A 141,951-nucleotide genomic window follows, 5' to 3' on the forward strand; every position below is an offset into this window, starting at 1 on the left:
AGAGAGTCAGCGACTGTGAAACATTACGAAGAATCAAAACAGTGGCCGAGGGGCTTCAGCTTCGTTTGCAGTTTACTTCTTGTTTTCTGTCAAAACTGTGAGGAAGGTGGAGGTTTGAGCGACGGGCTTTCAGGCCTCTGCTGATTAAACTGGATTCAGAGGCTGAGGAGGTCACGTCTCCTCAGGTGTAGTCTGCTGCAATCTGTGTGTGTGTGTGTGTGTGTGTGTGTGTGTGTGTGTGTGTGTGTGTGTGTGTGTGTGTGTGTGTGTGTGTGTGTGTGTGTGTGTGTGTGTGTGTGTGTGTGTGTGTGTGTGTGTGTGTGTGTGTGTGTGACCCTGCAGCCTCCCAGATGATTATTGAGATCACAAGGTCTCCTCGCCCCCGCCATGTTCACCGCTCTGTGTCTTTGACCACGGGTCTCATGTTTTGGGGTGAACATCGGTCGGCCTCTGACTGCAGCTAACAGCAGGAGCAGTCATCTGGGCAGGATTATTAGCTCACACCAGCTAAATGTGCAGCCAACCGGCACAGTTTCAACCCTGCAAACACTTTCATGCGTTTTTTTAAAAACATTTATTTTCAATCTCCATTTTGAATACGACCATAAAACAAACTGACTACGTTTCTTTGAGAACAAAGAAACATGTGGTCATGTGGCCATTGGTCACGTGACCACAAGAGGGCGCCCTCAGGCTCACCACCAGGGGGATTCATCAACTCCGCCACACCCATGGTGTGGTCAAACAAAGAACTGGTCTCTGTTCTGGTCCTGTTAGATCTCAGTGCTGCATTGATACTATTGATTAGAACATTGATCAGAACATCCTATTACGGAGACTAGAACATATAAGGCTTAAAGGTACAGCACTAAATTGGTTCCGATCATATTTATAAGTCAGGTTCCACTTCGTTCATGTTCACGATGACTCTTCAGTCCAGACTGAAGTTAAACATGGAGTTCCACAGGATTCTGTCTTAGGTCCTATACTTTTTACTTCATACATGCTTCCTGTATGGAATATAATTAAAAAACACTCCATTAACTTCCATTGTTATGCAGATGACACATAAATCTATTTATCTATGAAACCTGAGGATAATAACCAACGTTCTAAACCAGAAGCTTGTCTTGAAGACATAAAGGTTGGATGAGCCGTAATTTCCTGCTCCTGAACTCTGATAAAACTGAAATTATTATATTTGGCCCAAAACATGTGTGAGAGAGAAATAATCTAAAGATCTAGTAACACCAGATGGTATTACTTTGTCCTCCAGTACCACTGTGAGGAACCTGGGAGTTCTTTTAGACCAGGATTTATCCTTCAACTCCCACATTAAACAAATCTTCAACTGATTCAAAATGCTGCAGCCAGAGTCCTGACAAGAACCAGCATCAGAGATCACATCACTCCAACACTAACCTCTCTTCATTTGGCTCCCTGTTCAATCTAGAAGAGAATTTAAAATCCTCCTTCTAACCTAGAAAGCTCTGAACAACCAGACTCCATCATATCTTAAAGAACTGCTCATCCCATATCTCCCCAGAAGAACTCTTGGTTCTCAGAGTGCTGGCTTACTGGAGGTTCCTAGATTTTCTAAAAGTAGAATGGAGGCAGAGCTTTCAGCTTTCAGGTTCCTCTGATGTGGAACCAGATCCCAGTTTCAGTTAGGGAGGCTGAAACAGTCTCTACTTTTAAGGTTCTACACGATGTTTACAATATTGTTATAGTAATAATTACCTTGGACTTGCACTGTCAGCGCTGGGATATAAAAAAGGGAGGAAACACACACACGCGGACACACATATACAAACACGCACAAACACACATGCACACACTCGCACGCACGCACGCACACACACGGACACACAGAACATAGAGATGTGTATCGCAAACATCTACGGCCCAAATGTTGATGACCCTCCTTCTATCACAACTTCTTCACCACCCTCTCAACACACTCTGAAAAAACACTGATAGTGGGAGGAGACCTCAAAAAGGTCCTCAATCCACAAGTACACAGAGTTAGTAAAGCAGCAAACACCGACACTGGGAATCCACAGACATAGTCCAGCAGTACATGAGTGACTATGGTCACTAATCAATAGATCTAGTCCAGCAGTACATGAGTGACTATGGTCACTAACCAGCCTTACCTCACCTTACTTCACTCTACAATAGGGAACAGTGGGGCGGTGCCTAGGGTGGGGGGTCCAGGCTACTTAACTGCGGTCTGGGTTCTCCCAGCACCACCCACAATTTTAACCACACCTAGTCGCACAGGGTCTTCAGGGCGTTCTGCCGCTTGTCAGCGGTAGAACGCCCGGGCCCCGCTACCCCCCAATTTTAAACCGCACCCTAGACATACACATTGCACCCACTTCTTCAAAACACAAAGACACACCCCTATATGCATCCAACACTCCACAGGGTGGGCAGGAGATGGGGCTCCCCCAGAACCTCCCGCTGTGATCTCACCCCGGGCCGGGGTGAGTACAGCTGGAATTCGGGGTGGGAGTGCCCTCGCTCAGGCATGGCGTTAGTGGGGGGCTGGGGTGCAGATCTCCCTCCCCATTCGCGGTTGGATTAGTGGAGGATGGGATCTCGCAGTGGCCTGGTGGGGGCCCGGCTGGCGGCCTGGGGGGCGGGGGGCTTCACCCTCCCCCCAAGTGTGTGAGTGTGTAAGTGAGTGGGTGAGTGGGTGGGTAGATGTGTCTATCAAGATCAGGGGGGGAGGATATTTAAGTTCCAGCAGTTTAATAGAAGAGGAGCAGCACACAGAGGACAACAAAGATGAGTTACGGAAAAAGGTACAACGTATAATATAAACTCTTAACTAACCTTAACTTAACTAAATATAGATGTGGCAAAAAGAACAAGACTAACAAGGTAACAAGGGTATTGTCTGTCATCCCCCTACCCCTCCTCGCTCTCTCCCCCTCAATCTTCTCTTCTCTCTCTCTTTGAGCGTTCCCCCCATGTCATGTACAGCAGCCATGCCAACTTCTAATAAAGGCGGCAACAGGAGGAGACTCCAGGTCTCTTCCTGTTCAAGAGCAAAAACTGTTCCTACTCCGGAAGGTTTTCAATCACATCATATTGTTTGCCCAAGCTGCCCAACAGGACAAGGGAAAGAAAAAAAAAGGAAATAACCTAGAGTCAGAGCATTTTCAAAAAGTTGGATTTTCAGTGGCTCCCAGCACTCAAAACGCTACTAAAGTTTTCTGTTTTCACTTGATCAGTCGTATTGGGTGAACACCATGATTGATCAGCATTGTTTTATACTAGGGTTCATCTTTTCTGTATATCATATATTTTGCTTCTTTTTTACCTTCTTGCTGCTGTTAGAAGTACATTTCCCAGTTGTGGGATAAATAAAGTAAATTCTAAACTAATTTAATGAGTTCATGCAGTTTTCTCCATCTTTTGTTTCAATATGCTTTACATTCACTCTGGAGAGTTTTTATTGTATGTAACAGGGATGTATACGTTTATTATGATTATTGTAATGCTTTGTCCCCGGCTAGCTCAGTAGGTAGAGAATGAGACTCACAATCTCAGGGTAGAGGGTTCATGTCCCATGCCGGGCGTCACCTTCCCGTGGGTTCTCCACCTGCAGGAAGGTTCTTAATCAGTGCCATGTGATCTGGGTGACGGTGCTCAGACTGCCACCCCGGCGACCCGGAAACAGATAAGCGGGAGAAGATGGATGGATGGATGGATAATGCTTTGTTACGTCTGGCAGCAGACTGATCGTAAAGACATTTCAGAAATGTCCAGAACAGCCGTCTTTCTCCCGCCTGTCTGCGGCGGCATCACACGTGCTGATTAAACAAAACGGACAGTGAGGATACTGCTGAGTCATCAGACAGCCGGAGGAGCCACGTGGGCCTCCGCTCACTTTGCTTCACCAACAACCAGGGACGTTTTGCATTCGGGCCTCGAGAAAGTGTGTGTGTGTGTGTGTGTGTGTGTGTGTGTGTGTGTGTGTGTGTGTGTGTGTGTGTGTGTGTGTGTGTGTGTGTGAAGGGTGGGGGTGGGGGGGGGGGATCCGTCCTTCAGGACCTCTAGAGGGGTCCGATTGTTAAAGGCTTCCTGCAGAAATGGAGCAGGAACGAGAGAGGAAAGGGAGGATCACATAGAGGCAAAAGAGAAAACAAATGTTTTTATGCTCGAAAATGCAGATTTTAAACTTTTCATAACATACAAGTTAGATCTGATTTATTCGATAATGATTTGATTTTGTATATGTTGTTTAGAGTTATGTGGCATTTGTTCTTGACGTCTGTGTATTTAACGGCTACAAAACGATTTCTCCCTGAGGGAAAAGTGAAGCTCTTCTTGACCTTTGGCACTTTGCTTTCTATTTTCACCTCTTGAACCTTTTGTCTATAAAATATTTCAGTTTGTTTTTGTTTTTGTTCCGGATGGAGACGCCCTCTCTAAACTTCAATTTGCCAAATAACACTACAGCGAAACCAAAGACCAGTGGAACGACCTACTCAGATCTCCTCTGATTCCTAGAAAGTGTATTTATTTTGACAAACTAAGGCCTGTCAGAGCACGATATGTGACAACGAACCAAACTGCTATGAAATACAATGCAATAAAACTGGAAATGTAATAACTGGTGTAAGGATTTCTTACCTGATAAGGCTCATGTCGTACCATGTAGTGCAGTTCGGGCACGGGGTACCATTTATGTTGCGTTTTGGAAGTTTGGCTATCGATAATGATTAATAATTATCAAAGATAGGTTATTAATTATGTTATAGAAAATGTAATCTGATCTGTATCAGATACCTCGGGAGCTCCACCAGTGTAACAGGAAATGATAGCCAGTTCAGTTCTATCAGTCTCATAAGGTATACTAAACAGTTTATTAGGAATTTGAATTAATAATAAGATAATTTGTGTTTTCCCCAGCCCATTCAGGATTGCAAACTCCTAGTATTATGATCAGTATTATGATCAGTATTATGATCAGCAGGTGAGGCAGTGCCTCACCTGCCATCATGGAAAGAAAAAAAATGTAAAAAGAAAAAAAATGTATTAAATTGTTATATGTATCCAGTGATTATACTATAAAGTTATTTTCCATTTAACTTCACCAGTTTTAGATTATTTTTATTCAAAATCGCTGAATTTTCACATTTACCGTTCAAATACTGAGAAGAGACTTGCGGTGAGGCAGCAGCCAGCTGAGCCTCACCATGGATTGCTATCTCTCTGTATGTCGCTATTAAAATGTTCAAACACTTTTGCTATGTGTAAAGAATGCTGGTATGAGCTTTTAAACATAACCCGTTAACTGCTGCCAATCAAATGGTGAATAAGATACTCTTTAGGGTTCATATGTTTGTAAATCTGACTGTGATGAAGTCAGTGCCTCACCAGCCATGAACCTCACCGCACGTCACTGTCCTTAACGTCTCTGAAGAAGGAGTTTGGTTTTTGTCCAGGCTGAGAGAAGCTGCTGCTCCTGGAGCTGGTAGCTCCTCCTGCTAACTGTGGTTGGCTGCGTTCTGCAGGAGGAGAGGAAGACCAAGTTGATGGTTCAGGAGGAGAAGAGTGGTTCATTCTAATACATCTTGTTCAGATAATATGAATAAATGGGATTCAATCTACTTAATATGAATAGATGGAAATGTGTGACATGATTAAATTACATTAACTCAACAAATTATTATTGTGTTTGTGGAAATGACTGAGAATAATTTTTTTCAGTGTATTAAAAATATTTTGCACAATTAATAAATTCCTTATAAATATTTTCTGAAATGATTTTGACACACGTAGGCTTTTACGTGTATTTTGGATTTGATGTGAATTATGTTTAGGCCTAACCAACACAGGTTCACGCTCACAGAAGTTATTTTATAATGTAACAACTTGTGCTGTAGAAAAGCTATCAACCTCCAGGGGGCAGCACTGAGAACCAGTTGTGCTGTAGAAAACCCCTGAGCCTTTATTCACCACTATTACATGTCACTAACATTTGCCTTTCTCCCCTGTAGTCTGTCTCTCAACCACCTTTTCTTCTTTTTGTGGATGGTAATCTCTTTTTATGGGGTTGTACTTCATCATTTAGATTGCACAATAAATGGAGAAGTGATAGGGGTGCAGGCCGGACGTGGTCCAGGAGTTTGAAGTCTTGGTTTGAAAAGACTGTTCTACATATTCACATAAAGATGAAGATTTGAGTCTCCCAAGTCCGAAAATATGCTTGAACTTAAGAGCATTTTAACAAAGCACTTTAACCAAAGCACTTCCTTAAAACAATTTTAACTTAAGTGCCATTTAGGGAATATAAAATCAGTTGGAAAGTATTAAACTGACAAATTTCTAGCATAAAAATAAACTTTTACTGTAATTCTGTAAAAGTTCAGGCAAATATAAACATCACAGTCCAAGTACATAATGTAATAAATAGATATAATAACCATAAATATGACTTTCTGGAAGCACTGGGCTAACAAAAATTGACACACTTAAAAGAAAAAAATCTTTATTTTTAAATTAAATGCAACAATCAAATGCTTCAACTTCAAGGAAGTCAAACTTCACCAAAAGGCATGACAGGAGCATCAAACAGCATTGTAAGACTAATTAAAAATTTCCTGCAGGAGGACAAGCCGTCTCACACTGTAAAACACTTCAGCCGTTTCCTCCAGACTCAGCAAACATTTGTCACATGTGACTTAAGTGGAAGCAGTCGGTGCCAAAGGTCCTGGTTTCATTCATTCCGTCGAAGAATCTACACACACACATCTCAGTCACTTACACCATGAAAATAAAATGACAAGATCTGCATATACACAGTACATCATGTAAACTATAAGCCACCATTCATAAGTACACAGCAAAGCCTTGAGTTCATATAGTCTGAATTAGTTCCTGTGCAAATGACTGGAAGACACTGGTGTGTTCAAGTCACTGGGCAAACAGGAAACAGGATGTATGATGTGTCGCCTCTTTCCTGATCAGAAGATCTTAAAGGGAAGCTGCATCACGGCCAAAACAAAGCACTCAAGTTCATTTTGCAATTTCAAGTATTTTATTTTGGAACAATTCTCCCCTAAATTACAGTTGAATTTCATCACATACACTTTATTTCATTTGTCAGGAGTGTTGAGGAACTTAGTGGCACTTCCAGGAGCTAATGTTAGCTACGCTAGGTGACTGAATCACACTGGGATTGTTGAGTCCGATCAGAGGTGATGAATTAAATGAAGAACAGTGGGAGGAGGAGAGTGGAACAGAAGGTGGGAGTGTTTTTCTGTAGCGGATCTGGAGCTATTTACCAGAGCTTGCACTGCGATCATGAGCAGAATTGGTAGAATAAGACTTAGAACAAGAAGAATCTTAGTGTTGTTGTACAATGTTGATGCACAAGAACTTTAACAACGCTCATTTCGGAGCGAACGGGGCACTAACCAGGTAGCGATCAAAAAGAGCCCGACATGCTCGAAATGTGATGTAAAACAACAAATGACTAAAAAAAGATTAGAACAAAAAGCTAATTTGAAAGAAAATAATTAAATAAAGATAAGCTATAAAACAATGTTATCTTTCTGTGTGTTAACTAGCGGTTATTTATCTATAAGATCTATTTGTTCTGCGTTTACGTTTTCAGAGACTCACACGACTAAAAGCAATGAGCACAACCAAACAAAAGACTTCAAACCAGTCAATACTTATATTGTGGTAAATATAAATAAATACACTGATAAATAAATAAAACTTATTAAAGCAGAGTACCTTAAAGTGCAGTCAGTCAATCAAACTCGCCTCTGAGTTCAGAAGCAGTTTATTATACTTGAGGCTTCGCACATAAGGCACTCATGGGAATGTGCGCTGGTTCTACCCGGGAGGGGGGGCAGCAGGGGGTCAGTAAGGGGGATCAGCACGGGTCTGCAGGGGTTGATGGGGGTCAGCCCGGGATGGAGCTTTATTTTGAAGGTGGATCCAGTACAGGAGCTTCCTGTAATGTAGAAGCAGCTTCCTCCCATAAAACGGGTAAGTTAAAGCAGCTCTGCAGAAAGACGCGGCTTGTACGTTTTTCTTAAACACGCAGAAAAAATCTGCCCATTCATTTGTTTTTTTATCAGGTTTGTTTTTTTTTTTAGTTTGCCTTAACTCAGCATCATCATTTCTCTCATAATGTTGGCATCCCTGTCGCAACCAGTAATGTTACACAGCCATCAACTAAGAACTTGCTAATATTGTAGAAATAAAATAGTAAAACAATTCCAAAGAGAACAAGTGCAAAATCCTCAATGAATGAATGAATACAAAACTGTGTGGTTATATAGACATGATCTGATGAGCAAACCGCAAAAAAAAGTGCTAAATTAATTAATTATTTTCTTTTAAAAGGCAGTGTTTAAGTAATGTGATATTTTTGTCTGTTAAGTTTTTCAAACTCCTTTGAAGGATTTTAAAGCTGCTTTAACTATGTATTAACTTATTGAATTCTTGGCTCAAATATGTTTTACACTATTATCACTAATTCCAACTTTATTGCATTATTGGCTGTTGTCGAGAGTCTGGGCTTGAAGAGTGGAGAGAACATATTTTAACACCAAGCATTACATTCCATGGAAGCCGATTTCCACCTCTTAAAGTAGAAAACTTTCAACTTAACAAAAATGAATCAATCCCAACATAAGTCACAATCATGAGCCTGTAGCTCTTAAAGTAAATCATGAAACTGCATCTTTAAAATGAACTAAACATGTTGGAATGAATTGTTGAAAGAACTGCTGCTTTGACTGGGGGGGTGAACTGTGGACTCCAGCAAGACTTCGACCGTTGGTCCACCGAAGACGCATGATGTGAGCGGCTCTCAGGGTCTCACGACACGACACAACGTCATGAAGGAATCTACTGGAAACTACTGAAGCGTGTCTCAGAATTCTTTTGGCTTCGTATCTTATAGCTTCAACTATCTCATAGATGTGAATCACCATGGGATTTATTTAATTTACCCAAGTGTAAATTTTCTTTTCTTTTTTATAAGTGGCGGTAATGAGCTTCCATTATGTTTGATGGAACCTTGATGAATAATCTTGTCGTTTGTTTTGTCAACATAGACTTGACTGTGAATATTGACCCCGGTCGCCATGATGACAGAAATCCAGTCGGATGCCAACAAACACGAGAGTGACTTTGTTCCGGACACGTTTCACCAGTTGGACTTTGGGCGATTGCAAGCGACTGAGTCTTCAAGTAAGAGTGTGATATGCTTCAGCAAAGCCCTTCCACGTGTGCATGTTTACTGGCGTGCCAGTAATCCAGTGCTTCAGTTTAACGAAGGTTCAAATAGCAGCAGGTAGGACATCCTCCTTTCTAGTCCCCAGTCAGCTGATCAAACTTAGGATTGATAGAAACACAGCTTCCTTCTCATCGGTCATCCAAGGAAAAGAACATGAAAACCCAGAAATCCCCCTCTTGGCCTGGTGGTCACTTCATTTGGACTGGACCCCCAGTGCGATCTTCAGGTACTCATAGACCACATAGCTGATGCTCACAGACGGGATGACCTTCATGAAGTTGGGGGCCAAACCTCGGTAGAGTCCGGTGGGCCCCTCGGTCCGAACGATGTGTCTGAACAGGCCGGTCATGCTCATCTGAGGGCCGCCTTCCAGAGTGGCTGATGGACAAAAAAAAAGAGACACAGAAACACGAAGTGATATAAAACCCCAAAGTAAAAAAACGTACTAAATTAAAATAAAGTGTTAATATGCCTCAGGAAATTTAAATCTGAAGATTAAAACCAGGTAGGAGTGAAATATGAATAAAAATTTGTATAAAATGTGAAGACAGAGAAAAGGAAAATTGTAAGTTTGAAAGATGAAACATAAAATATGAAGATTATGACAAAATCAAGGTAAAACTGAATAAAACTGTTCAAACTGAAATTTAAAGATGAAATATTCTAAAGATTAAATGTTAATGGCACAGAAAAAAAGGTGAAACTGAAAATAAAAACAAGATTAAAAAAATATAACATAAAATATAAAGATAGATAAATGATCACAAAATAAAGGACAAACATACAATATCACAGTGATCCAAACACTTTCCAAGTGTTATTAGACAGAGTGTGTGTGTGTGTGTGTGTGTGTCTGTGTGTGTGTGTGTGTGTGTGTGTGTGTGTGTGTGTGTGTGTGTGTGTGTGTGTGTGTGTGTGTGTGTGTGTGTGTGTGTGTGTGTGTGTGTAACTTGTTCATGCAACTGTAAAACTAGAAATAACTTCAAGTGATGATCAACATTTGATTCCAGTTTAACTTGTGCAGTTTTTTTTTTTTTTAAATGAGTCAGACTGATGCAAGTACACAACAGCTCAGTTCCACATCTCATAACAACATGATCCCACTATATTTAATCAAACTGTGTGTACATAAAACTTAAACTTGTGTCATATTAAGGTGACTTTTTATTTTTCAAAAGTAGTAAATGAAATGTGGGAAAAGATCTAACATATCTTCAGTGGGATTTTTTTCCATTCATAGACATCACTGAGGAAAAAGACATATAACAGTAGAACCTCTGATGAGCAGACCCTGTAGTGGGCCGACACGTCACTGTGCACAAACATATTTAACTGTTAACACAACTTAATGACAAACAACCTGCTGAACGAGGAGCAACGGACAGGTTTTCCTTGCAAATCTCAAGCTGAGCGACACTAAAACGACCAAAATACTTGGGCTGCAACCGATTATTAGAACATTCAGACGTTTGGTGTCAGGAGATTAGTGTAAAGATCTGAATAATCGCCGCTTCCCCGCAGCATGGTGCTGCACTGTGAAGGTCCTCTCCGTCATCCCTCCATGCTTTCCGCATTACATGTCCACAGACTGTACGCAGGCCGCGAGTGAGACACGATTGTATCCATACCACACTCTGGGCTCACTCTCGTGGGCGTTCCGTAACGTAACGTAACGATCCCAAAACTACCTCCACTTCTGCTGCCAAAAGTAAAATCTGTTCTGACTCCAGAAGGCTCTCAATCACATCATATTGTTTGCCCAAGCTGCCGAACAGGACAAGGGAAAGAAAAAAAAGAAAAAATATCAACTGGTCCTACAATTTGTCCTCGTGACCTTTCCCTCTGAGGAGAGGACACCTGTATTCAGGGGACACTTGCACTTGGATTTTAGGGCGACCCTACATCAGAGGTTTTACTGTATATGTGCTCTCTGGTTACTGTGTCCAAGTACAACTCTATAAGCAGAGTTTCACCTTGTGCCTGCATCCTGGTCCTGATGAGAGCCAGCGGGTAACTGGCCAGCTGACCGCACGTGCTGGAAGTCGTCCCACATGCCAAGAGGACAAAGACTCCAGGGTCCGCGCTGTCTGTGGCGAAGTTCTGAAGCCAGGAGTTCTTCAGAGTCTGACAGAGGATGGGAGATGATGGGAGAAGATAGGAGATGACGGTGTCACAACAATCAGATGGGATCCCAGTGGATTTTCAGACGGAGGAACTCACCTCATAGATGGCCAGGTCAATGCCGGCGTATGGAATGATTCCCAGCAGGTTGGGCGCGTAGCCCTTGTAGAAAGCAGCTACTCCCTCCTTGTGGAAGATCCGCTTGGCACAGTCCATGATGCCCGAGTACTGACCAGTCCTCCTCAGGGCTAACCGGGTCTTCAGGACCTGCGAGAAAAAGAAGTGATGTCCTTCCCAATAGCAGATGGAGCAAAACCTGTAGGCTGCAGCCAGAGAACTAACAGAGCCTGATTAAGCTATGCGTTATTGCTCATATTTAAGTATGTGGAATAAAGCTCATTTCCATTAACCTGCTGACAGTGAGTCTGCATGTGAAGCCTCTTATCCCCAAAACAGGGTCCCACGCTCCATTCAAGGCTAAACGTTAAAATGGCTCATCAGTCACAGGACAGAGAATCTGCACACACACAATCAGTCAAGAGCACCAATAAACCAGGCGGTGCATTAATGCAAACCTACGGTGGCCCAGAAGGGCCAGCGCAATGCAAAAGTCAGGACGCAAAAGCAGACAAGGAACGAGCAGCAGGATTAAACTGAGTATTGTTTGTGTTCAGTGGCTTTTATATTGTGGAGCAGTTTTTACATTGTGTGTAGTGGCTTTTGTATTTTTGTAGTGTTGCTTTGGCTGTGTCCTTTTTGTTTTTGCATTGCATTGACCCTTGTGAGCCACCATAGAGTCTTGATTGTAGCATTAATAATGTAAACGCTCACCTCCATGGGGTAGATGCTGCTCTGAGCGATGGCTCCAGCTAGAGAACCAGCCACCAGCCTCTCAGCGATGCCCAGCGTTTCCTGGTCACTTCCAATCAACCGTTTGATCTGTCACAAGAGAGGCGTTATGTCACTGCTCATCAGCATGCGGGACACCCCGAACAGTTAGCAGCTGTGTTTGGGTTTACCTGCTCGTAGGCCATGAACTTAATGGCAGACTCGGGGGCAATTTTGATGACATTGATACCGTTTCCTCGCCACAGAGACCTCACCCCTCCCTCCCGGATCATATGGCTGAAGCCTCCCGCGATGCGCATGCTGTTGCTCTTGGAGGCGTGTACCTGAGAGCAGGACAGACAGGAAGTGCTTTATATCCCCTCTCCTCTCCTGTTTGTCACCCCTAAACATCCACCAGTGTTTTACCTGCATGAGCACTTTGAGCCTGTCCAGTGGAGCCGTGCAGGTTCGAGACACAGCGCCAGCTCCTCCGCCGGCCACTAGGTGTCGCCACAACATGCCGGTCTTCCTCTCCTCTGCAGTGAACTCGTCAGGAACCAAAAGACTCTCACCCACATCAAAGATCTGTGGAATACACATTGATCCAGCATGGTGATCAATAAGCACAGCTGGAGGTCCAGCAACACAAAGGACCAAGAAGAAAACCTCCAGGGCCCGGTTGTTCAAAGCTCGGTTATTTTAACCACTGGTTAAGCCCGAACCGCCGGTTAAATCCTTAACCAGCCGTTAGCTAACCGATCATTAAATATGCGTTGTTTAAAACATGGTTAGTCATCCTGTTAATTAACGTCACCGTCAAAGTTAACTGTGAGGTTAACAACAGTGCTTCCGTGTTTGGTTGACGGCAGCGCAGTGTTATTATCTCGTCTGTAGGGCCCTGTTTACTCGACAACGAATTTGAGTGTATCCGAAAAACTTTCGTCACTTTGGGGGGTCCGTTTACACGACACCAGTGTGTGGATCCACTGTATCTGCAAAGTTTTTAATCCGGCTCCCAAGGTGGAAAGATTCTTTCACGGCGCAAATCCCTCCTGCAGAGACTGATGGAGGCTACAGTGCCTGTTACTGTGCATGCACATCTCTCCCCCTCCCTCCTGCTTATTTAGTTGTAAACAAACATGGCGGCTGCGTAGTAGTACGACTCGCGGTCCATATTCTAGTTTTATCGTCCAGATCAGCAGTTTAATAGTTGAGACTCTCCCCTGATAGCATCCGATGCATCATCAGTCCATGCGGATGTCGGGTTCTCTCCATTTTCTTCACGTTTATAGTGTTTTGTTCTCTCCACACGTCTGTGTAGTTTCATTCCAAAACCAAGCAACAACGCCCTCCAGTGGCCCGGCATACTAACTACATCGTTGTCTCTGCGTCCGCTGTTGCGGTGTAAACGCCCCCACTTTTTTTTGCGCATTAGGTGTTGTCACGTGAAAGGTTGTCGTGTAAACAGGGCCTAAAACTCCCATAAAACATGACAAACAACGCTGCTACCAGGATATTACAGTGGAACATGAAAACTGATCTGGATGATCGACGGCATCATGTTGCCTCATCTTTTTTTTTATTTTGACCCGAGAGAACGATCTAGAAAGTGGACTGAGTGGCCATAGAGAAAAATAATAATAACGCGTGGGAACGAGATAATAAGTCGTTACCTCAAATTAATAAAGCGAGGGAATGAGATCATTTAATCTCTGGCTGTGAGATTCACGAAGGGAGAGGTCTGTATGAGGCTGTATTGCTCCGCTATGAGACGCTCCACAGCACTTCTTTATAATAAAGCAAACTGTTTGGTTCATCAGTAACTACTAAACAAACTACAAACTACTGTAAATGAAAGCTTGGAGTTTTTTGCCATTAATTGAGCCTTTTAATGGCTTCATGTGAAAGAGAACTTTTATTGTTAATCAGTGTGTGTTTACATAGGTTGCTATTGGAAATGGCTGTAGAGCAGCGTTCTATCATTCTACACCTCCATTCCTCCATGTTGAAGCTTTTGATTCAGACACGTCCAGAAATAAAGTGAAAGGAGCAGAAATTCACAATGTAACGCCCAAATGTTGAAAAATAAGCCCAATGCTCATTTATTTATGGTAAAGAGGGAATACATGATTCGGAGCTGCTGAGAATGAGATCCTCTCTTTCTGGATCAAGGTGAGTTTAACACGTCTGTATTTCACATGTTTTAGTTAGAAAACACTAATATCTAATGTGGTCCATGGAACCGAGGTTTTTAAAGCGTCCATAACTGCAGTCTCGAGTTATTAATTTGAGATTACTAATTATTATCTAATTTCCACACGTTAATATATATATATATATATTTTTTTTTTACTTCCATTTTTATATTTTTATTTTTATATTTCCCCTCCGGGGCTCCATAAATGCGTAACTCTTCATCACAGTATTGACTTATACCAAAGTTCAGTCCACGGTCCACCCTGTCATTCCTTTGTTGAACTGGTTTCATGAACGCAGCGCTGCCAGTGAACGCCATGGTGAGAGTTAACCACGCTGTTAAATAGTTAGTGGAGGTCCGGAGGTGCGTTCACTTTAATGTCAAGATTACACCTGGTTAAAGTTAACTGAGTTCTGAACAACCACATATCAGTGCTGTTAAAGTGAACGGTCAGTTAAATGTATTTAACGGCTGGTTAAATGATAAAGCCCAGAAGCTCAAACACACTGACCATCTCTGATCTGCTCATATCTCTGGACAACAGGCGGCTGTTTCTTTATGGCTCAGAAGGACCATATTAGTTAAACACACATTCACAACAACGCAATAACAATGCAAAGTAGTCATAAGATACCTCTGGGATTTTTACTTAATATTAATATTTCTGTCCTTGGATCAAATTTTAACTAGACACAACCATTTTCACAGCTCCCATCAGAAGCATTCTAGAGGTAGTATTAGATGAACAGTTTGTTTACTTTGTGGTTCTTCATTGTTTTTTGTCACCTGTTGTTTTCAGCTTTGACATAAAGTTGAAATAATAAAGTGAAATCTGATCTGCTGTCACAATCTAATATAGTAGGACACATTTGATTGGTCAGATATACTGACTGCAGAATCCACTAAAACACATTGAATGCAGTTTAATCTATCTTATGCAAATCTATGTTGAGAGAAATTTGCAATATATCATGCAGTCCTTGTTTTTAGCCTCTCTCCAAATAAAATCTGTCTCGAGCCACAAAACCTGTTCAACATTTAAAATCAGGTCAGCAGGGCTCATTAAGTTAATAGATTATTTAGCTAAACTTACCCAAGTGTAGCATAGGTTGAATTTATGAAATTTAAGAGATGTTGAAATTGTATTACACTTTTTAACTTTCAATTTCCAGCCATTTCACTGCTTACAGATTTTAGTGTTAGGTGGTTCTATAAATGAATAAAACTCAATTTCTTCATGCAACGAAGCAGATTTTTACATGAACACCAGAGAGTGCATGCTATTAGGTATAAGGTAAAACGTTATGGTGTTAAAAATTAATCATATACATTATTTACATAATAACCTCAAAAATAATTACAAAGACTTTATAATTTAGCACTGTAACATAAAATGTTTCATGATAAAATGTCCTAAAGTAAAGTGTGTTTTATTGACTGTTAAAGTTTTAAACCTTTGTAGGAGTACGTTTCTGTAATGACAGTTATCTAAATAACTGTCGAATAACTTCAATGTACACAAAATAAAAAAAATAAACCCTGCGATAGATTTGAACTTTCTATATCCGCTGGTATGTATCTGTTATCCAAACTGTTTGCTGAACACAGAGCTGATGTGTGTGTGTGTGTGTGTGTGTGCGTGTGTGTGTGCGTGCGTGCGGGCGTGCGTGCGGGCGTGCGTGCGGGCGTGCGTGCGTGCGTGTACCGTGGAGTGTTTCCAGTGCAGGATGATCTCAGGGATGTTGTCCGCCGGATGGAGGAGGTGGTAGTCTCGCCACTCGTTCCAGTCGATGGTCATGGTGCCATTTTTATCCATACTGGTCACAGAGGGGAACTCAGAGTCAGGTGGCTGAAATGAAGTCAACGGCTCTTGTGCACGGCTGTATCAGCTCTGACGTGTCCACGTTAACGGTTCTTTAACCACCGTACTGATCACATGGAGGTTTGTTTTCATCGTGACAAAGCTGCTTTTAAGCCTGAAACCTGCGTGTCCAGAATTCAATGGTTACAAGACACACAGGTTTATGTGCAGCTGTGATGGAGAGTAGAAGGTTCATCAGTGACAACACAACAAGAGCATGAAGACAAACATCCCAATGCGGGGCTGTTTCTTTCTAAAGGCCCCTGCATACTCCCTTTTGAACCCATAGGAACAAGAAGAAAATTCGGCAGTGACGTCAGCCAGCAGCAGAAAAAAAAAAAGCTTTTTCGGCAGGACTGTTCATACTCCGATAAGAAGCTGCCGAACTCGCAGGCCACGCCCCCTCGCAGCAGGCACAAGTCTGTGAAGCGGCGTTTAAACTTTTCAACAGCACAGTTTATTTCTGGCCTCCAGTGCTTTCAGAAATACATTTCTCTGAACTTTTTCAGTTATAAAAAAGTTTTTGTCCGAGCGCGATGTTAGTCCAGTTTTAACTCCAGGAGCTGACAGCTGTTCGTGATGCGTTCAGGTGCATCACGTCAGCCTACACTCCGACATTTTAACGAGCTGCGGCGCTCGTACAGGAGCACTGTTACAAGCTAAATATGATTAAAATATTATCGATAGTCATGAGCGAACTAGAACACGCATGCGCAGCACACGGCAGTGCAGAAGTTTCGGCAGTGCGGCTCCTACATAGTTCGGCCAGGGCGGTTGGCACAGCCCAAACTAATTTGTTCAGCCAGAAGGAGCTGGCCGAAGGAAATTACGTCATTTTGTTCGACAGGACCCCGCACTGCCGAACTTTCGTCTTGTTCTTATGGAGTGTGAAGAGGCCTTTAGAAGGCGGCGGATATAGTTCTACAGCATGCACGACTTTAAGCGCCGGTTCAGAAATTAAAGACAGCCAACCTGGAGGAAAATCAAATGATACAAACATAAGCATTTAAAAATCAGCAGGATTAATACATTACAGATAAAAAATATAAATACAAAAAATGTTTCGCATTGCTAAAAACGTGAAAAGGCTCTAAAACAACCAAAACAACTAAAAATAGATATGGATCTTAGTCAAATTCCTTAATAAATTCCACAAAAGTTACCAAAAGTATACATTTAAAAGGGTAAACATGATTTCAGTAGAAACTGTGTCTTTTATTCAGCTCTTTGTTAGAGTAAAGTGTATATTTTATAGAAATGAGATTTGTCTTAAAGCAGGGCTGTCCAAATTGGGTCCCGGGGCGCCGGCGTCCTGCAGGGTTTAGCGCCTCCCAGTGGCAGCACACCTGATTGCAATGAGGGGCTCATTATTGGGCTTTTTCACAACCTTGATGATGACATCATCGTTAGATTCAGGTATGCTGAAGCAGGGAGAAAACTAAAACATGCAGGACACCGGCCCTCCAGGACCGAGCTTGGACACCCCTGAAGGATTCTCAGTGAAAGAAAACATCCTTTCTGTTGCGGCAGGATGCTTTTAGAGCCTGACAGCATGTCTTCAGTCGGGAGAAAATGCTTTGAGGTTTCACTTTTGTCATCAGTCTTGTAGAGGAAATGACTGGAGCAGACGCACGGAGAGCTGGTGAGCTGTGTAGAGCAAGCAGACCAGAAGAAACTACTACTTACTACAATATAGGGGCCCAGATATGACCCTTCCTTATTCTGAGCCCAGCCACAGAGAGGAAGACACACAGAGACAGACACACAGAGGGTTAGAGGACACACAGGAAGCATACACAGCTGTTTGAAAGTGATACACACTGAAACAGGCTGAGACTGAATCAGCTTTAAGCATTTCACAGTCACACATCTGTCAAAATCAGTGAAATGCCCAAAGAGCCGAAGAAAATGATGGCGGAGGAGAAGGTTGTGCATGAGTGAGCTCTGCACCCAGGCTTGTCTGAAAAGCTGGAATTAACGAACTTTGATGCATTGGATCCAGTGGTGTAGTCTACGACATACGCAGGTAGACACCGTATCCCAACTAGAAAAGGTCCAGAGTTTCTGTATACCCAATGAAAAATGCGCAGCATTTCTTCACAGTCACACACTTAAAATACACCCAATACATGTACTGCAGTACCGGCTGATTAAAAAAATCCCCATAGGGACATTAAAAGTATATATGAACTTATTCAGGATTCTCTCGCTCTCGCTCTCTCTCTCGCTCTCTCTCTCGCTCTCTCTCTCTCGCTCTCTCTCTCGCTCTCTCTCTCTCGCTCTCTCTCTCTGAATTAATAAAAGTCTGCCAATATTTAAATAAATATGCAATTACTTACAACATGTACTTTTTTGCGTTTTATTTTAATCTTACACTGTTATAATAAAGCAGCCGGTGGATCCACACGCTGAACAAGGTGCCTTTATTTTACACGGCCCACCTGCCATACAAAATGTCTGCATACACCACTGAATATGTTTTTGTCCATATTTGTATGAGAAAACTTCTGCAGCCCAATTGTTTTATCTGAGCAGGGCTTGACATTAAGGATTTTTACTTGCCCGGACACATTTTTACTCGCCCAAAGTTTAATGGAAATTTATAAGATTGGGTAATGTCTGAATTCCACCAATAAATACATTGTAATATGTTTCTGTAATTGTTTTTTGAATATACTTGAGGTATATTTGACTCCAATAAAAAATAACTAGATAAACATGATAGGATTTCACAAATTATTTTTACAAGTTACACTTCTTTCCATGACAGTATCCATGCAGATTCTGACATAGTACTGAAATACTTTGACATTTAGCCTATCAGAGTTCATTTAGATATCTAATTTATTTACACATTAACAGAGTCATTTCAATTACCTCAGACTAGTGTATTATATACTGTACAAGTACTGCATTAATGATTTAAAGGAAAGAATTACATTGTTGTGCATACTAGAGAATTAATGACTACTCTTAAACAAAAGATAAATTGTAGTATCATACAGTTAATGACACTATTTAGTGACTAGAGTACTCCAATAAAAAGACACAAAACTGATGTATGACAGAGTCCAGTAATGTAGAACACAATCTGACAAAATGTGTATCCAGTTTGTCCCTAAAATATTATGAAAACAAGTATTGAAGCACAATTCATGAACATTCAAATGTTCTTATTACAGGTGTCTGATGGAGGGACAGCTTCAGGGACTTGCTCATCTACACTGCAGTAGGGAAGCACCGAGCCACGTTTTTTCACTTCCAATCTGATCCCGATACCCAAATTTGTATAGCTGCAGATTGCTGATACCAGAGCTCTGTTTGCTTTAATATTATTATTATCATTATTGTTGACTTTATATGAGGCTGTAATAAACTCCTCTCTACAGTAAAGTATGAAATGTACTAATTTATACATGTATTCTCTCAAAAGACAACTTGAGGTTAGTATAAGGACAGAAAAGAAAGCAGTACGAACAATTTTTGTTAAATTTGGACAATGAGGGGGTCTGTGTGACGCCATCATCTCATAATAAACTAGTTCTAGCTTTAGAACCTCAGAATAACTTTAATAATCCCGGGGGAAATTCTTTAGCAACGCAGCACCAACAGCAGTGTTTCCAGCTCGAACGCAACACAAATGATTGGGACTATTTTCAGGGAGTTTAACGTGGAGTAGGACACAGCTTCACAGAGGTGTGAATCGCCTGCTGACAGCCTGGAGGAGCTGCTGTTCATTGTTTTGATGCCAAGGTCAGTGCCGTTCTCCTCGGGGAGCTGGCAGTGACGTCTGGAAGCAGAGCGACCGCCTCGCTGTACAACGGCTTTGCTAACATCCACGTTGCTGCGTTGCTTTGTGGTGTTTAGAGCGTAAAATCTGTCCAAACAGCAGCATGTTGCCATGAAAAGTTGGATAGCACAGTGCTACTTCCCTAGCCTGCTCGCTGGCTGCAAACTGTGGACTGGATTTCCTGACTCATTCCTCCTCGTCTCATTGAGACCCGCCTCCCTTCAGGAAATCCAGTCCACAGTTTGCAGCCAGCGAGCAGAGCAGCAGCAGGGAAACACTGTGGAGTCATTTCAGCAACATGAAGGAGACGAGGATCATGGATCAGAAATCTCTGCAGGTTGGATCACAAATTTCTGATCCGTGAATCACTTTTGATCTCGGAACCCGATACTGGATCGACCTCATCCCTAAAAACCACGAGCCCGTTCGGGCAAGGTGGGCAGATGATTCACTTGCCCGAGCAAAGCTTTTACTAGCCCCGGACGTTCTCGTTTTTGCGCCGGAATATTCGCTGTGACGTGATGACGTCACACCCGTATGCGGGCGCCCCCGAGGCGATCTCACTCTGAGAACGCAACCGAGTCAAAGCATATAAAATTTAATACCTGATAGAATTGCGATTAAGACTTTAATACTTTTCAATCAATCAACTTTATTTGTATAGCACTTTGTTTTACTTTAAGTGTATAAAAAAGTGCTTAACATGATAACAGTGCAAAGATACAATAGATAAAATGAACACACACACACACACACACACACACACACACACACACACACACACACACACACACACACACACACACACACACACACACACACACACACACACACACACACACACACACACACACACACACACACACACACACACACACACACACACACACACACACACACACACACACACACACACACACACACACACACACACACACACACACACACACACACACACACACCAAGAGGTATGGAGACATGGCAGGACACTGAGGACTTAAGGTGAGGAAAGGCCACATTTGGGGGCCGTCCACACTGGGAGTGGCACAGCTTCTAACCACAGGGGGCACTGCCCCACAGATCCCCCGAACCCAGGCAGACCGGCAAGTCCCACAACATACGTGGGGGACCAACCAGGTTCCTGGGACGTGGGAACCCACGGGAACACCCCACCAGTGGGGAACATGGCCACCACCAGTGTAGCGACCCCTGAGAGGAACCGCTGGAGATAAAAGATTCAGTTAACAAACTAATAAAAGCCCTCTTGTCTGTTTAAAGGAGACATATCATGCTTTTAAATCCTTCCTTTTTACATATAAATCATACAGTTGTGGTCTATACAACGCGAAACTGTAATGCTTGGGTCTGAATTCCTCATTATTATAGCTCCACAGGCCCCTTTTCAACCCCTTTTCTGATGCGCTTCTGAGAGCAACTCGTTTTGGGGCGGTCTCTTCAAATGCAAATGAGACACTTCATACCCCGCCTCCTCTCCAGGTTGCAGAGGTGACACTCGGTTCAACGTCACCCTGTTCGGCCATCTTTGTAGTTTGATAGAACAGATACAATTATCTAGCGGCGCAGAAACTTTATATTCACACATTATTTACAAAATGTCAACAACGGAAGATTTGTCCATCCAGCCATACATGTTGGAGCCAGAGTCGGACCCGGCGGAGCGAGATGAAAATGACGATGATGCACCTGCAGAACAACGTCTTCATATGGATGTAACGCAATGGTGTGTTACTATATTTACACTAACTTCTCCATCCATGCCCACTACTACAATACTGCCTGTATTACAACGACTATTTAACACAGAAGTTACATTATAATCTAAAACGAGCACACAGCGCTAACATATGAAGACGGTGCAACTGCTAATGCTAACAAAACAATGACAGGGACGTCTTATCATCACACTTTTTAGCGTTATATACAGCTTACCGAAGTGCTCTGTTCGTCGTCTCCATAGATAGAAGGAACTGACCGCTCAATCAGACCAAGTCTTTCGGCAAATCCTTCTTTATACTGGCGGAGGATGCTGAAGCAGTCGTCCTTAAAGTGATTCGCGCACACAAAAATGACCTTACCCACAGATGTGGGTACATTTCTGTGAAAAATAAAACTCAACCAGGCACTTCGAAAAGGTTCTGATGCTGGGAGACGGTGTAACGAAGCTTGTGGGTTACTACATCCAACAACCGAACATTTCGACTTATCCTCTCGTAACTTCGGTTGGACTACAAAATCGCAGCGAGAAACAAAAATGGCGGATTGCTCGAAATGTCGATGTCCTAATTTGGCAGTTCCGCTGAGAATACTGTGACGTCATTGTTCAAAAAACGTAATAGAGAATAGAAAAATCAAAACCGATCGCAAAATATGACCAAAACAGAATATAAAGATATCAACGGAGCACCTGAAGAGACTACTTTGAACTTTTCTGTACTTCTAAACACTCTAAATATACAACAAAATGCATTTAAGGGCTAAAAAAGTGGATTTAGCATGATATGTCCCCTTTAAGCAAAAACATTAAGTATATGAAAAGGCCCATAGAATGGGGAAATATCTTTATAATCTCCTTAATAATAACATTTCATACAAAGGAATAACACAAATTAAAGACAAAAATGGGAAACTCCATCATTCGAACAATGAAATTTTAAAAGTCTTTCTCTGGCTCTACCAATGGGGAATATGGAATATTCTCATTTAACAAAATCAATGCCCTTTAGGTTATCGACCAACGGATTTAAATACCTGAGTTTTAACACTTCACCCAGAATTGATGAATTAATAGAAATGAATCTGACCTCAGTCATGAAAAAGATTAAAAATGATTTACAAAGATGGACCCCGTTGCCATTATCATTGATCGGTAAGTGGCTGTCATTAAAATGAATGTACTGCCACGATTATTATACCCATTGCAGTTATTATCCAACCAAGTTCCAGAAATGTTCTTTAGGTCAATACATCACCTGATAAGAACATTTATTTTGAGCGGTCGACGTCCACGAATGAAACTGGATAATTTGCAGCTACCAGTGGATGAAGGAGGCTGAGCACTGCCAAATATTAAAGGCTATTTCCAGGCTGCTCAAATTAAATACATCTTGGAATGGCTCAAAAGTGATGGTGCATCTTCTTACTTCGACCTTGAAGCAGAGGCAATAAACACAGGACTTTCAACTCTCCCATTTATAAAGAAGACTTCTCTAATAAATGAACTCAATGATAATGCAAAAGTTAAAAATACTTTTAGAACGTGGAAACAAGTGCAACGTCATTTTGGAACTCCAGAACTTTGTTCGTTTCTGGCTCCCATCTATGAAAATCCTGACTTTTTTCCTTCCTGCAATGACGTAGGTTTTAAAATATGGCGAGACTCATAGCGATTCATAAGAAATTTTCAGGTGAGAACCTAAAATCTTTCGCCCAACTTATGACTGAAGATGATCTTCCACAGACACACTTCTTTCGCTATTCACAAATTAGAAACTTTATTCAGTCAATTCCAACATATAGAAAAGCTCAGAATATTAATTAATTGGAAACTGTATTACTTAGAGCGCTTCAACTGAAAATGAAATCTTTAAGTTCCTTGTATAAAAACATGTTTGTCAAACATACCCCGATGAAAACTAAAAATCTTTGGAATGAGGACTTTGGCATTGGCTTTAGGATTGGAAAAAAGTACTCAACTCAAATACAAATACATTTTGAGAATTCTACTTTTTGCTACCCGCTATGCAATCTTACAAAGATAGTTAGATGAAGAACCACCACATCTTCGGATGTGGTGTGAAAATATCTTCTCAGTAATACCTTTAGAAAGGCTGTCCTTTGTACTTAAAGGATCTTTGAATCTGTGTCTTTACAAAACTATTTTAAAGGCAGACACAAATGTGATTATATGGAAAGGCAAAGTGTGATAATGTGACTTATAGTGATAAAAATGTGTCTTATTAAACACATATGCGGATGCTTCAAGACCTAAAAATAACGGTGCTCTTTCTGGTGTCCCTAATTTACCCGAAACAAAAATACAAATGCAACACTAGTTTTTGCTCCCATTTTTCATGAGCTGAACTACCCAGCGTGCCTGTGTGACGTAGAGGAAATAAATTAGGATGTGGAAAGAGTGCAGGGAAAATGTGCTTGATGTGGCACTGTGGAAAGTAATAAAAGGTCGACTGGACTCCTCCAGCTGTGTCATCCTTCCAGAATTTCACATCATTAACATTTCAATTAGAATGATTACTTAACCACAAATAACAATTGGAGTGACTGACTGTCTGTAAATTCAACTTATTGAATCAGAATCCTCCCCGTGCTAACAGTCCTGCCCCTCCCCGTTCTCACAGCCCTGCCCCTCTCCGCTCTCACAGCCCTGCCCCTCCCCGCGCTAACAGTCCTGCCCCTCCCCGTTCTCACAGCCCTGCCCCTCTCCGCTCTCACAGCCCTGCCCCTCCCCGTTCTAACAGTCCTGCCCCTCCCCGCTCTCACAGCCCTGCCCCTCCCCGCTCTCACAGCCCTGCCCCTCCCCACCCTCACAGCCCTGCCCCTCCCCGCTCTCACAGTCCTGCCCCTCCCCGCTCTCACAGTCCTGCCCCTCCCCGCTCTCACAGCCCTGCCCCTCCCCGCTCTCACAGCCCTGCCCTGCCCCTCCCTGCTCTCACAGCCCTGCCCCTCCCCGCTCTCACAGCCCTGCCCCTCCCCGCTCTCACAGTCCTGCCCCTGCCCGCTCTCACAGCCCTGCCCTGCCCCTCCCCACTCTCACAGCCCTGCCCCTCCCTGCTCTCATGGCCACTCACGTCTCTTAAGTTTGCAGACAGACACAACATAGCGACAAAATTGACGTAAGTTTAAAAAAAAGGAGGACCAGTCGATTTCACTCATTGACCAAAAGTTCAAGCATGACAAAGTGATTCCAGTACCTATTTTTCTCATGCTCTCACGCTTGATTTTACAGCTATTTTCATGTTTACTATAATTGCGTTCATTTGCATACAAATACATTTTTTGATAATTTGTGTCAAATTGACTTTTTTTACTCGTCACTTTGCACTAAACTCAAAGTAAAACGAGACGAGATTAAACCAACAGGAGCCTAAAAACTGATGTGAACAAACCTGACGTATCGTTAAAACAAGTTTGTATTTGCTTGAATCATCATTGATACCTCTTGAGGATCTTCTCAGCTTGCTCTTCGGAGATGTTCACTCCAAGGTCACCCAGTGACTGCATGATTTCCTGCAAGTCGATCCGGCCTGCACCACAGGAAAGACTCATTTCACACACACAGACAGACACAGACAGACGTGTTGATGCTACATTCATAGTCAGTTTGGTTTCAGCCTGTTACAAACTGCTCCTCACCGTCGTTCTTCTTGTCCAGACTCTTGAAGACAAGTCGCAGCTTCTTCTCATGGTCTCTGAGGTAATGAACAAACTCCTCGAAGTCCAACTGTCCGTCAAGGTCTTTATCTCCGGCCTTCACGATTTTCTGTCAAGAAACAGCAGACTTTAGAAAAACTTTTGGTCAAAGGACCATTCATAGTTTTCACCTGTGTAGATTTACTGAATCAAATCCTCACTGAAGTCTTTCATACACAATAAAGTAGCAGACACATGATGTATAACTCCTCCTGTCAGGTCAAACATTTCATCAATGGATTATCCCTGATGCAACACAAAGGAGGAACATCTATACAAGACTCTAAAATGTATCAGATCAGCTAAATGTAAAGTTTGTGTTTAAAGAAAATTGTCCTTGTGTGACTGGATCATATGAGACAGGATAATGTAGTGGACTTACAAACTGCAACTATGTACACTGCTCAAAAAAAGAAAAGGGAACACTAAAATAACACATCCTAGATCTCAATGAAATATTGCAGTTGAAAGTCTTTATTCAATATATACTAGAGTGTGTTGAGAACAAAATAACAAACACGATCAATGTAAATCAAAATTATCATCCCATGGAGGTCTGGATTTGGAATCATTCTCAAAATAAAAGTGGAGAATCACATTGCAGGCTGATCCAACGTCAGTGAAAATTCCTCAAGACAGGTCAAAATGAGGCTCAGTAGTGTGTGTGTGTGTGTGTGTGTGTGTGGCCTCCACGTGCTTGTAGGACCTCCCTACAATGCCTGGGCATCCTTCTGATGAGGCGGCGGACGTTCTCCTGAGGGACGGCCTCCCAGACTTTGATCAAAGCATCAGTCAACTCCTGGACAGGAGGTCTGTGGTCAACGTGTGGTTGGTGGATGGAACCAGACATGATGTTGGATTCAGGTCTGGGGAACGGCCAGGCCAGTCCAGAGCAGTATCAACCTCAGTATCAGTTGACACACTTCAGCCACATAAATGATAAATGGACTCACTTATATCGCACCTTTTCACTGACATCAGCCCCAAAACACTTCACATAGCTTCACACTTTGGCATGTAGGCAGGCAGAGATGGGAATTGAACCTGCAACCTTCCCATTGGGAGACAACCGCTCTACCAACCGAGCTATGCCGCTCCGAGGCCTGGTATTGTCCTGCATCAGCAGGAACCATTGCACCAGCATCTGGTCTCACAGTGGGTCTGAGGATCTCATCCCGGTACCTCATGGCAGTCAGGGTACCTCTGGCTAGCACATGGAGGACTGTAGGCCATCCAAAGAAATGCCTCCCCACACCATGACTGACCCACCGCCAAACTAGTCATGCTGGAGGATGTTGCTGCTGCAGCAGAACGTTCTCCATGTTCTCCAGACTGTCACATGTGCTCAACGTGAACCTGCTCTCATCTGTGAAGAGCACAGGGTGCCAATGGCTAATCTGCCAATATTGGTGTTCTCTGGCTAATGCCAATGGTCCTGCATGGTATTGAGCTGTAAAAACAGGCCCCACTTGTGGATGTGGGCCCTCACACTGCACTTGTGAATTCTGTTTCTGACCGTTTGAGCAGAAACATGTACATTAGTGGCCTGCTGGAGGTCATGTTGCAGGGCTCTTGCAGTGTTCCTTCTTGCTCAAAGGAGGAGGTATCGGTCCTGCAGCTGGCTTGTTGCCCTCCTACGCCCCCCTCCATGTCTGGTGTACTGGCCTGTCTCCTGGTATCTCCTCCATGCTCTGGACACTGTGCTGGGAGACACAGCAAACCTTCTTGCCACAGCTCACATTGATGTGCCATCTTGGACGAGCTGCACAACCTGAGCAACTTGTGTTGGTTGTAGACTCGCCTCATGCTGCCTCGAGGACTGAGAACACCAACTACATTCAAAAGTGATCAAAACATTTTTACATTTTACACTTCTTTCCATGAGAGTATCTGTGCAGATTCTGACAAAGTACTGAAACATTTAAGCCCTGTTTACATGACAACGTTTCACGTGACAACACCTAATCCACTAAAAAAAAGGAGTGCGGTTACACTGCAGCAGTGGACACAGAGACAATGATGTAGTTAGTATGCTGGGCCACTGGTGGGCGCTGTTGCTTGATTTTGTAATGAAACTACACAGACGAGTGTGCAGTGAACAATACACTAAACGGAGCCGCAGCCTATCAGAGTTCATTTACATATTTAATTTATTTAAACATTAACAGAGTCATTTCAATTACCTTAAAATAGTTGAAAACAACTGTCTGTATTATATACAAGTACTGCATTAATGATTTAAAAGGAATAATTAAATTCTTGTGCATACTAGAAAATTAATGACTAGTTTTAGACAAAAAATAGTAGTATCATACATTAAATGATATTATTCAGTGACTAGAGTAGGCGAGCTGGCATTTTAAAACAGTGACATCTGGCGGCAAAGCGACCACCTGGCAGTACATCCAGATTGATGTGCTGCTCTGTGGTGTTTTGAGCGTAGAGTCCATCCAAACAGCGACATGTTGTCATGAAAAGTTGGATAGCACAGTCCTACTACGCTGGCCTCCCAGCTGGCTGCAAACTGTGGAATGGATTTCCTGATTAATTACTCCACGTCTCATTGAGACCCGCCTCCCTTCAAGAAATCCAGTCCACATTTTGCAGCCAGCGAGCAGAGCAGCTCCAGGGAAACACTGTGGAGTCATTTCAGTAACAGTGAAGCAGACAGGGCTTCATGGATCAGAAATCTCCACAAGATGGATCGGACATTTCTAATTTTGCACTAGTCCCACGGACTAGCCATCGGAAAGGTGTAGTAGTCCGTAGAAATATGTACTAGTCTCGTACTGGCGTTAAGCTTGACCCCTGGAACAGGAAGTGCAATGTAGTTAGACTGAATGTGATCAGATTGACCTCAAACTTGATACACTGCATCAGAGTCCGGCCCTCATTACAGCCATATAACAATTATGACCATCAGCCATGGTGCCACCTGCTGGAAACCGGAAGTGGTGTGTACATGTTCGGATCTGGCTCAAATTTAACACGTTGCTTGAAAGTCAATGTCTGATCACAGTCAAAAGACAGACACAACCATCTGGCATAACGCATTAACATTAGCATACATGCTAATTAGCTTACACACCTACATTTGCATGTCTGCTAATTAGCATACGCATCATTTGCATACATGCAGTTGTAATGTTGACAAATGTTGTAAAGCCAAACACTCAACTAAGTTCTTAAACACTCAGACACACTAAGGCCCCATTTACACGACAACGAATTAGAGTGTAGCCGCAAAACTTTCTTCACTTTTGGGGGGTCCGTTTACACGGCACCAGTTTGCGGATCCACTGTATCCGCAAAGTTTTTAATCCGGCTCCCAAGGTGGAAAGATTCTTTCACAGCGCAAATCCCTCCTGCAGAGTCTAATGGAGGCTACAGAGCCTGTTACTGAGCATGCACATCCCTCCCCCTCCCTCCTGCTCATTCAGATGATCTTCTGCCATCTATATTGCGCAGGTTGATAAATTTGTGATAAACTGTGCAGTCATACTACCAAGTGTAGGTTACCAATGAAAGGTCAAGAAACATCAGTGTTATATTCAAGAGTTGCAGATTTAGTCCAGAGTCTTTGTGGCTGCATTGACAAGTGCACAAATTCAAGAAAGTCAGGACATTTGTTCTAGATTTGTATATTTTGCATTGATGGATAAAGTCAGCCTGGCTTTAATCCAGAAAACAAGTTCATTCCATCCATCTTCTATTCCGTTTGTCCTGTTCAGGGTCGCTGGAGCTGATCTCAGCGTACTGTGGGCCAGGGCAGGATACACCCTGGACAGGTCGTCAGTCTGTCACAGGGGCAAACAAGGTTTAATTATCAAAAAATATCCAAATGCGTTCAAAATGGATCTTCCCTCTTCCTTCTTCCATATGTGGTAAGTCAGCAGTTCATGAGATGGGAGAATAAACCGATTTGATTCAAAATGCTCAAATTCACTGCAGTGCACAAAGCCAGAACGTAGAAGGAATATACAATCCACACAATATAAATACTGTATGAATATATAAGATGGCAGCTTATTTATTCATTGATTCACTCAATAGATTCAGATGAATCATGACTTCAAACTGTTTAAAAAGAAGCAACAGCTTAGACAAAACCTTTATCATACTGCTTAGAGCAGGACAGAGAAAGAGAGAGAGCAGCTCTTTTCATCTACAGTAACAAGTCAGGGACATTTTAATTGCAGCAACTGTAACATTAGGGAGTAAATAACTGATCTGATCCCGATAACGACATATTTCATACTCTATGAGGAAGTTGATTTTGGTGATGGAGTTGAGAAAAGCTGTTCCGTCCTACCTGTTGCAGCTCAGAAGTTGGTGCCACCATGACTAACACTGTGCTTTTCTTTGGAGTAACATTCCCCCTGCAAGTTTCTGTACTTCCAGAAGCGGTGTGACCCTCAGTGCAGCTTCCAGTGGCCTCGCTCGGCTCCTCCCCAGGTGACTGGCTCTCAGCCGCCTCGCTCTGCACTTTGCCAAAAAGTGTGTAGCACAGGAAACCCAGCATGTCCCGAGGCATTCTCCAGCTGGCTCTCCCCGAGTTCACCATGACTCGACAGAGGTCCAATACAATGTTTAACCCAACACCAGCTCGGGGTGAAAGAGTTCGCTCAGGAGTGGAATGAAAGGGTCAGCTGAGGACAAGAGCAGAGTGGAGTTCAGCTCAGCCTCCACTGGATCTTATTCAGCTCTTCTGGCTCCACCCGTAGAGAGATCAAATCTGAAACGCCCGAGCTCACTAACAACTTCCTCCTTTTCTCCGATCAACACATTTCTCCTGTTCAGGCTCATGAAACAATAGTGTAAACAGTGAACACACGGGGTTTGCGACTTTGCCAGCTTCAGCATCAGCAGCCAGTGAAATGCAGCACAGACCACCACAAAAACCCGCATCCTTACTGCAGTTTAGCCCGGGCCAATCACTACAGCTCATACAGGCTGGTCCCTCAGCCAATTCAAGCCAGGATAGCAGGATGGAAATCACAGCGTCAGTGGCAGGAGGAGGAGGAGGAGGAGGGCTGGGGTAGCGCAGGATTTTCGCCCTCAGTTGCAGCTTCCTTCCCATCTAGCAGAAAATCTATTTGAGTGATGCCTCCTGCCTCCTGCACTCACTCCACCATCAACATCAGGCAACGTCAACCTTAACGCAAGAGCAGGTGCTTTTAATTCTCTGCACATATCTGGTTCCTACTGTGTAACACAGCTCCATCACTTCCCAAAGTCCTGACTTCTTCCAGCTAATTTCTGTAGCTTCACCAACCACAATGCAAGAGGAACCAAACAAACTCCCAGAGACGGATCATTGACAGACAAAGCTTCTCTGAACCAGCTCAGATTCACAGATATTCCACGAAGGATACAAAAGTTCCATGAAGAGATCAAAACTATAATAATAATAATAATCAAGGCAATTTCAATAGGGTCTTCGCACTTTCAGTGCTTGGACCCTAAATATGCTCGGTAGTGGTCACGTTTAAATGTAATTCCAAGTAATGGGCAATTTCATCTTCCATTGTATAATGACAATAAAACCTCTCTGATTCTGGTCCTAACCATGTATCATCTTAACCAAAAGTAAAACAAAACAATACAGATTGAATTTGCCTTCTAGTCTGGTTCACTTTGCTCTCACGCTGAGGACGAGCCTCTGATTTGAAGAGGTCCATCCCTAAAGGCCACAAACAAAGAGGGAGAACAAGCACGGGAATGACTCAAAGAATCTTCATTTAGGAGAAAGATGACATATTACATTGCAGAACAAGAGCAATCACAGATTTCTGACCTCCGCCAAAGGCTGACCTGGACTCAAGTAAAAAGAAAAGTTGCAGAATAACCTCCAAAATTTTATGGAATCTTCCATGGCCTTTGGTGAACATTTCGACAAAATCTGTGTGGTCGCTTTGACGTAATCTTGCTAAAAGACATACAGACAAACAAATATACGCGGATGATTTTATTACGTCCTTGGTGAATGTAATGACTTGAAAACAGGGTCCATGAAAAACCTTTTGAAGAAAAAGTCAAGGAGCATCGGGGAGAACATCAGCTGATGTGAACAATTAAAAAAGCGATGATCTGTCAACAAGAAGGAATCAAAGATTGGGCAATGGTTCATTCATGGTTCATTCCAATGGATGGTCCGGTGGACGGATCATGGGAACACATGACAACAGGATTGATTATGTGAAGGAGACAAGCAGGAGAAGACTGTGATGCTTTGTGGAATATTCTGCTGGTAACCCTTAGGAAAAAATAGCCATCAATGTGGAAATTACTTGTACATTTAGCAACCATGGAGGCATTGGTGATATCATCGCGGCTTCTTTCAACAAAGTGTTTCTGAAACTCAATAACCAGTTTCAGGTGTTCAAATTCCACTGATCTCATTCTGATGGAGTATCAGTGAGATATGTAATATATATATATATAAGTATGATCCATGTACATTCACCTCAAGACTTGCAGGATTTAAAGGATTTTCCTCTAACTTCTTAGTGGCAGATACAACACAACCCTGTTATGAGTCAAGTGATATCAGAGGTGAGCTCAAGGGTCAGCTGCTGTGACATCTACTCTCCAACTTAACTTCAAAAAAGCTCTGAGCTGAACGGCAAGCAACAAGATGCATGTTTGATTAGTGTGAGATTTAATCAGCTAAAGCAGACAAAACTGAAGGAGAAATGTGTCCTTCTGAAGCTTGTTATGTCCTGTAAGAGCTGCTTTACAAACCGATCTGTTGCACTTTTCTTGTGCTCACCAGGATTGAGACAGAAGCAACTGCACCAGTTTTTATTTTAATAAGCGATTGAATACGTTGGTGGTCTCTCAGGTTAGTAAAAGCTGACCAGCGCTGCGGCTGGTCTGAATTATGTTGGGCAGCTAAAGAGGTCTTGTGCTGATTTCTACTTCCAGCTGAGAACATAGTCAGACAGCAGTATGGCTGATTTTAATATAGCGAGACACATTGTGCTGCATTTTCATTTCAACTTCGTTTCTTCAAGTTTCGGCAGTGCGGCACCCACATAGTTCGGCCAGGACGGTTGGCACAGCCGAACCAGTTTTCTTCAGCCAGCTCCCTCTGGCTGAAGAAAATGACGTCATTTTGTTCGGGAGGACCCCAGTGTGACCAACTTTCTTCTTGTTCTTATGGAGTATGAATTGGCGTTTAGGCAGATTCACCCATTCACAGATTCCTGTTATTTGCTCTGCCGCCGTTTCTCACTGTAAAGTGAACAGAGAGCCAGGTTTACAATCAGCTTTCAAACAGGAAGTGAACTCTGGGCCACTAAAGCACTTCATTATCCTGGTGACGGACTGGTCACCTGCTCAGGATGTGGCTTAGCTCCCACTCCACGCAACTTGCTCTAAACAAGATGGAGGGACGAAAGGCAGCAAACCAGACCAGGCTATGAAATATTTGTTATTTAGAAGAGAATCGGTGATATAGAGCAGTGAAAAAGAGCACACAAGACCAATGACTAACGTCATTCTTTACTATACTTTACTAATATTGATTTCTGGCCTCAGACCACGACTAACTGTTACTGTGAGCAGGACTCGCATCATTAAAGAGACTATACTTAGCCTACAGAAATGAGCTGAGCACTAAAGATAGAGGCTGTGAAGAAAGCCGCTCTCAGATTAGAGATCTACGTCCAGTATTGAAGGTTTTCCATGTTCGAAGCAAAAAGAAGGAACCAATTATTTTCAGTCACACACAGACACAAACTCAAGTTTGTGGTGAATTTACTTTATTGAATTAATGATCAGCTGACTTTGTTGACTTGTTAGTTTTTCTCTGTTGGCTTTGACTGCAAAAGTAATGTGACTCCAAGATGTTAACAAATTGAATTTACGAGTTTTATTTTTGGATAAATCAATACTATCAAGGGAAATTGTATGAGCTAGAAAACATGCTGATAAGTTTAGAAAATAAATGTATAATAAAGAAGTTATTTCCTTTGTTTTCCCCCCCTCAAAATTAATAAAATGAATTGCAAATATTTATATAATATTATATAAACATTTGTTTAATCTTCCGAAGTCTGACAAAACTGTGTAACGAGAGCTCCTCGGGAATACTTCAGTTTTTTATTCCTGAATTAGCGTGCTAAATTCATACGAGCCTTGCTTTGGAGTTGTTTTTGTAAATTGGAAGAAAAAAAAATTCCTTTCTCCTTTCCAAATAAACACAATATATTCACATTCAAAAGGAAAATTAAAATTACATCTTACATAGCTGGTGTCTATAATCCAGAGAAGATGACCTAAAGCCTCAAACTGTTCTGCTTTTTAAATGCTGCTTAATTTTTAATAAATAAATAAATAAATAAATAGTCCCAGTTGATGTAAATTAGGGGGAAGAGAAAGAACTGTTATTTTGTCAGAAGAAAAAGAAAATCTAACTCTGTGTTTGTATTTGTGGGAATGTAAAACTCAGTAAGGTTACAGTGAAACATCTACCTTCCAGACGGTTTATAAATCAAGAGACACTGAAGCAGATTGAATAGGATCTGTTGAAGACTTCTGTGATGAAGCTGAAGTTGTAGCAGAAGCTTTCATCTGCTAATTCAAATTAAAGCGGGATTTCTTTTCTAAGAAATAAATGTGATCCACTTCCATGACTCAGAGTTTTTACAACCTGACGTAACAACTTCACCTTCATCGCCACAGTTCAGTAACACCAAACCGCCACGTACGTTTGTCTGAATCCAAGCGAATAAACTGCTTTGCTCCACACAAAAGAGCATAGGAGAGGATTTTTGCAGCCTGTGGCGGTCCAGTGCCAGAAACTAATGCATCAAAAGTAATTTAATCAGGACAATCACCGATCCCTGAACCGTATCGGTGACGCTACATTTTCACATTGCTAAAACCAGCTGTGTGCATCGGGATGTTGGGCGGTGCATACATCAAACCAAATCAACCTTTATTTGTAGAGCACTTTTCATACAAAGAAAAATTGCAACACAAAGTGCTTCACATAAAATAAAATAAATAGCATAAAATAAAATAGAAACACGTGCATGAACGCACACATGCGCGCACACATATCCAAACACACCACCAACCCCAACTGCCCGTAACAAACTATAAAACCTGACGTAAAACTAATGTAAGAATGGCCGGGCACCGATGATCCAGGAGAGAAACACCATCCTGGGGGGCCGTCCACATCAAGAGGAGCCACAGCCTACAGCTATGGGGGGGCCCCCCAGCAGACCACCCCGACCCACCGGGTCAGGGACCCACACCACGGTCAGTGAACTACAGTGCAGCGCCCCCCACAGGCAGACCAGACTCTACTCCCGATGCGGCGCGCCCCCGTGAGGAGACACTGGGGTAAAATAAAGAGGAGCTAATAAAGTGAATCAATAAATGAAAATAAAAGATAAGAAAAGAAAAAGTAAGAATAATCGACCAATAGAAATAAAAAAGAGCTTATAAAATGAATTCATAAATGAAGTGAAGGATTAAGCTAAAACATTGACTCCATTAGAAAAAAGAACAACAAGTAAGGAATATAGTCAACTAATCAAACGCTAAATTAAAAAAGTGGGTTTTGAGCACGCCTTCAAAAACACCAACAGTCTCTGCGGCCTTGAGGCCCTCTGGGAGGCTGTTCTACAAACGTGGGCCATAGTGACAGAACGAGGCCTCACCATAGGTCCTGGTCCTGACACTAGGAACCCTTAACAGGCCGCTGCCAGAGGACCTCAGGGGCCGCGAGGGCTCATATCGTAAAAGCAGGTCAGAAAGATAAGACGGCCCAAGATCATTAAGACATTTTAAAAACTAATAATAAAATCTTAAAATCAATCCCCAAACGCACAGGGAGCCAATGCAGTGACTTTAAAACAGATGTAATGTCCCGTCTTCTGGTCCTCGTCAGCACTCGTGCTGCTGAGCTCTGGAGCAGCTGAAGGCTGCTGACAGTTTGTTGGGGAAGACCAGAAATAGGGCATTGCAATAATCTAAGCGACTGGAAATAAAAGCATGCATCCGCACCTTCGTGCTGGCCACAGAGAGAAATGGGCAGACTCTGGCTATGTTCTTTAAGTGATAAAATACTGTTTCTGTTATGTTCTTAATTTGGGGAATAAAATCGAGCTCAGATTCAAAAGGAACGCCCAGGTTTTTAAACACACTGCAAGGTTTTCCAGACCCGTGAAATGGATGGATGGATGGGTAAGTTGTGCAATGTGTTTGTGCCACTGTATAAGTGTTCTAAGAGCCAATTTAGAACATGTTGTTGTAAGTTTCGTTTTTGTGTACGAGCCTGGCAATGCCGCACTATCTAATTAGCATATGAAAAGATTGCAAAAGTGCGCTGATTCGCCTTTGTGTGAAGTTAAGCCTTTCTGCACACATTTATTTCACATTACAAGGTGCTGATGTAAATTTTATTTGTGTCATTTCAGTTTCACTCATCTTTTTCAATGAGTCTCCAACTTATAAGCCATCTCTAGTAAAAGGAGCAAGACGCTCAGCTTCCTGGCTCATGGAGAATCGAGTTTGGCTTGCTGTTGACCTACGTTCACGTACAAGGAGTATCCAACACGTAGTGATGACAGTACACTTCCTGTTCATTTAGGATCCGTCTGCATGACTGCATGCAAATTTACACTCCCAACAATGGACCAAACTTACACAGCTTTTTCTTAATAAACCCCACAAGTGGTGCCATTTTAACCCTTTAAAAGGAGCGATCACTGGCTATCATTAGCATTAGGCAAAGATAAAGATGTTGGAGGTGACCCAGTGGTTTTAGGTGTCTGGCATTTTGTTGCATTAACCTAACTGGTTAAGTGACCCTTGGGTCAAGGATATTCTCAAGGCAGCTAAATGAGGTATAAGACCATCAATATAGTAGGCCCTGTTTACACGTCAACGTTTCACGTGACAACACCTAATCCGCAAAAAAAAAGTGGGGGCGTTTACACCGCAGCAGGGGACACAGAGACAACGATGTAGTTAGTATGCCGGGCCACTGGAGGGCGCTGTTGCTCGATTTTGTTATGAAACTACACAGACGTGTGGAGAGAACAATATAACTATAAACGTGAGGAAAATGGAGAGAACCTGACATCCGTGTGGACTGATGATGCATCGGATGCTATCAGGGGAGAGTCTCAACTATTAAACTACTGATATGGAAGATAAAACTAGAATAAAGACCGCGAGTCGTACCACTACGCGGCCGCCATGTTTGTTTACAACTAAATAAGCAGGAGAGAGGGGGGGGAGATGTGCATGTCCAGTAACTTTCCACATTGGGAGCCGGATTAAAACCTTTGCGGCTACAGTGGATCCACACACTGGTGTCGTGTAAACGGACCCCCCAAAAGTGAAGAAAGTTTTGCGGATACACTAATTCGTTGTGGTGTAAACGGGGCCTTAGTTTTAAGGTCTGACACAGTAGTAACGACAAAAAAAATCCAGACTATGGATCGTATACATAAACCAAGTGGATACGAGGAAAATAAAGTGGTAGCAATTTCTACCAAAAATAGAAAAGATCCCTGCTATGTTTTTTCTTCAAACTGGCAGTCACCTGAACTTAAAGTCTGGCAACACAAAAGACTCGGCAAACGAAATGTACCCATGTTACAATTTCAGAACGGTTCTGTGAAATGTTTACGCACAAAGATTTTTTTTATGTTTTGTGCTGTGGACAAAGTCACACACAATTTGGAGTGAGACCAAATTGTAATATTCTGTAAAACAGTGACAAAACTCTGCTGCTTGAAGGAAGCCCGGCATGGTCCAGACAAACAGAAGACCAGAGAAAACCCTCACAATATTCTCCGCGATCATCACACTGATACCAACTTCTACTTCCATGACTCTGATGTGATCAGTGACTCTCAACCCAGGGTCCAGGACTTACATGATGCCTGTAAATGAACCTTTCAACAAGCAAAGTTACGATATTTGGTAACTTTTTAGTCCTCTTCCAAACTAGTACTTTGTTTGTAGAGATGGTGAAATATAGTTAATGTTGTCAGTTTAAATGTGGTCAGCTGAATTTATAATCTATTAGTAGTGCATAAGAGTTAATTTCCACTTTCAGTATTTAAAAATGGAGAGGGTATAAAAAGAAAGAAAGACAAAGAGAAAGGGAGAGGTAGAGCTACATAAAGAGAAGGAAACTGGAATATAAAGAGGGATAGAAAATAAAAAGAGACACAATACATGAGAGGCAGATTGTTGTATTTTTAAGTGTCTTTGTCAATTTTCAGGTAGGTTTAGTCTTAACAATGCATCAAACCACCATACAGATATTGTTTCAAAAAGATCCGCGTGTGCGTGTGTGTGTGTGTGTGTGTGTGTGTGTGTGTGTGTGTGTGTGTGTGTGTGTGTGTGTGTGTGTGTGTGTGTGTGTGTGTGTGTGTGTGTGTTTACCCTGAGCTCGTGCTCAGTGCGGTGAACTCCCAGTTTCTTCAGTCCGATGGTAAGGTCGTTCACACAGATGCCTCCGTCTCCGTTCACGTCCAGGATCTGGAACAGCACCTTGTGCCGGTGCTCCTGCTCCGAACCCCCGCAGCTGTCACACGGGGGGTGCCTGCGGCAGTCCGGGGTGGACGGAGGGGGCGAGGAGGGGTCGCCTCCGCCGCCCGGGTCCACCCCGGGATGGGCCTCTGCTGCCCGGCACTGACAGGACACTTCGCCGAGCAGGGGGGCGACGAACGAGCCCTGCTGGTGCATCATGGGGGTCCGAGTGACTGTCCGGAGGAACTCCAGGTGGGGGTCCGAAGGAGGCCCGGGAGGAGATCCGAGGGATTCCAGGTGGGGAACTCTGAAGGCGGGGTGAGCAACTCAGGCGGCCAGCAGCGGGGACTACTACGTCACATGTCCCTCCATTACGGCCGGCTCGAAAAACAAACGTGAGAGGCTGCCGGCCCCCGGACCTTCAGCACTCTTTTCGCGTGACCTCACCTGAGATCACCTGCGTGCTGCTTGTGCTTCGGCCGCGCTCCGTCCTCGCGCCGTGAACCACGAATGAGACACTCAGCCGGGTGGGAATCCTGAGCCGTTAGCTCCCTGGACGGCCGTTAAAACGTCCTCTCGTGCCGACTCTCGGTCTCCACAGAGCTGTCCTCCCGCGCGCGCACACACACCGGGTACCTGCGCCACCGCAGCGGGGATTCGGGCTCGGTTCGGCCGGTAAAACGACACTAAGTTTCCCCCCCGCTGAGAAGATGTGTTAAGCTTCAGAAGCCGGTCCGGCGGTAGTCTCGCTGATTCACGCGAGAATACGTCAAAAGTGACGGCATCGGCTGCGCGAGTAACGTGTGACACGTGCAGAATCGAAATTCTTCCCTTATCTAAAGAAAATTGGATCAATTCATTAATACGCATAAATGTGAAGTGAAAATCCGGATAGTTTCTTAAATAGAACGTGATGTGTGAAATAAGAGCACATAAAAACGCACAATTTAGTGGTTATGAGAATTATTAAGTATTACAAAAATAATTTGATAGTAATGCAAATCAACTGATGTTACTGTTAATCATTTACATATAGTAGTCATCAAATATTAATAAAAAGCTCCCAATTTTTATCTAATATAATGGGGGGAAAGCATGTTTTCTTTGTGTATGCCGTGAATAAATATTGTAAAAGTATGAGCCAAATATGACAAAAGTCAAATGAATAAAAGTTTGATCAGTTTTGAGCTGATCATCTGAAAGAAAAAACTAAATTAGAATTCAGTGGTCAAAACATAAAATAACTTCAGTACTTGATAATATTAGTTGTAGTAAAATGTACTGGGTGACAGAGATAAATGCATGGATTGGAAAAACTGAATAAATACATAATTTAATACAAATCAGTTAAAAACCTGTTTTAAAAGAATTTCCCTCACAGTTAAATCTGACCCAAGACAAAAACTCTATAAAATGAGAATGTGTAAATAGTAAAACTTTTATCAGGACTAATCAATTTTATAATTGACTGAGCAGGGAGAAAGCACCTTTAGGTTTGAAATTCAACTCATTTTCAGGATAGGAAGCATTATTTGACACTCTGCATCATCCAAGAACACCTTAAGTGTACAAAACGCATCGGGACAAAAGCACAATTTCTTTGCTATTGAAATTTCCGCTGCTGTCAAATGACAAAATGTTCAAATTTGACGTGAAAATTAAATATATATTAATGTTAATGTTTTTCCTCCAACTTTAGGTAATACAAAAAGATCCCAAGAAGAAATGTCAATAAATACAGAGGAATAACACTCCGGATGGATTGTCCCAGAGTAATTGTCCTGTTGGTGCGAGTGTCTTGTTCTCACTCACGTCACCTGCCCAGGTGGAACCCGATCAAGACCCAGTGTCACTGAATTCTCTATAGTATTAAAGATGGGTGGCAAATGACAAGCTGTGTGTGGGGATGTGCTCACGCTCCCATATTTGCTGCTGTTAATAGTTTTTGGCCAGGTATTGATAACTCAGGGCAAAGTATAGATCCCCCAGATGGAGCCACTGCTTCCTTTCCAACAACACTAACCTCTGAACATGTGCACACTGCTCACAACACTGCAGCAGATCACACAAGGGTTTTTAACATATGCTGCTGTAATTTCACTCTTTATTTTATTGCACTGCATATGCCTTTGCATATGTGTGTGTGTGTGTGTATACAGGCATTCACTGCAAGCTGCAAAGTGAGAATTTTATTGTTCATGGAAACTGGTTTCCAACAGTTCACATGACAATTAAGACTTTGACTTGATTTGTTATTAATCTTACCTTCACCAGTGCACTGGAACAAGAAAAAGAGAATCATGAGACACATTCCTACTGACATGCTGAGGCGCCGCGATAAGGTATGGAATTGCCTGGAGCCCCGAGCGAGGCCTTACATCACTCCATATTAAGGACAGTGTCTGGAAACCACTTGACTTAAACACCGTCTGCAACACAGACAATATGTAGGACGTACTCATGATAAAGCCTCTTGCTTGTTGCAATGTAGTGGCTGTAAGGGGGCTTATCAGGGATGGCTGGAACTTGGAGTACATCACTAAAATCAATGACAAAGCGTCAATCCCTCCAGACTGACGTGGCACATTGGGGAGATTTCTGATGGGGGGGGGGCCCCGCCAGCTGCTGTGGAACAGGTTAGAAGAACTAAGCCAGAGAGCATGCAACAAAACAGACCATGAAGCAACCATGTAGGAGAAATCACAGGAATGGGGCTGAATGAAACATGTTTTCACACAGGAACAACATATTAAGGCATTAAGCCGCCATTTTCTTTTCTAGTTTTTGTTTTTTAATGCAATAAATTGATGCTTCTTGCCAGAGTCTAGACATGTATTCCTCATGTGATCATTTGTAAGACAAACTTTAAAAACAATGCATATAGAAAAAATAAAATACAAACATGTTTCCTTTATTGGTATTTTTATATATAAAAAAACAAATCCACTATAAAGGAAAAGCAATTTTACAAAAGAAAATACGAGAAGCAACAGTACATAGTTAACATGGTCGTTTTTTCAGACTGTGTCCAAAGTCATGACTCTAAAAGACACCATTGGTTCTGCTCAGCATTTCTACGTCTTTCTGAAGTGACAGTGAGTGAGGCACAATGCGAACAAAAGTAACGGGGAATGTCCCGTCCCCTCATGCACAGGGTTACAGTTTCTAACTAGTCTAGGCTTCAGCATGCAGGTGGGCACCGGTAAGGAGCAGCGACCGAGACCACGAGCTCAGATTCCATCAGCTCACGCTACGCAGGAGTGTGGTCAACCTGGTCTGGAGCGCCGGAACGTCCGCGTTTGCACAGACAATTAAAGTTTTAAATTTTGACTACATTCTACATGAAAGTGGCAAAAAAAACAAAGACCTCAACATGTGAATCCTCTGTACCTGCATCGGAGTCGGATCCTGACAAGCTGTTGTACTGCTTCTTTGGTTAAATGGATCTAACACCATCAAATATTCATTGTGCTGCTGGAAACAAAAAAAGGAACGAACTATGAGAACGGAGGTCTGGGAAACTTATTATCAAAATAAATAATTATATTTTTAACAGCCGTTTCTCACCAAGCTGATCAGCAGAACACGTTCAAACAGAAGATTACAGAGCTTTTAAACCTGAATAGATGTGTTTGCAAACTGCAGTTGTTACATTAATGAAATAAACAAATAAAAACAGCCGTCCTATGTAGAACTGTTTGACTGTATTAGTCCTTTTAGCAGTTTTTCCAACCAGCTCAGTGCCTTCATCATGGCTTTTAGTTGTTTAGTGACCTGTTTAAGAAGCTACTGAGTCATCTTTATGTTTAAGAGTGACATTCTTTACTTTAAAAAGCAAAGCTGCAGGGTACCACTGAAGAGGGGTTACAGAGCCTAATGCCAGCCCTTCCAAAACGGGACACAATTCTAGAGCTTCCACCAATACAAACATCAGATATGTTTATTTCACTTCACAAGAAGCAGCAACATGCGTCTACTTTCCAAAGTGGTGGGAATGCAGCCGAGCGAGGAGCAACACAGTACGAACAGGTAAAGGTTGAATTCTTTTCATGAGTCTATTGGAATGATAGACAGAGGGGGTGAGGAGGGGTCGGAAGGATCCCTGCAAACCCAAAAGTTGAAAACCGGTTTTAATGATTGAGTTGAATAGTTGATTTAATTTCCTGGTGGAGGCAGCATCATGCTTTGAGGCTGCTCTGCCTGTTTCCTAAATGTGTCCTCGGGATGTTTCAGGTGAAGCTCAGTAGAAGATGGTTTACTGCAGCAAAAGGAAGAAAGAAAAAAAACAGCCTGGAAGAACTTGGATCAAGTTATCACTGCTAAAAGAGGTTTAATAAGTTCAGGTGTCACTTATTTATTCCAGCAGCAACGTGAATGTTTAAAAAGTTTGAAGCACATTTAGTTTCTCTACACTGAGACTACGATGCAGATCCGATCACATTCATGAGCCGGAAACATCAACGTTTCTTCATGTGCACGTATTTTTCCCAGCGACTGCGGCAGTGTCGGTTATTCTATCACTGTGATGCAGTCACCGTCAACAACTGTCCATACCACAGGATGTGAGGAAGGACCGGGTCCGAATCATTATTCTGATGTTGGAGATGACAGCAGAGAGCAAACATGAAACTTTCACGTGAAGCACTGCAGATTGACCACGGGGACGACGTTCAGGCGTAGTCCAGCACAGAGCCGCAACCACTGCATCTTTGACCATTCACACACACACACACACACACACACACACACACACACACACACACACACACACACACACACACACACACACACACACACACACACACACACACACACACACACACACACACACACACACACACACACACACACACACACACACACACACACACACACACACACACACACACACACACACACACACAAATCCACGTTTCTGCCTCACGTGCGTCGTATGAAAAAGATAAGAGTGGAATAGATCTGAATGCAGAGTGAAACATGATGCTGCACTGTCTGTGTGTGTGTGTGTGTGTGTGTGTGTGTGTGTGTGTGTGTGTGTGTGTGTGTGTGTGTGTGTGTGTGTGTGTGTGTGTGTGTGTGTGTGTGTAAAGAGGAATGTCTGGATGTGTGTGTCTGTGTGTGTGGTGTCGACCACGCGTCTGTCCAGATGGTTTGAAAACGACTTGCGTATGGATTCAGTGACCGGGGTTCAGGGTAACAGGAGTCCCCACAGAGAGGCTTTGTGTCACTTCTACCAGGAGGGGGCGGTGTTGGCCAGTCGTCTCATACGCCTGCAAACAGACACATCAGACACCATGAGTGCACAAATCCACTTCGGGATCAAACCTCAGGACACAACATCACTGTGCTCACCGTCACATGTTTCACATCGTCAGATATTAAAACTAAACAATCCTTTCCCAGTTTCAGCGATGTGGCAAGATAAAGGCTGCAAGTTTAGCACTCTAGCTTATTTGAACATTTTGATTTATATTCATTAAAATTACAATTGTGAGTGTCTGTGTTTGGCCTCTCCCACCGAGTGCACCCACACGTTTCAATGTCAAACAGTATGATTTCATAAAGTCTCAACATTTTCATATATGTTATAAGACACATCATGATACACTCTGAGTCGCAGTTCTAAGAGAGACGTTAAAGAAGTTCTCTGTAGTTTCTCACCTCGTGTTCCTGTCTTGGTCTCGAATCTTCTTTTCCATTTCAGCATCAGTGAGAGTCTCCAGCAGGGGGCACCACTGGTCCGCATCCCCGGTGTTACGGATAGCAATCTCCACCGTGGGCAGCGGGTTCTCACTGCATGATGTACAGCACAGTAATAAACACTTGAATCACAACAAAGTGGAACTTATTGACAATGACGACAGCTTCTGTTGTTCTTCACTGGTCTGTTGTGTGTCGGTGCTGCTGGGAGACGCGTGTGCGAGTTACCTGAAGGCGTACGTCCTCTGGTGCCAGCTGAGCTGACCTCGAATGCTGTATGCGATGGTGGTGACGAACTCTCCTCCCAGACCGAGCTCCGAGCACAGCTTCAGAGCGAAGGACTCCGGAGAGTTCTCCCTCTCGGACATGTCCCACTCAAACTGGTCCACCAGTGAGATGTTCCCCACGTGGATGTTTAGCTGAGGAGAACACGAAGAGCAAACGAGTTATAAAACGGGAAGAACTGGATTTTGGGTGTCCAGGTGCTGAAACCTGCAGTCTTCAGTCTTACTGGAGTGGCTCTGAAGCTTTCGCTGAATTATCAGAAACAAACTTTAACTGATTTGAATCGCCTGCCTTTGATTTCTTCTTTAACCTTCTGATTGTTTTATTTCTATCTACGACTCTCAGGCTTCGTTTACAATAAAATGTCCCACCCCTCAATCTTTCTAACTTCTGTCCCACCGTCCATCAGCGCTGCTCACCTGCTAATCCTCAGCCTCCCTGACCAGGTGTTGGACACTGAATTGATAAGTCGGCCTGTGACGATGACACATTTTGCTGGACGATATGTTGTCCTCCAAATGATCGCTGGTAAATGATATTATTGTCAAAAACAATTTGAGACCGCAAATGTAACGATAATATATCATAATGATTATATGTACAAATAAATAATTCCAATAAATTAAAACAAAAACTTATCAACTCTTTTTGAAAATAGATCGTCTGTTAGCAGAAACTACACTCGAATAAAAATCACAATCAAAACCAATAAAATAGAAGCCTGTCTCTGTTAGAAGGAAAAACACTCAAATACAAAACCACACACACCCTAAATGAAAATAAATGGTTAAAACAAAAAACAAAAAGGCTTATCAAGTTTGCAATAATTGAGTTTTTCTCCTAATTTCTTCTTCAGTACCTCATGTTGCTCCTGCTGCACTGTGTGTGTGTGTGTGTGTGTGTGTGTGTGTGTGTGTGTGTGTGTGTGTGTGTGTGTGTGTGTGTGTGTGTGTGTGTGGGGCCACGAGCACACATGATTCTAGATTGCTGACAAAGTCTGTTCATCCCGCATGTTTGTTTTCCTCGTGCTAATATGGCAATATGATGTGCAATTAATTGGTTTATTGATCCCAGGCTCATTCATATGATTTAAAAAAGGGATAAAATAAATATGGTCTAATGCACAGATTCATGCAAATAATAATGCTTTGTTACATGATCACGTGACCCCACATTCAGCTTTACCAGGAAGTATTGAAGATGATATGTTAAGCTGGATTAACGAGGCTTGTCGTGTTTCTTTAGAAAGCAGAACACAATGAAGATTTCTCCTTGTTTAGATTCTGATCGGGAAAAGACAATTCTATGTTGTCTTTGGAATCCACCGGTCCAGCTTGAACAGTGACATCTCTATCTAAACAGCATGTGGCGTCATGTGGTGACATTGTCGAGCAGACCAGCACAGTGGTAGGACTTTGGTTCTGATCAGGTCTACGTGGTTGAAGTCAGTGTGTTCGTAGACTCTGTTCAGAAGAAGGATGGAAGTAAACCGGCCCTCTGGTTCTTCTGAATGGACCCAATCAGACCACAATCTACAGATAAACCTGGAGATTATTGAGACTTTCATTGATTCACATAATTTATCTCGATGTGAACTGTGTTGCTTAGGACACTTCAGCAAGGTGGACAAGGTGACACGTGACAGGTTAGGGTCAGTTAGCTCAGTTGGTAGATCTGAGACTCGTAATCTTAAGGTAGTGGGTTCGTGTCCCCCCCACCTTCCTGTGGGCTCACCACCTGCAGGAAGGTTCTTAATCGGTGCAATGTGATCTGGGTGACGGTGCTCAGGAAACAGATAAGCGGGAGAAAATGGATGGATGGATGGATGAAAGAAGTGATCTGCACCTTGATGATGACTCTCTGGTCTGCCTGCTCCTCCAGGATGCCGTCAGTGGGGTAAGACTCAATCTGCTGGCGGATGGCCGAGGCGATGGCCGGGACAAAGGCCAGAGGATTCAGGTCCAGGTCGTCACACAATATCTCTGCAAACATCTCTGGAGTCATCAGCTTCTCTGTGGGGGAGGAGGAGAGTGAGGAAGGCCCCAGCAGCAGTCGTCTGGAGAGGCTTGAGGTCCAGTGTGTCGCTACAGACTTACCGTTCATGTTCCAGGTGAAGGCGTCTCGCAGCTTCTGCCCGTCTATCTCCATGTCCAGGCGAATAGGAACCAGCGTCTCCATCTGAGCCGCGTTCTCGTGGATCACTGCTGGGTCGTGGTCGTCGAAGCTAAGCAACACAAACACACCTCTGTCAGGTGGAGGGCGGCAACCAAGACGTCTGTGCCTGTCAGTGGTTCTGGGCTCATCAACAAGGCAAATATGGACCTGAACTAAAACGTAACTGGAATATGTGTCACTTTATGTATAATAGTTTAAAGCGTGTCTTCTTACTGTGGCTGCCCTCCTGCCTTTCCCCTGAATGGTACATTCATTTTATCTTACCACACTGAAGACCCACTTCTGGGTTGTGACCCACCAGTTGACAAGCGCTACTGTACATTGACAGTAATGAACACACTGTGATTTGTGCATTTGAAAAAGGTGAAACTGCAGTGATGAAACAAGAAGGAACAACCAAGTGTGCACTGATCTGATGAGTCAAAGCTGCTGTGCTCTCTGTAGAAGCCCCGGCAGGGCAGGTCTGCGCCACGTTCACTGATTGAGAGGAGTAAACCCACCACAGGGGGAAGGTCCTCTTCTTGTCCCGGCCCATGCGGCTGCGGTTGATGGTTGTGGAGCAAGGCACGGCGTCCAGGTGGTGAGAGCTATTGGGCAGCGTGGGAACCCACTGACTACTCCTCTTCGCTTTCTGCTCCCTTTAGACAGAGACAGATGAAAAACCACAGTGTGAGAGGAGGGTGTCGCCCCAAGAACAAATCTAACAACGCTAAAGAAACGACCACAACAGAGCAACATGCAAGTTTCTGCTCTTTGAATGAGCCGACATCTTTGTGACGAGCGTTTTCTGAGATGTTTTGTTTTTTTTCCTGTGAAAATCTGCACTATGCCCACGACAAATTTCCCCCAGAAGACAAAGAGTCCACTCTGTGAGGATACAGGAGGACACAGAATCAGAGTCATGCAGAGGAGGGAAACAATTATGTACGCTGTGATTAACACACAAGTATTGGCATGGGCGCTCACTGTGGCTCGTATTTACTGAAAAGGAGAATGAAAGAACACGGGAATGATGAGATTGTCTCCATTTTCCCAGATGGATCACGGAACATCTTTAATTTTAGCCAAAAAAATCCTTTCCATCCGCATTTGAATCAACCTTCATAAAACACATTTACACAACATTTCCTAATAACACCCTGCGACTAAATGTTCGACATGACAATCATAATGTTTCACGGTCCAAGCTCCAGGTGTGTGTGGTGAAGGTTCCTTCTGAACAGGACGGGTTCCATTCAGACGAATATCTTCCACACATGGATCCAAAAGAGTTTCCTTTCTAACTGTTCCAGCAGCAAAGACTGACAGGCGACGATAAGAAGAGGAGAGGAAGCGGAGAGCTGATTGGGTGGTTACCTGAGGTATGCGGGAGGCTCAGTGCTGATGGACACGGCCTTGTACTTCTCATCGTTCCCCTCAAAGATCTCCTCACACTCTGAGGCCTTCAGCAGAGTCACACTGGTGGCTGCGCAGAGACACACGATACACTTTCACCACGTTTCACAAGCCCTTTTTTTTTTTTGAAATTGATTTCTCTATTTCTGTCTTGCTGTCAGCGGGTTACAATCTGTCACAGTCTAGTGCAGCAGGACTCTGATGGAGTGCATTAATGATTAGTGCATAGAAATATAATTTATAGCAGTTTATTACGTCTTTTGTGATCTATATATTCTGTATGTTGGGAAATGTCGACATCGCGGAGGCAGTAAATCTGCAATACATTGTGCAGCCCTATTCTCACGTTAATTCTTCACTGTTCCACAATCCCCAAAAGGTTTCCGAGACTTCTCCTCGGTACCAGCAGAACAAGGCTCTCACGAGGTTCCGTGCCGAAGCCGAACACCGGCCACTCACCATGTGACGACGCTACGATTTTCTTCCTCTCCTCCACAGAGGCCAGCCTCCTCCAGAGAGACGGGTATCGTTTATACAAGGAGCCTCTGAACATCCGCAGGTAGTTTCCAACCTGAAGGCCAACACGTCATGTTCAGAGGTTCACATCAAACCGAGACACTTGGAAGAGTGAAAACAAAACTCTCAAATGAACTCCAGTAAATCAGACATGGGATTCGTACAGTTGCAGGAGAAACACTAAATCCAAGTAAAATGAGTGTAAATGAATGTGCATTCAACACAACTGCTTTCATTTATTTTGGAAGAGTTTGCTTTATTCACCCCATGTATAAACGTGTGTGTACCTTTATTTGTCTTTACTGTGTGAGCTAATAGAGCCAGCAATTCATATTCAATTGGAAAATCAAGATATTTGCAGAACGTAATGGGTTGTTTTTTTTAAACTATGAAGTACTTTTTTCCCATGTTTAATTCTTTGGTATGTCTTCAAGTAAGATGTCACTAATTTTACCTAAGAAATCAGAGTGAGAAAGTCAAAACCTATAATGAGCTGGAACGTTATCATCAAAACCATCTGCTTTCTCTGAGGAGATATAGTCATGAAAAACAGACTCACCGTTGGATTTCCAAAAGTTAGAAGGCTAGGCTCAGCCTGAAGATACCTGAACTGTCTTATAGACTTAATATAAAATCAAAATAATAAAAATATAAAGTATGACTCCTCTATATGATATCCACTTCAGTTATATAATGAAACAACACCCATCATGCTGAAAATAACCTCTCTCCCACAAGCAAGGGAACAAAAATCTATTTAAAATGTCTGGGATGAATATTGATAAAAAATGATGACTAGAAAATCTAAATCATGCCACTGAATAACATCTCTCTTTTCAAGTCCTATTGAGCTCTGTTAGGAAGTAATCTTCTGAATAACTTTTATTTTAGCTTTGACAAACTACGTCACTTGTTCACTGTGATAAAGCAATCAATCCAACAGAAGCCTCATAAAAACACTTGTTTAACAATCTGATTGTTTTCTTAACTTCCTCTGAAAAAACAGCACTTCATGAGATTTTGTGGACAGATTAGAAATGGCACAAATATATTACTTGGATATCTTGAGGATTATTTTCTAACCTGCGATGTTCTGTGAAGAGTGCCAGTTAATTTAGATACATGGATAATAATTGCTTTGAAAAACAATGAAAACCATGCATTTTCCTTAATTCATCACGCCTCCTCTGTCCAGGAAAAAGACGACATTCGGTCAGTGACGGTCTCCAGGAATTAACGAATGATTCAACCCTCCTCGGCACTGATATTAGTCAGAAAAGTTAACTGATAATCCCTGAACTGGATTGCACTACGAGATTTAATGATATGCAACAAGACATTCATTGAATGATCAAAAATAAATAAATAAGAATTAATTTTCATAATGTGACATTAATGAACCAGTATCAGATGGAACTTTGGAGGACTAAATGTTGACAGCAGGGCTGCATGATATATCACACGTATCATAATCATGATATGAACACTTTTTTTTTTTAAATTTCATTTTGGTATCAACATAAAACACTGGCCATAGCAAAAACACTCAAAAAGGCTGGGGAATGTGGGGTCATTTTAAGTTGCAGTCTCTTTTTTTGGTCATTGTTTTCTGCATGTAAATGAGTCATTTTTTCCTGTAAAGATGGGCTCTTGCATTTTCAACATGAAGGAATGTTTCTGTAAGCAAGTTTCAGATATAATTATATAGTAGTAGTAGTAGTAGTAGTAGTAGTAGTAGTCTTTATTTCGAATTTGTACAATGCAATTAAAAAATAAAATAAAATAAAAAGAAAGTAATATACTGTACATACAATTCGAAAAGGAGTAGGTTGAAGTAAAACTTATGTTTCCTACCCCTTTATACATTTTCAGTCTTTTGTTTCTTTTACAGTTTTACAAATGATTCAATTTGCAATCAGAACTTACATAAGCATAAAATATTTCTACTTCTTTTAAGTCTCTACAGTTTATACAAATATACAATTTTTGTCGTCAGTTTCCACATATACATTATTTATACATATATTATCTACATTACACACAATACATTTTATATAGTTTTCATTTTTTCAAAACACAAAATATCAACTTTCATCTGGATTCTCCTATCAAGTGGCACTCTCATATTTGTTGAGTATCATATTTTTGATTTGTTTCTTAAAAACCATTATGTTTTTTGACTCTTTAATTTCTTTCTTAAGTCCGTTCCACATATTAATTCCTTTCACTGAAATGATTCGTTCCATGAGTTTGGTTCTGAATCTGGGTTTTTTAAAGATGTCTGTTCCTTTCAGATTATACCGACTTCCTCTTTTTTCAAAGTTCTCTTGGATGTTTCCTGGTAATATTTTACTATTTGCTTTATACAAAATCTGATGAATATTATAATCCACAATATCATAACATTTTAACACCTTGCACTTGACAAAAAGAGGATTTGATGAATCTCGATATCTTTTATTGTTTACTATTCTCAGTGCTCTTTTTTGTAATATGAAAATTGGCTGTGTATATGTTTTAAATGTTGTCCCCCAAATTTCTACACAATATGTTAAGTATGGTATAATCATTGTATTATATAGGGTGAGTAATGCTGCGTGGTTTAGAATGTATTTTACTTTATGTAACACACCAATTGTTTTAGCTAATTTTCCTTTTGTGTAATTTAGATGAGATTTCCAGTTTATATCCTCGTCGATGATAACTCCCAAAAATGTTGCTTCCTTTACCCTTTGTATTTCCAGCCCATCTATTTTTATTGATACACTATTTTCAAGATTTTTCTTTTTATCGTTGAATATCATATAATTGGTTTTTTTTAACATTTAGAGATAATTTATTTTGGTCCAACCAATTTTTTTATGTTTGAGAGTTCATTGTTTATTACTGTTGTTAACTCTTCTATATTATTTCCAGAATAAAATAACGTTGTGTCGTCAGCAAATAAGATGCTCTGTAAAACAGCTGATGCTTTTGGGAAATCATTCATATATAATATAAACAAAAGGCTGAGTGTGTATTGTAAACATATCGGGATAAATTCAGTTTCCATGTACTGTGCGTTCATGAGCCCGGTGTAAACATAGTGGCTCAATCAGATTATGTTGAAAATAGATGTATTTTACTGTTACTTTGCAGTACAACTCCTGTAACGTACAGATATCAACATCGTGTAACGAGGCCGGGTTTATTCATTGAAATGAGGAATACCGAAAAGCTCCAACATCAACAGTTAGTCGTATTTCAATGAGAACTCGCAGCTCTGCTGCTGTTTGGCCTCGGGACTGAACTGCAGACCGAATGAAAGCATGTGTTGATGTGTGAGCCGATGTTTACTGTCGGTCTGGAGGCTGCGCGGCTGATCATAACCAGCAGTTGGCCCGTTTTAACCCGCCTCCCGTCCAGGAGGCTGCCGGGTTGACCCGTACCGCCAGTTAACCCGTTTCGACCCGTTCAGGTGTTTCTTTGTTTACGGAGCCGTCGGTGTGGCTAATTAGCACGTTAGCACCTGGATAACCGAGGTGAGCGGCTGAGCGCCAAAACGCGAACAAAGAATGTGTCACGTACCTCCGAGCCCACCATGTAAAAGTCCCCATCTTGTTCCAGTTGAAATTTGACGGGCTTCTGGCCGAAGGTTTTACTTAGCGCCAGTTGCATCATTGTTAAAATGCTATCCGGCTAACCAAGAAGTAGCCTTGTCTTCTGCTGGTGCGTCCGCGGCCTCTGGTGTCGGTGGGAAATTCGAAAACTCTCCTATTCAGGACAGTTTTTCAAACTTTGTGAAAGAGCATCAAAACAAATTACTGCAAAATCAACGCCTGACACACGCGCAGTAATCACGATAACTACACACTATGGTCTTCTTCTTCTTCTTCGTCTTCTTTTTTTGGTTTTATGGCGGCTGGCATATATGGTTGGGTGCATTACCGCCATCTACTGCATGGGAGTGTGGAGCGGACTGGTTTTTAATCTAAATCCTGTTTTCTAATCCTGTTTTTCCTAAAAATTTGAAGATGTCCTTGTATATACTGTCTTCCGAGTTCCTCCTCTACGGAAGAGTTTTAGGGCCACGGAAGAAAAAAAAAAATTCAGAGGCTAAAAAAAACAAAAAAAAACTTCGTGGCCTCAGAAAAAGTCGAAAATAAAAGTCGAGATTTTTTTTTTTATAACTGAGAGATATCTATCCATCCCTTATCATTTGCCCGTAGATGTAAAATCACATTAAATCACTTAATTGTGACTATATCGGGTTGCTTACTGCTTATGGACGTGTGATTTTACACAGGATTTCCTTGATTAATAAGAACATTTAAATAAGCAGCCGGGATCCGTGTCTTTGTTCTTCGTACTCGACGAACGTCCTCTACAGAACCAGGCAGCAGGCTGCTCTGTCTCTTCTGGTCCTGATACTGATGATAACTGCACCGTGTTTATGAGCTCCATTCTGTCCTGAAGCATCTTTTCATCACTTCATTAAACCTCCTGATATACATTTTGAGGAAGCAGTCACACGCGCTGGCATGTGGATGGACGGACCTTTTGTTCCACCGTGAAAAAAAAATCTCTAAATTTGATTTTCGACTTTTTCGGACGGACAGAACCCTCAATTTTATGAATCTAGCGTTACTGGACTTACAGCAGTAATTAATGGGTTAGAATAGAGCATCTTTTAGAGTTAATAATAGGCCTAATTAATGACGGAATTATTTTTGTTTGTTGTTGATTATTCTTTATCTCTGGCTACATTGTTTACATGTTGAAGGTTTCCCAAAGAGAGCAGTCTGAGGAGACACTGGGAACTGGCAGTGAAACGGGAAGGTTTTGTGGCAACTAATTGGTCCGCGATCTGCAGTGAGCCAAGACCGGGGCCTTTGACAGGACAGGTCAAATTGTCCGGCCGAGACAGGGAATCAAACCATCTGTATTTAACTTCCCGTCTTATTTACAAAAAGGATGCTTGTGATTTGGCGGGAAAAAAAAAATGATTTCAATGATTCACATGTTCATAAATGTTCTTTTCTGTCTGCATGTTTAGGAATTCAGTACGGGACACTACATTTATTAAAATGTAGTTTGTGTTTCTTACATTTTAGCAAGTACCATCAAGAAAAACCAAAACTTCTGAGAAAGCAGACGAGAGCCTGCCGGTGGACTTGCCTCAGCATTTCTCTAAAACTGAACCTCATTCTAATGTTGTGAGTATTTGCATGTAATATCTGTGTAACACATGAGAGCATCAAGGCCCTGGTCATATTAAAACCTGGATTCCATTTCACTCTCCGCCAATCATTTTAGACAAACTGAAATATACAAGTGTACATTAAAACATAGTGTGGTCGTATATACGTCCCCGTCACTATGACGCTCATATCCATGTTGCAAACAGCGTGACTGAGGGATGAAAGTAAACATGTGGGCCAGCTGCATCAGTAAGTGATGAGTTTTACGCATTACTATTTAATGACGCTCTGGCTGGAGTGGAAAGTCTGGAGCACGAGAAAAGAAACAGCGTGGACCGGGAGCAAAGGGTGAAGAAAAAGATGTGCGTTCTTCCTGAGGATCTTAGAGGGGAAAAAAACCTTGTAAATGAAGAGCTGAAAGACTGGCTTGAATGCCACTCAGGCAAAAAGGAAATACTAATTTGAATATTTTATATTGGTACTTGTTTATAGTCTGTGTTAAACTCTCTTTCTTAATTCTTAAAGCGGACTTACTAATAAGATTATGCTGACTGAATTTCAGATCTTCAGCGAGACCTCTTGACAAAGAAGGGCCATGAGTACACATAAGTACACATAAGTACACATAAGTACACCACAGAGCAGAGGAAGTTTGCCCCTCACTCTACACCTTCATGGCCCAAAGGCATAGAGTTACCTGAGAGAGTCTCAGCATCTTCCTCTACCGCATCGCCACACATTGCAACAGTATTCTTCATGTTCATGTTCAACATACAACTGCAGAGGGTTATGACATTTAAGTTGGTTGTGTGGCAGCAGGCGTGGCCGTCACATACATCATGGACCTCTTTAGTCCTACAGACCATTTGTTTGGTGACAAACAGTGGAAATGACCGATTTAGAAGATCACATCACACTGTGTTCTGGTACATTTTGAACTTTCAGATATGCTATTTTCAGTTGTTTTTTGTTTTGTTTTTCTATAAAGGTTACAGTGGTTAAATTACATTTTATTTAACTATTTTTTCTTTTGCAAGGTGGCTGACTTCAGTCGATCCTAAGCCTGGACTCGATAAGATGATGCTGGACATGCTGGGAAGAAGAAGCAACGAAGACCATACCAACCACGGATTGGTGACATTGATGTTGGACGCCACGGCCATAAAAAAAAAAACACGTGCAATACAATCCCCAAACCCAAGCAATGTCAGGGTTTGTGAATATGGGGAACGGCTGTAATGAGACAGATGTTGCCTCTGAGGCGCTGGTGTTCGTGGTGGTTGGACTACGAGGCCACTGGAAAGCTCCAGTTGCCTACTACCTGACCAGAGCTCTCTCACCAGAAACACTGAAGGTCTTGGTTGTTCGTGCGTTAAAAGGAACTTCCTTCTCGTGGTCTGAGAGGGATGTGCATGAGAATGGATGGACATGCATCTAACATCAGCACGTGCAACCAGGTAAATGCTGATGTTGTTCTAGGCTTAGTCCAGTCCTGCAAGTCATGTCTGTACCTGTGTGAGGATACTTGTAATAAGGATTCTGATTCGGATTTTGAAGGCACACAGCCCAGTAGTGAGCACCATCAACTGGAAGTTCGTCGTTCATCTCAATGATGTTCAGACAAAGGACGGCCTGCATGCTGCAAACGAGATCCCGCACCAGCACGTCCACTTCGACAACCAGAAGGTGAAGGTGTTACTGGCTGCGCAGGCATTGAGTCGCTCAGTGGCAGTGGCTCTCCGAACATTGAGAGACCTGGGCTGCTCACAGCTTGAAGACTGTGAAGCAACAGCCAAACTCATTGAGGTAACACGCTTACAGACGTGCATAGGGCCGTAGAGGGAGGAGAGAGAAGCTCCATATACCTTTAACATACTGCATTGAGCAGTTTTTGAGTTTTGAATGGAGTAATTCATTTGATATAATACATGCTGAAACACTGTTATGGAGATGATTTTAGATGCTATGTTAATGCAGATATTTGTTTTTAGATGATTGACGGGTTCCCGTGGGCTCGCCACCCTCAGGGAAGGTTCTTAATCGGTGCAATGTGAGCTGGGTGACGGTGCTCGGACTGCCACCCCCGCAACCCGGTAGGGATAAGCGGGAGAAGATGGATGGATGGATGGATGGATGGATGGATGGATGGATGGATGGATGGATGGATGGATGGATGGATGGATGGATGGATGGATGGATGGATGGATGGATGGATGGATGGATGGATGGATGGATGGATGGATGGATGATTGACAGGCTTTTTGACATCATGAACAGCTGTAATCCCCGTGTCAAAGGATTCAAAGCTCCCCTTCGGGCTTTGACTTGGGCGGAGAGTGGCGTTCTTGTATCAGGGAGAGTTTGATCAGTTTGTCAGTGAAAGATGGCACACCCCTTCACCGATTAAAAAAAGGTCTTTTGAAATAGTGACTATACTGTTTGCAGGACATAAGTTCATTCAATACTCAGTTTCCATGTTCTGCATCAATTTCTCTTGCTCTGGTTCGGGTTTAAGTTATTCTATTTCCCCCCTCGTATGCAGGGTTTTTTTACTTTTGGAAGTAACTTTCATTCAGTGTTTCTTCCGGTCACACAGATGTCAATATGGTATGCAGCAGGTAAGACGGCACCCACCGTTAATAACATCTCCGTGTATTCCTCAACAACTGTCCTGCCATAAAAGCTTTGAGGAGGTTGTATGCTATATCTGTGTGTGATACGGTATGTCTTCTCACAATTTGTTTTATGATTGCATTTTTTCCTATTTGAATTGTTTAGTGTTCATCAGGTCCGACAGGTGCCAGTGGTATGATACCATGTTAACATCATGTTCTTGTTTCAAGCCGTTCCTGGTCAAGTTTAATACCGTTTCTACAGTTGGTTCAGAATCATTAAAGAAAATAAGGTTTGAAAACCTGTAAGAAGCACACAGTAATTCTGTTTCCAGGACAATTAGCAGTACAGTTAAAACACAAGGGGGGATGCCACATAAGCAGAAGATCTATGACTGTGGCCATCCCTGTCACCCGTAGCATCAGTAGCAAAATCAACTTGTCTCTTTCAATGAACAGAATTCCTCGGTGCCTCCTCAAGGTGTATTGCTTTAATATATTTGGGGAAATAAAACATTTTATTTTTTAGGTACCTGTCTGCCGTGGGGTTTGTGATCGACATTGACACACTAATGCAGATGATTCCCGAGTTGCTCCAAAGTCCAGCGGGATGTCTGTACCTACCGGCTCAGCCAAGATCACTTGGAGCTTCTCTTTAACTCGAGCAGAGCGTCAGGTAAGGCTCATATTTTAAAGACTTTAAAAAAAAAAAACAGAAAACATCTTTGATGTAATTAAAATATGTGTATGTTTCCTTAAGGGGGCTGGAACAACAACCCCTCCTGCTGGCCGGTTCCAGGGCGTCTTCAGGCGTCTGGAGCTCAGATGTGGTGTCTCACCAAGTGGGCTGGACAATGTGGCAGCACAGGACCGCGCAGTGTCTCTGTCCGCTGTGGCGATGTCCTCTGCTCAAACTGCAAAAGAAAATTCCTCCCCCCATTTGTTAACTTTGCAGTCATTGTGTCTGACCACAGCGACCTTCCCACGCGCTCTGGTGGTCTTGCGGACAATGCACTTGCACACATTGCGGGGTTTGTTGTTTGGCAGCTTCTAAGAAGCCTCTCTTGTGATGTGTGTGGTGCCAGCCTGGTGAGGGACGCCGTACCCTCATCACATGACCAGAGCTACCACCCCCTTGTGCTAAAAAGATAACGGCGGGCTGATGATTCCATCAAAAGGCACAGTCCAGGTGGTGAGAGCAGCTGAGCGGGTGATTCGCCTGGGCCACTCAGGGAAAGTCCCTAATGTGTCCAGTGGGCCTGCATGTGGTCCGTGAGGTACGGAAGAGTTTTAGGGCCACTGAAGAAAAAAAAAATTTGGAGGTTAAAACAAAAAAACCTTCGTGGCCTCAGAAAAAGTCGAAAATCAAAGTCGAGATTTTTTTTCCCACAGAGAGACGTCTGTCCGTCCCTCATCGATGTGAATTCACATTAAATCACTTAATTGTGACTATATCGGGTTGCTTACTGCTTATGGACGTGTGATTTTACACAGGATTTCCTTGATTAATAAGAACACATTTAAATAAGCAGCCGGGATCCGTGTCTTTGTCCTTCGTACTCGACGAACTTCCTCTACAGAACCAGGCAGCAGGCTGCTCCGTCTCTTCTGGTCCTGATACTGATGATAACTGCACCGTGTTTATGAGCTACATTCTGTCCTGAAGCATCTTTTCATCACTTCATTAAACCTCCTAATATGCATTTTGAGGAAGCAGTCACACGCGCTGGCATGTGGATGGACGGACTTTCTTTTCCACCGTGAAAAAAAAAAATCTCGACTTTGATTTTTGACTTTTTCTGAGGCCGCGAAGGTTTTTTTTTTTTTTTTAGCCTCCGAATTTTTTTTTCTTTCTTCAGTGGCCCTAAAACTCTTCCGTAGTGAGGAGACTGGAAGCGATGATGTGTTTTTGCTTGGGGAACATACTGGAGACACACCGTTTGGCATCGACAGTCACCAGTCAAACTTAGTGAAACCGGTGGCGTCTGTGTTCCTCAGTTAGGCCGCACCACATTGCAAAACTCACCACACTCAGACTCCAGAGTGGCAGCACAAGGAAGAAATTGTGCAAAAACAGTTCTCTCCCATGGGGGTTAGTTAAATGAAAGGCTTGTAAATATTCTCGTAAATAGTTTTCTGAGGATCGTTTATGTTCTTGTTCCTGGAATATTTCAGTTCTTCAGCTGCAATCATATTAAAGATGATAATGATGATATAATATTAATAGTTACAGTAATAATAGCAGCGGTTAGGGGCGTGCAAAAATATCGATACGATATATCGCAATATTTCATCTTTCGGTACATTATGGAATATCGATATTTTTTTTGTTTTGTTTTTTTACACAAGTTAAATGTTCTCAGGTTTTCAAGTTCACAAAGAACAAATGTATATTAGTATTATCACTGGAATGTATGTGCAGTCTGCAGTGCAGGCTTAAGTTAAACTTTGTACATGGTGGTAAGTATAAGTTAAAATGTGTGCACATGTTGGTATAGACCACTCAGTTATTTATATTATAATGCACTGACTGAAATGTTTGTTTTTATTTTTCATATGCCGTGAAATTTTCCAGTTTTCATAAAACAAGTTAATTCTGTTTGTTAAACAGCACTGCTATGTGTCCATGTTTACAGAGAAGTTGATAAAACAAGGACTGAAATGAGTATTTTCTGCATTCATTTAGTTTTTAAGGTTTTAAAGTTAATTTGCACAAACATCATTAACAATATTTTGGTGACGCATTATTTGTATCAGTCTTCTCTTAAAGACTTAAACACAACACAAGGAAATGTGAGTAGTGGTGGTCAGTGTGCATTAATGTGCAGTACACACTGTTTAGTGTGTGTTAATGTTCAGTACACACTTTTAGTGTGCATTAATGTGCAGTGCACACTTTGTTTAGTGTGTGTTAATGTGCAGTACACACTTTGTTTAGTGTGTTAATGTGCAGTACACACTTTGTTTAGTGTGTGTTAATGTGCAGTACACACTTTTAGTGTGTGTTAATGTGCAGTACACACTTTGTGTGTGTTAATGTTCAGTGCTCACTTTGTTTAGTGTGTTAATGTTCAGTACTCACTTTGTTCAGTGTGTGTTAATGTTCAGTACACACTTTGTTTAGTGTGTTAATGTGCAGTACTCACTTTGTTTAGTGTGAGTTAATGTGCAGTACACACTTTGTTTAGTACACACTTTGTTTAGTGTGAGTTAATGTTCAGTACACACTTTGTTTAGTGTGTGTTAATGTGCAGTACACACTTTGTTTAGTACACACTTTGTTTAGTGTGTTAATGTGCAGTACACACTTTGTTTAGTGTGTGTTAATGTGCAGTACACACTTTGTTTAGTGTGTGTTAATGTGCAGTACACACTTTTAGTGTGTGTTAATGTGCAGTACTCACTTTTAGTGTGAGTTAATGTGCAGTACACACTTTGTTTAGTACACACTTTGTTTAGTGTGAGTTAATGTTCAGTACTCACTTTGTTTAGTGTGAGTTAATGTGCAGTACACTTTGTTTAGTGTGTGTTAATGTTCAGTACACACTTTGTTTAGTGTGTGTTAATGTGCAGTACACACTTTGTTTAGTACACACTTTGTTTAGTGTGTTAATATTCAGTACACACTTTGTTTTACTGGGCTGTCATTCATGTGACAAGACGCACCTGAGGCGGTGATTCTCTTTTCCTCTGGTGAGCTCCTTCACAGATTGAGCCCTGGGCGGCTGGACACATCTCTCATAGCAAAATCCACAACTGAATATAACAAATTCTCCACATTCCTGACAGATTAATGATAGAAAGTGACGATACTCAGCGGCGCAGAGCAGCCCGCCGCTGTGCGCAGCTTTACGCATTAGTTTGCAACACCGCAGAACAATAATGCTGACTGTGCTTAACGATCCGTGATGATCCTCCACCGTTTCCTGCTCATAATTGTAACTCATGATAAAAGGTTGCGACTGTCCGTGACGGCGTGACACCTCGGCCCCGAATCATAGAATTCAGGTCAAAATCGTGATCTGCGATCAGGACTTGAGATTCGGGCCAAACTTGTCGTTATGTGTAAACGCACTTTTAACAACTCCACATTTTGTTTTTCTCGTTGTGCCTTAAAACTAGGGATGTCCCGATCAGATCGGTAGATATCGGATCGGGGCCGATATTGGTGATTTGTGAGTGATCGGGAATCGGCAATTCCAGCCGATCACCTCGCCGATCTAAAAAAAACCAAAAAAAAAAAAACCGCGGTCCGCAACGTCTCTAATAACCACAACAATCAGGGACTACAAGCTCCGGTCGAGCTACAGAAGCTAGATGAGTTATATATAGTGGTTTATGTGGTTCTGTGCAGAAGTCTACTTCTACATTTCTATGTGGTCTGTCTTCTTCTGCGTTTTTGTTGTTTGGTGAGTCACAGCACCCCTAAAGGCCTGGCATGTGTACTACATGCCCTGAAGCCTCGTGTTGAGCCGTGTTCATAGTGAGGTGTGGACGGGAGTTTTTTGGGAGAAGGCCAGGGAGAAAAAATATTTTTTTTTTCCGTCGTGTGGATGTACCTCAGTTTACAACAACTAAAGAAAAAGCCGCACTGAAGCAGCAAACTTGGTGCGGCTTTAAAATAAAGGATAAGTACCCACTAGGGAGCGATATGGTGAAGAAAATAACCCAGAAGGTTACTCTAGTTTGAAGGGAGACTGGGATATTCTGAATAAGTCTTTGAGAGAACTATGTTCAGAATACTTTTATCAAACCGGTTTTACCACTTTGAAGTGGAATTAAGTTTTTATAATTCACATTGAAATGTAAAAGTTTTGTGACAATTCAGGTCAAACCTCTCATACTGCTTTAAGGGAAACTGAAATTTAATACACAAAGAAGTTACATTGCCTAAGAGCTTTTATGTTTAAGTCATTCTGAGAAGAATTTTGATTCAATAAGTGACTTTTACAATAATTTCTAGCTAAACGAAGCTTCTGCCAATCGTGCTTTTAGCTTCAGACATCTTAGTTGCTCCAAAAATAGACTATTGAGTATCTTTGCAATAGCAATGTAAGTATCGGATCCGGAAAGTATCGGTATCGGCCGATACTCAATTCTGAAAAATCGGATCGGTATCAGGGGCAAAAAAGTGTGATCGGGACATCCCTACTTAAAACTGCATCAACCATATTAATTGCACATTTTTATTTAACTCAGCATCAACAAATGGCTTCTTAGCTTTGGCAAGGTTTCATGAAACAAGCGACGATGCCTCCGTTGCTTATTCGTGCCAACACCGACATACCGTAGACACGGAGGGCTTGTGACAGTTGGATCCGGCCCGCGGGCCGCCTACTGAGGTCCCCTGGTCTAAAATGTTCAGCGAGTCGCTGCGTGGCAATAGATAGATAATCACTCCTGAACTTCACATTACCGTTTTTTTTTTGAGTTGGTGGCGAGATTTGCAGGTCCTCTGGCAGCCAGCAGGGGGTGCTGCAGCACCGTCATTTTGATAAAAACGGGACACTGGGCTGAAGAAAGTTTGTATGAGTGAGTACAGTGATTGATTTTAATGGCTTCATAAACAACTATATAAAACAGCTCATAAAAATCCATGCACTTTCAGTGTAAATTCATTTGGAAATATAGAAGGAATCTATGTACAACAGTGAGAACCATAGCAGTGACTTCATTCAGTTGGCTGGTTCAACACACACTTGGCTGCATAGAAACATTGACATTATTATTGCCTACGTAGAAAATCAAAGAAACAAAGTCTAGTTGGTTTAAGATCTATCAGCTGCTTCTACTGAGAGACAATGGCCCGTTTCCAGACGACCGACGGCTTCTGATCCAAACACGCCGAGGAAACAACTAAAACTAGTGAGTTCAGCGAAACCTTTCCCTTTACCAAGTTACATTCTGAAGACCCATTATACTGAAGCTCACTGGGAGAATGACAAAAAGCCTGAGTCGATGGGGAAAGTAGAGTCCGAATAAATCCAAAAGCCTGAGGATAAAGACCACCTTTTACTATTTTACAAAAAATGTACAGTCTTATTTAAGAAACATGATACAAGAAGCTCTCAAAAATCCAGATGATTTTGTACAGCTAAGATATGTTATTAAATAATTCACACCTGGTGGAACAAAGAAAACCTGCTGAGAAAATGAGAAATGCTGTATATGAGGTACTTCAGGTGGTGATTCAATCGTGGTGGAACCGACGCTGCCGCCTTCTCACTCAACTAACACTTAAATAAGTTCGTCACAGGAAGCATGATGGCGACACACACACACACACACACACACACACACACACACACACACACACACACACACACACACACACACACACACACACACACACACACACACACACACACACACACACACACACACACACACACACACACACACACACACACACACACACACACACACACACACACACACACACACATCCAGTGTCATGGGGCATGTGAGGCAGCACTCAGGGTCCACGTGTCCATTTCCAGAGTTTAAAAAAAAATAAGTTTTACAAAAATAAGAAAAACCCTTGTGCTGCGCCGCGCCGACGCGGCCACGCAGCGGTGTCCGACTCTTAAATAGAAAAATAAGCTCTGATTAGTTTCCTCAGACAGGCAGTCCTGTAAGGCCTCTGCTGTGTGGTGAGTCTATGGCTGCTACCGCAGACCTGGCAGCTCCTGTTATGTCTTACGGCTGCTCCAGATCTGCTCCGGTGTGCTCTTGTGGTCCGACGAGTAGTCGAAGGGCGAGCGGTGGCCCATGGGGGAGCGGGAGTCGTAGGGCGAGCGCTGGTCTCGGGGAGAGCGTGGGCCACTGGCCGACGCCCGCTGCTCCGACTGCCAGTCTGAGTGGTAACGGTACGACGAACGGTGCTCCGTGTGAGGGTGGTCCTTCAGGTCCAGGCGGTGGTCTCTGCTGCTGCCGCGGAAGTCCTCCAGCTTCCTGTGCTTGCTGTCATTGTAGTATCTAAAAACACACACGCACACAAGATGAGGTTACGACATTATGCAGGAGGATTAAAACCAACACGCAGTCTGCTGACCTAAACACAGTGTGATGATGTGTGGACAGATGAAGAGACACGAGGACGATCTATGAATCATAGTGAACAGCATTAGAACTCTTAATGAGCTGCAGTTCCTCTTTAGTTAGACTTGTACTCAGAAGTTCACACACCTTGGAAGGAGTTGTAATTTTTTGGCCATTTCTCAGAGAATCTGAATGATAAATAAAAAACAACTTCTTTCTACTGATGGTTAGTGGTTGGGTGAAGCCATTTATTGTCCAACATGTGCTTATTCTTTTAAAATCATAAAGACAACAGAAACTCCCAAATGACCCTGGTCAGAAGTCGACACACCCTTGAGGTTCTGTGTGTGTGTGTGTGTGTGTGTGTGTGTGTGTGTGTGTGTGTGTGTGTGTGTGTGTGTGTGTGTGTGTGTGTGTGTGTGTGTGTGTGTGTTGCAACCCTTGCATCATTCATCAAGTGATGTTTCTGGATTTAGAGTCGAGGGAAAGGCAAAACAACTGTCAAGGGATCTGCAGGAACAGGGTCATTGAACAGTAGAAAACAGGACATTTCCTGATATAGAAAGATATCCAGGGATTGAAGAATACCGATCAGGTTTGGAAGGATGAGAACCAGAAAGGTTTGGAGTGAGCCCCCCCCCACCCCAATCACAGACTGTTCTTTCTGCTGCCAGCAGTGCGGTGTTAAAGCTGCCTGAGGGCAAACACAGAGAGGATGGGGAGGAGCTTCTTCACTCATGTTCTCCACCTGCTGAAGCAAGAAAAATAGACCCGGCAAATTGCCCTGCAAATATTGTTTATTTGCACGATTCAACAATGGTCTACCTTTATATATCTTTTATCTTTCACGTGCCTTAACTTTCTTTATTATTATTCATGCTGTCATATAGTGCGCTATTTTCATGTGTGTTCAAGATTTGTATCCTTCCATCCTATACTGTACTTTAGGGATTTCACTGCACATTGTGCTATGTATAATTGTTTGTGTGACGAATAAAGGACTTGACTTCAAAACTGAAGTTTGTATTCACAACTATAAACACTCCATGTGGGGAGGAGTGAAGAAGGCCGATGATGAAAGGTAGATATGAAACATGGAGCTGGATCGCTGAGGTTTCAGGGATGTGAGAGCAACAAAGGCTCTGGGAATGCGGCCAGCATGTCATCAGAAATACTGGAGGAACATTTGCACTCATCATTCTGCAAGCCGCACAGGGACGGATTTGGCCTTTCCTACACGACAACGATCCAAAGCACAAGAACAAGTGCACCCGTCAATGGCTACAGCAGAATAAAGAGAAGGTTCTGGAGCGGCACTCGGTCTTAACCTCAGTGTCACTGAGTCAATGACCGTGAAGTTCAAGTCTGACAGAACAAGACTTGACAGGAAGTGGAGGCTTGTTGCCAAGAAGAACGGGAAACTTCCCCATCTAAGAAAGAAAAGAGCCTCATCCACAACTACCACTGACGACCTGAAGCAGTCATTGATGTTAAATGGCATTTTTCCAGTAGTTCTTCCTCAGCCCTACTTGACTCGACTCGCTATTGACGCTTTCCCACCACGGGTTAGTCCCTGATTCCAGGTACTTTCATGGTTCCTCCTCAGCCGGGAGCCAAGGCCAGTAGACAATGTGACGTCGGCAAAAGGCAGGCTGCTGATTGGCCGGCGCGTCACGACACAGATGAGTCAGACGGTGTCTCATTCACCCGCCATTTTCTGCAACGATCTGCAGACGTTTGTCTGGTGGCGACCAGAGGATTCAGGAGCTCCAAGGAGCGACACGCTATGAGAATTGGGAGGTCTCCAAGCCACGGATACCACTGGTGTTTCGGATTAACCAGTTCCCCTGTTAACTGGTGACCGGCTTCCTTGATCGTCCTGACCAAAATCCGTAGCTCCGAACGTCGTTTAACCACATTTCCATTAAAGTTTAAAGTATCGTAGCATTTTTAGTCATATTTTAACACCAGCTGCTGCTAACGGCTGATGGCAGAAGTCACCAGTTAACACGGGCACCAGTGAAACCAAAACACCAGAAAGTGAAGCATGAACGCAACGATCCACATTTTGTAATCCTCCATTGTCTCCCCGCTTATCTGGGGCTCTAGTCGCGGAGGCAGCAGTCTAAGCAGGGATGCCCAGACTTCCCTCGCCCCAAACACATCCTCCAGCTCTTCCAGTGGGACCCCAAGGCGTTCCCAGGCCAGTCGAGAGACATAGTCCCTCCAGCGTGTCCTCGGACTGCCCCGAGGCCTCCTACCAGAGGGACATGCCTGGAACACCTCACTAAAAAAATCCGAAACAGATGCCCGAGCCACCTTAGCTGGCTCCTCTCAATGTGAAGGAGCAGTGTCTCTACTCTGAGCTCCTCACCCTATCTCTAAGGGTGCGCCCAGCCACCCTACGGGGGAAACACATTTAAGCCGCCTGTATCAAGGATCTCGTTCTTTCGGTCACGACCTTTGGGACCTAGGGTCGTGACCTTTGGGTCCCTATGGTCGTGACCTTTGGGTCATGACCATAGGCAGAGTCGGCGTCAGACAAAATTAAAGGGGGGGGGGGCATTAAGAGAACTGCAGGGGGGCACAAATTCTTGTTCGTTACTGGATTTATTTTATATAGCCTATGCATATGTTTGCCATTTAAAAATACAGTCAGTTTCATTCAAAATATTGTACAAAGTTCAACATCATGCAAACAAGACACTGTACCATAGCTGAAAGTCATGACCCTCTCGCGCTCTTCTCTCCCTCCGGTGCTTTAGCGCACCAACATTAGTGTGAACACCAAACACCATTCAACAATCAAATAACCATGAAACCCAAACAATACCAGTAATGTAAAGACAGATGTACCTTTAAAACAGCTGGAGGCGGCGAGTGTTGCTGCTAAACCTCCTGAGAACATCGTCCTTCCACTCCGTAGTACATTTGCGGGTCAAGTCCCTTTCAAAGGCAAGCTGAACCAACAGCCTTTCTCTTGTGGAGCATCGCACGTCTGTGCTCGGAAAAAGATGTTCCTCAGTGTGGAGAAGGAATTCTCACACATGGCAGTGGAGGCTCTGATTGTTAGGGCATGTCTGAGTGCAGTCAGCACGCTCGGCATTGCGGCCAGATGTTTGTGATATTTTGACAGAACACATTGGATTGTCAAATTTTCTTCATTTTGAGTTGATTCCTGCAGACTGTCAAACTCAGTCTCAATGACAGGTGACCCTGTGAGTTTCATTATGTGCCCCACAGCTGTTGCTTCCAGAAAGTTCTCACCTTTGGGATTCAGCGCCACAAGCGCACTTGCCAGCTGTGAGTTGCGCTCACTAAATCTTTGATCCATCTCTCCCAGCACCGCACCAGCACTTCCTCCTCCCTGTGACCTATAGATCCCAGAACGACATACATGTCCAACTTTGTGTTTGCTTTCCGTCTTTGTTTGGGCACTACAGGTGCCAAGGATGCGCTCTCACTGGCAGCCACGGCCGTGTCCCACACCTTACTGAACTCTGCGTCACAACAGAGTTTTCTCACACAGGCTGTCGCACTCTCCACGATACTTAAACCTGTCATCAAGTCAGTGTCCTCTGTCTATAGAACCTTGTTGGGTGGATCAAGCTGGGAAAGAAGGGTGTGTGTTAACTGTGCGATGAATAAGAAACTGGGTTCGCTCATCTCGCGCAGCTCAGCACCATAACTCGGGACAGAAGCAATTTCAGTCAAAACAGCAGCGATGTCGCTGAAAGATTTCAGAATGACTGAAACAGTTGCAAGATGTCCTGTCCACATTTGTTACAGAAGGCGTTTGAAATAAATGTGAAATAAATCCACAACAGCTGTCTCCGCTGACATGGCATGCACAACAACCAGGTGTCGCTGGTGATTAAGACAGTGAACGTGAGGGATCTCACGGCCCAGTTTTTCTTGCAGCAATTTTTGGACGCCACCATGCTTCCCAGACATCAGCGCAGCTCCATCATACACCTGACTTAATATTTTTGACGTGTCCAGTCCAACCGCATTTAGCTCAGCCAAAACTGTGTCTGTTAATGTCTGCGCATCTCCTTTACTGGCTGTTGCTATGGTGAGCAGACGTTCCGTGACAGCATTGGCATCATTCACAAAGGGAAGTACAACAGATAGATTTTCACAACCGGTGGGGTCACGTGTTCCATCAACTTTCCGCGTGAAATAAAAGTCTCCTACGTCCTCGACAATAGCCTCTGTCACAACTCTGCTGAGAGTGTTTATGATCTTATTTTGCATGTCATGACAGGTGTATGTGGCGTTGCGGGGGATCCTTTTAACAGCCTCGGCCAATTCAGGATCCTTTTTGATAGTGTATTCCAATAAGGAGAGGAAAAGTCCACTCCAGCCCTCGGACATATTTTCGAATGCCTCTATCTTCCCACGTAAAGGCAGCTGGTTTTCGGCTAGAAATTGGACAACACCAATGAGAGATGAAACGTAATACCTGTTTTTTTGTAGTTGAGTTTCATTGACGAGTGTTGAAATTTCTTTTCTAGAATTAACATGCTATTCTCGCTCCTTCCGACCTGAAGGGGGCAAGCTACCTTTTGCCGGTCGAGAACCATGGCCTTGGATTTTGAGGTGCTGATCCTCATCCCAGTTGCTTCGCACTCTGCTGCAAACCGCGCCAGTGCACGCTGAAGGTCCAGGTTCAAAGTCAACAGGACCACATCATCTGCAAAAAGCAGAGACGAGATCCTGTGGTCCCCAAACAGGACCTCCTCGGGTCCCTGGCTGTGCCTAGAAATTCTGTCCATAAAAGTTATGAACAGAACCGGTGACAAAGGACAGCCCTGCCGGAGGCCAACGTGCACTGGGAAAAGGTCCGACTTACTGCCGGCAATGCGAACCAAACTCCTGCTCCGGGCGTACAGGAATCGGACAGCCCTTAATAAATGGCCTCGGACTCCATACTCCCGGAGCACCCACCTCAGGACGTCCCGAAGGACACGGTTGAACGCCTTCTCCAGATCCACAAAACACATATGGACTGGTTGGGCGAACTCCCATGAACCCTTGAGCACCCGGTGGAGAGTATAGAGCTGGTCCAGTGTTCCGCGGGGAGGCAGGAGGAGTGGGATCCCCCTGTTGGTAGAGCACACCCTCCGATCTCCCTTCTTAAAAAGAGGGACCACCACCCAGGTCTGCCACTCCAAAGGCACTGTCCCTGACCGCCAGGCAATTTTGTAGAGATGTGTCAGCCATGACAGTCCCTATATATCCAGAGACTTCAGGAACTCAGGGCGAATCTCTTCCACTCCCGGTGCCTTGCCACCGAGGAGCTTAGCAACTACCTCGGTGACTTCAGCTTGGGTAATGGATGAGTCTACCTCTGAGAACACAGCCTCTGCTTCCTCAGCGGAAGACGTGATGGTAGGATTGAGGAGATACTCGAAGTATTCCTTCCACTGCCTGACGACATCTCCCGTTGAGGTCAGTAGCTCCCCGCCTGTACTGTCAACAGTGTTGGTGAAAAATTGCTTCCCCCTCCTGAGGCACCGGACAGTTTGCCAGAATTTCCTTGGGGCCGACCGATAGTCCTCCTCCATGGCCTCCCCGAACTCCTCCCAGACCCGAGTTATTGCCTCCACTACGGCCAAGGCTTCGGCCCGCCTGGCCTGTCGGTACCAGTAAGCTGCCTCAGGAGTCCTATGGGCTAGCACCGCCTGATAGGACTCCTTCTTCAGCTTGACGGCATCCCTTAATTCCGGTTTCCACCACCGGGTTCGGGGGTTGCCGCCATGACAGGCACCACAGACCCTGCGACTACAGCTCCAAGCAGCAGCTTTGGCAATGGAGGTGGAGAACATGGTCCACTCGGACTCGATGTCTCCAGCCCCCCCCAGGATCAGTGAGAAGCTCTCCCGGAGGTGGGAGTTGAAGACTGCTTGGACATGGGGCTCGGCCAGGCGTTCCCAACAGACACGCCGTGGTGTCCTACATTGTAATGTAAAATGATTTGAGGCCAAGTTGAGTAAAGGCGAGGCGAGTAGAGTAAGGCTGAAGAGGAACTAGTAGAAAAGCTCAAAAAGAAACATGGGATTGAAAGTCTGAACAGTTGATCAGGCTCATTTGGCTCCTTTCTCTCGTCATTATGATTGAAAAGGCTGCCAGGGTTTGTAGCTTTAACAGACCTGCTGTGGGTTTTGTGTTAAGTTTTCTGTCCTCACCTGTCACGATCCCGGTCACGATCTCTGTCCCGGTCCCTGTCCCGATCCCGGTCTCGGTCCCTGTCCCGATCCCGGTCTCTGCTGTCCGGTCTGTAGTGGTCTCTGTCTCGGTGGTCTTTGCCGTTGCTGAAGGAGGAGTAGGGTCTCTTCCTGGACTCTGCTCCAGTGGTCTTCCTGTGGGGCTCGGAGCTTGGCCTCTCCTTGGTGGCGCTGCTCTCGTGGTACCGCCCTGAAGGCTGATGTCTGTCCGAGCTGTAGCTGTCCCTGCTGCTCTCGTCCTGGTGGCAGTTCTCCTTCAGGCGTTCTATATCTGACATTACCAGCAGAGACACAGCAGTGAGTGTCGACAGGTTGGCCTCCTCCCGGATGTGTTCAGACGCACCGACGCCAACTGTACCTGCATGTTTGTAGCCATGGGTGTTTAGGCTTCTAGTGTTCTGCTCCAAGGCCTGAAGAGAGAGACAGTCAGCATCCCAGTCGCCCTGCATCTCTGACCTCTGACAGAGTCACTCACCTGAGCGTTCTCCTGCCTCTTCTTGATTGCATGCTTGTAGAGTTTATGTAGTTTCCTGGCATCGAACTCGGTGAACTTGGAAACAAATATCCACAGGTTTCTACAAGAGAGACACGATCATATTAAATCCGACACCAAAACGAACATCCTGACGTCTGTGATGAGCTTCAACTGAGTGCAGGTTTAACGACGGAGTGCATGCAACCAACGTTTAAAATCCACACATTTGAATGCGGAAGGACTATGAGCAGCTGTGTGTGTGTGTGTGTGTGTGTGTGTGTGTGTACTAACTTTCTCCACTGCTTGATCTGGTCGGGGTTGGAGTACTCCTTCAGACACTCAGTGATGTGGTCACCGATCTTGATGAGACACTGCCGAGTGTGTTCCAGCTGCTCCCGCTCCGACAGGCCTTTCTCCGGTCGGTCCAGCTGCTTCAGCGCCGCCTTCACAGGACGCATCCTCTCCTTACACTGCAACACCAGGCAAGGTCACTAGTCTCACCTCAGACTACACCTTTTCTGACAATAACAGTTTGTTTTATATGTACAGACAGCAGAAACACAACAAGACAGACAGAACCGACGGACCAAGAGAACCACAGGACTTTGTTTACAGCGAAGGTGGAAATTGCAACAATCTTTCACTTCAAATGACAACAGAGAGTTTACTTCTGATGAGACTAAATGTTAGTGTAGTTCTGCTTACATGCAGTCAGAGCCTCACGGATCTTCACAAAGAACAGGTCAAGATGAAATGAACATCAAGATCTTACTGCTGGCAGGTGAGATCAATGGAACGATTACAATCGTTCTTCATGATGTCAAGTCACCAAATCTTGGAGGAGATTCAAGCTTTCAAATCAGATACAAACTTTACTGAGAATGGTTGAAGGTGATTTAATTTCAGGTTGGGTCATCATGCACGGACATACACTACCGTTCAAAAGTTTGGGGTCACCCAGACAATTTTGTGTTTTCCATGAAAAGTCACACTTTTATTTACCACACGAGTTATAAAATATAAAAATAAAATATAGTCAAGACATTGACAAGGTTCGAAATAATGACATTTATTTGAAATCAAACTTCAAACTTTGCTTTCGTCACAGAATCCTTCATTTGCAGCAATTACAGCATCGCAGACCTTTGGCATTCTAGCTGTTAATTTGTTGAGGTTGAGGTCCTTTCTTGGCAATTTCTCGCATGGAATAGCCTTCATTTCTAAGAACAAGAATAGACTGTCGAGTTTCACATGAAAGTTCTTTTTCTGGCCATTTTGAGCGTTGAATCGACCCCACAAATGTGATGCTCCAGATACTCAACTTGCTCAAAATGGGCCTCTATACACCTATGTAGATATTGCACCAAAAACCAGACATTTGCAGCTAGCGTAGTCATTTACCACATTAACAATGTATAGATTGTATTTCTGATCAGTTTGAAGTTTTCTTCATTGAAAAAAAAAAAGTGGTTTTCTTTCAAAAATAAGGACATTTCTCAGTGACCCAAACTTTTGAACGATAGTGTATATTCAACTGCTCACGCCTCAATGACAGACAACCTGCCAAATGCAGACAACAGACAGGATTTCCTGACAGATTTTAATCTGAGCGACACGAAAACAGCCAAAATACTTGGGACTAGACCAGATTATCTGAATATTCATTCATTCATCCATTGATTAAGGCCGCGTCTACACGACAACAAATACGAGTGTATCCGCAAAACTTTCTTCACTTTGGGGGGGGGGGTCCATTTACACGGCACCGGTGTGCGGATCCACTGTATTCGCGAAGTTTCTATCCCAAGGTGGAAAGATTCTTTCACGGTCGCTATTCCCTCCTGTTGTACTGATGGAGGCTACTGAGCCTGTTACTGCACATGCGCATCTCTTGCCCTCCCTCTTGCTCATCCACAAGTAAACAAACATGGCGGCTGCGTACTGGTTTGACTTGCGGTCCGTATTCTGGTTTTATAGTTGAGACTCACCCCTTATAGCATCCGATGCATCATAAATTCATACGGATGTCGGGTGCACTCCATTTTCTTCACGTTTATAGTGTATTGTTCTCTGCACACACGTCTGTGTAGTTTCATTACAAAATCAAGCACCAGCGCCATCCCGTGGCCAGGCATACTAACTACACCATTGTCTCTGTGTCCGCTGCTGCAGTGTAAACGCACTCCTTTTTTTTTAAACGAATTAGGTGTTGTCACGTGAAACGTTGATGTGTAAACGGGGCCTTAGAAATGTGATTAATCGCCGCCTCCCCTCTTCTCAGCTTAACTTTCACTTTAATACACCAGAGAGTCCAACATGAGAACCGTGGGCCAAAACCAGCCACTGAAGGCTCCAATCCAGCCAAACCACCAAGCAAGTGGTTATATAGGAGTTTCTCTGGACATTTTACTGCATGTGAGGGCAGCATCGCTCGATTGGTAGAGCAGTCGGCTCCCAATCGAAATGTTGCAGGTTCAATTTCCATCTCCACCTGTTCACATGCCAAAGTGTTCTTGAGCAAGACACTGAACCCCAAACTTCTCCGTTGGAGTGACAGAGCTTTGCATGGCCGTGGCCTCCATTGGAGTGTGTGAATGTGAGGAATGATGTAAAGCGCTTTGGGGCTGCTGGCCCAGTTGAAAAGCGCAATATAATTAAAGTCCATTTACCACAGTGGTTCTCAACCTTTTTGGGGTCCTGGACCCCCTGCATATTTAAGATCAACCCCGAGGATCCCCCCGCCCCCACCCCTGTAAATGTCTTAGGACAGGGGTCCTCAATTATTTACCCCGAGGGCCAAAATCAGACCAGCGTGATAAACCAAGGGCCGGAACAGTTGTGGGTTTTTTGCACTATGTCAGTAAAAGTTGTTTTAATTGCAGATGTTTTAGCTGATGTTACCATTATTACTATTATCATTGTTATCATCATTTTTATTATAGTAGTAGTAGTCAAGGTGGTTGTAGTAATAATTTACGCCTGGGATTTTCAAAACTTGTGTTGAGGGTCACATGAAAAAGCACATCCTCCTCTCTGATCAACTCCATGGAATTTCTCTGAATGCTGAGCGATCTGGAGTGCGTGAACTGTTCAGATTTTAACTCGGTTGCGGACCTGGCTAGCTTTACGCCCTGGCAGAACACCCGCCTCCACAAGACGCACCCGAGACTGTGATTCTCATTTCCTCTCGTGCGCCGTGGCGGCTGGACACATCTGTCATAGCAAAATCCACAACTGAATATCACAAATTCTCCCAATTCGCCACATTCCTGACAGATTAATGAAAGTGACGATGCACAACGACGCACAGCAGGCAGCCGGAGCGCTCAGCTTTGGGCATATTAGTTTGCAACACCGCGGAACATGTTTCTTTCCTTAAATTTTGACTCACTGTTGGATGACGTGTGGTTTCGCGGGTCGTGAAATTGAAATGCGTGGACGTCCGAGCGGAGCAACAAGGATGGAATTACGTCAGATGCGGTTAGACTCTGGCTTCGACCACGGAGTGGGATGAGGATTAAAAAGGTAGAGCAGCGCATTTTTTTTACCCACAAATCGCACTTTATTTCTCATTGATGTGCAGCTAATGGGCCGCCACGGGCCAGACAGGTGGGTCCCGCGGGCCGCCTATTGAGGACCCCTGTCATAGGCTCTTTTTTAAAGACATGTTTGATTTTCGAGGACCACTTGCCACGGACCACTAGGGGTCCGCGGACCCCCGGTTGAGAATCACTGATTTACCATATAGTTTGCACCAGAATGTTTCATTAAAATTGACTATGTTGAGATTTAAGTCTTTTTCAGTACCAACAGTTTGATCTTGCACGAACATAGATAATTTCATCACGTACACTTCGCAAAACTTTCAAGAGTAAATTCACAGGTTATTATTATTATTTTACTGGTCTGGCCACTCAAGATGAAAATAGGTTGTATGTGGCCCCTGAAGTAAAATGTGTTTGCATAACAATGAAATGGACCTGTCGCTACCTGCTGTCTGTTTCTTCCATAACCCATTTAATTTGTCCAATATCAACTGGTCCTACAATTATATATATATAAGGTCTGCGACAGGTGCTAAACACATTCCACTGCATGTTTTATTGTGTATTATACTGTGACAAAAAAGGTCTTGACTTCACAACATGTGGTATAAAGCAGGCAGTACCTGTGCCTCACTGTAGAGGGCAGAGCTGAGCAGAATCCAAATATCACCCCATCAAAAATATTAAATGAAACAATAAAAATTTCTTGTGTTCTTTGAATTTTCTGAAACACAATTTTTTGTTCTTCTGTCTGTCGTGATGCTTTTAATGAGTCAACATGCGACATAAGTGACCACAGTACAACAGTTAAAGGTGCAGTACACATGCCTGTTCCTCTGAGCTGATTCTAATCTAATATTTAGTTTCATCTTAAAGAGTGATGTCTGATATAACAGCTGGTGTGAAAGCTGAATGGGAGATTTGAGCTCTTCTGATTGTAAATCACACGATTGAAGAGGAATTACTGCACATGAAGGTGAATTTATCAAAGACGTGGGGAACGTAACCACAGGGAGCTGATGAACCGGAAGAGTGGTCATGAGAACCTTTAAGCTGCAGCCTGCGTCTGTGTGTGTGTGTGTGTGTGTGTGCGTACCACGCTGAAGGTCCTCTGGTCCAGTTCCTCGGACTCCTCAGACACGGGGACGGGCTCCCCGCTGGCTGTGATGTGAATCGGGCCGTCGGATGGCTTCTTGGGCCGTTCTCGAGCTTCGGGCTTCACGTCATTCTGGAGAAGAGGAGTGAAGAACGAAGTGAGAAAAAACCACATTTGAGGATCACATGATTCCAACAGTCAGAGCATCTTGTGCACCTTTTCCACACCGTCTTCCTGTTTATGGAAGGCCTCTAGAGGCTTCACTTCCTTCTTTTCTTTCAGCTCCTTCGTCTCTTTCATGTCAAAGCTCTCCTCTTTTTTCTCCTTCTTTCCTTCTTTCTTCACGTCTTTTTCTTTCAGCTCCCTCTCCCCGGCTGAAGAAACGTCCTCCTGTTCGGCCTCTTCATCGTCGTCGTCATCGTCGTCATTGTAGTCGTCCTCTTCGTCGTCGTCTTCCTCCTTCAGCACCAGCCGGTCTGCTCGGCCTCGTCTGCTCGCAATCTTCACCGGAGTCGTTTCCTGGACGATCAAACACAGCATCACATCAGCTGAGGAAAAGGAAACAGACGTAACGCAGCACCGAGCCGACGTGAGGCAGGTGAACAAACCTTTTCCTCCTCCGGCTCATCTTCGTCCTCCGACCTCTTGTCCGACTGCGGGTCTGAGGCCGGGCTCTTCATCACCTCCTCTATCTTCAGAGGCTTCACAGTTTTGCTTTTCTTACTCCTTGGCTTCCTCTTCCGTGAATTGGCCTGCACACATTCAAGAAGACGTAGGAGTTCAGGGGTGCGTTAGGCTCATTGACGGTGAAAAGTGAATGTGAGGACGGATTTCTGTCTGACTTACGCCCCCTGCTTGTTTCTGAGCCTCTTTCTTGGCCAGGTCTTTGCTCAGTAACTTGATGAGGTAGTCTGCTCGGGTCTGCAGCTGTTTGGCCTGCGGCTTCTTATCAGGGTCGTCTGGTAAAAGCTGTTTTCAGTCGACACAATGTCACATTAAAATCATACACATGATGCTTTTGTGGGAAAAACAGTATGAGCCAGTCAGTCAGTGGTGAATTAATATATATTAAGTCACTAATGTTTTGATTCTTATAAAATTCTAATATTTATGTTAGAAAAGCAGGTGTTTAACAGACAGCTAAGTGATGTGAAAATAGTTTATAGGTGAACTAAAGCTGGAAAACAAGGTAATACTCTTCAGAAAGTTTGCTAATTGAACTACTCTGTACACAGTATCTGTCAGCAGGCTGCGCCTGAATTGATTAACATGGTGCTACACATATGAAATCTGATTGTCTCTTTAAACAACTATTTATTTGCTTTAAGTCCTCCCGTTTGCTCTATTGTGTTCAGGAAGAAACTGAAAGCGGTGATATCATTATATGAATAAAGACCTTATTGAAGAAGATCTTTGGAGGCTTTGTGGAGAACTGATCAGCAGGTGGAGTGATGGAAGAAGACAACGTGCTGCTCTGAGCAGACTTCACCCGAGTCGTGTCTGGACTCACCTTGTGTGTGAGATTGAGGTCTGGGTCCATCTTAATCATCTCCCAGCTGCCGTACCCATATTCATAGATTCCTATGAGAAGACTTGAGTCGTCCTCCTTCCCCCAATCAATGTCAAAGTGAGCTGCCTTCGAGTGGCAGGGAATCATGTACCTGAACAAACACATGCAGTCAAACACAAGTAAAGACGTCCCTTTTCGCAGTGGTACGTTTACTGGTGAGGTGAAAATAATCAAATCATTTATTGGTGTGGATAAGTCCTTGATTGGAGTTTTAGTTTAGGGCCACACCCACTGCAGTCTGATCTCCATGTATACAGTTGAAAAAAGAAAACCTCACTTGTTATAATTTAAACATTGTAAAGAAGTTCACATCAAGTTAAAATATTTTCACAAAGCGTGAACAAGTTGTAGCTGGTGAAAGAGCATTAGCATCGTACCTTCAGGGAGATTTAGCACATACATTCATGCAAAAGGCTTCAGTCTGAAACACTGCGGCAGGATGGACTCCAGATCACTTCAGGACTTAACTTCTCTGCATTTTAACCAACTAGTTAGCAGCAGTTACCAAGCACACAGCCCGATGCTTTACAGATGGAGGTAAACCGGAGCCTGCTGATACTTGATGAAGTGTAACGTGTGACAGGAAGCGTGATGCTGGACAGGAAGTAGCGGCGCTTACTTCTTCCTCTCCTCAGCGTCTGCAGGAATGGCCTTGTGAAGCGGGGCCAGCTCTTCTTCATGGGAGATCACAAGCTTGGCATTGACCTGCACTCCAGAGATCCTGAAAGTAGGACCTTTTACCTTCCCTCTCCTGCCACCTGGTGGACAAAATGTGGAAAAACATCAGCACCTTCACATTTTAAACACACCATCACAGCATACACAAATGCGGAACAATTTCTAACCGGTGATCCCACCCCCACCCCCAAAAAAACCCCAAAACAAAACAAAACAACAACATATTTTCAAACATTTGTCCAACTGTATGATGAATCCAGTCCAGTTTGAAAACTCTGGTTACCTGAAGTCTTCTCTGGTCCACAGGGGTTCTCTCGTAATGTTCTCACACATCCGTTGTGGACCGTCTCAGCCAAACGCTTCAGGTCGTGTTCAGATTTGTCCACAAGCTCAGCATCACGAGCAATAGCATCCAACCTGAAAGCAAATTAAACCGTCAGCTGACTGGAAACACACATTTCAACACCAGATTGAAGTGAAGTATCAGACTAACCTTTCCAGTGGTCCCCCAAATTTTTTGTAACTCTTGACAAACCTGTGAAGTTGTTTACAGACACGTTAGGTGGGAAATGCGGTAACGCCATGAAGATTTACACAAACAGATGCGCTGCTATCGTGACTCACCTTCGGATCTCTGCGTCGCTGAAACCCTTGATATTTTCGCGTGGAATGGTCCGAGGCCGTCCTCGTTTCTTCGGCCTCTTTCGGTCTGAGGGGGAGTCGCTGTCAGAGCCGGAGTATCTCCTGCTCCGGCTCAGTCGTCCCTCACTCGCATTAAAGCTGATCTATTCACAGAAACCAAGCAGCATCACAGAGCGCTCCTGAAACCAGCGGTTCCTTACAGTCCCGCATGCAGAACCAGCAGCGGGACTTCCTCCTCCACAGCCGTGACGAGTCGGTTATGAATAAAACTGTTCCATATTTCAGAGGATTCATAGTGTACCTGCTTGGCACAGTTCCTCATGCGAGGGAGCAAGTAGATTTCCTCCAGCTCTTTCTGCCGCTCTTCCTCCTCCATCCTCCTCCTTTGTTCCCCGGGAATGATATCGTCCCAGCTGCGCTGGCTTCGCTCAGAGTCGATGTCGATGTCTTCCTCTTCCATCATGGTGAAGTTGGCCACCTGTTGAAGTCGGCCCAGTAAACACAAGTCAGTGCAGAAGCAGAACCGCCATTCAGGAGTCTCCTGAATCCTGAAAAATGACTTTCCAACCTTAAACTGAGACAGCAGCTCCTCTCCCACTGTGGATGGTCCGGGGTCGTTCTCCCTGGTTTCAGCTCTTTTGAGGATTTCATCGATGTCCATTTCCTGCGGAGCAATGACATGAAGAAAGTGTTTGATATGCGGAGTGACGAGGAGAACAACTTGACCAGCAGTAGACGGAACATCGTGAGACCAGGGGTGACCTCTATGTCCAGTCTCCTGACTTGGAAAACACTGTAATGTTCTATCTTCCCTTCCAATCTGAGTTGGTTCTCAGAGCAGACGACCTTTGGACGGACTGGACACGTACCTGAGGCTCCTGTTCTTCTCCCTCCGGCTCTTTGAAAAGCTCTTCAGCACCAAACTTCAGGATGGCAGAAAGCTCCTCTTTGTTGAACGGTGCAGAGCTGAGCACAAAACCCCCCCAAAGAAACAACCCACCTTCAAGTCAGACAATGTGGTCAACGAGCTCAGAACTTTAAGCTCAACATGAGCCTGATTCAGCATTAAAAACGGTTGAAAACTTCATTATACTTCTTAAAGTTTGGTTGCAGCTTTAGTGAAGATAGAAAATCTACAAATACAGTTTGAGGAGCTGTGTAAGCTTCATTCGTAAAGTTATAAATGTTTGGTTTTGCCAGGTGAAAAGTGGTAAAAGGGCTGTGGCAAGGGAAAGTCACTTTGCAGTAAAAGATGCCTCTTACCTGGACGGAGCAGCACCAGTGTGCAGGACAGTTTTCCCCGTGGTGTCCATCCTCTGAATAACCAGGTGATCCAGCACCATCTTCTTCTTTGCCCTCTCGATGATGTCCTCCTCCACCGAGCCTTTGGTCACCAGGCGGTAGATGTTCACCTGTCGTCCACCAGCGAACACGTTCACATTAGGGTGCGTGTTCACTTTTCTTTTTTTTTTACAGGAGTACGAGTATTGAGCCACATACCCGATACTGGTGTCAGTGATCTCTAGTTGACATTGTACTAAAGAGATAATAGATTTTCTCCACACAGAAATCTTGTGAGTGAAGTTCAGAAGGTAAAACTGTGATGATGATGTTCAGTAACCCAAAACAAGTGATGCCTGTTATTAAAATACAGTTTAGAATAAATGTGGGTCGAATAACACAATTAGGTTTGATTCCAACATGAAAATGAGACTGTGAAAGTAATGATGATGATAAATGATCACCATCACACAGCCGGTAGACCTTCACAGATCAGATCACACAGATCTTTACCTGTCTCTTCTGGCCGATCCTGTGCGCTCTGGCCTGGGCCTGCAGGTCGTTCTGTGGATTCCAGTCCGAATCAAAGATCACCACCGTGTCAGCCGACGCCAGATTGATTCCAAGACCACCGGCACGCGTGGACAGCAGGAAGCAGAAGTCCTGCACACAGGAAACAAAACTTCCCTTCAGGACGTTGTTGCGTTGACGCATGGACAGTCTGAAGAGCGGGGCCTGTACTGCACCTCTGAGCCCTCGGCATTAAAATGATCCAACGCCTGCTTCCTCATCTCCCCTTTGATGGAGCCGTCTAATCTCTACAGAGGTACAAGGACAAAAGAAACATATCAACTATTTACAGCAGACATCTACACGAGATCACCAGCTGGTCTGTCGGAGCAGTGCGTATCCACCTGAAACAAGAACTGCCGGCTCTTCAGGTAGTCAGCCAGGATATCCAGCATCCGGACCATCTGGGAGAAGATGAGCACTCTGTGGCCTCGCTCCTTCAAGCGCAGCAGCAGCTTGTCTAACAGAACCAGTTTTCCACTGCTGCGGATGAGTAACTGTGGAAGGAAAAACGGAGTGGGTGTGTTTGAGTGAACAAATCCTCATCTGGTCTCAGAGTTCCTCGTCCACTCGCCGGTTCACTTTCTCTGCTTTGATGAAAATGTGCACCAACAATGCGAGCTCAAATCGCGTTCTATCAACCAGCCGCCACATCACATTCAGAGGAACCATCTCAGCTCTGCCTGTTCATTTCAGGCCGTTAGTGGCATTTTGCTTTTTTCACTGGCGTGGTCAGAGAGCCCGCTGAGGCCACAGAACCAACCTGTAAAGCTTCGGCCCTGTTGAGAAACTCGTGGTCCTCTGGAGGCTTGATGAGATAACAGTGGTTACAACACTTCTTCAGTTCCATCATGATGTTGAGGAAGCCCGACGTGCTGCCTTTGGTACCTTTGCTGAGAGCTTTGTAGTTTCTGGTCAGGATCCATCTGATCACCGAGAGAAGAGGACACACGTTAGTACCAAATCCACTGAGCTGTGGCACAAAGCATTTCCCTCTCAGAGTTGGAAATGGAGGTGCAGCAGTTTCAGACTCAAGTCATTCCATCAGCCAGAATGCATCGGTTTCTTTCCACACAGTATCAGACTTTCAACCTCTACAAAAATCACCAGTCCCAAAGAACTCCCAGTTTCATATTTAAAGCTCATGTGCAAAGATGTTGTTGTCGTACTTGTAATACTGTTTCTGAATGGCACTCATTTCCACTCTGAGGATCTGCTCCACTTTAGCAGGGAGAGATTTCTCCACATCCTTCTTGACTCTGCGCAGTAGAAAAGGCTCCAGCTCTTTGTGCAGGCTGGTGTATCCCGAGTCCCGGCCTTTCCCGTGGTCCTCCTCAAACAGCTCCCAGGAGTGAAACCTGCACAGCAGACAGCAAACACAAGCACCTTCAGACAGGATTCTGCTACATTCACCAGAACTGCAGCTCATGATGGTTTTAGGAAGTGTACCTACTCTAAGAACTGCTGATATTTCCTGTTTGTAGTTTGGAGTCTGAGCCGGGCCCCAGTGTGGAGTCTCGCATGTTCTCCCTGGGTGGAGGTTTTAGTTTCCTCCCACAGTTCCACTGGAAACTCTAAACGTGCGTCAGCTTCCAGCAAACTGCATCCCTCCACTACACCAGAATACTAGCTGGATTTATGGGCATTTTATTAACAGTTTACCCATTTTAGCAACATCATGCTTTCTGCCCATTTTTGTGTTTTTTTAAAATCCACTTCAACCACATTCATCCATTCAGAAGGTTTGAGCTGTCAAACACTTTCATCATAGCTTTGTTATTGATCTCTATCTCTCTACACATCAGTCAGATGAGCGCCGGCATTTCTTTATTTGGATCTGTTCATGGTCAGCTTTCTGAGAGATGCAGTTGGAAAGTCAACGGTTCTCTGCTGCCCTGAACTTTCTAATCGACTTTCCACATTTGTCAGAGAAAAGAAAAACTTAATTTAAAAATATTAAGAGAAAGCTTCAAGGAGTTTTTACAGAGTCACTACAGAGGAGCTGTAGAGTCACTCCAGAGATGTATGGGGTCTTTCCATAAACATCTATTCAGCTTGATGCCATTCAGTTTTTAGTCTTTTCCACTACGTGATAGTCTCTGATCCCAGGTACTTTGCTGGTTCCTCTTTGAACGAGGTTCCCAGCAAGTTGAGGCCAGTAGACAATGTGATGTCGGCAGACGGCAGGCCGCTGATTGGCCAGTGCGTGACGACACAAACGAGTCAGGAGAGCGTTCGTAAGAGTTAATCCCGCCATTTCTAAAACCTGATCACAACAAGAATGCTCAGGAACAGAGATAGACGCACAGAAATCAACCCCGTGGAGCAACGGCAAAGTGCAGACAGTTATTTTCAGTGGGAGCGAGACGGAGCAGCCCGCTACCAGTATCAGGGGGTCTCCTAGCCACGGATACCACCGGTGTTTCGGATTAACCGGTTTCCCTTTTAACTGGTGACCGGCATCCTCGAGCGTACCTTATCACAGCAGATGTTAAAAACTCAACCGAAATCGTTCATTTGTCTTATTTTGACATCTGATGCTGCTAACAGCCGGTGGCAGAAGTAGGTCACCAGGTAACAGGGGTACCAGTTCAACCAAAACACGGGACAGTGAAGCACATCTTGAGAACAAAGCACGATCATAACAAATCAACATTTTGTAATATTATCAATTAGAGCAGATATCCAACAGTTGTAACTCCGCTCTTCGGAGTGGATGGGCGCGCCGCAGCAGGGGAGACAGATTCCATCGGGGGTGATTATTTTTGCACGGCAGGGAAAAACTCTGACGACTCCGCTCACGCCGAGGTGTCACTATATCGTATGGAAATCGATACAAACCGAGTTAAGTCGAGTACCGATACAACTGTGTCATGGAAAAGCACCAGCAGAGTGACTACAGAGGAGCTGTGGGGCCACATGTGGCTGTAGAGTCCAAACTTCACACCAGACAGCAGCAGCAGAGAAACCTTTAAGCCAAAAGTGTCCAACTCTGGTCTTCGACGGCCACCGTCCTGCATGTTTTAGCGCGCTCTGTTTCAGCATACCTGAATCTAATGATCATGTGATCATCAAGCTTGTGAGAAAGCCCAATAACCAGCCCCTCATTGCAATCAGCTGTGTTGCAACTGGGAAAGACTTGAACCATGCAAAATGAGTTTGGACATCACTGCTTTAAGCAATGAGTCAGTTCAGTTAAATCAGAGTGAGAATGAATGAGGCTTACTTCTCAGGCATGATAAAGTGCAGCAGTGACCACAGCTCCTTCAGAGAATTCTGCAGCGGTGTTCCCGTTATCAGCAGCCTGTGATTGGACTTGAAGTCGATCATGGTCTTGTAGAGGAGGGAGTCGTCGTTTTTAAGTCGATGTGCCTCGTCCACGCCGATGAAGGCCCAGTTAACACCACCCAGAAAGGACTGGAAACACACACAGACAAACACACAGGTTTGACATGCGTAGCAACTTCAGAACTGAACCTAAAACAGTGACAACTAAGGAGAAAAGCACGACGAAAGATGACGTGAAGGAGCTGCAAACCTTGTCTTTGAGAAGAATCTCATACGTGGTGAGCAGGATGTTAAATTTCAGCCTCTTGTTGTGGACGTGCATCCACTCGTGTGTTCTGATCTAATAGAGGGAAGCAGAGCAGAAAACCACACGTGTTACATGTTCACTCTCAACCGCTGCATCTACCACTGAACTGGTACCGAGCAGACGCACCATGTTCCTGCTGCTGATGTCTCCCAGGTAGACCACCACGTTCATCTGAGGGGCCCAGAGCTGGATTTCTCTCTGCCATGAGGTCAGTGTGGAGAGGGGAACCACCAGCAGGAAGGGCCCATACAGCTGGTGCTCATGAAACAGGTAGTTCAGGAAGGAGATGGTCTGGATAGTCTTTCCCAAACCCATCTCATCAGCCAGGATGCAGCTGTTGCCTCTGAGGATGAGGACAGAAGAGGACAGACAAGGAACGTCGAGAACAACAGGTCAGATTATGAAGGTGTCAGAGCTGGGAGAGGTCAGGTGAAGACCTTAGAAACAATTCATGAGAAATACAAACACATTTTGAGATGTGATCTTGCAGTTCTCTTTCTCCTATTTGACACTGAGTTTTGATTAATCAAACTTCTGCTCAGTGGCCACCACAGCTGCCAGTCAGGTTAATCTCAGTTTGGGTCAGATTTTTTTTTTACTTATTCAAAACTGCCATGTTGCGTCTGCAGAGCATGACTGCACAATGATAAAAACACCATCAGTCTTTTGTGATATGTACGTTGCACATTTGGTGACGATAACACGCCGTGCAGCTCTCGTATGTTCGCCTCACTGCTGCAGTGATCAGCATGAAACACCTGCATCAGGACCTGGCATCAATTTGTTCAGACAATTAGAGAACTGCACTTCACACAACGTTTGGTTTGTGAGTTTAGAATGCCGTCATACTTGCACCAGGAGTGGGCCATCCAGTTCAGACTGTCCAGCTGGTAGTCTCGGAGCTCCAGTCCTTCTCCTCCAATGTATGTAGGCTGTTTCTTCATGGGCACAAACCGCGGCCTCTGTTTCAGCACCTGAAGCGAGAAAACAGGCAGTTTGACAGCTCAGTGTTTAAGTGTAGCTCGAGCAGTTCGTCCCCAGACAGAGGAGGCTGTGCAGACTTACCTTGCAGTCTCTGAATGGAATGCACTTTGACTGGTTCCTGCTCATGTAGTCGTCGATGCGCTTCTGGAACTTCTTGGAGATCAGAGCGCCATCCTCCCAGCTGCACTCGGAGTACGGTAAACCCTGCCACTTACACAGGTAATCTGGATAGCCTGCCGCCGACTTCTGGTTTGAATGCCCTGCTCAGAAAGATTCACACATCAGTGAACCCGCACGGAGCTGTGAAGAACCAGTTTCAAAAACTAACGCTGCACACAATCAGTACCTATGATTCGCTCCACGAGCTGGTACTGAGAGTGAAGGTCGTCCATGAGCTCCTCTTGACAATTGAAATATTCGATGTCCTCCGGTGAAGCTGCCTTCAGCCTGTGATGATAAGAAAAAGCTCTTTAACTCCAGATTTTTGTCCACCATCAAAAGTGAGCAAACATTTGATCAGAAAAAACTTTAGAAACCAGAGAAAAGCAGTAAAATCAACAGGTTAACGCTGACGTTTTTTTCTGGCTCAGAAGTGACGATGAAGGCCAGCATGAACTTTACCAGGTACCAGGATCCACCACTGAAACTCTGTGAATCTCGATTCTTAATGTAGTTCCACAGTATAAGTCTCATCTGGTAAAAACACCTGGATGGAGCCAGCAGCTGTTCTAGAAGCATCTGTAATAATGTTTCTCGTCACCATGACGCATCATTCTGTTGTGATGGTAGTTGGTACCACTATATCTAATAAATTGTTTAATAAGTTTTAATTTAAGCCGCATGAGAAGCTAAACACCTAAATAATTTTATCTCTTTTTGAGAAATGATCCGAGTCCAGTCAGGTGTGTGTGAGTAAAGTCGATCAAAAACAGAATTAATCAATTAGATTCATTTGTATGTCCGAATCTGATCTGGCATCTTCATTACAGAGTGAGAACCACAACACAGATTTCTGAGACTTTATGATCTTTGACATTGTGGTGAATGTGAATCAATCAAAGCCACTCGTACCATTTTTTCCGTTCTTGGTCTTTCTTCTTGAAGTTGTCCAGTTTCTTCATGCCTTTGACGTTCTGGAGCTTGAGTGACTCTTCCGTCTCCCACGTGTTGTGGATGTGGGCCCAGTTCTTCCACTTGATCAGATACTGAACCTCTCCAGCCTCTTTGTTGGCGTTGAAGTTGGCATTGGGATCTCCATCTGCCTCAATGGCGTACACTGTTGTTACACTCCCAGTCGCTGAAAGCAGAAAAGAGAGAATTTGTTCTGATTGCATAGAAAGAGTAGACGTTTCTGACTCGGCAGGTTCTGTTAACCAGCTATCTCCTTCCTGTTTCAACACTCAGTAGCATGAAGCTGCCGCAGCCACTTTCCAGGAGTTTTACCTCTCTTCCTTCCTATCCTGCCTTCCATCACTCGCTCTAGAGTCTCGAACTCGTCCTCCTCCGGCTGCGGTACGTCTTCACCCAGAACCTCCACCAGATCGTCCGAGTCAGTCTTCAGCTCCTCGTCTTCCTTGTAGCTGATGTTGACGGTGGCCTGCCGCCGAGGCCCGGCAGACGCCACCTTCTTGTAGTTCTCATCCTCTGAGGAAGAACATTTCTGGCTTTTCTTTTTCTGGGTGCTGCTCTTCTTTCCATTACGGAAATTCATCCTGACACACAAAGCAGACACAGCACAGTAAACCTCACTGAACATTCCAGGCTTTAAATGTGAAGAGTGACCATGAGAGAGCCTTTGCAGAATCAGTGGTCACTTACTTGGTTGGAGGTTTTCTGCTTTTGATTTTGTGACTTGGCTCGTAGTCCGATGCGGTTTCGTCACTGTTGTCCTCTGCTGATGAGTCGGATCCTGACCCGCTCCCAGAGCCCGAGCCTGATCCAGAGTCAGAGGAGCCAGAGTTTTTTCTCCTTTTGGATCCACTTGATGAATCCGAGTCGTCACTGCTTGAGGAGTCCTGCATGGGAACACCGCAAAGCGTCAGAAACGGCGATGACAAAAGAGGCTTTAAATGCAGAGGAGAGAGGAGAAGAGAACAAACCTCATCAGATCCACTGTTGGAGGAGCTCTGTCTCTGCTGTTGCTGCTGCTGCTGCTGAAGCTGCTGTTTCCTGAGCATAGCAGATCTCTGCACTGCAAGAATGCTGGGGTTCGCCTTCCAGAACTGAAATCAATGCAGGAACACATCAGTCCAACAGGCTGAAGCCAGTGAGGACGTGTCACATAACGAGTGACGATAACAGAGACGCATTAAGATTCTTCACCACTTCACGTTGACACGAGGCAGCAGAATTCTCATCTAATCCAGCTCACAGTGCGAAGGCACGTTCGTCACATCACACACACCCACACCCACACCCACCAACTAATGAAGAAATCCTGCTTTTAGACTGTGGGGAAGAACTTACACATGCTCAGGGAGACCATGCAAACTGTACACTACAGCACCGAGCAGCACACTGACAATGTCTTTCAGCAGAATTGCACACTTTGTGACGGGCCAGACAAATCTGTCAGACCGGTCATCTGTTAAAGACCAACACGTCATCACACATTAGATGACCCTCCGAGGAAGACTGCGGAAGCAGTCAAAACATGTCAGCAAGGTAACACCACTACATTATGGGTAAAACAGAAATTATAGCATAAAGTCACACGACTAAATAAACATAATTCAGAATTATACACTGTTCACTAGTTAAAGAACTCTCCGTCCAAACTTCCGCTCATTGTGTACCTCAGCTCCGTCAATGTTTGACTTATTTGGTTGTTCCATCTTCTCCTTGGACTTCTCCGTGTCTGAATCTGAGTGGCTGCCGGAGTCTGAACCGCTTCCTGACTCGCTGCTTCCTGATTGGCTGCTGCTGCTGGAGGAGCTGGAGCTGGAGCCTGAGCCAGACCCCGAGGCCGAACCCGACCCAGAACCTGACTCATCATCAGAATTACTGTCACACAGAGAAAGAAAATCAAAACATTTAGCTTTGACTGACATGTAGCTGCGTCCCACAGGTTGATATCATGAGCTGATTCTGAAAGCAGGGCGCATATAGTTACACTGATCAGAGATGAATGTCATGAACTTCAAAAACAACTTATTGTCAGGATCGTATTCAAGTGTCGCAGACATGTTGCCAGTTCCTCGTGGAAGGTGTTTGTTTTTGTTTACATTCTGATGTGTTGCAGGTAACTCAAGTCGCTGAAGTTTGTGCCTCCCACATGAGAACCACCTCTTTCTGGAAGTTAGCTCTCCTCCTTGATTCTTTTGAGTGAAGATTTTATTTCCAGCAATGCAGCTATTTGTTTGCTACCTTTTTAAGAGTTGAAATGCTTTCAGTTTCTCTACCTCTACTCATGTTTATACGGATCCTGATGCAAGTTAAGTCCTTGCTTTCCGAAGGTATTCATGTAGAAAGACACACGATCATCAGTTGTTAGACAGTTGTCCAGTCAGTGGTCATGATGAAGGTCAGAGGTTTTTCCTGACAGCTAATGGGTGAAGGTACCTTGATTCTCCACTGCTGTTGCTCACACTTTCATCCTCACTGCGTCCAGCCATGCTGAGGCCCACAATTCACACTTCCTCCAACAGCCTGTAGTATTATCTTCCACGTGATTAATCTGGAGAGAAGACAAGATGATAACATGAGAGTGTTTGGAGGACAAGGCTTAATTCACTGAGGCTGTTTTCAATAACATGAAGATTGATCACAAAGTAGGACAAAACTGAACAAAAGAACCCCCATCACTAGTAGAATTAAATGAACTACACACAGACTAAACCAGGTGAACAAATAGCTTTCCTATCATCTCCTCAACACGTTTATTTCCTGTGTTCCAGTCTGTCAGTGATATTATGAGGAGCAGAGCAGATGGATGAAGCTCACTGCAGAGGCCTTCAGGCCTGTTCCATCCAGCGGCTTCCTGGGCCTCCACGAGCCCAGAGAAGCGTCCGGATAAACACCCAGCACAGTGAAATGTCCCGCTGAGGACGGGTGGTGTCCCGCAGAGGACGGACTGACAATCACCCGACCGCGCGGTGTCCCGGACAGGCTTCTGCTGGGGTTAGTTTAGCTTGTAGCATTAGCATTAGCACGTAGCGGCTAGTGATGGCTCTTGGCAGTTGGCGGGTTATCGGGATGAAAGCAAGAGCACCGCGGGAGCGAGTCGGGGTTCAACCCGGGTACCAGCTGCTGGGTCCCGGTCCACACCGAGGAACCGCCACCGGGTCCCGGTCCACACCGGGATCCCCGCCGGAATGTCCCGGTCCACGCCGGGAATATCTGGGCAGTATTATGAGGTCGCAGTGAGCGTGTTATTACCGCGGGACAGTGCCCCTCGCACGCCGCTCGCTCGCTTCTTACGTTATTTCCAAATCACGAAACAATAAAAGCACCGAGCCGCGGCCCGAAGTCCGAGTCCGAACACCGGACCCGCTCCATTTATTAAACTATTTGGTGTGTGTGTGTATATGTGTGTGTGTGTATATGTGTGTGTGTATATGTGTGTGTGTGTGTAGTAAACAAGCGGAGTGAGCAGCTAGCGGAGTGAACACGAGGCTAGCTAGCGGCTAGCAGGAGTAGTAAAGTTTGCGGATGGCGACCCTGCGCTGTTTCCACTTTTTGCTCCGCGCCTCGGCTCCGTCGCTGTATGTAAATGAAGACGGAGGGTCGCCTCCCCCAGCGGGAAACGCTGACGCCAGCCCGGTGCGGGAGCAGCGGCGGCGGCTCCCCGGAGCAGCGCTCTAACTTCTACCTCTTCCATCTTGTTTTCTTCCGCCGCTCGCTTCTCCTCTCGCGGCTTTTACTCATCAACATGCAGCTTTAGCTCACTTTCCCTCGCAGCCCGCGGCTACCTCCACCTGGATTTGTCCGCGGCTCGGTCATCTTACCAGAGAGGATCCGCTTAGGCGGCTTTGCGCCTGGTTTCTCCCCCCGGAGGACTCCTTTCTTCTATTATTCAGCAGCGAGCCTCCGCCGACAGCTAGCCGCCGCTGCTAGCTAGCTCCCCCCGGTTCGGGAGCGCAGCCCCGAACTACTCCTCCCGGTGGAACCGCTCAAATCCCGCCGCTTCCCCCGGTCAACAACTCAGTTAGGCCCCGGTTCTTTTGTTCAGATGTACGGAAAGAGTCCTCCCAGTCGTTCAGCACCGAGTATACAGAGCAGGCATTTCAGCTCAGGGTCCTCCGACAACCGGCCTCCGCCATGACGCCGTAGGGTTCACTCACTAGGAAAGCCCGGACAGTGACGTAACGCCCGGGCAAATCCTCGCTGCAGCGCCGGTACTCCTCCGGCTGCCTCCGATAACACGACTATACACACATTTACCCATTCATACGTACATTCATCCATCCGACAACACATTTATACATCCATATACATTTATCCATACATACATTTATCCATCTGACAACACATTTATCCAGACATACATCTTTCCACCTGACAACACTTTTATCCATTCATATACATTTATCCATTTGACAAAACATTTATTCATAGATACATTTATCTAACAACACATCTATCATCCACATAGATTTATCCATACATACATTTATCCATCCAACAACACATTTATCCACCCAACAACACATTTATCCACCCAACAACACATTTATCCATCCAATAACACATTTATCTATCTGACAACACATTTATCCATCCAACAACACATTTATCCACCCAACAACACATTTATCCATCCAACAACACATTTATCCACCCAACAACACATTTATCCATCCAATAACACATTTATCTATCTGACAACACATTTATCCATCCAACAACACATTTATCCACCCAACAACACATTTATCCATCCAATAACACATTTATCTATCTGACAACACATTTATCCATCCAACAACACATTTATCCATCCAACAACACATTCATCCACCCAACAACATCTTTATGCATCCATATGCTGTACATTTATACACACACACACATACACACTGCTCATAAAGTTGTATCACAGGATCATTTCTTTAAATTATATTTGGAACAAACACAGTGAGGCTCTGCTGTTTATTTGTACATGAATTATAAAGTCCTGAAAGGAACTGAATGAATTTTCATACATTGACTATATTAAAAGTGTCATTATTTGTGAGGATGCAGAGGAGCTGTAGAGTCACTACAGAGATGTAGAGTCGCTAACAGAGGGGATGTAGAGTCACAGAGGGGATGTAGTCACTACAGAGATGTAGAGTCACTAACAGGAGATGTAGTGTCACTACAGAGATGTAGAGTCACTAACAGAGGAGCTGTAGAGTCACTAACAAAGGAGATGTAGTGTCACTACAGAGGTGATGTAGAGTCATTACAGAGGAGATGTAGAGTCACTAACAGAGGAGATGTAGAGTCACTACAGAGATGTAGAGTCACTAACAGGAGCTGTACAGTCACTACAGAGATGTAGAGTCACTAACAGAGGAGCTGTAGAGTCACTAACAGAGGAGCTGTAGAGTCACTACAGACATGTAGAGTCACTACAGACATAAAGAGTCACTAACAGAGGAGATGTAGAGTCACTACAGACATGTAGAGTCACTAACAGAGATGTAGAGTCACTACAGACATAAAGAGTCACTACAGAGGAGAAGTAGAGCCACTACAGAGGAGCTGAAGAGTCACTACATAGTCACTTTATGTTGTGACTGGAGTGACTCTACTGTGCAGCCGTCTCAGAGCACCTCTACTTAGATTTCTCATGAACAAACAATTCACATTATATAACCACTTTTGGACACTTAGTAATATACAGATAAAGAAAAAGGAGTAGTTGTATGTGGAAGTTTGAAGATATAATTTTTCAGTGTCATTATTCTAGTTTTCAATATCCAATTATTATTAAGTTTCCTCCAGCTGGTTTGGGTCCAGAGCCTTCAGCCGCTCTGCCCCCCCAGCTCTGCAACTCGCTTCCACCGAATATCAGAAGTATCCGATGCCTGGACACTTTTAAATCTCATCTAAAAACTTAAACAAGCATTTCCATCCTAATCTATGTCGGTCTGCTGCAAATGTCAGAAAGGTTGTTTTTAGTGCTACTAATATGTTTTTATTTGCATTGTACAGTTACCTTGGTTGTTCTGAAAGGTACTAATAATAAAATACATTATTATTATTATTATTACATACTTTGTATTTTTGATCATACCTTTTTAAAAGACGAAACATAAAGATGCATTTAACACATTAAAACAGTAATATGTACATAACCAAACATAAAAACAGGAGTGCTAGTTATATTTATATAAATGCAATGATCACAGTTTTGACTGTATCCAAACGGTGAAGCGGCTAAAACCACCTGATAAAACTCCAATAATAGAGAGCTTATAGATAAATATGTGTGGAATGTTTAACTGCAAATGTATGAAAGAGGACTGGGACACCAGATAATCTGCCATTTAGGAGCAAAGTCATAATTTTTGGGAAAAAAAGAAGGAATTCTGAGGAAAAAGTCAGAGTCTTCATAATTTAATCAGATTTCTCAGGAAAAAAAGAAAGAAAAAGAAGCAAATTGAAAACATTTCGAGCCTCGTCCTGGTTTGCTCCCAATGCGGCGGCCTGTCTGTTTAAGGTGAGAACCGCGTCTGATTGGCCAGGGTGTGTGTGTGTGTGTGTGTGTGTGTGTGTGTGTGTGTGTGTGTGTGTGTGTGTGTGTGTGTGTGTGTGTATGTGTGTGTGTGTGTGTGTGTGTGTGTGTATGTATGCACGCGCGCGCTGCAGGGATCGTAGAGCTTCCAGCAGCTCCTCCAGGATGCTCCCGGTGATCTTCTCCCCGCCGTAGAGCGCCTCAGCGAGGACGCACGAGCGCACATGAGCCGGTGAGTCATTGCAGGCGCACCGCACCGTCAGCGTCACCATCACGGATCATTTCCCGTGTTTCAGCGTTAAATTGCTGCAGAGCTGCATCTTTAACCACCACGCAGGGCTGCCTTCTGCCGCATTTACCCCCCCCCCCCCCCCCCCCCCCCCCCCCCCCCCCCCCCGTATGTCAGGAACTGCCCCCACCTCCTGTGTAAACATGTAGATCCTCTTGATGGACCAGACACTCACACACAGGAACTCTTCTCTACGTTTTGCCTGGACAATAGATGTAGAGGAACTCCCAGGTAGCAGCCTCACCTGACCGTCAGGGGCGGTCCTAAGGTTTCAGAGGGTCTGGGGCACCCAGACAACCTGCCCCACCAGCGCTTCAGTGAGGGAGCACCTGAGAGTCCTGGTCCCAAAACCAGCAAGAGATGAAGAACCTTCTGGGTTTTCATGCATGTGGCAGGCTGATCGGCAAAACTGTGTTTCAGCATGACAGTCAGACAGAGACCTTTAGATTCAACTCCTTTTTGATCGCATAGCTACAACAGATTCATCTGAAGACTTTACAGAGAAAAACAAAGAGTTCCACGTGACAAGCAAGGGTCAAAGCTTCAGAGAAACTCACCACAGTGAAATGTGTCTCCTCATCTCTTCATTTAAACACTCAACTATTAGCCATTTAGTCAAAATAGTCACTAATATATATAATATATATATTAATATTAATATATAATAATATATATATTAATATTAATAATACTCTAATATATTAGAGTGCTCAGTGAATGTTAAAAGCCAGCGAATGCATATGTTTCTTGAGTCGACACTTGAAGGACTCAAGAGACCGAGTGGTTCTGATGGAAAGAGTTAAACGATTCCACAGACGGGCTGCAGCTGTAACGGGTTTGATTGGGACTTCAATGACGAGTCGATTGAGTGTTCACCAGTCTTTGTTTATTAGCTGCAGAAGAGATTAAAATACAATGAATCTTCTTCTTATTGGCCTTTATGTACTCTGGTCCCTCAGTCATTAAAACCAGCACTCTCAACATTTTAAAAGTACTTTTTGGACATCGAATCTGAACGACGAAATAGAATCAAATACAAAATGTATGATACTGACATCTAGTGGACATACGAATACAATGCATGAGGGTGAAACGAATGAACGGAAATAAAGTCAAAACTTACAACGTACCTGCAGAAGATCTGTGGTCCTAAACACAGAAGAAGAACAGTGTTGACCCGAGCTGCGCTGTGTGCAGACGTCACAGGGCGATTACTGGCAAATCGCGCCGAAATGAAAGAAACCATATACGCCTCTAAAAGTTCAACTAAAGGTCAAAGCAAACCAACACAACTCGGTAACATGACACCACACAGCGATAAACAATATTTCGCAAAAACCTCCACATAAATTGCTACATTTATAAAGAAAACAGCACAATGTTGCGGCAGTGAGTTGTCATACAACTTAACCTCAGCCACTAAAACCAGCACTGAGGAGTCTGACGGGAGGAACTAAGGAAGTCACCCGGGTCACATTGCACAGATTAAGAACCTTTCCTGCAGGTGGTGAGCCCACGGGAAGGTGGCGCCCGGCGTGGGACATGAACCCTCTACCTTGAGAGTGCGAGTCTCATGCTCATGCCAACTGAGCTAGCCGGTTAATAATATAAGAAAATATTCACAAATACTCAACATAACAATAACAAACATAGATTGAAAATAATAATTACTAAAATGCATTTTTAACTCCGATACACCCACCCCCACTGAATTTTATCGAATCTGAGGACCAACTACACAATATATACCATAAGAAATAGCACAATTTCACGAATTACAGCATTAAAAAAACAAAAAAAAACAAATCTATCCCATAAGGATGAAGTGGTATGAGAGCAGCGCTTATCTCTCAATCCAGCAACTGTCAACAAGGTGCCTTGTACACCCCACAAGACGCCAACATACAGTGGAGATGGAAAATGAAAATAGACGAACAATAAACCGGAACAAAAACTTGACGGAGCAGGGTCTGGCGTTTCACATGCGGCAACCACAGGGAGGAAATTGGCCAGTATGAGCAGGTTCCTGTGAACCACTTTCTCCTGTACAGTGACTTTGTCGTGGATCCTGTACGTGGGTTAACAACCACCACGGTGTAGATGTTTGATTCCCACCGGTCAGCAAGTTTCTTTTTACCTCTCTCTTTCCTGTTGGCTGTAAGCACTCTATCACCAACATCAATGTTTGGTCCCTTCACTTTCCTGTTGTACAAACGAGCATGTCTCTTCTGCTCTACTGAAACATGGCCCTGTGCAATTTCCATCGCCTCCTTCAGGTCACTGGTAAGACATGCCACATACTTCTCATAGTTCATGGAATGGTCTGTGATCACCAAAACATCAACAGACTTGTTTCTGGAGTCTTCGGCTGACCAAAAGTCAATACATACCAGCTCTAATGGTCTGGTTGATGTTATTGTCTCCAAAGGTCAGTTGTCAAATTTGGTCAATTGTCCCTCAAGCTCAACGGTCTTACTGACGAGGCACCGCTGACAATGACGAACATGGTCTCTTACATGTCTGTCGAGGTTCAACCAGAAAAACCTCTGTCGTGTTAAGCTGAGGCTCCTGAACTGAGCTTGATGTCCTGCTCCATCATGTACACCATGTAGAACTTCAGTCTTGAGTGAATCAGGGACAACGTATTGGAAGCGTTTATCCTTGGTTCTCTGGTCTCTTGAAGTCCTGTATAGCACACCGTTGCATACAGTCAGCTTATCCAAATGTTTCAGAAACTTTGTTACAGAAACTGGCTCCTTAAACTTTTCTCTCCTAGAGGGCCTCCAATGTCTCTTGACATAGTGCAGAACACGAGAAAGAGTCCTGTCCTCCAACTGCTTGTCACAGAGCTCCTTCTCAGTGTAAGCTGGCAAGGCAACTTGTCCAGCTGGAATCAACTGGGGCAGATGATGCAACCCTTCAACAGCACGGGCTCCTGGACCAGCATCCTACTCAATGTGTGACTGTAATACAGCAGACACGTCCTCCCCTGTAACAGACTGGGTGTGCATTTGCAGTGGGCTGCATGTTGACTGGACGTTGACACTCACAGAAGGGACGTCCTTGTGACCACTGGATGATCGGAAAGCATTCTGGACAGAGATGTTTGACATGTCTTTGACCTCAATGCGAAGACCAACATAGGGTTCAGCTTCCAATCTGTGACCAACACTCTCCTTTATAAATGGTACACGGCTCAGGGCATCAGCCACAAGGTTTTGCTTACCAGGAACATACTTGATATCAAAGTTGTAGCTCGCCGACTTGGCTACCCAGCGTTGCTCACAACAGTCATGTTTTGGTTTCGTCAAGATATGAGTAAGCAGATTGTTGTCAGTCCAAACTGTGAATTTGTGACCTTTCAGCCACCTTGTCACAAATGGACCATTTCAGGGGCAGAAACTCCAACGCGTGAGCTGGGTGATTCTTTTGGGATTGCGACAGAGACTTACTGGCGAGAGCAACCGGTCTGGCTCGTGTTTCACCTTCTTGAACCTTCTTGAGAAAACAGCATCTATGCCATCCAGGGAGGCATCAGCTGACAATGAGAAGGGATGGGTGAAAACTGGATGAGCCAGGACGACGCTGTGAATCAGTAAGGACTTCAGTTGTTGAAAAGCTTGAGCCTGCTTCACCGTCCAGTCAGTGGCACACGACTTCCTGCCCGACAGCTTGTTTCTGTGGTGTTTACCTTTTTTTCTTTCTCCCTTCAGTAGATCAAAGAGCGGCTTGGCGATGGCAGAATATCTGGGCACAAAATGCTGATAGTAATTAATCATTCCCAAGAAGAAACGTATCCGTTTCTGAGATGGTGTCATGCCATCAAGCTCCATGAGGTCAGCGGTTGTCATGTTCGTGATGTTCTCAACCTTGCTGGGATCTGTTGAAACACCTCTCTCATCTATGATGTGGTTGAGAAAGTTGACAGACCTCCTGAGAAAGAAGCACTTTTTGGGGGCCAGCTTTAATTTATTGTCACGAAGCCTCTTGAACACCATCTCCAGCCGCTGCAATGCAGTCTCCTCATCAGGTGCAAACACCAACAAATCGTCCAAATAGCACAGTAAACTCCGGGACTATTGCAGAGGCCCTGTGGCAGACGGTTGTACTCATATAAGCCCATTAGTGTGGTAAAGGCTGAGTATTTCCTGTCGTCCTCATGGAGTGGCATATTGTAGAACCCGGAGGTCAAATCCATGGTGCTGAAAAGACAGTTCCCTCCCAGTGCTGCCAGACAATCTGCCTGATGAGGGAGTGGATGGTCATCCTTCAAGGTTCTCTTGTTCGACCGGCGAAAGTCTGTGCTGAAACAAAGATCCCCATTTTTTTCCCACACAAGTACCAAAGGTGATGCGTACTCACTTGTCGATTTTTGAATGATTTGCTTTTCCTCCATCTCATTCAGCACTTGACGTAGCTTCTGATACTGGCTAGGGGGCACGGGTCTGTAAGGGAGTCTGAACGGTCTGTTGTCTGACAAGTGAATGCGATGTACAAAACTGTTTGCCTCTCCACAGTTGAAGTGATTTCGTGAAAAGATGTCCTAATACTGCAAAACAAGATTAGCCATTCTCCGGCAGTCCTCAGATACCTCGCAAGACTCAATATCAACCTCACTTAGCCCAACTGACCTGAGCTTGCTGTTGCGGTTGATTGGATGCAGTTCATAAGGGGGACCTCTGCTTTCTCAGCACTATCCACGTCTTCAAGTGCTACAGTGGGGTAGACATCAGCCACCTTTGCATTTCGTCTCAATAACACAGGTTTACTTGATGTATTAATGGGCTTTAGTGGGATCCATCTGTAACCCCATGGTGTAGTTACAAACTTTGCAACTAAAACACCCCTGGGAGCTGAGCGAGAGGATGTGAGTTATGTCATGACGCTGCTGCCTGGAGAAATAGCAGTGTTTTTGGGTAACTTCCCCCATACGAGATATTCACGCCCAGGCTCGAGGTAGGTTGCAGAGTTTCACCTTACGGCACCAACCTTGTCGGAATGTCTCCACCTTTCCAGGGATTCAGACCAGACAGCATGGACAAGAAATGTTCAGTTTCTGGGCCTTCAGATGGTCAGGAGCTGGACACTGTCCTCCAGAAGGACTCACATAGCTTGGATTGGTGTAGAATGTGTTTATGACATTGATTCCTAGTATCATCTCATCACACTGTCCTGGAACAACGAGAGTGGGGACAAACATTTTACAGCCATACACATCCATCTCCACATCAAAAGCACACTTGGGCTTAACACGAAGTCCACCACATCCAACAAGAACCACATTCATATTTTTGGTCTGTTATCACACCGGCCTCCCGCAGCTTCATTTCGGCTGTTTCATTGATGCTGCAAGCCATTGAACCACTGTCCAACATTCCACCCATTTTCACTGTTCCACCCATGCTTACAGTCGTGTAGAAGAGGCTGTTACTGCTGCCAACTCTGTGAACATTCTGATAAACAACATTTTTAGACACTTTACAGGAGTTTTTCACTGATGTGTAAACAGACTCAGCGTCTGACATGTCATCACTTAGGGAGTTTGTGTTGAGACCTGTACTGCCTCGCTCTAAAAACAGGTCGGCTAGTTTCCCCCTGACTGAGGTTGGGAGGATTTAGTTGCAGGGCAATTTGGTCTGCTGTGGTCAGCGGGGAGGCAGGCAAAACACAGTCTCTCAGACATGTAGTGCGAAGTAGAAGTGTGGCTTGGGTCATTGCAGACTTTACAACCTGTTTTTGGGGCACGTCGCTCACGAGGGACACTCCGGAACCTCCCACCCCGACTAGGATGAGAAGTGTCGCGTTGCTGCATTTTCTCCATCATCTCCTGAACATGTCAACCATACAAGTGACGAGTCTCTCCTAGTTTTGTGGTCTTGTGCCCAAGCTGGTACAAGGGCTCGGCTTTGAGTGTACTCGAGATCACACTGGAACGAGACAGATGCTGAAGAGGGGCATGGTGGGTGATGCACAGGATGTTGAACTTGGATTGTGACACTGCTCATGTGCTGTTTGGCTGGAGGATGTTGGGCTGGATTGTTCAGTGGAGACGGAGGTGACTTGGTTTTGTAGCTGCAGAGCATCAGTGGTCCTACCTGCTGTTCTTAACTCCCTGTGATAATCATTCATTCTCAGCTGGATCCACTGAGGGGAAGGGCACATGGTCATAGTCCGCGAATCCAATACCATCCTAAGAAAGGTGGTAACCTGCGCAGGGACGGGATTGCTCTTCTCTGTTGACATGCAAGCCTAGAGAGGCCACGTGATCTAGTACAATCTGCATGCGCAACATCTTGAATGGGATTACTTTTAAAAACCTGTTCAGACCTCTCAGGTCCAGAACGTGGCGCAGATCGATTGTTTTCTGGTCCCACAGGGGGTCCACAGGCACGATAGCACCTTTGGCCAGCAAAGTGTGAATCTCCAATGACCGTGCCTGTGCCCTGACCGGATCCTGGATCACAGTCATCCTGATCGACCATGTACGGGAGGCCAGTGGCGGAACTGAAGGCGGTACCCTTGAGATAGTGTAATCAATACCCAAGTGTGTGGGGTGTTGGCAGCCCAGAGCCTGACCTGACCGGGGTAAAAAATCCGACCGCCGGCCGACAGGTCTCATCTGTGTGTGCCCCGGGCTCTGGGGTGCCTGGGGGACCACTGGTTAGCCGGTCCGACTCTAGAAGCATGGTGGGGGCTGAACAGGACCTTGTGACCTCTGGTCCTGAGCCGTACTGAAGCCCTGCCAACGAGGTTCAGGAAAAGGATTGGATGGGGCTGAATACCTCCGTCCATAAGATGCTGCGGCTCCGGTACACATGCACTGAGGGGCGTGTCTCTGGAGTCCTGCCAACTGCTGTCTAGTGCGGTTCGCCTGTGCGGTGCGCTCGAGGGCCTCGAGAGCAGCTGAACCAAGCAGTTCCCCAGGAACCACCGGTACACTCCGCAATGTCCTACGGCTAGGCTCCAACAGCGGGGACTGTGCCAGCCAAACTTGACGCCGGATCTGAACCAAAGTGGACATCAAGCGGCCAAGCTCTCTCACCATTAAGTCAAACGCCTGCAGGGACGCGTCCATTAAGCCTTGTGTTGGCTGGTCAAGGAGCCCCTCCTCCAATGACAGACCCAACATTAGGTGGGACATAGAGTTTCCGATGTGGCCCATTGGGCACCCATCTCATACGCCCTGCAGAGTAGGTCATCCGTGATCTGACACTGTGGTCGTGGGCACCTGCTGTTTGTCCTCAAAGTCTCCTCAGGATGTACAATGAGGGAGGTAATAGTCGGTTCTACGGCCGGCATTTGCCCCAAGCCCACTTTGTCTGCATCGCTGCCAATGCCCGTCCATATGAAGTCTGCCTAGAAAAGGCCTTTGTGTCAGTCCAACAAGCGTGCAGCTCCTTCACGTATTCCTCTGAAGGGGGAACAGCAAAAGGACTTGCAGTTGGTTGGCGTCAGAAGAAAGCACTAGAGGGGGCCTGTTGTAACATTGGCACCTCTGCTACCAATCGGCTAAGGGCAGTTCTTATCGCCCCAGTCACAGATTCCTCTCCCGTGGCTTGGGAGCCCGTAGAGGTATGGGAGTCTGCTTTGGAGACTCGGGAGCTGAATTCATCATAATCCCTTTGAAATAGTCTCAGAAGCAGCCACAGACACCACATCCTTGTCATGTGTTGCCACTTCCGGCTCCCGAGGAGTGACCACACTGCGGCCTGGCTCAGCCTGAAGGTTCTGAAGCAGAGCCTTCATCTGAGTCAGTTCTGTTGTGAGGTTGTCCACTTTACCGGACAACCTGCCAGAATCCTCCTTTCTCTGCCTCTTCCTGACGAGGATGGGTCCCTGAAGAAGAGCGCTTACAGTCCGCCGGCTGGAGGCAAGAGGCAGCTGGCCAGACGACATGGTGTCCCAATTATGAGGTTCCTCAAAATTGGCTAGGCGTGCGACCCTCACAGACCGTGGCATAATCATGCAGTTGGTACAGGCGTTCTCTGAGAGAGCCTCCCGAAGGTGATCCCCCCGAGGCAGGAAGGACACAGGTCATGGCCATCCTCTGCCTGGAGTGGGGGCAAACAATCTCTGCAGGCCAGGCACTCCAACATTTTTTTAAAGGTAACAAAATGTATTAAACAGTACTGTTTGTAGTATTATAGTCGTAACGAAAAACATGTGAGTGTAACGCATCGGCGAAAAAACACAATGAATGGACTCACCAGGTGTAGAATGCCTACCGCTCGGCTCTGATGAAAAGTCTGTAGAAACGTCATAAATAGTGGAAATTAGCAATATCGTGCCGACAAACCACACATACAAACCTGCGAGCGAGAAGGTGAAAAGGGACTGAGCTTCCGGTGTCACGTTACTATATAGACTCGCGGGAGGTCACAAGTGACTTTGTTGTTATAATATTCTTGACCTGCGTATGCACAAGGATGATCATCCAGTGCTTAAATCAACACCTCTGGCGGTCTGGAGGGATGAAATAGAACTATATACGCCTCTAAAAGTAAAACTTAAGGTCAAAACAAAACAAAACAACTCAGTAACATGACACCATACGACGATAAACAATATTTAGCAAAAACCTTGACATAAATTGCTTTATTTATAGAGAAAACAGCACATTGTTGGGCTAGTGAATTGTCTTACAACTTAACCCCGACCATTAAAACCAGCCCTGAGGAGTCTGGAGGAACTACGGAAGCCCAGGAGGGACAACTGAGAGAGTGCAAAAAGGCGATTCATAAATAAAGCAAAATCAATAAAACATTGGCAATAAAAATAATCTGTTGAGATAAAATTCATAAATGCTCAACCTAACAATAACAAACATGGATTGAAAAGGATCATTTATAAAATGCATTTTTAACTCCGTTACACAGCCACGAAAAAGACATGGTCACCTCTTTTTCTTAGTCTGGATCTTGGAACATCAAGAACCATCTGAATTGCTGACCAGTTGTATGAACATGTAAAATATCGCATAAATTAGAAGGTGCCAACCCATTTAATACCTTAAAAACCAATAATGAAATGTTAAAAACAATACTAAAGAGACAGGAAGCCAGGGGAGTGAGGCTAAAACTGCGGTGATGTGCTCTCGTTTCTTTGTCGCCAGGCAGCAGTTTTTTGTATGAGCTCGAGAGACGGAGTGACGTCCGGCCAAGGCCAATGAAGAGGGAGTTGCGGTCGTCCAGTCTTGATGTGATAAAGGCATTAATAACTCTCAGCGCTGTTGTGAGAGAGATAGGGCTTTAATTTGGCCAACAGCCGCAACTGAAAGAAAGCAGTTTTTAAAACAGATTTGATTCGTTTGTCAAGTTTTAAACCACTAACAAGAATCACCCCCACATTTAAAGACCGTGATGAACAGATAACAGAATAGTGATTTTGTTAAAAGATGTGTTTGTTATATTTGTCTCATATTTTGATCAGATTGTAGATTTCAGGATCTCATTGTGTCACGGTCGGCCTACAGAAGAGTTTAGATTTATAAAATTGGACTTTTAGGAATAGCTACTGCAGAACGTTATCGAAATTAGTGCACAACTTTCCACTCTTCATCAGGACAATCTGACACACGCACGCACACGCGCAGACACATACACATTTACATTTTAAGCACTTAAAGTCAAAAACTTTGTTACTGATGTTTTTCCTTGTTGGTATTTCCACTGTGTTTTAGTGGATAAGCTGCTTCTCTGCTGGACTGTTTTTAAGAACCCTTGTTGTTGTAGTAGTTGTTGTAGTTGTAGTAGGAGTACTTGTAGTTTAGTAGTTGTTGTTGTTGTAGTTGTTGTAATTGTTGTTGTTGGCACCATACTTTAGGGTTGGGTCCACCCATTCTCTGTCCATGCTGCTGTATGTGTCAGTCAGTGTGTTTGAGATCTGCAGTGTTTAGTAGAGACAGATGTTCTGTTGTTGTAAATCTATAACTTGTCATTGTCCACAACCTTGTTTCCTCGTCATCTCTTTGAGAGGTCAGGCTGAGATAGCTGGAGTTGGCTTGTGGCAGGAAGTCAAAAGAAAAGCCACATGAGTCGGAGAGAACATGAAACTCCAAACAGAAACAGCCTGAAATCTAACTGGAGTCGTTGTTCTCACACTGTTTCTGTGGCTGGTTTTGGCCCGTCGGCCATAGTTTTGCCACCCGTCATAGAGAAAGAGGTCGCAGAACTGTCACAATGTTAAAGCAAACCAGAGAATAAATGATGACTTAAATGGAAGTAAAACCTGAGACACAAATGAGGAAACGCTGTCACGGATCGGGGTGAACTGAAACGCAGATTCAGAGGCAAATCAGATAATTCAAAGTGTTCATTGCAGAAACAGGTAAACAAATCCAGGGGCGCAATTCAGACGTGAGTGATCATCAAACCAGCAAAAGTCCAAACACAACAAAGTCCAGGAACAGGACAGAAAAGGGCTGGAGTCATGAGATGCTTCAATGATGATGGAGCAATGAGACGGAAGGGGGAAGAGGCTTAAAGACACAGGGGAGACATTTCAACACTAATCAGACACAGAGCTGAACAGGAAGGACAAGTGTGCAGAGATGTGGACAAGACAGGTGACTTCAAAATAAAACAGGAAGAGACAAACATGTATGAGACAAGAACATCATTCATCCAGTCATTGAGCTCCAACAGCATGGTGGAGGCATCATCAGGGAGCTGCTGCTGCAGACTGGGGGACCACAGATGGACCTGGACTTTCTCCAGACCTGAACCCATAGAGAACCTCTGGACCAGAACCTCAAAGACCTGAACCCATTAGAAATGGTCACATGACAGTTATTGATCCTGGACATGTTGTGTTGTGGTCGACAAAACTATGAAAGAGCAGTTTGTGTCAACAACAACAACAATCTGTCTTGACAGTAGCCTACATGTTGATAATATCAGGACAGCATTACAAACCTTGTGTGGAATAAGTGTTGTTCTGCTGTAGATTTTGAAAGTTGTGACTTCGGTTCTGCAGGTTTCTTCCTATAAAAACAAGAGTTTTACTTCCCATGCTCTCCTGGTTGTTCGTGGTAAATTGTTGGTTTCTCTGTAAAAATGACTGAGTTGTATTTGGAGCTCAATAAGTCGATGTGATGAAGCTGTCCAGCTGCAGGCAGACAAAGCTTCGGCCGGCCTTTACAGGGAAGACAACCTCAAGGTGAGAACCAACCAGGAATCAAGGCTCATTTAGTGGATGAAGTCTGCCCCCTGCTGACCAAAGATGAAACTGTTCAAAGTTGAACACATTCATCATCTCGTTTTCTTTTTTTAAACTAACTTTGAGCTTTGCTGATGCAACCAGAGTTTCTTTATAATCCACCATCCATGAGACAGACAGTGTTCACTGCTGTTTGATCTCCTGACCGTTACTGTTACCAGTGTTATAGTGGTTTGATATCAGTTTATTACCAGTTAGTTACTGGTTTGTTACCAGTTGATTACAGTTTCTTACCAGTTTATCAGTTTGTTCCAGTTTGTTACAGTTTGATACCAGTTTGTTGCAGTTTGATACCAGTTTGTTACAGTCTGATACAAGTTTGTTACAGTTTGATACCAGTTTGTTGCAGTTTGATACCAGTTTGTTACAGTCTGATACCAATTTGTTGCAGTTTGATACCAGTTTGTTAGTTTGTTACAGTTTGATACCAGTTTGTTACCAGTTTGATACCAGTTTGTTAGTTTGTTACAGTTTGATACCAGTTTGTTGCAGTTTGATACCAGTTTGTTAGTTTGTTACAGTTTGATACCAGTTTGTTACCAGTTTGATACCAGTTTGTTAGTTTGTTACAGTTTGTTACCAGTTTGTTACAGTCTGATACAAGTTTGTTACAGTTTGATACCAGTTTGTTAGTTTGTTACAGTTTGTTACCAGTTTGTTACCAGTTTACCAGTTTGTTACCAGTTAGTTACCAATTTATCAGTTTTAGTTTGTTACCGTTTGTTACCAGTTTGTTACCGTTTGTTACCAGTTTGTTACAGTTTGTTACCAGTTTGTTACCAGTTTGTTACCAATTTATCAGTTTTAGTTTGTTACAGTTTGTTACCAGTTTGTTACCAATTTATCAGTTTTAGTTTGTTACAGTTTGTTACAGTTTGTTACCAGTTTGTTACCAATTTATCAGTTTTAGTTTGTTACAGTTTGTTACCAATTTGTTACAGTTTGTTACCAGTTTGTTACCAATTTATCAGTTTTAGTTTGTTACAGTTTGTTACCAATTTGTTACAGTTTGTTACCAATTTATCAGTTTTAGTTTGTTACAGTTTGTTACTGGTTTGTTACCAGTTAGTTACCAGTTTGTTAGACATCCCAACTCGGTGACAATGTGGTGAAATACCAAGAGTGAAAGTGGCCTTATTGTCATTCGTAGCTTTGATTTCCTTTAAAAATATGATTTTTCAAATATAATGCTTTATAATTCTTTACAGTTTGTTTTTGCGCCTCTCTAACTTGCCTCCATATTTCCTTCATCACTGAACCATTGAGAATAATGCTCATCTACTTGTGGTATCTGCAACTTTTGTGTTCAGATAAAATATGAGACTTAACGTGATTAAAACGATGAGATGTGCAGAAGAAAGTCTTTGGAAAAGCAGAGGGAGCGTCTTTAACTTTTCACATTTGACGATGATGAAAGAAAACAGAACAAACATCATTTAGAGCGTTTCTGCTTCATTTATCGTTAAAATTAAAAAAAATAAATAAAGTAAATTAAAATGATCAAACATTTAGAACAAGAGCAATTAGAGATTTCTGACGTCCGCCAAAGGTTGACCTGGACTGAAACAAGTTTACGGATCACCTCCCAAATTTAATGGAATATTCCATTTCCTTATATCTATCTGTGGTGAAAAGTTTTGACCAAATCCGTGCGGTAGTTTTAACGTAATCTTGCTGACAGACATACAAACAGACAAATATATGCTGATTATTTTGTTTCGTACTGCTTACGTTCATCTATTTATTTCTGTTGGTTATCGGACAGAAAAACATAAAAACTGCTTTCATTTCCTTCTCGGTAGACGTGAAGAGAAACGGCCGTGTGAACGTGAGACAGCGGCTTCTTTAAAGGGGACATATCATGCTAAATCCACTTTTTTTTAGCCCTTAAATGCATGTTGTTGTATATTTAGAGTGTTTAGAAGTACTGAAAAGTTCAAAGTAGTCTCTTCAGGTGCTCCGTTGATATCTTTATATTCTGTTTTGGTCATATTTTGCGATCCGTTTCGATTTTTCTATTCTCTATTACGTTTTTTGAACTATTACGTCACAGTATTCCCGGCGGAACTGCCAAATTAGGACATCGACACTTCGAGCAATCCGCCATTTTTGTTTCTCGCTGCGATTTTGTAGTCCAACCTAAGGGTGCCGAAGTTACGAGAGGATAAGTCGAAATGTTCGGTTGTTGGATGTAGTAACCCACAAGCTTCGTTACACCGTCTCCCAGCATCAGAACCTTTTCGAAGTGCCTGGTTGAGTTTTATTTTTCACAGAAATGTACCCACATCTGTGGGTAAGGTCATTTTTGTGTGCGCGAAGCACTTTAAGGACGACTGCTTCAGCAACCTCCGCCAGTATAAAGAAGGATTTGCCGAAAGACTTGGTCTGATTGAGCGGTCAGTTCCTTCTATCTATGGAGACGACGAACAGAGCACTTCGGTAAGCTGTATATAACGCTAAAAAGTGTGATGATAAGACGTCCCTGTCATTGTTTTGTTAGCATTAGCAGTTGCACCGTCTTCATATGTTAGCGCTGTGTGCTCATTTTAGATTATAATGTAACTTCTGTGTTAAATAGTCGTTGTAATACGGGCAGTATTGTAGTAGTGGGCATGGATGGAGAAGTTAGTGTAAATATAGTAACACACCATTGCGTTACATCCATATGAAGACGTTGTTCTGTAGGTGCATCATCGTCATTTTCATCTCGCTCCGCCGGGTCCGACTCTGGCTCCAACATGTATGGCTGGATGGACAAATCTTCCCTTGTTGACATTTTGTAAATAATGTGTGAATATAAAGTTTCTGCGCCGCTAGATAATTGTATCTGTTCTATCAAACTACAAAGATGGCCGAACAGGGTGGAGTTGAACCGAGTGTCACCTCTGCAACCTGGAGAGGAGGAGGGGTATGAAGTGTCTCATTTGCATTTGAAGAGACCGCCCCAAAACGAGTTGCTCTCAGAAGCACATCAGAAAAGGGGTAGAAAAGGGGCCTGTGGAGCTCTAATAATGAGGAATTCAGACCCAAGCATTGCAGTTCCGCTTTATATAGACCACAACTGTATGATTTATATGTAAAAAGGAAGGATTTAAAAGCATGATATGTCTCCTTTAATATTTCTCTCTTAGTCTGAGCAAGTTTCTTTTGTGCCGTTTGTGTCTATGACGAAGCTGAAAGGACACAGGATTGAAAAGTTGCATCAGTGAGAAGCGGCTGCAGCTCCAGGTGGGTGGGGCTGAACACAGGCAGGTGGAGGATGTGCAGACGCAGCACTTCCTCTGGTGAAGTCACGTGTGAAGACCCGACACGGTTGCAGGCAGAGCGACGGTACAAAGGGCCGGAGAGTTTTCCAGTCCTCTCGTATCGAGTCCAGACAGGCCCAGAAACGCTCGCATGACGTTCCACCCGTGTTGTCTGTAAATGTCACCGCGTTGCTCAACCGCTCCATCCTGTTGCGCATCTCCAGGTTTCATGTCGTGTTGAAAGCATGAATGCTGTCGACACGATCTACTGCAGGAAGACTCGTCTGCAGAGCCCCAACGTGTGGAAACGTCAACGTATCCCCCAAAAGGAGAATAAATCAACAGCTTCACATTCATTTGTTCATTTTCAATTTATTCTCACCAAATTTAAGAGAGAATAACTACGAAGTAGAAAACTGCTTGTGCAGGAGAGGAAAGAAGCTCGGGGTGCTCCTACAGAGCCAGCGACGGGACAAACGATTCAAACGTGCATCAGAAAACCAACACGGGAGTATTTTAAGAGTTATTGAAGATGATTAAGACTTCAGAGCGCTTTGACCAGTCTCGTCCTCCACGGTGGAGAGAAAGTGACTCCAGCCGTGTTGAAGACGAGCAGCGCTGCCCGGGCTGGATCACGTTTTAATACTGTGTTTGACTTTATGTTCTTCGAGGTGAAAGAGTCGGGTCAAGGCAAGGCAAGGCAAGGCAAGGCAAGGCAAATATATTTATAGAGCACCATTCAAACACAGGGCAATTCACAGTGTTTTACAAAGAAATTAAAGACATATAGAAAAGCTTTACAAAGACATATATTAATAAAAGAAATACATTAAAGCAATTTTCAAAATAATCTCTGGTCCTCGGTCAGTGGTATGTAGTCAGTATGAAAACAACCTAAAACCTCTGGAATGACGTCGTGATGAAATTCAACTTGAACCCATTTCAGAGGCTTCATTTGACTTCCAGTGTCTTTGAATCCATTTTATACTTTGTTTGCTTTTTACTCTGATCCTGTGTTTCACAGCCCGTCGTGTTGATGTATTCAAATCATCACATGTCGCTGCAGCTAAACTATTTTTAGAGATACAACATCATTAGTTTAACACCAATGAAAAAATTAGATACAGAGATGTGAAATGTAAAGTGCATTATCAGTAGAATGTATTATTATTGTTCTGGATAAAAGGTTCTGATGTGGTGATGATCTTCTGGGTTTCATTCCAGCTTGAGACGTGAGCAGCTGGTTTCCTGCTGCAGCAGCTGGCTGGTCAGTGGGCAGCTTGAAAAAAAGGAAGTAACGGCATTAAAATGTGAAGGAAGTTGTTGAAATGAGGAAGTTGGAGGGTCACACGGCTTCAGGCTGCTGTCAGGAGCTGAGGTCTCGACGGACTGAACGGACGGAGGAAGCAGCTCGGCTCGGCTCTCAGTGAGTGCAGTGAAACGCCGGGCAGCTGACTGGTTCTGTCTCTGAATGGTTCTGTCTCTGCTGCCTGGTTCTGTCTCTGACTGGTTCTGGTTCTTACTGGTTCTGTCTCTGCTGACTGGTTGTCTCTGACTAGTTCTGTCTCTGCTGCCTGGTTCTGTCTCTGACTAGTTCTGTCTCTGCTGACTGGTTCTGTTTCTTACAGGTTCTGTCTCTGCTGCCTGGTTCTGTCTCTGACTGGTTCTGTTTCTTACAGGTTCTGTCTCTGACTAGTTCTGTCTCTGCTGACTGGTTCTGTCTCTTACTGTTTCTGTTTCTGACTAGTTCTGTCTCCGCTGACTAGTTCTGTTTCTGCTGACTAGTTCTGTTTCTGCTGACTGGTTGTCTCTGGCTGGTTCTGTTTCTTACTGGTTTTGTCTCTGCTGACTGTTTCTGTCTCTGACAGGTTCTGTTTCTTACTGGTTCTGTCTCTGCTGACTGGTTCTGTCTCTGACTGGTTCTGGTTCTTACTGGTTCTGTCTCTGCTGACTGGTTGTCTCTGACTAGTTCTGTCTCTGCTGCCTGGTTCTGTCTCTGACTGTTTCTGTCTCTGACTGTTTCTGTCTCTGCTGACTGGTTCTGTTTCTTACAGGTTCTGTCTCTGCTGCCTGGTTCTGTCTCTGACTGGTTCTGTTTCTTACAGGTTCTGTCTCTGACTAGTTCTGTCTCTGCTGACTGGTTCTGTCTCTTACTGTTTCTGTTTCTGACTAGTTCTGTCTCCGCTGACTAGTTCTGTTTCTGCTGACTAGTTCTGTTTCTGCTGACTGGTTGTCTCTGGCTGGTTCTGTTTCTTACTGGTTTTGTCTCTGCTGACTGTTTCTGTCTCTGACAGGTTCTGTTTCTTACTGGTTCTGTCTCTGCTGACTGGTTCTGTCTCTGCTGACAGTTTGTGTTCTGCTGACTGGTCTGATTAGTTTAAAGTTTGAAGCTGTAAAGAGTTTCAGAAGTGAGGAGTCGCTCTCCTCCAGTCTTACGGATCAAACCTCAACAGATGTTTTCTGATCATTTTGGCGGTAAAGACAACGAGGTGTCCTTATTGTCCCTCACACTTCTGTCAGTGGTGAAAGTACTTCAGTAATTCATTAAAGTACTGGACACACACTGACAAAATGTGTGTGTGTGTGTGTGTGTGTGTGTGTGTGTGTGTGTGTGTGTGTGTGTGTGTGTGTGTGTGTGTGTGTGTGCACACACAAATATGTGCTTCCACATTTTTAATAAGTTAGCACTATTATATTAACATTAACTATTTGTTGAAAATGTATAAATAAATAAAACATTTGAAAATAATATAATGAGGTGTAATTATAATAAATATGATTATGGAAGGATATTATTCAAAATATGACAAATACAAATAAATTTCTATCACAATAGACTATAATAACAAGCGGCCCCTTTTGCACTGACTGAATATATTTGATCTTATATTACTTGTAAACTTTATTAACGTGCTATTTATCTGTACATACTCTGTTCCTTCTTTTTTTTTTTTTTTTTATCTTTTAATTATTTATAGATTGGGGAACTGGCAAGGTAACAGATTAAAAGCTGAAATGAAATGTCAATAAAACTAAAACATAAGGTTAAAATATATTAAAATACTTTAACATATTAAAATACTAAAACTGATTAAGATAATAAAACTGATCAAAATACTAAAACAGATCAAGATACTGAAACTGATTAAGATAATAAAACTAATTAAACTACCTAAACAGATTAAAATACTAAAACAGATCAATATACTGAAACTGATTAAAAAACTGAAACAGATTGAAATACCTAAACAGATTAAAATACTAAAACTGGTTATGATAATAAAAGTAATTAAAATACTTGAACAGATTCAAATACTAAAACTGATCAAAATACTAAAACAGATCAATATACTGAAACTGATTAAAATACTGAAACATATTAAAATACTAAAAACAGATAAAAATTGTTGAAATGGATGAAACGTCTGTAAAAACTTAAAGATTAAAAGGCTAAAACAACTAAAAAGACTTTAATAGGTGTGAAGACTATAATGACTAAATACTAAATGACTAAATACTACAATGACTATAATAGTATATAATTAGTTTGTTAATTGCTAAATTGAAAACAGCTGCTAAATCGCTTAAATGCCTCAAAGAGCTCAAATAAGGTAAAAAGGTCAGTTAAAATGAAAACAACTAAAACAGCCAAAGAACTAAAAACGGTTCACTAAATACGACAAAACTTGTCAGTTCTTCAACGTCGATTTGAAATGAATAATAAATGCAACAGAAGCTGTCGTCGAGATAAAAAGAAAAACTTCAGCTTCTCTGAAATGTTTTACACAAATTAAATTTGGTGTAAAATCGTCCCGTTTGGCCTCAAATGTCTCAGTTTACTTCTGTTTTTCCAAAACTGACGTTTCTGTCTGTATGACAGTGACACATTTAATTAGTCTTCATACTTTACTCCCTAAGTCTTTAGTTCATTTCATTTTATTTCACTTTGCTGAAGCATAACTCAAAAGTTAAATTCTTCTCCATTTTAAACTTTGCTTTTTGTCATTTAAGAAAGAACGTTTTTAGGCTGTTTTTGTGTTTTTTTTATATTTTTCATTTAGTTACTTTAGTTATTTCTGGTTTATTGTAACGATCATTAAATATTTAAGTGTAAATGTAAGTCTAATTTTGTAAGTTTCTAACGTGAAGCTGTTTGATGGAAAAATCCACAAAATATATTATTATTGTTTGTCTTTGTTACTGTCCTGCTGCCGCCACAGGGAGAATGTAGTAATCTAATCTAATCTAATCTAATCTAATCTAATGCAATGCAATGCAATGTAATGTTATTTAATGTAATGTATTGTTGTTAAATCCTAAGGTTTTCAGTGTTTTAGTGTTGCGAGGAACAAAGACGCCACACAAAGTTTCACTTTGAACCAAATTTAATTAAAAAATAAAACTGAACTTTTATTAAAAACAAACAAGTGCATTTTAAACATGATGCCATTTCAAAAGGGGGCAAAGCGGAAATACATGTCCAAAGCCACATCCTGGTTGCAGCCTCCAGCGCGACGCGTTCACTCTTCACACATGTTTTCATGTCTTCATGTTTACACCCTCGCCGTGCGGCTTCACACACTTGCCAGTAAAGGAAGCTGCTGCGTTACGGATCGATGGTTCAGTTATTCACCGATGAAAATAGATCTACTGAGGAAACGAGGAAACTTTACCTCCAAATGATTTATTGGCTCAAGAAAGATTCTGATCAGTTCAAATCCAACTGAACGTCTCTGGAGCAAAGGATCGTCTCTATTAATTGTTGGATCGATTTTTTGTAGTCTCTCCTCCACCAACACACACACACACACATATATATATATATATATATATATACACACTCACGTTCCAATAAAAAATCTGTCTTTAATTTTGAAGGAAAAATGTTTACTTCAATACTTGATGAGTTTGTGTGAATTTGAATCTTTATTGTTGATTTCAAGTTAAAGATTAACGTTAAATTCACTTCTAGTCAGATTCAATCCTCAGATTGTAGGACCTGCTTGATTGGACCTGCTGGACCAGACTGGACCTGCTGGACTGGACTGGACCAGGCTGGACTAGACCTGCTGGACTGGACCTGCTAGACTGGACTGGACCTGCTTGATTGGACCTGCTGGACTGAACTGGATTGGACTGGACCAGGCTGGACCTGCTGCACTGGACTGGACCTGCTGGAACAGACCTTGTGGACTGGACCTGCTGGACCTGGTGGACCAGACTGGCCCTGCTGGACTGGACCTGCGGGATTGACCCTGCTGGACTGGACTGGACTGGACTGGACTGGACTGGACTGGACTGGACCAGACTGGACCTGGTAAACTGGACCTGGTGGACTAGCCCTGGATTGGACCTGGACCGGACTGTACTGGTCTTAGTTCTGGTCTTAATCTTGGTCTTATTCTTGGTCTTAGTCCATGTCTTAATCTTGGTCTTAGTCCTGGACTTAATCCTGGTCCTAATCCTGGTCTTAGTTCTGGTCTAGTCCGGGTTTTAGCTTGAATTTTAGTGTTGGAGTGTTTCTGAAAGTTCGTGGTTGTTCAGATGGTGTCAGGGCGTTGTGGGGGTTCCTGGTTGTTCAGACAGTGTTGGGGTATTTTGGAGGTTACTGGTTGTTCAGACGGTGTCAGAACGTTTTGGGGGTTCCTGGTTGTTCAGACAGTGTCAGGGCGTTTTGGGGGTTCCTGGGGGTTCCTGGTTGTTCAGACGGTGTCAGGACGTTTTGGGGGTTCCTGGGGGTTCCTGGTTGTTCAGACGGTGTCAGGACGTTTTGGGGGTTCCTGGTTGTTCAGACAGTGTCGGGGCATTTTGGAGGTTCCTGGTTGTTCAGATGGTGTCAGGGCGTTTTGGGGGTTCCTGGGGGTTCCTGGTTGTTCAGACAGTGTTAGAACGTTTTGGGGGTTCCTGGTTGTTCAGACAGTGTCGGGGCATTTTAGGGGTTACTGGTTGTTCAGACGGTGTTAGAACGTTTTGGGGGTTCCTGGTTGTTCAGACGGTGTCAGGACGTTTTGGGGGTTCCTGGTTGTTCAGACAGTGTCGGGGCATTTTAGGGGTTACTGGTTGTTCACACGGTGTCAGGGCGTTTTGGGGGTTCCTGGTTGTTCAGATGGTTTCGGGGTTTCCTGGTTGTTCAGACGGTGTCGGGGCATTTCGGCAGGTTGTTGTGGTCGGAGGCATCTCGCTGCTGCTCTCGGCTCTGAGCTTCTGTTAGTTTTCTGATGGCACCTCAAGGCCTATCACACCAACTTCCTGTTTAACTTCTATTTTTACTGCATCGCGGCTCCGCCTCTTCACTGGATCAAACTGCTTCGTTCAGGGTTTGATACTGTCGGGAAATTTCAGCAGCGACAGAAGAAGCAGAGGAAAGACCAAAAAAGATGAGATGTAAATATACAAGAAGTGAATTAAAACAAGTGTGAATTACACCCAGCCAACTGTTCGTGACGCCCTTTTTATGATCAGACTAAAGTCGTATTCTTTCACATGCGACTCACTTCACTCATTTAAATTTTTACTTCCCTTGAAAACATGAAGACTTCCGATGAAAACATGAAGACTTCCGATGAAAAAATGAAGACTTACGGTGAAAACATGAAGATTTACAATGAAACCATGAAGACCAAACTAACATGGAAACAGAATGTCAAACAGGAAGTGAGCAGGATCAGTGACAGTCGACTCAATCAACTCTTCGTTCTTCATAAAGACACAATACAAACATTTCGGTCTCTCGGTTCCTATTTTGAACTCCTGGTTCAGTGATTCTTGTCATTGTTTCTCTGACTTCCAGGATTCTTGCTTTCCGGTGGCTGAACCCATCGAGGGCCCCCGGCGACAGAGACAAAATGGCCGACAGCATCAACACGCTGCCCTTCTTCTACGGGAACATCACCCGGGAGGAGGCGGAGGACTACCTGAAGCCGGCGGGGACCGAGAGCGGCGTCTACCTTCTCCGACAGAGCAGGAACTACCTGGGAGGGTTTGCGCTGTCGGTGTCCAACCTGGGCCGCTGCTTCCACTACACTATCGAGAGGCAGCCCAATGAGACGTACGCCATCGCCGGTGGGCGGAGCCACCGCAGCCCCGTGGACGTGATCGACTACCACTGCCAGGAGACGGACGGCCTGGTGTGCCTGCTGAAGAAGCCCTGCAACAGGCCCAAGAACATGCAGCCCAAGGTGGGAGCCTTCGAGGACCTGAAGGAGAAGCTGATCCGAGAGTACGTGAAGCAGACCTGGAACCTGCAGGTGAGTCAGTGTACTGCAGCCCCAGCAGCACCCCCAACAGGCTGCTGGACTCTGTCCAGCACACAGTGTAGAAGAAGACCTAGAAAGTCTGGAGGTGTTTGAGAGGCCCAGGTCCTGGGTCCTGGGTCCTGGGTCCTGGGTCCTGGGTCCTGGGTCCTGGGTCCTGGGTCCCTGGTTCTTTGGTCCTGGGTTCAGAGTCCTGGGTTCCTGGTCCTAGCTCCTGGGAACCTGGTCCCTGGTCCCAGATCCTGGGACCCTGGTCTCCAGTCCAAGGTCCCTAGTCCCTGGTCCCTGGTCCCTGGTCCTTGGTCCCTGGTACCTGACCCTTGGTCCCTGGGTTCTGGGTCCCGGGTCCTGGGTCCCTGGGTCCTGGTTCTCTGGTCCTGGGTTCCGAGTCCCGGGTTCCTGGTCCTAGCTCCTGGGATCCTGGTCCCTGGTCCCAGATCCTAGGACCCTGGTCTCCAGTCCCAAGTCCAAGGTCCCTAGTCCCTGGTCCCTGGTACCTGGCCCTTGGGTCCCTGGGTCCCTGGGTCCTGGTTCCTGGTCCCTGGTCTTCTGGAGATGATTCAAAACAGATTGACGCAAATAATCGTTGCTTTCATTTTCTTATAAATTTCCCTTTCTGTTTCTTTGAGGGTGTTGATTCCATGTTTGTAGCAGCAGTAAGACTGCCTCTGATTGGCCGGGGGGGATGTGTGTGTAGCTGCTGCTGATGTGTGTGTGGTGTGCAGGGCGCGGCCCTGGAGCAGGCCATCATCAGCCAGAAGCCTCAGCTGGAGAAGCTGATTTCCACTACGGCTCATGAACGGATGCCCTGGTTCCATGGAGCCGTGACACGAGAAGAGTCGGAGCCGAGGCTGCAGAATGGACCCAAAACCAACGGCAAGTTTCTGTGAGTACTTCACTCTGTGTGTGTGTGTGTGTGTGTGTGTGTGTGTGTGTGTGTGTGTGTGTGTGTGTGTGTGTGTGTGTGTGTGTGTGTGTGTGTGTGTGTGTGTGTGTGTGTGTGTGTGTGTGTGTGTGTGTGTGTGTGTGTGTGTGTGTGTGTGTGTGTGTGTGTGTGTGTGTGTGTCTCACCTGTCCAGGTGAACGTTTCGTGGAACTGGATTATTCTTCTCGCAAAAACTGAGAATTATTGGTGACTTCATATGATAAAAATCTGAAAACATGATTTGAAAAGAGAAATTAAATCCTGTGATTCAGACATTTTTCATACAAACTGCTGCTGCTGAGTTCAAAACCTTCCTCTGGTTCATGATCATGATCTTCAGGCTCCTGCAGCGTTTTTCTCTCCACATTCTGTGAATCGAGAGTACGCCGTCAATTCAGTGCCAAAAACACAAGCGCATAAAAACTGTCATCGCACACAGTTAGACCACTTTCTGCGCTCGCTGTTTCTTGTTGTTACCTGCGGTTACCTGTTGTTACATGCTGTTACCTGTTGTTACCTGCTGTTACCTGTTGTTACCTGCTGTTTCTTGTTGTTACCTGCTGTTACCTGTTGTTACCTGCTGTTTCTTGTTGTTACCTGTTGCTACTTGCTGTTACCTGCTGTTACCTGTTGTTTCCTGCTGTTACCTGTTGTTTCTTGTTGTTACCTGTTGTTACCTGCTGTTACCTGTTGTTACCTGCGGTTACCTGTTGTTACATGCTGTTCCCTGTTGTTACCTGCTGTTACCTGCTGTTTCTTGTTGTTACCTGCGGTTACCTGTTGTTACATGCTGTTACCTGTTGTTACCTGCTGTTACCTGTTGTTACCTGTTGTTACCTGCTGTTACCTGGTGTTACCTGCTGTTTCTTGTTGTTACCTGTTGCTACTTGCTGTTACCTGTTGTTACCTGCTGTTACCTGTTGTTTCTTGTTGTTACCTGTTGTTACCTGTTGTTACATGCTGTTACTTGTTGTTACCTGCTGTTACCTGTTGTTACCTGCTGTTTCTTGTTGTTACCTGTTGTTACCTGCTGTTTCTTGTTGTTACCTGTTGCTACTTGCTGTTACCTGCTGTTACCTGCTGTTACCTGTTGTTTCCTGCTGTTACCTGTTGTTTCTTGTTGTTACCTGTTGTTACCTGCTGTTACCTGTTGTTACCTGCGGTTACCTGTTGTTACATGCTGTTACTTGTTGTTACCTGCTGTTACCTGTTGTTTCTTGTTGTTACCTGTTGTTACCTGCTGTTACCTGTTGTTAACTGCGGTTACCTGTTGTTACATGCTGTTACTTGTTGTTACCTGCTGTTACCTGTTGTTACCTGTTGTTACCTGCTGTTTCTTGTTGTTACCTGTTGTTACCTGTTGTTACATGTTGTTACCTGTTGTTACCTGTTGTTACATGCTGTTACCTGTTGTTACCTGCTGTTACCTGTTGTTACCTGCTGTTTCTTGTTGTTACCTGTTGTTACCTGCTGTTTCCTGATGTTACCTGTTTTTTCCTGTTGTTACCTGCTGTTACCTGTTGTTACCTGCTGTTTCTTGTTGTTACCTGTTGCTACTTGCTGTTACCTGTTGTTACCTGCGGTTACCTGTTGTTACATGCTGTTACCTGTTGTTACCTGCTGTTACCTGTTGTTACCTGTTGTTACCTGCTGTTTCTTGTTGTTACCTGCGGTTACCTGTTGTTACATGCTGTTACCTGTTGTTACCTGCTGTTACCTGTTGTTACCTGCTGTTTCTTGTTGTTACCTGTTGTTACCTGCTGTTTCCTGATGTTACCTGTTTTTTCCTGTTGTTACCTGTTGTTACCTGCTGTTACCTGTTGTTACCTGCTGTTTCCTGTTGTTACCTGCTGTTACCTGTTGTTTCCTGCTATTACCGGTTGATACCTGCTGTTTCTTGTTGTTACTGGTTGTTACCTGTTGTTACCTGCTGTTACCTGTTGCTACTTGCTGTTACCTGTTGTTACCTGCTGTTTCTTGTTGTTACCTGTTGCTACTTGCTGTTACCTGTTGTTACCTGCTGTTTCTTGTTGTTACCTGTTGTTACCTGCTGTTTCCTGATGTTACCTGTTTTTTCCTGTTGTTACCTGCTATTACCGGTTGATACCTGCTGTTTCTTGTTGTTACTGGTTGTTACCTGCTGTTACCTGTTGTTACCTGCTGTTACCTGTTGTTACCTGCTATTACCGGTTGATACCTGCTGTTTCTTGTTGTTACTGGTTGTTACCTGCTGTTACTGGTTGTTACCTGCTGTTACCTGTTGTTACCTGCTGTTACCTGTTGTTTCCTGCCGTTTTTAGTTGTTACCTGTTGCTACTTGCTGTTACCTGTTGTTTCTTGTTGTTTCCTGCTGTTACCGGTTGATACCTGCCATTTTAGTTGTTACCTGTTGCTACTTGCTGTTACCTGTTGTTGCCTGTTGTTTCCTGCTGTAATCTGTTGTTACCTGCTGTTTCTTGTTGTTTCCTGCTGTAATCTGTTGTTTCCTGATGTTACCTGCCGTTACCTGCTGTTACCTAATGTTGTAGCCAAAGTTCACTTTATGTCCTTTATTCTTGTTTTAGTCAATAAAACATCAGTTCCGTTTGTTGCATCTGTTCACAGATCAAATGTAACTGTTCTGAGAACCGAACAACTGTGTTCAGTATTTATAGCAGTTTAATTCAGGAGACACACACACACACACACACACACACACACACACACACACACACACACACACACACACACACACACACACACACACACACTGTGGTTTCCGCTCAGTCACTTAGCAGAAGACTTCCTGATGCAGCCGGAGGAGGTGAAGAGGAACAATGACATGCTTCTCTACTTCTGCTCATCAAACTAACTGAACAAGTTGATTTTCATTTAAATTCCAATGAATGAATTCATTTCATCCATCTTATTCTGAAGCTTCTATTCAGCTTCATCTTTTTATTTATTTATTCATTTTGTGGAATATGGAACACTTCATATTTGGTTCAGTTTATTTCTGTTTTTTTAACAAAACCTTCAGATATATTAAACTTTTCATTTTAATTCACAATATTACATTTAAAAAAATTATTGACTCAAATCAATAGCCTGGTTTTAATCACCTACTACCGATTCCTTTTTTTTTAATCGTCCTCTTGATACCTGCATTATTTATCCTTCATACAAAAAGAAAAAGCTGCTGCTGTTTTCTTTGAGTTGTGGAAACATCCCAACTTAAAGAGCTAAGAGGTTTAAACAGCAGACTTGATTTTTTATGAGCTCTCCATCAGAGAGAGGCGCATTGTGTCTCATCAGCTGTTCGTCTGATCAGATCTTTCAGACGCAGTGGAACTGTGTTTGGTGTTCGACAGTCGCAGGACGTGAACAAACAGCCGAGCTTCACCTTGGGTTTGTGTGGCTTTTGCAGAGTTTCCTCAAATTGTGAAACTCTTGAGTTTACGAGACACTTTTTGTGATGAAGTTGTCCTGATAGCGTTAACACTGTTGAACTTCCTTTTAGTGAAGTATTTCATACGGAGCCCCTGAGTGGCCATAGGGGAAAAAATAATAACAACTCGAGGGAATGGGATCATTTAACTTGTGGCCACAAATTAAATTATATTGTTCTTTCAATTAAATGGTTAAATGGAAGCAATGGCAGAGCCGGTGGCTGTAGTGGTGAACTGTAGTGCTGCAGAGCACCATGAGAGAGTTTAAGTGTCATTATTGTTTTTTAAACGTATGCGTTGACTCAAACAGCAACTTTCTCCCAGTCCGTCTCTATCTCCTCCGCTGCTGCAGCGCTGGAATGTTTTACACAAAAATAACTGGGTTTAGTCTGGTACTTTACTGTGAAACAACTGGGATTTCATTCCGGTATTTTACTATGAAAGAACTGGGTTTAGTCTGGTACTTTACTGTGAAACAACTGGGATTTCATTCTGGTATTTTACTGTGAAAGAACTAGGTTTAGTCTGGTACGTTACTGTGAAACAACTGGGATTTCATTCTGGTATTTTACTGTGAAAGAACTAGGTTTAGTCTGGTACTTTACTGTGAAACCACTGGGTTTTCACTCTGGTATTTTACTCTGAAAGAACTGGGTTTAGTCTGGTACTTTACTGTGAAAATAATTGGGTTTATTCTGATATTTTACTGTGAAATAACTCAGTTTAGTCTGGTACTTTACTGTGAAAGACCTGGAATTAGTTTGGTACTTTACTGTGAAAGAACTGGGTTTTCGGTCTGTTGCCATAGCGACCAGTGATCAGGGCTCCATTGATGAAGCTTTTTATACTGGTTGTTCAGGCGCATAGCTCAAGGTTCACATATTCAGAGTTAATTGACCTAATTCAGATCAGCTGTTCTGGAACCGGAAACTCAGAGTTTCATCTCAGAGTGAGTCGACTCAGAGTTCAGGAGAGACTCAGAGTGTTAGGAGGCTTCCTAAAGGAGTTAGTGAAAGGCGATCACGTTAGTGTGGCAGTCGGACCGCACTTTTACTGAGTGACGTCATAATATTGCGACGGCGCCACAAGTTAGTGACGTCCTCCATGGTGGGGAAAGAACTACAAGTTTCTGAAAATGGACGACAAAAAGCACATTTGGGTTCTAGATGATTTAAAGTTGTTCAAGGCAGATTATTGCTTTGGTAACTTACATGATCTGCTCCTTATTCAGTCATCCTGAGTTTCCCTGAACGCTCCAGTGAGCGGGTTCCTTTAAATCTTGTTGCCGCAAGGAATTGTGGGGGAACATGAGCTCGCCTCCTTTGTGAAAGGAAGCATCAGTGGTTCTAAGCTAAAGGAGGTTCTAAAGGAAGCATTGAGCCTCCTTTCCTTTCCTTATTCAGAATTCGGACCGTCCTTATCATGGCCGCCACACAAAACACTTCCGAGGTTCAGGAAACGTCGATAGATAAGGAGATAGGAGGGACAATTCAAATGTATCCTCAGAGTTCAGGAGAGACTCAGAGTTTGTTAAACCTCCTTTCTAGAATCCCTCCTGATCTCTGATGTGAAACTGGAGCTGATGTTTCCAGCGCTGACAGTTGGCACAATATTCTAATATGAGAGTGAGTCTGATCTCATGTGGTGACAGAAATGAGTTAAAGATCTTTTATTTCATATTATTCTGTGTTCTTGTTGATCTGAGCTCCAAACAGACTGTAATTTGCATTTAGTTATTTCAATCAGTGTTTTCTTCCAAAGACGGTGCAATAAATGAAATGATGGCATTTTGTTTGTGTTTGTGTTTCTGTTTGTGTTTGCAGGATTCGACAGCGAGATCTGAAAGGATCCTACGCTCTGTGTTTACTCCATGAGGGACAAGTCATGCACTATCGTATCGACCGAGACCGAACCGGGAAGCTGTCCATCCCAGACGGGAAGAAGTTCGACACCCTGTGGCAGGTCAGCACGCACACACACACACACACACACACACACACACACACACACACACACACACACACACACACACACACACACACACACACACACACACACACAGATTCAAACCAGGGGTTTTGAACGTGAGGCAGGAGCACTAACCACTGCACCGCACAGCATTTCTTTTAACTTCTGAACACGAAGGAACAAAATGGTGTCAACAATAGTGTAAAAATTCAAATATAAAAAAATGAAGTGAAACTAAAGTGAGTCGCTATGACTGTATATTGACAGTGGCAGCTGGCCAATAGAGCGCCAGGGCGCCCCCTGCAACTTCCTCCAGCTCTTCTGGGGGACCCCGAGTCGCTCCCAGGCAAAGCCAGAGATATGATCTCTCCAGAATCCTGGGCCGACCTCGGGGCCTCCTTCCAGTTCGACCTGCCTGGTGGACCTCTAGAGGGAGGCCACCAGGGGGCGTCCTGATCGGATGAACTCCCTCAACTGGCTCTTCTCAATGTGGCGGAGCAGAAGCTCCACTGTGAGTCTCTCCTGATGGCTGAGCTCCTCACTCTGTCACTCTGTCACTCCACCACTCGGTCGCCAAGAGTGACGCCTCCGCCCTGCGAGGAAAACATATTTTGGCCGCTTGTAGCCACGATCTCATTCTTTTGGTCGCGACCTAAAGTTCATGACCGCAGTGTGGGTCGGGATGAAGACCGACCGCTAAACAGCTCTTTGTTATTTCTCTTCTAATTCGTCGTTTCAAAGAGAAATTTGGCCGAAAAGCTGCAGGTCAGGTTCAACTTTCTCCATCATAGTTATTTTTAAAATGCACACAAACACAAATGTGTGCAGGTTTGTTAATGTTTATAAATGTTTAGATATGATAATCTGTATTAATGACTGAAAATCTAAGAGCTTAAAAAAAGCACGCAGTTAATTTTGCAAGACTTTTTGAGGTACAATCCTAAAAAGCTTTGAAAGATGATCGACGTGTTGGAGAGAATCGACCTGAGGTTTGATTTATTTTCTCTAAACTCAGACTAACTGTCATTTCCAGTAAACCAGCCCCAAAACACAGGAAAGTTATGAAAGGGCCTAATGAAGCTTCTGCTTGTTTTTGTTTACAATCTAAAAAAAAAAGCAAGATTGTTGTACTGTGGTCTATAAACGCACTGTATTTAAATGGAGTTAACTTCGGCTGAAACCGAAGAATAATGACGAGCCCCTCTGTAGAAATTGATCTCGAACCGCCTCTGATCAGAGAAGAGGAAGTGACTGGGAGGAGAAATCAGCCAGAATACACACTTCTTATCGTGATGATCTGAATGCTGAGCGATGAAAACGTGAACCCATGTGACTGACGTTATGAAGTTGTAAAGTTTCAGCGATTCGTGGGAATCGTCCGTGTCTTTATTCACCCGTTGACGCGGTTTGACGGTTCAGAGAAACACATCTGTGTTTTGGAATGAGTTCAACGCCAAGACTCAACGTCTTCCTTCAAATATAATGAGTTCTGGTTTCTCTCGTCACTGTGAGGAGAGTTTCTGTACCGGGAGGAACCAGAACCTCTCCGGGCCGAGTCCTCCTCTCCTCATGTCCGTCACACACAGACTCACCTCCGAGACCATAATAACCATGAAGCCAGGAAGGAAGATGTATTCCCACTGACGTGTGTGTGTGTGTGTGTGTGTGTGTGTGTGTGTGTGTGTGTGTGTGTGTGTGTGTGTGTGTGTGTGTGTGTGTGTGTGTGTGTGTGTCAGCTGGTGGAGCACTACTCCTACAAACCCGACGGACTCCTGCGAGTGCTGACGGAGGCTTGTCCCAGACCCGACGGAGAAATAAGTACGAACTGAATCTGAGCCTCCGACCCCCCCCAACCCCCCAGTGAGAGGGCGAGCTGGTACTGACCTGTGGTGTTTTTGTGTCTGTAGCTCTGGTTGACCGCTCGCTGCTGGACCATCCTGGACTCGGTCAAAGCCTGGTAAGACCTGCAGCCGGTTCTGATTGCATCAGGGATCAACACTGTCCTCTCTGGTCCTCCTGGTGACTTCTGGGGTTTATGGTTTAGTTTCTGATTGGTTTCCTGGTCCTTGGGTGTGTGTGAGGCGTCTCCGTCCTGCCGTCTCTTCTTTACTGTTGATTGTTGTCAGCTGTGCCTCGTTCATCTCACTGTGTATCAGGCCCTGTTTCCACGGCAACGGAGCTCAGAAACACTGAAAAGACAACTTTCTTTCTCTGTGTAAATGGATAAAAACATTGGTCCTGGTCCTGGTCCTGGTCCTGGTCCTGGTCTTGGTCCTTCTCCCATTGTTAAAGTGTAGAGCCCATTGCTCTTTGCTGCATGTATGTGTGTGTGGTTTCATCACAAAAACAATCAACAGCATCAACTAGTGGCCCAACATGGAAACTACATCATTTTCAGCATTTCTGTCGTTTCCGTAAAAAAAAACATTGTTTTCAAAATGTTGCCGTGGAAACGTGAAACCTTTCTGAAACAGAAACACAAAATCGGTGCGTTTATTGAAACGTTGTCATGGAAACGAGAACTAAACTTGTCCTCCAGGCTTCTCGGTGTGAGTTTGCTCGTTGGTTTCAAACTGGATGTTTGGACTTTGGTTTTGTTTCCTCGTCATCGGGATCCGTCTGAATTGAATCTCTATTATCAACGCTCACTTTCTTCCTGATTCTACGTTTGCATCTTCCGTCCTTTCTCCACCACAAAACAAAACTTCTCCTAAAGTTTTCAGCTTAGTGATGAGGAGTTACACGCTGAACCCCAGCAGCTCCTTCATCAGCTCTGATCTCCTCTGCGTAAAGCCAAACGGGGCTTCTGGGAAAACGCTGCTGCCGACCTTGGAGTCAAAATACCCTATTACTTTTGAAAATCAAGAATGAAACATGAAGTACTTTTTCTCGGAGCCATTTCTGCTTTCTGTTTATTGCTTATGAACACAAGCGTGCGCACGCACACACACACACACACACACACACACACACACACACACACACACACACACACACACACACACACACACACACGCACACACACACACACACCTGGTGGAAAATTATCATAAAAAGAGAAGCACAGTTCATCATTCATAAATGCACATTCAGACAGAAAAGCTTATTTATTTGGGATCAATAATATATGCGTTACATGTAAACGTAATGTTGCTCTGTGTTAAATGTGTCTCTTCTTCTTCTGTGGACGTTTGTTTGACTAAAACATGGATTGAACCTTGGAAACAGCTGCAGGAGAAAGTGTGTGAGTAGTTTAAAGTTATTGTCGCTGGAGGAAGTGGAAAAACCCAGCGTGTCAGCGGCGGAAAAGCAGCTGGGTTCTGGTCTGTAAACACCAGACTCACTTCCTCATTTTCATGTAAAATAAATAATATAAATAGCTTCATATCTTCTGTGTTCAGAAGAACAGCGTCGAACGACCGTTACTGTTCTGGGATTCTCCCTCTGAGACGCAGCGGCTTGTTGACTGTGGTGGGAAAAGTCCCAAAGATGCAAACAGAAAGTGATTTTTAATCATGGAGAAGCAGAAGCAGCAAACTGAGTCTGAGCTGCTTCGGTGGAGCCATGACGGAGGACACGCCCCCACAGGGTGAAGCAATGATGGAGGACATGCCCCCACAGGGTGGAGCAATGATGGAGGACAGGCCCCCCCACAGGGTGGAGTAATGATGGAGGACACGCCCCCCACAGGGTGGAGTAATGATGGAGGACATGCCCCCCCACAGGGTGGAGCAACAATGGAGGACACCCATCCACAGGGTGGAGTGATGATGGAGGACACGCCCCCACATGGTGGTGCAATGATGGAGGACACGCCCCCACCGGGTGGAGCAATGATGGCGGACACGCCCCCACATGGTGGAGCAATGATGGAGGACACGCCCCCACAGGGTGGAGCAACGTGGAGCAGGAAGATCTCTCAGACCCTGTGAGTCCGGCAGATTAGTTGATTGATGGTTGGTTGGTTGGTTGGTTGGTTGATTGATGGTTGATTGGTTGGTTGGTTGATTGGTTAGTTGGTTGTTTGGCTGGTTTGTTGCTTGGTTGGTTGCTTGGATTGTTTGGTTGGTTGGTTGGTTGATTGGTTGGTTGGTTGGTTGGTTGGTTGGTTAGTTGGTTGTTTGGCTGGTTTGTTGCTTGGTTGGTTGCTTGGATTGTTTGGTTGGTTGGTTGGTTGGTTGGTTGGTTGGTTGGTTGGCTGGTTGTTTGGTTAGTTGGTTGATTGGTTGCTTGGCTGGATGCTTGGTTGATTGGTGGCTTGGGCGGTTGCTTTGTTGGTTGGTTGGTTGGTTGGCTGGTTGCTTGGTTAGTCGGTTGGTTGGTTGGCTGGTTGCTTGGTTAGTCGGTTGGTTGGTTGGTTGGTTGGTTGGCTGGTTGCTTGGTTAGTCGGTTGGTTGGTTGGTTGGTTGCTTGGTTAGTTGGTTGGTTAGCAGGTAGGTTGGTTGGTTAGTTGGTTGGTTGATTGACTGGTTGGTTGGTTGGTTGGTTGGTTGTTTGTTTGGCTGGTTGGTTTATATGGCTAGTTGCTTGGTTGCTTGGAAGACCAAATGAAAAACTGACCTCTGACGAAGCGGGGATGACACTGGAGGAACAACAAAGCACAGCCGACAACAGTCGAGGGACAATCAGAAGAGGACATGGGAGCAATGAGACACACGGGCAGGACGCATCAGAAGCAACACACACAACACAGTGAAACCATGAAACTGTGAAACCATGAGGACGGTGGAAACAAGTTCAAGGATGAACAGAAACATCTGAATCAGACAGCCGATGAATCGTCTGTCTTCAACAATGTTTACAGCTAATGTGGTTTTCGTAGACTTTGTTTTCCTGTGAGTGAATGAATGAATGAATGAATGAATGAATGAATGAATGAATTAATTAATTAATTAATGAATTAATGAATTAAATAATTTAGGAATCCTCCAGGTGGGGATGTCTCTGTGTGAGCTGTTTGTTTCGACACTCAGCAGTTTCTTGACTGGTAACCTCTATGTCTCCTTTCAGCACAATGCAGCCAACGGAATTCTCTCCATAATCAAACGGACCACCATACTGGGGCGACACAAGGTGCACCTACTCTTCCTGCCCCATATTTGAACCTCCCCAGCCTCCTGCAGCCCCCCCCCCCCACTCCCCTCCACCTGCCACTACTCTCCCGAATGCCTTCATGTGGTCTGCTACTAACCCGGCTCAGACTCAGAGTTTCTCAGAGTTTCTCCTGCCTTCTTCGTGTTTCCAGCAGTTTGTACCGCCTCCCTGCAGCTGCATGACTCTACCGCCTTCCAGAGGCCTGTGAGGGTCATTTTATCACGAGGCTCAATCCTAGGTCCTTCTACAGGCCTGTTCTCCTCCAAAGATACCACAGGTTCTAGATCGGAGCTGTGAGACCAGATGAGACTTTTATGCAAAAAAGAAGAAAAGAGAAATTATTTATTATTTTGACTGTTTTTTTTTTAAAGACTTTTCTAGCTTCATTTCATTTTGTGGCACTTTTCAGTCATTATAGGATTTGTAACCAATAAATCCTTGCTTTTGTTGTTACCTTTTAAATTATTAAATGTGTCGGTTGAATCAAACTCTGGGTTTACCTCAGAGACTTTTGTCATTTCATGTAGATTTAATCCTGGCTAGTTTACCAATAGGAGACAACTCATTGATTTTTTTTCAAAAGTTGTGGCGCAGTGGTTAGCGCTCTGGTCTCACAGCGAGAAGGTCACGGTTCTACTCCATTCAGGGTCTTTCTGTGTTGAGTTTGCATGTTGGAAGAACCTCGGCTCCCCAAAGCGCCGCGCTGTGTGGCTTCTACCGATGGGTCCCTAACCCTGAAGAAACTTCCCCCAAGGGGGATTAATAGAGTATGACGGATAAAAATAAGGAACGCTTGACTGAATTCAATTTGACAGTCTGTAAAGAAAAGCTCTTATTTTGAAGTGTCAGGAGCCATGCTGTGTGGCGTTACAGAGCTCTACGGGTCCTCTCTCGGGAAAATCCAAAGATCATCAATTTTGTTCCAAATCAGAAGGAAAACAGAAAAACATACGTTTGTTTTTGCACCAATTTATATAACTTTCATAAGGATTTCTGCATTAATGCGGCAGAAATTCAGGAATGTTCATTAGAACATCAAACGTTCCTCCAACAGCCGAACTGAGCAGGAAGAAGAGGATGATGGTAAGAGTCAAATACCACTGGTTACCTCAGTCCGTGGTTATCTCAGTCTCTGGTTACCTCAGTTTATGGTTACCTCAGTCTCTGGTTACCTCAGTCTCTGGTTACCACTGGTTACCTCAGTCTCTGGTTACCTCAGTTTCTGGTTACCTTAGTCCCTGGTTATCTCAGTCTCTGGTTACCTCAGTCTCTGGTTATCTCAGTCTCTGGTTACCTCAGTTTATGGTTACTTCAGTCCCTGGTTACCTCAGTCTCTGGTTACCTCGGTTTCTGGTTACCTCAGTCTCTGGTTACCTCAGTCTCTGGTTACCTCAGTTTATGGTTACCTCAGTCCCTGGTTATCTCTGTCTCTGGTTATCTCAGTCTCTGGTTACCTCAGTCCCTGGTTACCTCAGTTTCTGGTTACCTTCAGTCCCTGGTTACCTCAGTCCCTGGTTACCTCAGTCTCTGGTTACCTCAGTCTCTGGTTACCTCCCTCGCTACACTCTGACTCAGCGGAGGATGAAACAGGCTCTGACCGGAGGAGGGTATTTCCTGGAGGGTCTTTGGAAGTGAACAGCTTGATGGACTAACAGAATCTTTCTTCTGCTCTGAAGCTTTTTGAATCTCAGGCCTTTTGTAACTTAATTCATTGGCTGTAAATATTAAAGAAATCTTGAGCTTGAGATTGAAATCAGCTGTCAGATTGATGGAGGTTCTCACAGTGAGGGAGGATGAGCTCACTCTCATTTCTTCTACAACCTGCCTGAAATGCGTCGCGCCACTTTGAGAGCTCAGCAGCGCTCTGGGTCAAAGTTCACTCATTCTTCAGTGAATGCCTGTCAGCTTGTTCGACAGCACTCCTCTCTTCACAACGCACGCCCTCCTCCCTGGACATCTCATGTTGAAATGTTTTGGTAGATCTTCTCCACCGAAGTCTGTTGTGCCTGCAGGGGCCTCGACATGACAGCACCGACCATCTCAACTCGTACGAAACCAGAGTGCCCAACGGCCAGGCTCCCACCAAAGGTGAGTGACGCTCGTCACGTCCACACCAGAACAACCGTCCCCAAAACACAGATTCCGATGAACCACAGGTAAAACTGACGAGAGGAAACTTTAAAATGCAAACAACGGCTCTGTTGTCAGATCTGTTGTGGGTTTCAGAGCACAACGTCTTCAGTCCTTCAGTCCTGCTGCTTTCAGCGGCTGTCGGGGGTTTCCCAGGAGCTTTTTCATGGAGGGTTCTGTTCTGTTCTGTCAGGGTGAGGGGTTTTTGGTTAGGGCTCAGGGGTCTGCCCTTTGTATCACCTTTGAAACGTCTGAACTATCAATGATAAAAAAATTTAATGAGATGATGATGATATTTCCTTCAATCCAACAGGAAGTTGAAGGTCTCTGTTTCTGTATACTTGCATGTGTTCTTGTATTTGGTTTGATTATCATGTTTTGATTGTTGGAATCAGAGTGTCGGCGCCACAAGTTGTTTTGAGATAAACCTTCTTGTGTTGACCATTGTCCCTGCTCCACCAGAAGCCATGCCGATGGACACCGAGGTGTACGAGAGTCCCTACGCTGACCCGGACGAGCTGAGGAGCTCCACCGTCAGCCGCAGCCAACTCTTCCTGGAGGACGGAGAGCTGGGCTCCGGAAACTTCGGCACTGTCATCAGAGGCACCTACACAATGAGAAAGTATGACGCTTTGCAGAACTCCTGAAGGGAAACATAATGGACTTTAGGAAAGGTGGAAACCAGAGTGGAATATGGATGCAATCGTGTGCACCCCGCGGACACACGCGGATACGCGTGTGTCCGCGCGGACATTGGTAGCATGAAGGGGCCTTTATCCAGACGTGCGCGATCCTGATCACCGTTACTACGACGCAGGTTATCAACTCTCTGGTCCTACCCAGACCTACGTGTGCGCGTTCAGGTGAAAGGGGGCGGAGTTTGCAGCGTCTGACCAATCACACACACGGAGAAACTGCAGAGCAGTTTACAGATTACTGAAGTAGCGATTATTCTCAGAGAATATGAAGGATTAAAACACATCCAGCAGCTAAAAGCACCACTGCTGCTGCAGCCAAAGCCAGAACATTCCTGACTCGTTAATGCTGAGATTATATGATATTAATTTATCAGCGATATAAACGGACAGCACGTCCGCTGATCAATCAATTTCACTTTATTACAGCGGAAACGTGTTGGGCTGAACTTCCTCACTGCTCTTCTTTTAGTTTAGATTTTACATCCAGTTGTTTTGAGGCTGAATTTCTCTTGTTTGAGTGTTTTGTGTTGGAATATTAATTAATCACCGCAACTACACGAGTAGTTCTGCATGTTTCTGCAGTTCTGTCAGGTGTGATCATTAACCTCATTATTACAGATCAACCCACGTGGAGATAAACAGTCTTGAAACAAGTCAAGAACAAAAACATCTTTCAAAGCCTCAGTGACCAGGACTTATTTAATTATGTCAAAAAGATTACTCTAAATTAATTTCCCATCTCCGCTCCGCTGCAGCTCAGCGCTGAACCTGCACACCAATCACCATCATTTAAGAATGGGCGGGGCATTTTCCAAGAGATCTGATTGGTCAGGAGACGGGGCTTTGACCTCTTATTGAGAACATATCCTGCTCCGGAGCAGGTTAGACTTTCAGCATCAGTTGCCGGGGTGATTTATCCTGGTGAGAAGTGAGCAAGTGTCGTAGTACGGAAAACCCAGAGTTAATCCTTGAAGTTATCTCGATAAGATAAAATCCAGCTTCAGTTCAGATCAGCATTACGATATCTCACTTGTTGCTGAGAAAAGACTATTTCCTGCACCACATCTGGAACATCGATAGATTTCACAGCTCATGTGAGCATAACGTTTCCTGTGTGTCAGGATCAAGAAGCCGGTCGCTGTGAAAATCCTGAAGAATGACGACAACAACCCGTCCGTCCGCGAGGAGATGCTGCGAGAAGCCAACGTCATGCAGCAGCTGGACAACCCCTACATCGTCAGGATGATCGGTATCTGCGAGGCGGAGAACCTCATGCTGGTGATGGAGCTGGCCGAGCTCGGACCGCTCCACAAGTTCCTGCAGAAAAACAAGTCAGTCCTGCAGCTCAGCTGCTCAATCAATCAATCAACCAATCAACCAATCAGTCAGTCAGTCAGTCAGTCAATCGATTGAAAGAGCAGCAGCAGATCAATCGATCAATCAATTTTTTTAAATGTGACTTTGCGGACGGTTTGATTTTTCAGGAGTTTCATGGGGAACTGGCATTAACAGTGGCGGCTGGCCAGGAGGGGGCACCACAGAAAGATTTCTCTCTGTTGTGTATGACCAGCAGGGGGCGCTGCAGAAAGATTTCTTTCTAGAGTGTATGACCAGCAGGGGGCGCTGCAGAAAGGCCCCCGTTTCACTAATTACTGATCAACAATATAATCAATGACATCAAATCAAAGCAGTCATCTGATGTCCGCGGCTTAACGACTGTTAAATCGTCCATCAGCAGACCTGCTTGGCGTTAAAGTCGCTTCTGGTTTGTTCTGGTGTTTCTACGAGACGTAGCAGCGGAGAGAACGAGTGATAATTAACTCTCTCACTTCTCTTCTGATTCACCGTTTGAAAGGAGAAATGTGGCTGAAAAGCTTCAGGTTCAGTTTTCTCCATTACCGTTATTTTTAAATTCACATGAACAGAAACGTGTTCAGAATTGATCAAACATTTCCAGGTTTGTTCATGTTTAGAAAAACTGTACTTTCCAGTGAATCGGCCCCAAAGCACATGAACTTTCTAAAAGAGACGAGCGAAGCTTCTGCTTAAGTTTGTTTAGTGTTTTAATAAAAGTGTCCACCACCAGGGGGCTCTCTGTTCACTGGATGTTTAAAAGTACAATAGTGTCCACCACTAGGGGGCTCTCTGTTCACTGGATGTTTAAAAGTACAATAGTTTCCACCACCAGGGGGCTCTCTGTTCACTGGGTGTTTAAAAGTACAATAGTTTCCACCACTAGGGGGCTCTCTCAGTGTAAAACAGGAACAATTGTTGTAATGTGGTTTATAAACACTGTGTTTATGTTCACAATCAGAATAAAGACTGAAACTAAAGAACGATGAAGAGCCCACCTCAGAACTTCACCACCAACCGCCGCTGGGTTTTACTATTATGAAGTACAAATAAGAACACCTGGCTCCAGAAATACATGAGAATCTACAGCAGCGATGGAAAAATTGCTTTATTGGAATAATTCTAATGATCTTAAGAAGTTTGAATAAAATGAAAATTTTGTTGAAACATGCAAAGTCTGGTCTAGTTGGAGGTCTAATGTCAGAAGTGTTGATCGTAGGACCACGACGGTGAAGAACATCACGGAGCTGGTCCACCAGGTGTCCATTGGCATGAAGTACCTGGAGGAGCATAACTTTGTCCACAGGGACCTGGCGGCCAGGAACGTCCTGCTGGTCACGCAGCATTACGCTAAGATCAGCGACTTCGGCCTCTCCAAGGCCGTGGCTGAGGAGCAGAACTACTACAAGGTGAATAAAGTGTCTCACTCCTTCACACCTTCATATTAAATCTCATGCATGAAGTCTTTTATACAGTCGTGACTGAGTCCCTCCAGCGCACATAAGCAATCAGCCGTGTTAGAGACGTTCTGCAAATTTATCAATATTCAGCAAATAAAAAGCAATTTTGGAGATGATCAGTCACAAAATGAGAAGATATCTCATTATAAATCATCTTCATCCGTGTTTTCATTCTGACAGCATGAACTCCTCTCAGTGTCTCCACCGCCTGGGAAACTCCCCCGGGTTCAAACATGGACTGTGCATTCACAGCTTCTGCGTTTCCACCGTTTATAGACGAAAGTTTCAGTCCATCAAACCAGTGAACCTCCAGCGGCTTTAACTGGCCGACCGTCTCTCTGACGCCGAGCGTGAACCTGATTGATCTGATCGATCGGTCTGATCGATCGGTCTGAGCTGACGGTGTGTTGTGGTCTGTCCTGCAGGCCAAGGCTCATGGGAAGTGGCCGGTGAAATGGTACGCTCCTGAGTGCATCAATTACTTCAAGTTCTCCTCCAGAAGTGACGTGTGGAGCTTCGGTGTGCTCATGTGGGAGGCCTTCTCCTACGGCCACAAGCCCTACAAGGTGAGGTTGGGGAGGCCGGGGGGGTTCCTAATGGGGGTGGGGGGTGGGCTGGGATGGGATGGGAGGGTTCTCCCATGGCCGGGGGGGGGGGGGGGGCTATCTTTGATTTAAGTCTTTAATTAAAACACAAGATAGAAATGAATTAAAATCAGCTAAAGCTCCACTGTGACAACAGCAGCAGAAGAAATAGAAACTTACCAAATATTTACTTTAAAACGACTTCTTCATGTTGTGATCTGGAGCTCAGCTGCTGGCGTTAGTGTCTCATATCAGTGGTTTTCAAAGTCCTGATAGAGGGCGGGACTCTGACAGGAGGCAGGACCCCGAAAGAGGCCGGGACAGACGCTCGGGGGCCATCACAGGGGGGTCCAAGCTAAACCATGTGATGACCATTAGGATCTCTTCAGTCCTGAGGTCTGACTACGACTGTTTCAATGAGTCTTGAAAACGTGTGTGTGTGTGTGTGTGTGTGTGTGTGTGTGTGTGTGTGTGTGTGTGTGTGTGTGTGTGTGTGTGTGTGTGTGTGTGTGTGTGTGTGTGTGTTGGTTGCAGGGGATGAAAGGAAACGAGGTGATGCAGATGATCGAGAGCGGCCAGCGGATGGACTCGCCGGCCAACTGTCCACCAGAGATGTACGAGCTGATGAGAAGCTGTTGGACGTACCGGTAAGACTCTCATCCCTCATTCTTCAGATCTTCTCACTGACTCTTCAGATCTTCTCACTGACCCTTCAGATCTTCTCACTGACTCTTCAGATCATCTCACTGACTCTTCAGATCTTCTCACTGACTCTTCAGATCATCTCACTGACTCTTCAGATCTTCTCACTGACTCTTCAGATCTTCTCACTGACTCTTCAGATCTTCTCACTGACTCTTCAGATCATCTCACTGATCCTTCGGATCTTCTCACTGACTCTTCAGATCATCTCACTGACCCTTCCAATTGTCTTACTGACCCTTCAGATCTTCTCACTGACTCTTCAGATCATCTCACTGACTCTTCAGATTGTCTCATTGACTGTTCAGATCGTCTCACTGACTCATCTCAGCCTTCAGATCGTCTCACTGACTCTTCAGATTGTCTCACTGACTCTTCAGATTGTCTCACTGACTCTTCAGATTGTCTCACTGACTCTTCAGATCATCTCCTTGACTCTTCAGATTGTCTCACTGACTCTTCAGATCATCTCCTTGACTCTTCAGATTGTCTCACTGACACTTCAGATTGTCTCACAGATTGTCTCACTGACTCTTCAGATTGTCTCATTGACTCGTCTCAGCCTTCAGATCGTCTCATGAGCACCTCAGGGTTCGTTGTAGGTGACTTCTTGTTCTCCTCCATTCTTCCAGGGCAGAAGAACGGCCGCCGTTCAAGGTGGTGGAGCTGAGGCTACGAGATTATTACTACGACATCTCGCACTGATTCTCCAGCTGATGTTTCAGGCTTTTCAAACTCCTGGTTGACGAGAAGAATCCCGCTGAGCTGGAGGCGGTGATGTCATGTTCCCTGAGAGGCTCCGCCTCCCTTTTAACAGAAATATGCAATAATAAGAAACAGAAGAAGAATGGCTTTTATTTTATTACCTTTATTGTCTTTATTTTCTCACCTTTATTGTCTGAAAGTTGTAAGTTCAGCTAACTCCATCAAAACGAAGAAAACTCGCTGATGTGCTGCACGTGCGTCACGCCATCAAGCCAAACCCACCCGCCAGAGTCCAGTCCTCATTCTGAACCCGGCCCGCCAGAGTCCAGTCCTCATTCTGAACCCGGCCCGCCAGAGTCCAGTCCTCATTCTGAACCCGGCCCATCAAAGTCCAGTCCTCATTATTCTGAAACGTTTGGAGTTTATGAAGCAAACATTGAATTTTAAATGGTTGAAGTTAGGGTCAAAGGGTTAAAGTTCAGGTTGAGGTTCTGAATAAAGTTGGTGTTCAGGTCCGGGTTAACCCCGTGGTGCCTGCCCCCTGCTGTCATTCACATCATACTGCTCACATTCACACTGCAGAGGAGACGAATTCGTCTTCAACACAAACGGAACCTTTTCCAAGTGCTGGTTTCTACACGGACCTGCTGGTGTCGGACACATACTATTCATGGACACCAACCCTGATCCTAACCCTGACCCTGACCCCTGATCCTACCCCTGACCCTAACCCTGACCCCTAACCCTGACTCCTGAAGTAACGGCCCTCAGAGAAATAGCCACAAATAGGGACATAGTATTTAAACCAGCAGACAAAGGCAGCGCAATAGTGATTCTGAACAGGGAACAATATATATGGGAGGCAGAAAGACAACTCAACAACCCGGATTACTACAAAAAATTACAAATCCCAATATACTTAGAAAAAGCCCAAGAAATCATTGAAATCATACAAACTCCAGTACAAAAAAGGTCATAAATAACAAACGAAGCCAGTACCTGAGGGGCATGGAGAAGCCCCGACAAAGAATATTCTATCTGCTCCCAAAAATCCATAAGACACCAGAATCATGGCCAAAACCTTATGAAATCCCACCAGACAGACCGATAGTCTCAGACTGCAGCAGTGAATCCTACAGGACAGCTGAATATATAGACCACTTTCTGAACCCCTTGTCGAACCACCATCCCAGCTACATAAAAGACACCTATGATTTTGTCGCCAAAATCAAATCCATCAGGGTCCCACAGCAGACCATCCCGTTCAGTCTTGATGTGGATAACCTATATACAAATATAGAAACTACAGATGGCCTCAGGGCAATCAGAAAGTGGTTTGACAGATGCCAGAAGGGGTGAAAGGGTGAAGGAGGTGAAGGGGTGAAGGAAGTGTAGGAGGTGAAGGGAGTGAAGGAAGTGAAGGAGGTGACCAAAACAGACCAGACACAGAACTATTGGAGCTTTCATGCATCAGTCTCACTCAAAACGACTTTGAATTCAACCAGGAAGTCTACCTGCAAATTAAGGGAACTGCAATGGGGACAAAGTTTGCACCGGCCTACGCAGACATTGAAATGGCTGAATGAGAAGAATCAGTTCTTACAAACTGCACACCCAAACCCACACAATACTTTAGATATAGGCATTACATCTGGGGCACCTGGACCCATGGTCCAACTAAGTTTTCTGAATTCATACAAGCACTAAATGCACACCACACCTCTATCACGGTTAAACACACAACACACAGGGAAACAATGGACTTCCTGGACACCACAACCTACAAAGGCCCCATCTTTAACCACACCCACACACTAGACACAAAAGTACCCTTCAAAAAAAAACAGACACCCTTGCACTCCTGCACAAAGACAGTTTCCATCCCAAACACACCTTCAGAGGCTTGGTGAGATCGCAACTCTTGAGGTTTCACAGAATCTGCAACCAAACCACAGACTTTGAGGAGGCTACCAAAACCCTATTTACAGCACTAAGAAAAAGAGGATATTCATGAAGCTTCCTGAGAGAGACCAGACGTACCTTTCTGGAAGCAAAACTGAGGGACCCAAAAACACCAAGCCCACTGATGACAACATACTCACAATTAAGTGTCAATGTAAACCGTAGGATCAAGAAAAACTTTAAAGCCACCCAAGAAAAATACAAGACATCCTGGTTAGAAGCAAAGTCCTACCTAAACCGAACCAACCCCCTAAACCGCAGCACGAATTCTGGCACCAAAAGAAATTTGTGAAAAACAGAACAACAAAGGAGGTGTTTGCAACTCCTCCAATGCTGAACATGAACACCACCAACTGCATGTACATGATTACGTGCAGCACATGCGGCGCCCAGTACATAGGAGAAACAGGTAACCCGATCAGAATCCGCATAACTCGACACAAATACAACATTGAGAACAGAAAAGAAACCAACACTTTCTACAACATGGCCTAAAAGCACTAACAGTGCGCTCACTGTTACTTACAACAGAACATGAACTGGACACAAAAACAAAGACAACAGACAGAAAGGAGCTGGATTCACAAACTAAATACCCAACATCCAGCTGGTCTGAACACAAATTAAACACAAACACCACTTCCAACTCTGCCACCTGCACTGAGGGAGACCCAGAATCTGGGACAATCTGGATGGCCCATGCACCCCCAGCGCACTCACAGGACATGAATTGTGGACTGTTGAAGAAAGCTGGATCTTGTTTCCCTAACCTGACCCTAACCCTGACCCTGACCCTGACCCTGACCCCTGACCCTGACCTTGACCCTGCGCCGAGAGGAAAACAAGAGCTGCTGCTGCTGTGCATGTCACCAGTCAAGTTCCAGTCTGGTCCCGGTCAGGTTCCGGTCTGGTTCCAGTTTGGTTCCAGTTTTGGTTCAGGTCTGGTTCCAATCAGGTTCCGGCCTGGTTCTGTTCTGGTTCCAGTCTGGTTCTGGTCTGCTTCCAGTCTAGTTCTGGTCAGGTTCCGGTCTGCTTCCAATCAGGTTCCCGTCTGGTTCAGGTCAGGTTCTGGGCTGGTACCAGTCTAGTTCCTGTCAGGTTCCGGTCTGGTTCCAATCAGGTTCCAGTCTGGTTCAGGTCAGGTTCTGGGCTGGTACCAGTCTAGTTCCTGTCAGGTTCCGGTCTGGTTCCAATCAGGTTCCAGTCTGGTTCAGGTCAGGTTCTGGTCTGGTTTCGGCCCAGCTGGAGAAAGTAAAGTAGACTCAGACTGAGACTCTGTTCTAGTTGGACTCTAGTTGTGTTCTAGAGTAAATAGCTCTAACCTGAACCTACATTTATATTGGCTCTAAATTCTACAGTCAAATCAACAACCTTCACTTCATTCAGTGTCACAGCAAATATATAGATTTTAAATAAAATTGTAAATAAATTCAGGCTTCCTGCCTCCAGACCTGGATCTGCCTCTGGTCCTGTAGACCTGGATCTTCCTCCTGACGGCTGTCTTCCCACCTGAATAAAAGACCTTGTTGTGTTTCATCTGTGTTCTTCAATGTGTCCGAGGTCTGGGACCAGGAGGAGGAGTCCAGACATGGTCGATACAGAACGACTCAAGGGTTTCAAAAGATTCATGAACGCCTGATGAAGATGTTTCGATTGGCTGCAGGGAACATTGTCTCAACTTTGGACAATGTGTATGATGTAAACCTCTGTGGCGAGTGAAGGAGAAGAAGGAGGTGAAGAGAGTAAAGCAGGTGAAGGAGGCGGAGAGGGTGTGAAGGGAGTGAAGGAGGTGAAGAGAGTAAAGGGGGTGAAGTGAGTGAAGGATGTGAAATGGTGAATGATGTGAAGAGGGTGAAAGGGGTGTGAAAGAAGAAAGGGGTGTGAAGGGAGTGAAGGAGGTGAAGAGGGTGAAGGAGGGGAATGGAGTGAAGGAAGTGAATGATGTGAATGATGTGAAGGAGGTGAAAAGGGGTCAAGAGAGTGAAGGAGGTGAAGTGAGGGAAAGAGGTAAAGGGACTGAAGGATGTGAAAAAGGTGACGGGTGAAGGAGGTGAAGGAATAGAAGTGGGTGAAGGAGGTGAAGGAGATGGAGGTGAAGAAGGTGAAGGAGGAGAATGGGAGAAGGGAGTGAATTAGGTGAAGGACGTGAAGGGGGTAAAGGGGTGAAGGAGGTGAAGGGAGTGAAGGAGGTGAAGAGCGTGAAGGGGTAAAGGGGTGAAGGAGAGGAAGGGAGTGAAGGAGGTGAAAGAAGTGAAGGGGGTGAGAGAGGTCAAGGAAGTGAAGTAGGTGAATGGGTGAAGAAAGTCAAGTAGGTGAAGGAGGTAAAGGGGGTGAAGGAGGTGAAGGGAGTGAAGGGGCGGTGGATATGAAGAGAGTGAAGGAGGTGAGTGATGTGACAGAGGTGAAGGGAGTGAAGGAGGTGAAGTAGGTGAATGGGTGAAGAAAGTCAAGTAGGTGAAGGAGGTAAAGGGAGTGAAGGGAGTGAAGGAGGTGAAGTGAGTGAAGGCGGTGAAGAGCGTGAAGGGGGTAAAGGGGTGAAGGAAGTGAAGAGAGTGAAGGAGGTGAAGGGTGTGAAGGAGGTCAAGGGAGTGAAGGAAGTGAAGAGAGTGAAGGGAGTGAAGGAGGTGAAGAGCGTGAAGGGGGTAAAGGGGTGAAGGAGAGGAAGGGAGTGAAGGATGTGAAGTGAGTGAAGGAGGTGAAGGGCGTGAAGGAGGTCAAGGGAGTGAAGGAAGTGAAGAGAGTGAAGGAGGTGAAGGGTGTGAAGGAGGTCAAGGGAGTGAAGGAAGTGAAGAGAGTGAAGGGAGTGAAGGAGGTGAAGGGTGTGAAGGAGGTGAAGAGCGTGAAGGGGGTAAAGGGGTGAAGGAGAGGAAGGGAGTGAAGGAAGTGAAGAGAGTGAAGGAGGTGAAGGGTGTGAAGGAGGTCAAGGGAGTGAAGGAAGTGAAGAGAGTGAAGGGAGTGAAGGAGGTGAAGGGTGTGAAGAGCGTGAAGGGGGTAAAGGGGTGAAGGAGAGGAAGTGAGTGAAGGAGGTGAAAGAAGTGAAGGGGGTGAGAGAGGTCAAGGAAGTGAAGGAGGTGAAGGGGGTGAACGAATTGAAGGGAGTGAAGGGGGTGAAGTAGGTGAAGGGAGTAAAGGAAGTGAATGAGGTCAAGGAGGTGAAGGGGTAAAGGAGGTCAAGGGAGTGAAGGAGGTCAAGGGAGTGAAGGAAGTGAAGAGAATGAAGGGAGTGAAGGAGGTGAAGGGTGTGAAGGAGGTCAAGGGAGTGAAGGGAGTGAAGAGAATGAAGGGAGTGAAGGAGGTGAAGGGTGTGAAGGAGGTCAAGGGTGAAGGGAGTGAAGAGAGTGAACGGGGTGAAGTAGGTGAAGGGAGTGAAGGGGCTGAGGATATGAAGAGAGTGAAGGAGGTGAATGATGTGACAGAGGTGAAGGGAGTGAAGGAGGTGAAGTAGGTGAATGGACTGAAGGATGTGAAGAGAGTGAAGGGAGTGAAGGAGGTGAAGGGTGTGAAAGGGTGAAGGAGGTGAAGAGGGTGAAAGGAGTTAAGGAAGTGAAGAGGGTGAAAGGAGTGAAGGAAGGGAAGAGGGTGAAGAAAGTGAAGGAGGTGAGGAGCGTAAAGGAGGTGAAGAGGGTGTCAAGGAAGAAAGGGGTGTGAAGGAGGTGAAGAGAGTGTCAAGGAAGAAAGGGGTGGGAAGGGAGTGAAGGAAGTGAAGGAGGTGAGGAGCGTAAAGGAGGTGAAGAGGGTGTCAAGGAAGAAAGGGGTGTGAAGGAGGTGAAGAGAGTAAAGGATGTGAAATGGTGAAGGATGTGAAGGGGGTGAAAGGGGTGTAAAGGGAGTCAAAGAAGTGAAGGTGGTGAAGGGTGTGAAGGGGTGAAGGAGGTGAAGAGGGTGAAAGGAGTTAAGGAAGTGAAGAGGGTGAAAGGAGTGAAGGAAGGGAAGAGGGTGAAGAAAGTGAAGGAGGGGAAAGAAGTAAAGGGGTGAAGTGAGTGAAGGAAGTAAAGAGAGTGAAGGGGGTGAAGGAGTTGAAGAGGGCGAAGGGAGTGAAGGAGGTGAGGCGAGTTAAACAGGTGAAGGAGGTGAAGGAGGTGAAGGAAGTCAAGGAAGTGAAGGGAGTGAAAGAAGTGAAGGAGGTGAAGGAGGCGCTGCCTCCTCCATCACATCTCATCTCATCAGTTCACAATGAAGAACCTCTGGACTCAGAAAGAAACACTGAAGTGAAAATAATGAGAAACTAAAATCTGATTATTTCTCATGTTGTCACTTTCATGTTGGATTCTTGTTTTCATTGTTTACTTTGTTTACTTTGTTTACTTTGTTTTCATTGTTTTCATTGTTTACTTTGTTTATTCAGGTTGATTCTATAATTTCAAGTCAAATAGAAGAGAGGGATTAGTTCCAAGTTTGTTGAGCTGTGATGAGCCGTTTGACCAGCAGATGGCAGCAGAATCAACATATTGTGAAAACCAGGAGGAAGGTCAGAGAATACTGAACTACTAATACTACAAATACTACTAATACTACTGAAGTCCTGAGGTTTTGAAAGTGACCGTATGGTTGTGATTCTTTCAAACAGTTTGATGAATTTTTGAATTGGATCGGGTTTTTTTTTGCAATAAACAAAATCAGAATGAAAATCATGATGAAAAGAGAGACCTGGATTAAAAAAGTACTCAGTTTGTTTAATTGGATTACACATCGTTATTACTTTTAAAACCATAAATTCAAAAACATATTCAGATTCTAGTTTGAGTAGAAATACTTCCATCAAGGAGTGTTCTGCTTTTTATTTCATGGATCAACGGTTGTTGATGCTGTTGTTCTGTAGGACTCCTCAGACCTGCTCTGGTCTGGTTCTGATGGTGAGACCTGTATCGTCAGGTTCCTGCAGGGAGAACCGGTCTGGTTCTGGTGGTGAGACCTGTATCCTCAGGTTCCTGCAGGGAGAACCGGTCTGGTTCTGATGGTGAGACCTGTATCGTCAGGTTCCTGCAGGGAGAACCGGTCTGGTTCTAGTGGTGAGACCTGTATCCTCAGGTTCCTGCAGGGAGAACCGGTCTGGTTCTGGTGGTGAGACCTGTATCCTCAGGTTCCTGCAGGGAGAACCGGTCTGGTTCTGGTGGTGAGACCTGTATCCTCAGGTTCCTGCAGGGAGAACCGGTCTGGTTCTGGTGGTGAGACCTGTATCCTCAGGTTCCTGCAGGGAGAACCGGTCTGGTTAGAGAAGCTTCCAGATGTTCTCCTGATTCACTGCAGGTTGGAACCAGGATCTTTGAGTTCCTGTCTTTCTATCATCTCCATCCAGTCTGACCTCTGACCTCTGACCTCTGACCTCTGACCTCTGACCTCTGACCTCTTCTTGGCCAGAGACCTGAAGCACTGCAGATGTTTAGAGTTAAAACCCAGCAGATGAACATTCGACTATTTGTATTTTGTGCTTCTGCCTCGACTTCTGACACGCTGACTTGCTGCTGTGCGGAGCTACAATCCAGACGTAATCTGAGTTATTCACGTCTCCTGCCAGTGGTCATAATGGTATGGCTGATCCCTGTAAACATTTCTGTAAAACCAGTCTGCTGCTCATCACACTTCATAATCTAGTCATCACACTTCATAATCCAGTCATCAAACTATATATTCCAGTAATCAAACCTCATAATCCAGTCATCATACTTCATAATCCAGTCATCAAACTATATATTCCAGTAATCAAACCTCATAATTCAGTCATCACACTTCATAATCCAGTCATCAAACTTTATATTCCAGTTATCAAACCTCATAATTCAGTCATCACACTTCATAATCCAGTCATCAAACTTTATATTCCAGTTATCAAACCTCATAATTCAGTCATCACACTTCATAATCCAGTCATCAAACTTCATAATCCAGTCATCAAACCTCATAATCCAGTCATCACACTTCATAATCCAGTCATCAAACTTTATATTAGAGTAATCAGACTTCATTATCCAGGCATCACACTTCATAATCCAGTCATCATACTTCATAATGTAGTCATCATACTGCATAATCCAGTCATCACACTTCAAATTCCAGTCATCACACTTCATAATCCAGTCATCACATTTCATAATGAAGTTCATAAAAACTTCATAATCCAGTCATCACACTTTATAATCCTGTCATCACACTTCATAATCCAGTCATTACACTTCATAATCCAGCTCATAAAAACTTCATAATCCAGTCATCATACTTCATAATCTAGTCATCATACTTCATAATCCAGTTATCGCACTTCATAATCCAGCTCATAAAGACTTCATAATCCAGTTATCATACTTCATAATCCAGTCATCACACATCATCATCTAGTCATCACACTCCATAATCCAGCTCACCAAAACTTCATAATCCAGTCATCATACTTTATAATCCAGTCATCACACTTCATAATCCAGTCATCACACTGAATAATCCAGCTCATTAAAACTTCATAATCCAGTGCTCACGATTCATAATCCAGTCCTCACACTTCATAATCCAGTCATCACACTTTATAATCCAGTCATCACACCTCATACTCCAGTCATCACACTTCATAATCCAGTTATCACACTTCATAATCCAGTCATCACACTCCATAATCCAGCTCATAAATACTTCATAATCCAGTCATCGCATTGAATGTTTAAATTTGTAGGGTTGTTGGGTGATAACTTAACTTTAATATGGTGACTCATAATCTAAATGAAGTTCTGGGATTCTGATAAATGAGTTTTGCTTCTATAAAACTTTTTCACTCGTATGAAAACTCTATGCATCTGCTGCACACACACACACACACACACACACACACACACACACACACACACACACACACACACACACACACACACACACACACACACACACACACCTTCGGCCCTGCGACCTTCGGCTTGTTGTGTTCACTTGTGAAGAAGTGAAGTTGTAATCTGATGAATCCACATTTGAAAGGAAGCTAAAGCATTTAACCCCGACCTGATCTTTAATAAATGATACCCTAATAAACATTTGATCCTGTTTTCATTGTGTTTATGCACGCTGAGTCACTTCCAGAGGGATTTGTAATCAGGATACTTTAAGTTGAAACATCAGAACTTTAGAAGCTGCCCGCCTCATTTCACAGGTTCAATGTTTTCAGGTTGATTTGGTGGAAAGTGACAAACATCAAGGTCGTGACGGTTGCAGGGCCAACGGTTTGTGTTTTGAGAGATTCTCTGCAGCAGAACTATTTTCAGCGGGGCGGGGTTTCCATGGCGACCATAGGGCGCTCCTCAAATAGCCTCCGATGGCGTCGCAGACGTAAAACCACCGACTGAGAGGCGGTTGAACCGAGCAGCTGGCGTGGAGCCTCGTCTCCGCTCCACCTCCCAACGACACAATCCCAGGGACGCCGCCACAGTTGCAACTCCGGCCTGCAGGTCTCCAGCGCCGTGGGGGAACCGGCCCTTCTTTACGCAACTCAGACTTGTGGTGGGATCCCCCTCGGCTCAGAGCTGGGACATCTGCCGGAAGGAGGTCAGCCACAGTGGGGATGTTCAGCCTGGTGTCAGCCTCAGAGCAGCAGCAGCCTGGCCAGGGCCTCACACACACACACACACACACACACACACACACACACACACACACACACACACACACACACACACACACACACACACACACACACACAC

General features: G+C 44.3%; 4 protein-coding genes across 7 annotated transcripts; 1 reads left to right on the plus strand and 3 right to left on the minus strand.

The window, feature by feature from the left end:
• Window positions 1-8,127: 8,127 nt before the first annotated feature.
• On the minus strand, window positions 8,128-38,797 carry LOC308117928 (calcium-binding mitochondrial carrier protein SCaMC-2-B-like). The gene is made up of 10 exons (XM_080477048.1): window positions 37,943-38,797; window positions 25,466-25,592; window positions 25,269-25,356; window positions 16,129-16,240; window positions 12,653-12,811; window positions 12,418-12,570; window positions 12,230-12,337; window positions 11,498-11,665; window positions 11,251-11,401; window positions 8,128-9,655 (listed from the first exon to the last, which is right to left on the minus strand). Exons 1-10 carry the CDS (start codon window positions 38,246-38,248, stop codon window positions 9,471-9,473), a joined length of 1,557 nt encoding a protein of 518 aa, XP_080333174.1. The 5' UTR covers window positions 38,249-38,797; the 3' UTR covers window positions 8,128-9,470.
• Window positions 38,798-43,073: 4,276 nt separating this feature from the next.
• On the minus strand, window positions 43,074-51,981 carry LOC308117619 (SWI/SNF-related matrix-associated actin-dependent regulator of chromatin subfamily B member 1-like). Its single transcript, XM_080476600.1, has 9 exons — window positions 51,668-51,981; window positions 48,044-48,155; window positions 47,546-47,654; window positions 46,690-46,827; window positions 46,111-46,238; window positions 45,860-46,026; window positions 43,958-44,148; window positions 43,691-43,822; window positions 43,074-43,299 (listed from the first exon to the last, which is right to left on the minus strand). The coding sequence occupies exons 1-9, from the start codon at window positions 51,758-51,760 to the stop codon at window positions 43,260-43,262; spliced, it is 1,110 nt and encodes a 369-aa protein (XP_080332726.1). The 5' UTR covers window positions 51,761-51,981; the 3' UTR covers window positions 43,074-43,259.
• Window positions 51,982-61,411: 9,430 nt separating this feature from the next.
• On the minus strand, window positions 61,412-88,952 carry chd1 (chromodomain helicase DNA binding protein 1). Of its 2 annotated transcripts, none has more exons than XM_080476820.1 (36): window positions 88,546-88,952; window positions 87,161-87,275; window positions 86,395-86,602; window positions 85,699-85,821; window positions 85,418-85,614; window positions 85,043-85,311; window positions 84,671-84,896; window positions 83,946-84,046; window positions 83,681-83,859; window positions 83,465-83,589; window positions 82,742-82,958; window positions 82,559-82,648; window positions 82,247-82,437; window positions 80,190-80,378; window positions 79,784-79,946; window positions 79,365-79,517; window positions 79,197-79,268; window positions 78,964-79,113; window positions 78,433-78,581; window positions 78,039-78,135; window positions 77,738-77,833; window positions 77,471-77,647; window positions 77,152-77,312; window positions 77,021-77,062; window positions 76,811-76,944; window positions 76,469-76,607; window positions 75,790-75,940; window positions 75,126-75,248; window positions 74,888-75,031; window positions 74,496-74,798; window positions 74,280-74,411; window positions 69,930-70,108; window positions 69,639-69,738; window positions 69,522-69,573; window positions 69,125-69,434; window positions 61,412-62,870 (listed from the first exon to the last, which is right to left on the minus strand). In XM_080476820.1, exons 2-36 carry the CDS (start codon window positions 87,211-87,213, stop codon window positions 62,585-62,587), a joined length of 5,481 nt encoding a protein of 1,826 aa, XP_080332946.1. In that variant the 5' UTR covers window positions 87,214-87,275; window positions 88,546-88,952; the 3' UTR covers window positions 61,412-62,584. The 2 variants fall into 2 exon arrangements, with proteins under 2 accessions (XP_080332946.1, XP_080332947.1); XM_080476821.1 differs by lacking the exon at window positions 88,546-88,952 and adding an exon at window positions 87,542-87,572.
• An 18,399-nt stretch (window positions 88,953-107,351) lies between these two features.
• syk (spleen tyrosine kinase) lies at window positions 107,352-134,238 on the plus strand. Of its 3 annotated transcripts, none has more exons than XM_080477006.1 (14): window positions 107,352-107,439; window positions 112,804-113,260; window positions 113,992-114,152; window positions 119,443-119,581; window positions 121,324-121,405; window positions 121,495-121,544; window positions 124,598-124,660; window positions 126,694-126,769; window positions 127,274-127,433; window positions 128,631-128,840; window positions 130,082-130,271; window positions 130,748-130,888; window positions 131,441-131,553; window positions 132,241-134,238. In XM_080477006.1, the coding sequence occupies exons 2-14, from the start codon at window positions 112,859-112,861 to the stop codon at window positions 132,311-132,313; spliced, it is 1,860 nt and encodes a 619-aa protein (XP_080333132.1). In that variant the 5' UTR covers window positions 107,352-107,439; window positions 112,804-112,858; the 3' UTR covers window positions 132,314-134,238. The 3 variants fall into 3 exon arrangements, with proteins under 3 accessions (XP_080333132.1, XP_080333133.1, XP_080333134.1); XM_080477007.1 differs by having other exon boundaries at window positions 127,277-127,433; XM_080477008.1 differs by lacking the exon at window positions 124,598-124,660.
• Window positions 134,239-141,951: the final 7,713 nt, after the last annotated feature.

Source organism: Lipophrys pholis (genome assembly GCF_963383615.2).
Source record: "Lipophrys pholis genome assembly, chromosome: 12".
NCBI classification, from domain to species: domain Eukaryota; kingdom Metazoa; phylum Chordata; class Actinopteri; order Blenniiformes; family Blenniidae; genus Lipophrys; species Lipophrys pholis.

Excerpts from the sequence above, each read along its gene's own strand:
- LOC308117928 (XM_080477048.1), bottom strand. The coding sequence starts at position 38,248 with ATGATGCACCAGCAGGGCTCGTTCGTCGCCCCCCTGCTCGGCGAAGTG. Across the intron at positions 25,593-37,942 it reads GCACTGAGCACGAGCTCAGG|AAAATCGTGAAGGCCGGAGA; the intron begins GTAAACACACAC and ends GTTTCTTGACAG. Across the intron at positions 25,357-25,465 it reads TCTGGACAAGAAGAACGACG|GCCGGATCGACTTGCAGGAA; the intron begins GTGAGGAGCAGT and ends CCTGTGGTGCAG.
- LOC308117619 (XM_080476600.1), bottom strand. The coding sequence starts at position 51,760 with ATGATGCAACTGGCGCTAAGTAAAACCTTCGGCCAGAAGCCCGTCAAA. Across the intron at positions 46,027-46,110 it reads CTTCACCTGGAACATGAACG|AGAAGCTGATGACTCCAGAG; the intron begins GTAAGTCTGTAG and ends CCTCCCCCACAG. Across the intron at positions 44,149-45,859 it reads ACCAGAGAGTCATCATCAAG|CTAAACATCCACGTGGGGAA; the intron begins GTGCAGATCACT and ends TGTTCTCCTCAG.
- chd1 (XM_080476820.1), bottom strand. The coding sequence starts at position 87,213 with ATGGCTGGACGCAGTGAGGATGAAAGTGTGAGCAACAGCAGTGGAGAA. Across the intron at positions 75,032-75,125 it reads CTCAGAAACAAGCAGGGGGC|GCCAATTCACGGAAGAGGAA; the intron begins GTAAGTCAGACA and ends GAATGTGTGCAG. Across the intron at positions 70,109-74,279 it reads ACCAGAGGACCTTCAGCGTG|TGTAAGGAGAGGATGCGTCC; the intron begins GTACGCACACAC and ends CTGGTGTTGCAG.
- syk (XM_080477006.1), top strand. The coding sequence starts at position 112,859 with ATGGCCGACAGCATCAACACGCTGCCCTTCTTCTACGGGAACATCACC. Across the intron at positions 128,841-130,081 it reads AAGTTCCTGCAGAAAAACAA|GACCACGACGGTGAAGAACA; the intron begins GTCAGTCCTGCA and ends TGTTGATCGTAG. Across the intron at positions 130,889-131,440 it reads ACGGCCACAAGCCCTACAAG|GGGATGAAAGGAAACGAGGT; the intron begins GTGAGGTTGGGG and ends TGTTGGTTGCAG.